Raw genomic sequence first — 144179 nt, forward strand, 5'->3', positions numbered from 1 at the left:
AAAAACAGAGAATGAAATTTCGCGTCGGCGAAACGACCTAAAATATTTTCTCTTATTTTAAGTCATTTGTGTCTTTCACTTTAATTTTCTTCTTCTTCCGTTCAAAGGCTAAAAACATTATATTTTCAGACACAGAAGTAAATATTACGAAAGATTTAACTATATGCATTTTTAATTGACTTTATTATTATTATTGTTGATAAGAAATCGGTGGCAGGGTTAGCAGATTTTAAACCGAAAAAATACAAAACTTCCTCTGAAAAAAATGCTAAAAAATTCTGCATTTGAAAAATACATCGCTTTCTGAATTAGATAAAGATATTTATTAGTACTGTGGCAAGATATTAACGATTTGTTTCCGTATTTACATTGTATACGACTGTAAAATCATCAAATATGTAGATAAATATCTTTCTAATAATGCATATACATATTTAACTATTCGTTTCATTTTTCATTTTTGGGAAAACAGTGTCGGTGACCCGGGAGAAAAACCCATTAAAGTTTTCCCTATTGTGGAGAATTTCTTAATGAGAGGGGGAAGGAAATTTTAATGTCGGCGAAACTGAAGTAAACCAACGTCCCACTACTTTTCGTTGACACGAAATTTCTCTCTCCCCCCCCCCCCCGCTGTTTCCTTACCTATTGATAAATTTGAAAGGGGGAGAACATTTTAGCCGTCAGCGTCAACTATCACCCATGAGAGGTATGATTATTTGAAAAACTGTAAAATAGATTTCGCACCAGAAACATTGTAAAACAAAATCCTGTACTTAATATTAAAAAAAAAAAGAAAAAGAAAAGAAAAGCAAATTGTTAACACCACCTCATTAGGAGAAAAATAACTCCGAAATTTCACTCCGCGGCAAAGAAACGCAACAATGAATTCCCTAAACGCCTCCCCAATTGGATTATCATAAAACTCCACTTACCGAAAGCATCATGTTAAGTCCTTCAGGAGCATCCTCTTGTAACTGAACTCGGACCGAACTAGCGGTTCACTAAAACCGAAAACGGGTTAAAAAAGCGAAACTGCCTCTTCCGCCTCCGACCTCCTGACGTCATCTGGAAGATGACCTGGAAGAAGCAACAATGGAACCTTTAGAAGAAGAGACAAGTTGAAGAGTTAGCTTTCTTCCCTTTTTCCCAGACACCTTTCGTTTGACCTTTGTTCCACATCGAAACGAAGGAAACTGTCTTAAAAGAAAATATCGTCTGCCTCGGAATAAAAGAATTCCTATCATCGCTGCCATCTTTTCCAGATTATTTTTTTATTCTTTCCGATAGTTTATTTTTCCAAGCATTCTGAATGAAGATGCCTGCTGGTGATACGCTACTTATTACTTTTGAGTGGCACGGAGTAGGCGCGCATCAGTGAGGAAAGGAAAATGAATAAATAATGCTTTTGTTTTTGACCGAAGGGGGCGCACACCAGTGTAGACAGATGAATAATACAAATAATAACAAATTGGATTTGTTTCTGTGAAATTGACATTTTATTGAAACATTGCTTTTCTATTCCTTTTTTTCTCACTTATGATTTTTTTTTTTTTTTTTTTCAAAATCAGAATTTCTACGCTCTATAGTTGATGACTCGAGACTCTAAAATTTATATTTTTTTCTTTCATTTCAGATTTTTGATTCAGGAAAATTTCCGAGAAATCGAAAGTTTATTGAAACGTTGCTTTTCTATTTCATATTTACCCCCTTATAAAATGCTTTTATTTTCTATATCAGAATTTCTAAGCTCTAGAGTTGATGGCTCCAGGCTCTAAAATTTACAATTTTGCTTTCTATCAGATTTTTTATTCATATTAAATATCTTACTATTAAAATATCAGAACATTTGAAAAACAAAGAGAAATCATCACAATAAATAAATGAATTATCTATGAAATAAGCAATGGAAGAATAACAAATAAAAGATAATTATACAGCGTTAATAAGCAGAAATTTGTAAGATTAACTACAATAATAATAATAATACAACGTTAATAAGCATAAATTTGAAGGCAACCTGAAATGATAATAAAACTTCAATATTAATAAGCATAAATTTGCAGGAAAACTGCAACAATAACTATAGGATGGTAATGAGCATACATTTGCAGAAAATTGCAGTGTCCAGTGAGCAATGTGCATATAATTATAATATTTACAGTTGAAAGATGTTTTAAAAAACGAAAATAAATATAAAGTTAATAGCAGGAAAACTGAAATTGAAAACAAACACAAAATGAATTCAGTTTCTTAGGTATAACCCAGTACTACCTACGTAGCCTTGGAAAATGTGCTAAAACCAATTACTTGAGGTTTATTTGCTAACCTAACACACAGGCATAATCACAACAAATGAAATTAAAATCAAGGAGTAGTATTAACCGCCTGGAAAAGAAACTTTGTTTTTAATTGCATAGTGTCGTTAATTTCCTCCACTTTGCCTGAAAATTCTAATTTTGTGTTTTATCACATTTTTCTTATTTGTGAAAACGTTGAAACCTTTACACTGAAAGTTGAGAAGTAAAATGACATAATAAGCAGTACTGGTCAAAAGTATTGCAAGTTTGAGAAATCTATCGTTTTTTCAGCTAGTAAATACGGCCGTTAGTGACTTATACCCAAGTAATTCAGAGTTTTAACTCCATTAACTCCAACCAGAATGTTGACTAGTTATAAAGGAAAATCTTTCTTATTTTATAAGTCATTAAAATAGCCCAAATTAAAATAACTTTTTTCATAAGGGATAGCATATTGACAAGATGATATACGCACGATGAATTTAAAATAAATAAAATTTAACTCTCAATTAGATAAAATTCGTAAAATGTAAATATAGAATAAAACGCCATTTTAATAAGACTACATCCATTTAAAAATGACTGGTCAATAGTGATGAAGTCTTAGACATCAGCTTAAATATTCTAATAATAACTAAAAAAATACTTTCCACATTTTGAGGGCAACAGGCTTTAACTTCCGCCAAACAGGTGGATGAAAACAAAAAATGCTTCAATGAAAGAAAAGGAAAAGCACTGTGGAAAAGTGTTGAGGGTTTATATGTTCTTAGCAATTTGAATATTCAGTAACTCGTGGGATCTTGTTGCAAGACAAAAATCGAGTTTTGTAGATGAAAGCGATTAAAAACACTTTAATATTAATTAGCACTTTCAGAGTAATTTAAACAAATTTAGCGTGAGAACATAACAAAGACCCACAAAAGTGTTATGAAAAGGGAGATAAAAAAAATTATAAGCTTCACTAACCATGTTTGGAATATGATGATAACAATATGATTCAGAAGTGACACTGCGCGGAAAAAAAAAATCTTTAAAATTGTTCTCATATCCAGGGCTGCGAAGTCGGAGGGAAAATGGACGAATCCAGAAATTGTAGAGCATTTGGCTCCGACTTCGACTCCCTCTCCTTTAACCAAAAATCTGTTCGAATCCGACTCCGCAAGCACTGGCAAAGTTGCAGATTTTGGGGGGAAAAAAGACAGATTCTCTCTCTGACTCCTTTCCCCCAAAATCAATCCGACTCTACAGCTCTGCATCCTTATTCACGCCATTCTTATACTGACTGATCTATCTGTATCAAATATAAACAGTTCTCTCCCAGCACACTCCGCTTTTAGGGTAAAGCTCCGATTTTTTTTTTATTTTTAACAGTTTTCAACAGTTTTATATCCATTAGTTTGATTCTGAGAAGGAGAGCATTATATTAATCGTCAACGTTCTTCTGAAGGGCTAAAAGGCTGAAAAGTTCAAAAGCTGAACCCTGAAGAGTTAGGGGGTATTCCTCTCAAAATATTTAAAAGATCATCAGATATGTTGATATTTTTTAAAGGGGAGTTTTCTTTTTTTTTTCACTTATTTTTCGATGTAAAGCCAGAGTCTCACTCCTATACTGCCGTGGGCAGGTAAAGAGTAGTAACAGCAATTTTTTTCATTTTTAACTGTTTTGCATTTTTTTCATCTATTGTATATTAGCTTTCTTGTACACTAGTGGTACCCGCACGGCTTTGCCTGTTGTTGAAAATTAAAAGGTCATTTGGTTCGACTGCACATTTACAAATAATGGATGACGAATTTCTCGCCAATATGCTATGTTCATTTGCTTGCCCATGTTACGTCCCACGTTATGATAATTTGGTAATTTACTCGTTCACGTTGTGATAATTTGCTTAGTAAAATTTTCTTAAAATTGATATAGAAAAAGAAAAAAAATCGAATTTTCGAAAAATCGCTTCGAGGTGCACACCCCCATGCTGCAAACTAATTCTGAGCCAAATTTCATGAAAATCGGCCAAACGGTCTAAGTGCTATGCGCGTCACAGAGATTCTGACAGACAGACAGAGACAGAGAGAGATACGAACAGAGAGACTTCCAGCTTTATTATTAGTAAAGAAGCTTGCTTCATTAATTTCTGCTGGGGGAAAAAACGCGAAAACAACGTCAAATTCCAACATTTCTTTTTTTTTTTTTTGTTAGTATTGAATTCAAAACGAATTTCTTCAAATGCCTCGAAAACTCATTTCTGCACATACTGCCATTTACCTGCCCATAGCAGCATAAGTTCTCCATCTGAAGTTGTAAAAAAAAAAAAAAGAAAAGAAAAAAAAAGAGCATCGCTCGTTGCATGCGAGTCACGCTGTAGATCTTCAGTAAAGAAATTTACAGTATTTAATACATTTATTCAAGCTATCACAGATATAACTAAGATTAAAAATGAGATTAAGTATGCTTATAATAGAATTTTTCCGCAGGAATCTGTTTTGCTCATATACAGCTCTGATTTGGTGTCAATGGATTTGTTCTGGGGAGAGAGGCTGTTGAAAGGATTCAGGTGCGCTGACATAACTCAACAACACTTCGTATCACCTTTCGCTATGTTAGAGCAGCAGATGACCGATTTGTCATATAAAGTACTACTAATTGCCTTTCTAATTCATCTATTGCCGCAATTTTTTTTATTTTTTTGTGCATTTAAACGTACATTTTATGTTGTTACTGTCTATTGAATAATCCGGTACTTAAAACGAGAAAATTAGTGCACGGAATCACAGTACCGCATTCCTTACAGCGATATTGATTACTTGAAATTAAAAAAAAGTCCGAAAGGAAAACTTTGAGTGGTAAATAAACAAAATCCCCCCCCCCCTCCCACTATTACAGGTATTTTAACAATACATGTTTTTCGTATTATTTACAGTAAGCTTTACTTAGGTGTTATGAATAAGATTTAGATTTTATGTTACTGCAAAAGTCCTATTCAGGTAAATGTTGACATTAGCCATTGATTATCGACATTCATATGCTAAAGACATTACTGGAAGACCGAATATTTCCGGTGAATCATAGACGAAAGTCGACATTCTCCAATTTCGGACTTTCACAGTAACATATACACATATATGCGATAGGGAGGTAGACGTATTCTAAGTAGCAAACACTTAGAGAAGTGTTTTTGCAACTGTTTTTGAAGTTAAAAAGATGCCGCATTCAACAGGTTTTAGAGTCACAAGAAGGAATTCAGTTAATACAAAGTTAACTTAAGTGTTGTTTTTTTCCCAACCTTATTTTCGAGAAGTTCAAGCATATATGTATATCAACACATTTATTTTGATTCGGGCAATTTGCACTTTTAGAAGATCATTTGAAAGAAAAATACAACAAAAATATACGACCAAGTTTAATAAGTGAAAAAATACCTTTCTGCTATGTAGAGTAAGTAAACTTAACAACGTTATAAATTCAAATTTTCAAAACAAAGAAGAAAAAAAAGCTCGCGTTTCGGGGTTACAAGGAGCCTCTTTCTTAATGCAAAAGATCTGAACTTCTGAACTTACGAAAGAAAACACATTAGACAAAGCCAGAAAAGCTTCTGTCGATGTCTTTTCCTGCATGAAATCATATTGTTATTCTTTTTTCGGCATTGAAAAAGGTGTTTATTTGTCAACTTAAAAACTGTGCTGTAATGTTTTTTTTTCCTTTTCTTCTTCTTTTCTTTCTTTCTTTCTTTTTTTTTTTATTTTTTATTTTTTGGCAAAGAGTTTTTGTAAAATTCAGGGGAAAGGTGCCTTTTTTAAAAATAAATCTTCAACAGCTATAAACTACTAAAACAAGTCAAATTCCTTCATTTTAAAATCATTTAGCAATATTTTGAAAATAACCAAATACATTAGCAATTTTTTTAAAATTACCAAATATGAATTTTCATCACGTGTTTCAAAAAGTTTTGCTTCCTAGTACAGCCCACCGTTCTTAAACTTATAATTTACTCTAAATCTTCGTCCAACTAGGTATGAAATTTTCAGTTTAAATACTGTCTGACAACGCTTGTTATTCATACAATTAGGATGAACACGGCATTTCGGCATAAATCCCGCAACCTGTCATGTTCGTTTCAGCAAGTTGCGTTTTCCGTTTGCCTTGTTTTCACTCGATAAATTTCTAACTGAACTAATGAATAACGGATATTTAACGAAACTAACTGAAGGAAGATTTTATCTTAATATTTGAAGGTGTGAAGGAAATATTTTTCCAATGATTTTTCATGACAGCAATTCAGGAAGGTCAAAGGGGGTCAACTGCTGCCCCTAGCTTCGGAAAGTTAATGCACTTACATGAAGTAGGGTGGTTTTGGGAGTTTTTTGGTATAATTTACAGTGAGTCCTGAGTTTTGATTATTTTTATTGTTACCAAAATTTACATTGGATTACCTTTTTCCCCCCGCCCCACCTAGAAAAATTCGAAATGTCGGCCTGATGACTCTTCTAAAAATTCTTCACGATCAGCTCTGGGTTTTCATAATTTTGGTTCTAGAACTCTTTCGTTTTAGCAGTAATCACAATAAAACGTCTTCAGTGACCCAAGCTCACTTATTAGCACGTCAAAATACTGTTTATTGCATGTTGTCAGTAATATCATCATCAGGGGTTAAGATTTTGAAGGAAGGGAAAATTTTCTCTCTGTTGGCAATGCCGCTTCTTCGTAAAATTAAAACTCACCCCGCATAAAGCAAAATAAAAGTCGCCAAATCTTAAACCGCAAATAATTAAATCCGCGTAAAATAAAAGTCTAAATTGTATTGGGTTGTACAAATAGCTGCGTACCGTGTAAAATAAACCAGAAAACTTTTACTTTATTTATATATCTAAACAGAAGTTAAAACAACTTCACATTCATAGAAAACAGCGTGCTAAGCGCCTTGCCTCCGGACACACACAGGAAACATTTACAACACAAGAGAAGGAAATAACATCCAGGGCATGGGCGGGAATCCAACCCATGACCTCCGACTTAGAAGACGAAGCTTCTACCGCAGAGCCACGAATGCCTTCAAAACTTTTTTTGAACTCGCCATCAGAGTGCAACATTGTACCTTTAAAACAGTTCTTTTTTGAAAGTCAAATGTATAAAAAGTATGAATTTGTGCAAAGTTAAGCTACACGGTTACACGGATTTAAGTTATCACTCTGTGTAATAACAGTTAGTGTTTATTGGATGTTGATGCTCCTAGTCACAACCCATTAAAGTTGCTACAGTTATTGGAAAAAGCACGCAGTGGGAGTACCACAGCAACAGGACCTTAAAGGTAGAGGGGGTGAAAAAAAATAATTCAAACATATACTGTTTACTTGTTCACGAAAATGGGAGAAGCCTGTCGCACAATCTCGCAAGAGATGTGGACACATGGAAAATCTGTGATAAATTATTTTTAAAAAAAGAAAAAAAAAAAAAAACATTTGCAAAATCAGTCATCGTATTATCTTTCTTGATTTAGCACCTTAAAACTTCGTTTTATACCTAAATCTTCAAATTAAGTTAACAAATTGTTTTAACAACATCATGACTCCTCATGCATTCGACAGGGTAACAAATCACAATGAATGCAAATCCTTAAAATTATGTAATTATTTATTTTACTTAATTTTATAAACACGCCTTAAAAGTTACACTAGCTATAAAAATGAAACACAGAATCAATTTTTTATAGACTTACTTAGAAACTAGAAACAAATTATTTTATTTTCTCATAATAATGAACTATTTATTTTGTTTCACAGTTAACGATTATGAATTCATAAATTAAAATGATGAATATTTATTTGTACTTTTCTGAACAAGGCATTTTATTTTCTTAGGAAAAATCACTCTATTTTCAATAAAAATGACTTATGATTAAAAAGAAAAAAGCGAGTGTGTTTATGTATGCGTGTTACAATTTATGCTTCTTAAATTCGGAAGTTTTGAATACAATTTTATTTTTTTATTTCTTTATTCATTCTTTCCTGCACACACAAGCATAGTAAGTGCAGATAATAGCACTTTCTAACTTTAAGATGTATTATGTTTTTGATGACAACTTCACTCAAAAATAAGCACACTAGGGCAATTAGTTTATACGTCTGGAAAACATGTTTTACTATGGAAAGTCCTCACTTTCTTCGAACCATTAAAGAAAGAGTTTTACAGTGATATTCGATGGAAATTTTACCAGATATAGTTGAACTTTTTGAAAACTCGTCCAACTTGGCCAATGTCGCCAGGATAACACTAGATTTGGCACCTCAATTTCGATGGAAAATTTAGGAAGATATTGCTTTTTTAATAAAGAAAAGCAACGTTATAAATATACAATTGCAGACACCTGTTTTGGAGTTTCAAGAACTATTTTTCAATGAAGAAAAGTATTAAGTTTTTGGATGTAAAACCTTCCGCCAAAGTGTATAATTGTCAGATGACTTCACATCCAAAAGTTCAGCCCTTTATGCTGGGAAAAAGGGATTCTTTTCAACTCCGAAACACGTTTCTGTAAATTAGTGCAAATTTGAGCATATATCACGTTGTTTTTTCTGGTTATTTACTGTTCAAAAGTACTTCTTCTATTCTAACTATGTAGTTTGCACCAGTTTCCAATTTACGATATCACTTCCGCTTGCATTTCCGTTTTCATGTTGAAATGTTACCTTCCTCGCCTAAGAGGTACAAATTCAGGAAGATGTCGAATTAATGAAAGAGTTTTACGAATGAACTACCTACAATCAGTCAAAAATGAGCGGAACGGGAAGGATTAAATTGCATTACATACAATGAAACTCAGCTTTTACTAATTATTCCGTCCAAAACGTCCTACGTCCTTCGAACAACTGTTCATTATCCATTCTAACAATTTCAGAGCTTCGCGCGCAAGATTGTTTTCCAACTTCTTCTCGCTCAGTCCTTTCATTACCTAGCGAAAAATAAAAAGAGATTCGAATCGAGATTTCAGCAGCGGTAGAATTTCCCACTCATAAACGCATAATTGTTTCCACCTTCCGCATTATATGAGCCTTACCGTTCATACGGAAAACCTTGACTGTGCCTCCTACACGTTTTCTGCAGAAAATGGAGGTTCTTTGGAAATTCAAAGAACTTTGGCGGAAGAGAGTCATTTAGCTCCTTCTCTACCCTGCGACCTTTGGAGTTGATTGGATGGATGGAAATTATTCCTGCAATTGACAGAACAGCTGGAAAACATTTGAATCCGAGGACAATAAGTGTGAAAAGGAAAGGATACGATAGAAGTCGTTCTTAGAGTTGAGTCATAATTTCCAGTTGAGCTCTTAATTAGAAAGAGTTTTGTGATGAATGCTGAAGAGATTATTATTTATTCCTTCTCTAAGCTTGTTAAATACTAGTGGTACTAGCACGGCTTTGCCCGTAGTAGGAAATTAAAAGGTCATTTGGTTTGCCTTATATATTTACAAATAATGGATAATGAATACCTCGCCAATTTGCTCGCCCATGTTCAGGTAATTTGCTCGTCCACGTCATGGTAATTTGCTCGCCCACGTTATAGTTATTTACTCGTCTATGTTATGATAATTTGCGCGGTAAAATATTCTTAAAAGTGAATTTTCTCGCCAATTGGCTTGCGCCCATGTTACGGTTCCACGTTATGATAATTTCGTAATTTACTCGTATATCTTATCCTATTTTTGTTCTTAAAATTGGAATAGAAAAAGAACAAAATCGAATTTCCGAAAAATTGCTTCAAGGTGCACACCCTCATGCTACAAATTAATTTTGTACCAAATTTCATGAAAATCGGCCGAACGGTTTAGGCACCACGCTTGTCACAGAGATTCAGATATCCAGACAATCTTTGAGCTTTATTATTAGTAAAGGTTTTTATATATATATATCTTCTTCATAATTCTATGTCTTATTATCCAGGGGAGATTTAGTGAGGTTAAATGTTTTTGTTGATCTTGAAAACTTCAGTGAGATAAGAGTACAATTTCGGAGCAAGTGCAAAATTTCTTTATTCAGAAAATAATAATAACTAGCCGCCAGTTCCCTAAAAGTACAGCGGCATCGGCGGTGTTAAAACTCGTAAGTTAGCGAAATAATGTTAATTGACCTTTTAATTAATACCTTTGTTAATTAAAGGTTCACAAAGATGATATCAAGCAAATGGGTTTCCGGGAAAATTTCAATTTTTTTAACCTTGTTCGAATTATTATTCTCAAACGTTTTGGACAAGATGATGTGACAGATGGGCGGACAGACGCGCACAAGTTATAATAAGGTAGACAACATTTTCAAAGATATTTTAAGCGTTAGTTATGTGATTACTTTTTATTTTTCTCAGAGGTTGCATGCTTATGCATATTAATTACAACAATTTCTATCTTTATATTTAAATATTACTGTAAGTAAATCACAATAAAAATCACCAGTCCACGGATCAGTATCGGTCGCTGGTATAGAGCCATTAAATTGCTCACAATAAAGGATCAATTTCAGCTAGAGTGAAATGGAGGATCAAGCATGATATTATTAGCATTTCAAAATTAATGACTCCACTATAAATATTTCAAAATCAATTTTTACACACAAAAGCCGTGGCACATTCATAGGTTTGGGACTCGTCGCAATTCATTTCCCTTAAGAGCCCCTCACAGAGCTATGTAAAACATTTATCGTGTGCACTTTTTAAGTTTCCACTCAGGGCTGTTATGATCCTAAGTATCTGTTTGATTTCCTGGTGCACCGACATTAGACACTTGTTCATCCAATCCCCGCGATCTAAAATAGACTAATATTCTTACATCAATGGATTCTTAGCACTTTGTAATCAACCAAATCGTACTTTAAGAAGAAATAAAGACCTACCATCGGTAAGGACACAATCCTATCAATCGGTAAGGTCGCTAAAAGACTTACGGAATGGTAAATCCACAACTGGCCAAAGGTGTCTTCAGTTCTTACCGATAATGGGTGTTTATTTTTTCTTGAAGTACCGATTTTGTTGATTACAAATTGCTAAGAATACATGACAATGATTACATAAGGCTATTGTAGGTTTAAGGCGGGGATTGGATTAACGGGTGTCTAATTTAGGAGCGCAGGAAACCGAAAAGATTTGGAGCAGATGACGTGCCGTTTGTCAATTCGCTGCTTCCATCTTCCGATACTGATGTCTTCATCGAATTCCAATTACGTCGGAAACGCGATTATGATGGGTTGCTGGCTGCAGAGCAATACACAAAGAAGTCAAAATAGATCAAATTGCTACACACGATTCCATGCCAGCTCTGAGCAAAATGGTCGTTACTGCCGCAAAATCGTGGACCCTTGGCCTTTGGTTGCGCGATTACCGCACCTCAGCCACAGACAATAATGGACTCTCACGCTCTCCGGCGGCCGATTATCAGTTTTCCCTTTCACTTCCCATTCTTGATGAGTCGCCGAATGCAGGACAATGGTTCTGGAGTGCTTCTTTCTTAGAAATGGAGTTAAAACGGTGCGTCGGGTGAAGAAATGAGGGTTCGAAAAATATGAATTTATGAAGAGAGAGTTTTAGGCGATTGAATCTTGTTTCCGTGTTTCCTTTTTGTGCTGGAGGTGGTAAAAATAGCGTCTTATTGGTATGACATGAGAGTTCGGCATTCGTCAGGAATCAAAACTATCCGGGTTGATGACAAATTTCTCAGATAGCAGTGTAAAAACCCTACACTTCAGACATTCTATTAATAAAAACACAAATATAAAAGACCGACTTATATTGCTTGATTACTCGAAGCTCTGGATTATATAATCAGTTTAGCGCCGAACTTAAATTTTTTGGGAGGGTAAATTCTTATTTTGCTAAATGAAATTCCAAATTATACTGAAGGATAAAATACGACAATACGAGCATTAACTTCCTACACCAAATGAAAATAGACTTTTTGCATCATTAAACAAAACAAGAAGCTCCGTCCAGAACGAAACGAGCCTACTTTCCCGCATATCAACTTTCTAGCATCTGAACAATATTCTCTTGACTAAAACTGAAAGTTATGTCAAACATACCTTTTTAGCATTTAAAGATGATTTCTAAAAATAACTATTTTTAAAAGATATGCCACTCTCATCTGATGAAATAGATAAGTGAAAAATAATTAAACGAGCAAATAAAGTAATAGGGCCTTTTAAACAATGCAGCTAATATATTTTTTTCCCATAAAAATACTTAAATCGTTTTCAAAAAAAAAAAAAAATGTTCGTTGCGCTTTCTTTTTGCGTTAAAATAAAGCACTTCGGATTTGATTTTTCCACCGCTGCTAACAATAAAAAACTAATGCAATTTAGCAAAATACATAAATAAATAAAGAATAAAGTGTAATCTCAAAAAAAAATAATTTTCTTCAAAAATAAAATCTTCTGCACAGCCCCTTTTTTTCTGCTAAAAAAAATGATGCACTCCGAATTTCCTTTTATATTCCGTTGCCAAAAATAAAACAAATTAATTAAAACTTTAGAATGAAAATAAAAACATATCATCTCAATTATCATTATGTTACAGTAAAAACCAGGCCTATGGAGTCGGGGTCGAATTAATTTGTGACAGAACGTGTAGAATAACAAAAGTAACGAAGCAGAAGTAAGGATAGGAGAGTTTTCGTTCAAGAAAGACGTTGTTATGTCGGTGCAATTACCTGTGGCTTTTATTCTCTTTCTCAAAAAGCATGCTCCGAAAAATGTTTCGAACCTCTGTCCTGCAGAATTATCAAAAAAGAAAAAAAAAAAAACTCCATATTCACTGGAGCATGTCGTTTGATTCTTCGAAGAAGCGAAGGGAAAAGGTTACAGTTACGACTCACACACAACCACTGAAATGGGTCGGCTGCATTTTGCAACAAGGGATTTCTCCCTTTATGCGTGCTGTCCAAAAGCTTAGTGGGTGAAAATAATGATCAAGCTGCAGCTTCGGGCACGCGGCTACACACAAAACCAATGTTCCGATCCAATGGAGTTGATACTGCTTTGAGGACTTTAACAATGTCACACCCGTGGAAACGGAATCTATTAGTAGTTGCTTAACGAAACAGCAGCTATGATAACATCAGAGTTACAGCCAGGTTTTTTCCAAGGCGTAAAAATACACCTTGAGATTTTTACTGGGTTTCAGTGTCGGAGTCAGACATTTCCAACTCCGCAGCCCTGCAATTTTATACAAATGAAACTTATTATGCAGAAGTGGAATATACTAAAACAGTGAAGTACATCATAATGACCAATTTCACAGAAAACTAACTTTTTTACCAGAAAACTATACGATAGTACGACTACGATTTTTTTTTTTTAAATAAGTAGCAAGAGAAAGAGCACTGCAAAACATGTTTCTTGACGCATAAAGTGTTTGTTCCTGCATCCCTGTTATCGAAATACTAGGTCTTAAATTCTGAAGAAATATTAAAGGAAAGCCGCCAAATTTAACGATTTTCGGTGAGTAATGGAGGACATCGCTCCCACGCTTTGCAGATGGATGTCCTGACACTTGCAGACGGTGATGTTACGTGGTTGGTACCTTTCTTTTCCCGCCAAGTCTTTGAATTTGGCGACTGTTCTTAAAATTTCGGCAGACTGTGTGACCTTTTATCTCGATAAGGAGACGAGGACAAATAAGTTCTGTGTCAAAAAATGATTTCAATATATCTTTCGAATGCCGCTATCTACTGTAAAGAACGCCCGGCATAAACGCGAAAATTTCTGCTTGTGAAATCACCACTATCTTCATTTTCCCGGAAATGAGTGTTTTTACAGTACAGTTGAACTCGCTTATAACGAGCCCTGATTTAACGAGAACCCGGATTTAGCGAATAAATCAGAAATACATAGTTGGTACAATGTTAAATCTATGGGAGCGTAACTCGCTCCCATAGACTAAACATAACTCGAGCTCCATAACTCGCTCGCATTTAACGAGCAAACCCCGCTTAAAGCGAGCAATGTTTTTGTTATTCGTAAAATTTATATTGACTTTCATTTCAACTTATAGTGTCTTGGTAAATTTTCTTTAAAATTCCAAAGTCAACCAAACTTAGTAATAAAGCATAAATTATAAGAACAAGCGATGACAGCACTTTTTTTAATTTGTAAGGTAAAAAAACATTTAAAAATTACGTATATGTCTGTATTCCTCAAAACCAATAACATAAGAAACAGACCTTTAGACAGCTCAAAGCAAAGTAATCAACTTATTTGGTTGTGTAAGTGATAAAAAAAAAAAGAAGAAAAGAAGCAACTAGGATGAATTTTTATGATTTTTTCCCACAAACTCGCTTTTTACGATCACTCGGTTATAACGAGCAAATATTGCGCTCCATTTGCGCTCGGTATAAGCGAGTGTGGCTGTATTTAAACTTTTTTCCATGGTTCCCTGTTGTGAAGTGGAAGGTAGCAGGAAAGAAGGAATGCGTATTGTTTTGATTTTTGACAGTTGGAATGCTTTAGAGGAGGGCAGTGTCGATCGTTTTAATGATCCGTTCGTCAGCGGATCGTTCATTCTTTTGATCCGTTCATTCAACTCGTTCATTTGAACGACTTCGTTCACTTAAAAAAGTTGCAGGTGACCTCTCTGCACGACATACTCACGTACCTTCTTAAATGTTTCATTAGATCAGTAATATTATTTGGAAGAAAAATAACTAAAATAATCTAAAAATAAGAAAATATGCCCATGAAAAATTAATTTAAAAAAATATATATTCAGGTTTAGATGCGTAAAGCAATTATAGATTATTTAGTAGGATATTTCTTAGTTGCAGAATGGTAAGATATGTTTTCCATTCCGAAAATCGCAAATTCCATTTCAGCATGTCACAAAATAAAGTTATTAAATTTTACTATATAAAAAAAACAAATAAACTGTTTGTATGAGCTCCGAAACTTTGAAAAATTGCATTTACATGAAATAGTGCACTACTTGTGAATAGAAATATCATATCCTCCAGTGTAGTATAGTGAAAATAAAACAAAATAATAATAACAATAATAATAATAATATGTACTTTAAGTAACATGTAAAAAAATGTAAATTACGAAATAAAAACTATAAAAAAAAGAAAGAAAAAGAAACAGGCTGTATTATAAAATACGAGAATAAAGAAATGTTTATTGAAGTTATGTACGGTAAATATCATAAACGTAACAAAAATATTGTACTCATAAAACGTCTGCTTTTAGAAACTGATGTAAATTTGGAGAAACGGACCTCTTTTGCCCCAAAGCAAACATCTGTCAACCATGCTATCTACGAAAAAGAAAGAGGTGCGTTCCTATAAATATTTTTTCCAGCTACAGCACTGTATACATACTCATAGTGTTACCATTAGACCACGTATAACAAATATATTGGTTATAAGTTATAAATATATAAGTTACAACAAATATATTGGTAGCTCAGCTGGAGTACCGCAAGAACAGAAGAAAAAAACCGCTACATTTTTTGAATGAGGGAAAAGCTTAAGACAGCAATAATCCTTATTAAAAATCTCTAGACATTGACTGCAAAATTAGAGACTTGGAAGTAGCACAGTTAAAATTAAGCCAAATCAATATAGATGGAGAGTTAATATAATAGGAGGAATGTGTCATAGAAGACAAAATGATCACCAGAAAAGTTATAAAAGGTATTTTTGGAAATAGTTTTAGCGACAGAAGGACTGAGAAGGACTTTAGCAGGCGTGTGGGACAGAAAGTGGAAAGTCCAAACTTTTTCGTAGTACCTCAAATAAATCACCCCAAACTTTACTAATGGGTACATTGGAAAATTGCGAATGAACTGCAACGGTTAAAGAAAAATGATGAATAAAGCAGAAAGTAACATTTGAAGATAAACGTAATTCAAAAAAAAAAGCGCATTTTATCACAAGTGCCTCAATACAATGTTCCAAACCGCTCACCGTTCAAAAGAACGGTCGTTCATTTTTTAGGTGAGCGAACGAATCCGTTCATTTTAAGGATTCGTTCTTTTTGACCCGTTCGTTCATTAACGACACATCCCTAGAATGCTTGTCATTTTGTATTTAGAATAGGAACAAAACATTCTAAATGTAACATTTCAAAAATGCCAGCTGCATTTTTTTCCACAGTGCTAATTTTTGTTAATTAAAATAATGAGAGTGAAAGTACGCTTGGTTAAATTTTTGAGGCGTATTTCCGATTTTCAATACGTAAAATACGAATGTAGAAGCAATAAAAATGTCTCTGAGAAATGATAACATGGAGTATTCTCGTTTTGGCGAATACTGTTTGTAGGAAGAGTTAGTCGGTGATTCTCAAAAATAGGGGAGGATTTCGTTTTTCTCGCTAAATTCGGGTTCTCGTTAAATTAGGGCTCGTTATAAGCGTGTTCGACTGTACAGAACTTATCGCCAGCGCAGATTCTCGAGTCTTTGATAGTTCACGAAAATGAGTTGTAGACTCGAACAATTTTTTTTTTCACTCATTTATATATTCCTTGAAGTATTTTTTTTAAAAAAAAGGGCAGGCACATGTTAAACATTTAAAAGAGTAATTTAAATCACACAAGGAAATCAGGTTTCGCATAAAAGGAAGATAACCACCCGAGCTAAGCGTAACTCCACGCTCATACTGATCCTACTTTGCATTTGAAATTTAGTAATTTAACTTGCATGTTTGTTTCGAAATTAGCTGCAATTTATTCAAACTGGAAAAAGATCTTGAATTATAATGGGCGAACTTTCAAAGAAAAAGATTTGGATAAATTTGCAGAAACAATGATAATACCTTAGAGAAATGATTATGCATTTTTCTTTGAAGCCTCCCTAAGCACACCTCAACAAAAACACTAAAACAAATGGATGAAAATTATAGCAGTTACAGTTACGATGCGGTCAAGTAGTTAAGCAAGCTCGGTGTTCCGTTCTGATTAGCTGATTTGGAAACAACAGAGGGTTCGACAAGGCATAAAATTATGACTTTTTTGTTCGTACGCTCGAACGCGCAAACACTGAATACATTTCTAAGCAGATTATAAGAACAACATAATACACATCGACTGGACATAAAAATCTTTTGCGCCTCGTTCTTTATTTTCGTGCTTCCACCTATTCAGGTTCCTTTCGCGCGTGCTTTGGTGGCGGTCTTATAGCTCGATTTCCTTTCTTTTCTTTCTAGATAAGACTTAAAGTGAGGGTATCTCTTCCTGAAAGATTCTGATGCCGTTTTGAGCGTAACTTTTGAAGTGGCTTGTCAAGATTTGCTTTGTAATTGAATTGATGACCTATGAAAGGTATGGCAAAAATGTAAAACAGAAGGGGGGAGAGGGAGCTATGGAAAATAAAAAGAAGCGATATTGGGTATTTATACAGTTCGATTACCTCATTTTCTTGAAACTTTGGTGGAATAGTTTCAAAAGTTTCTCTCTCTCTCAAACACACACACCTCACCGGCCACAATAGTGACGTATCTCAAAAATTTGAACAAAAACAAAAACTTAAATTTTTTTTTATTTGAAATGTTAGTTTATAGCTATTTCTTGCCAATAAAACTTGCACAAAAGCAGTTTAGATAACTTGTGTTTAGTGGCATATAACAGATAAAACATAATAAAGGCTTTGTACGCGTTGTAGTATTTAAGAGTAAATCAGTTAAAAGTAATATTGTGTAAAACCTTGAGTTTCTAATTTTCTCCTGTGGTTTCGTTTGTTAATTTTTTTTTTTTTTTTGAGCAATCACTATTGCTTATTGTTTTTACTTGACCGTAGCTGATGTCCTGTGATCTTATTTTTTCTCTACTTTTATGCAAACTCCTCTGGTCCACAGACCACCGCGAGCATGTCCCTTCTCTTGGGCCGTGGCGTCCCTGTCCCTCGGAATCGAACTATTTATAAACAACATTCTTGACTTTACACAATCCTTTTTACGCGAAAACAGTCCCCAGCACACAACATCCAGCCCCTGGCATTCATTTGAATTTTGACGTCTTGAATTCAGATTAAGGTTGCGATAAAATCCATTAGTAGAAACAAGAAACCCAACGAGCAGGGTCTTACAGCAATTTATGATTGCGAAAAGCATAATTTGAATTCAAGATCTCAAAATTCAAACAATTGCGTTTATTTTACTTTATTTTTTATTTTATTTATTTATTTATTTTTTGAGATAAGCCACTATTGTCGCCAGTCGTACGATAAATTTCTCAGAAGTTTTTTTCTTCTGCTTTTGAGTATAAATAATGGCTTTTATACCACAAAACAAATGCTTAGCAAACATGAACAACTTTAATTCTTTCTTCAGTCTTAACGAAAATCAGCAATGTTCTGAATGTAATGCTTGAAAAACTTGATTCAGCTTCTCTCCCTCAAATTATGATTATAGGTAATTTAAATTACAAGAAATAATTATTCCTAGCTGGAGGTCGAAGATGCACGACCCAGTTGATTCCCTCGCGCTTTTAACTTTAACTTTCTTCGAAAGAAGCATCTTCGTGACATACCTCACCTCCGCCGCACATTCCATTGCATCATCCGATCTAGGGGACGAGCCTTGTCCCACATAATTGTTTGGGCGCATCTTCCGAAGCTGTGTGAATAATGGGTTGACTGTTTAAGCATTCATTCGTTTTTCTTCTTTTCATTTCAAAAGAGATTTTGCAATAAAAGACAAGAGTTGTGAATGAAAAATTGTAAGGTAAGTGTCAACCGCTGTATATCTTGGAACATTAAGCTAACAGAACGTTAGAAGATTCCAAGACAATATAAAAGAAAATCATTATCTTGGAAAAAAAAAGCTGGGAATTGCTTTTCAAACTATTTCGAAATGTTACGGAATTTAGAAAGAGATTAGAGCACTTTGTTATTTCGATTCTGGATCGTTTCAAGCTTTAGTTAATTTCAATGAAAGAAAGAAATGAAAAAGGTGTTTAAAACATGTATGCCGCCAAGATCTCGTGTTTGACCTTTGTTAATCTCATAAAATATTTACAATTGCTGTAGTTCACAGGATTGTTTTTTTTTTTTTTTTTTTGAGAGAGAGAGAGAGAGTAATACACTAGTAATGAGGTCCTTCAGTCAAAAGTACTAATTTTAGTCACTGAAGTTGATAGAATGAGCAAAAAAATAACATGGACACAGAAAATACTTTCATTTTCCCAACATTTAATTTTGAATTAAATTTTTAAAATGTCCGATTTTTTAAACAAGGCATGGTTTTGTGACGTCACAATCGATGCACTTCGGCGCATTCCACTGCACCGATTTAAATATTTTTTTAAAAATAGTAAACTTGGTCAAATTATTCAAAAATTGGTTCAATTCCGTGTTTTTAGCATGCTCTTGCGGAGAAAAAAAAAATACTTTTAAAATTTCGGAAAAGACCCCATTGAATCGATGGGCAAATTTAAATGGTGAAATATTTACTCTGTTTTTAGCGCCGCCTATCTGGTAACATTTTAACCATGTAGCAACACATCGGTCCATTCTAGTCAGGAAGAAGTTACTTCCGAAGATCAGAGCATAAGATAGCAATTTTAAAAAAATGATGCTCATATCGTAAAACTTCATTGTAAGTCTAGAATATTATTTTTGTTATTGTAAAATGATAAAGTTGATGTTATTAATATTTTTAATATTTATTGAGATCTACCAATATTCGGTGCAGTATTTATTTATTCAATATTAAGCTTATTTTTATTTTAAATGTTTTGTACAATTAGCCAAATGCATGCGGGCAAAGTGAAATAGTTTATTTCGCTTACTTATTCAATCATTTTTTAAATTGCTTACGTATTCATTTGTTAATTCATTCACATTCCTTCACTTAAAAACTCCCTTATATATTTTTCCATTCATTCACTTATTTTTCTTATTTATTTCCTCTTTAATTCCCTCATTTATTTTTTCTCATACCTGAATTTATTTACTTTTTATTTACTCCTTTATTCATTATTTATTCATTCATTCGTTCTTTCTTTTATTTACACGTTCATTTGATCAAAAATATTTTCAATAGTCAAATAGAAAACACTTCATTGGAAAAATATTTTGTTTCTCACTTTGTTCAAAAAAAATGTGCTTTTTGTTTTTGAAGATACAAATGAACTGCCACAAATAAAAAAAAATAATAAAAAAATTAATTTGAATTCTGAAATTTTGAATTCAAATTATGTTTTTCGCAATCACGAACTGCGACAGGACTGGAGTTATTGTTTCTAGAAACGACTCCTGCCCCTCCTCCTGGGCGGATACGTGTGCATAGTTATGTGTGTGTAGGCTTGGGTGTGTGCGTAGACCTGTGTGTATGCACGTAGGCGTGTGTGACTGTATGTGTGTAAAGTCGTTTGTGTGTATATGTATGTGTGAGTGTGCGTGTGTGAAGTCGTTTGTGTGTATATGTGTGAGTGTGTGAGTGTGCGTGTGTGTAGGACATGGACGCCTCCGACCAGGAGAGCGGATAGCTCGGGACCGAAGGAGTCGCGCCTGCAGAGGACGGTGGGCGGTGGTGCTACTGGTCCAAGCTGAAAAGGAACCAGACGCCAAAGACGGTCAAGTGAGGACAATAAGCAATCGTGATTGCTCAATAATGTTTCGATAAAAAAAATATTGTAAAATGCACTGTTTTTTTCTATACATAATGTAATTTTCTAAACAAGTTCCCAATTTGTTAATTTTGAAAAAGGTAAGCTATCTTAACTGCTTCACTTTCCCTTACATTTTCCTACATGGAAAGGGAAATGTATCCAGAGATATAGCCGCTGTTTTCTTCTAGGCGTGAAAATCATCCTTGGCATTTTTTAGAGCAGTGAAATTCATTTTGGAAGAGCGAAAGATACGAAAATACTGAAGATACCATAATTGTAATCAATGTTAGTCAATTCCACAGAAAACAAACTTTCTATGGATGAAATGGAAGATGGCAGAAAGGAAGAGATGTGTGCTATTTAAATTTTTAACATTTGTATTGTTTGCCTCTCTTTTTTTTGAATAACAAAAGTCAATTGCTATTCTTAAAGTTAAAATTACCCCCCTCCCCTCATTTTCCTCGGTGCTAAATTTTCATTTGAAGTACAAAATGTGAAAATACGCTTCACCAAATGTTTAAGACGTATTTTTCACCTTCCGTGCGTGAAATACACTTTAGAAGCGTTTATATATCCAGGGATCGTCCACAAATGATGTCACCTTTTGAAAGAAGAGGGGGTTCGTAAAATGTGACAGTTTGTGACAAGAAAGAGAAGGCGGGGGGTAACGAGACAAGGGACAGCTGACAGGTTTTTTTTATCAATATGTGTATCCGATTAAAAGGGTGACATGTGACAAGGGATAGGAAGGGGTAAGGTTAAGTGTGACACTTTGACGAAGAGGAGAGGGGAGTCAAACATGTTGAAAAAAAAGTGTGTGATACTTTTATAGACAGTCCCTTATGCAAAAAGTAAATTTTTTCATATAAAACCACATGCACAAATAAAGACTTCTGTGAATCTTAAAAACCAGGATTGAAGTCGATGGGGAAAGTACCGACTCCAACTCCTAGAATTTTAAAGCTTCCAACTCCTTTACTCCAAACTATCAGTCCGAGTCCGACTCCGCAGCACTGGCTGAGTTACAGACTCGGAAAGAAAATGATCAACTCCGACTCCTAGTATTTTAAAAGTCTTCTGTGCCCGAAATTCGGTTCGACTTAAAACACACATCTACTATTTACCGCAAAAGCATAATTTTTTTCAGCAACCTGCAACGCAGATCCAAAAACCCAAAAATAGTCTACAAGAGATACTGACATAAGGTTAACCCTTTCAGACATGGCGTCCGGTATACCGGACATGAAATTTAAACAGCTACTAATCATTTATTAATTGAATAAATTACTCGATTTTTTTTCGTCGTTGACTCTTCACAGTCTGTTTATTATTATCTATACAAAAATTTTTCATTTTGGGATTGACAACATAAAGAAATAGAGGTTGGGAGAATAAGACTGACCCATTTTCCCAACCACGGATTCTCGTCGCAAAAGCGAGTGTATTTTCTGATTTTTTTAAAAAATATATAAACGTATATTAATCATTTCAAATGCTTATATTATGTTTTATTGTTGCTTAGAGAATATTTTACAAACAAGTTTGTTTGATGTTTCATCGCTTTATTATCTGAAATATGTATTCCTATAACATGTGTCCGGATTATTGGACATGTCATAACTTTTTTAATTCCTCACCTATAAATTTGAAATTTTGTCTATAGGATACTCTTTACCATAGTACACTGTCTACCAAATAAAAACACTTGTGGTTAAGTATTTCAAAATTCCGCCAGAAAGGGTTAATCGTAAACTCTTAATCAGTAGCGAGAAAATGCTTAAAAATAAGATGCGTAGCTAAAAACCTACAAATAGTACCATCTACCTGTGAACTAGATTTATAAAATACGGTAAAAATCTTCGGCCGCTGAAATTTACAATTTTTTCCCTTAAAAAAATTAGGTTCAAATTAATAGCCTGCAGTCTTTTTCAAGAATTTGCGAAGTGCTTCGCATCGTCACGCTGTTTCTCCTATCAGGTTATTTATATTGAAAATTTCAAGAAATAGCTAAAGATTATTACTTCACGCAACGAAGTTCAGTATAATATTAAAGAAAAGCGAAAGTTTTTTGCAGCAGTGCAGAACAGGCTGAATTATTATTAGCAAATGAGTATTTGTTGCATTTCTGTTGTCTATGTTTGTCGATTCAGCAAGCATAAGTTCATTAAAAGATTAACTTATGTTTGCGGGAAAGCGGTAAATGATAATTTGCCGATTTTAATTCAATAATCGCTTTTACTCATGCATAGCAAAGAGAACGAATTCATAAATTTTAATACCACAACAGAATGAAATCGCATCAACGCACCATAGACGTACTTTTCTGGACTTCTTACTTCTCAAGCAAAATTATCTAATTTTTTATTCAACTGCTATAAATTCAAAGGGAGGGGAAAAACGGATGTATAATTTATGCATTTTGCAATATTTGATAAACCAGAAAGTCGCTCGTCAAGGTAAGACGGGTGAAAATTGCTTCTACCCTTCTACATTTTAACGAAGCAATTGCCTGTTTAGTGATATTTTGATAGTTGAAATTTTAAGCCTAACTCCAGTGGATTAACCCTTAACTAGATTAGCCAGCGTAGTTGACCCCTTTTTAGTTTCTTCACTCCCCTAAAATGACCGTCTTACCAGTAAAACAGTAAAGTGATCGAATCCAGTTTAGCCTCGTCAAAATAAAGCCTTTCCCTGTTTGTCAAAAATTACCAAAAAATATTTTCAAATGTTCATACCGTGGCGCGAGTGTCATTGTTGATGACGTCAGGAGCGTTACTCGATCCTTCGTCATTATATATATGAGGATGCTTCAAAAAAAGTTTCAGAATTGGAACGAAAAATTGAGGGCTGAAGGGGGAATGATTTATTTTCGTTCCGAGTTGAATGAGGAGAAATCTAACTACTGTAAAAGCACATATTTTTGCGAAAATGAAGCTCTCAGTGATTTTGCGAACTCGCGAATTAATATGAATAGAACTGGAAGTTGATTGCATATATTTTGAAACATTTCGCGAGGCTTAAATTTTCTAAATTTCGACGAGTTCGCGAAAATCAAGAAAATTAAAACCGCGTGGAAATAAGTGCTTTTGTTGGTACCACTCGTGGGGAAAAAAATTGGGAAAAGAACAAAACAGAGAGCTGCATGAAAAAAAAAAAAAATCAAACAACTGGTATCCGATGATTCAATTTCGCTGTTTTTGGCAGAAATTATTTTCGGGTCATTGCATTTTGCTGTAAAAGCAGCAGTTTGTAAAATGTAAGAATAACGAAAATATCAACATGCAAGTGAAGGTTGTCTGATTGTCTCATTTAGGAGCACGTGGATATGTTTACCGATCACCCCCGCGTAAAAGGGAACTCTGCGTTAAAGTGGGGCGAAGTGCCTTCTCGTGAAAAACAGACAAACAGTGTTTCATTGATCTTATGAAGAATGTAACAAAAGAAAAGTAAATATACACAAATTTTGTATTTTCTAAGGCTGTAGCTTGTTAGCCCACTACGTGTTTTACAAAATATATATGCAAATGCATGTGAAAAAGATTTTCCAAAGCTTTATTTGTGTAGACGATATAATTAACACCCAGTGGGCGGTATTAGGCGCATCGTTAAAGAAACTGAAAAATGTTATTGTTCAATTATTTTTATTAGCATGTCCAACGGTATTAAATTTTTATTTAGTGAATATCTAGCCACATAATATCACAGTAACTTCAGACCAATTTCATACTTATTTGAGAAATATTTCATGCAGGCGTTAAATTTTTACAAATTTTAATACAATAGATATTGAGAAATGAAGAAACAAGGAATCCCTTTTTCAACGCAAAAGAAGTGAGCTTATGGATAAAAAGACATCACACAAAAGCTTTTGAATGTCTTTTTAGGTAAAAGATCACTTTTTTGTTTATTTTACATTGAAAAGGCTACCTCGTTACTCCTAAACACGTGTATGCAGTTCTTATCGATTTTGTGCGAATTAAAATTGTAAACTTTCCTTTCATGATTGAGACAGAAGCAAAGGCAAAAACAAACTCAAGTTTTAAGGTAAATGCGTTTAAAGTTGTGGTCCAAGGTAGGCTTTCTTTAATTTTTTTTCCTTCTAAATCATGCACTATAGCAGCATCTACTCGTGATATTTCTTGCCCCCAATCAGAGGAGAGATTCACCTACCATTCGTACTGGTTATCTCCTTTTTGGCACTAAATTCCTTTGCTTCTCACCGCCTCAATTGTTTTTGTGCTGCTGTAACATAGTCATTAAAGAAAACACTTTACCCACGTCAATGAGGTTGTTTTCTTCAGTCAAAAGTAGTACTTTTAGTCACTGAAATTGATAGAATAAGCAAAAAGAATAACATGGACCCAGAAAACACTTTCATTTTCCCAACAGTTATTTTTGAATTAATTTTTTAAACTGTCCGATTTTTCAAACAAGGCGTGGTCTTGATAACGTCACAAATGATGCTCTTTGGCGCATCCTTGTACCGCGTTTCCACGTTATGATAATCAAGAAGCGAATTAAAATTGCGCTCTATGCTTGCTATCAACCATATCGTTTCCAATACACGTGAGTAAAAATGCGACTGAAACGAATTATTTAAATAATAGTTAGATCGTATGTTTTTAAGCATGTTCTTTCAGAAAAAAGTATTTTTAAAATTTTGGAAATGACCCCATTCCTGTATGGATTCGAAGCACAATTAATCGTTATTTTTACTGTCTTGTTAAATGTTTTTCTCGTAGCATCTTCGTGATCAGATACATTTCCTTCAAACTCTAATAAGGTAATAAAAATACTTAAATAATAATATTTGTATTCACAATAGATTTTATAGTATGCGACTTATATATGCTCAAGTTATATCAACATAAGGATTCTCATAATTTTAAGACATTCACGATAAAACTTCCGATTACCATGCCAAACAACTCACGTTTTAGATCTATCCCGTTAGATAAGAGTTTTAAGCTTTATGATTTATTCACTCAACCACTTCTGCGGGCATTGTTAACAAATGACAGAGATAAGTAAAACAAGATGGCTCATCCTCCGAATATTCCCGACATTAATTTTTGGGCCGAAAATTCCACGAGCATCGTGCGAATCGTGGAAATACCATTTTCTCTGAGAAAGAAGTTGGTTGAGAAATAAACGATTCACTTATGGCGAAGTTGTTTGAGTTGGGATGTTTTTTCTGCCACGGCGTCTTTGTTTCATCTTCTACTGGCAGGATGCTTACCTTGACCGATTATTCTTAACAGGCAGAACTCACTTTATGACCTAATAATCATTTTGAAGTGGATGCTCCATCCGTTGATGATTTGTATGATGACAAACTACCATAACGGGGAATACCATCAAGTGTTTTCGATTGATGCATGATGTAAATGGCCGAATTCGGTTCAAAAGATCATTAGACTGCCGTTGAAGGTTGGTGCAATTCGCCGCGTGATCCGATCCAATGAAAAATCTGTAATTGAGATATTGCTCGTACAGAGCATGAGTTACGAATCAAAATCGGCCTTCGGTTTTGAAGGCGAAAAATATTGGCTTCCAGTTTTTAATTGACGGCTTCATTTGAGTAATCATTCTTGTAATGACGGTTTGAATGCTCTGAGCTGCTTAAAATAATGATTGCAGAAACAACTTGTTGGAAATCAACTCAAGGCCAATTGCTTATATATATTCAAGTTAAATCCGTAACTTCATCTGTGTGAAGTGTAAAACATTTGTTTAAGGTCACAAAATCTTCATAGTTAGATTATATATGGGGAAAAAACTCCAACTAATAAGGGCAGGTAAATAACTAAGAATCATTCCGTTCTACTTATTATTTAGCTGTGAGCAAAACAAGAATTTATTTGATGGAAAAAACATGCATGAAATTTGACTTTAGTATTGGCCCATTTTTACCATATATATCAATGCATCAATTATGTGCAATACACTGAAGACTGAAGTTTACTTTTAAATGATTTTAGATGCATGAAAATAAAAAATGAAGAAGAAGAAAGAGTAGAGAGAACGAACTAACTTATAAGTGAAAAAAAAATTTATTTAAAAAATATTTGGTTGAATATGAATGTATTTGGAGTAAATTTTAATAAAGTCATTATATAATTTAAATTGTAGGGGGGGGGAGAAAGGAGAAAAAGGTAAAGAATAAATAAAACGCAAATTATAAAAGGTTTTTTTTTTTGTGTGTGTGTGTGTGTGTTTGTATTGGTGTAAAATATTTTATACAACAAGGTGCATACTAAAAAGTGTCTGTGGAATTAAACTGTTGTTAAGCGCTTTACACTCGATTATGCGCATTTAATGCAGTACGAAGAAAGGTAATGGTATTGAAGCAAGGTATTGATAAAAAGTGTTAATTCTTATTTCGTTTAGCTCACCTATATGTTTTTGTGATTTCGGAAAGATTGATATGTAATGATTGCAGTCCGATTATATTAGTGATGTGCCGGATCGTTAAAAAAGTAGATCCGCGGATACGGATTAGTGTCAAGATCCGCGGAGACGAATACGGATCTCTTTTTTTTTTCTGTCCAATTCAAATATTCCAAGTGTAAAATTTATGACGGAAGATATTCCCGTCAGAATAATAACACTGTTTCGTCAAAAAATGTCATCAACGTCAAAAATATAATTAAAGACTATGATTTACTCTTTAAAGAAATCTCCGTTAAAATTGAGGGAGAGTTGGAAGGAACGGATCAGCGCTGCATTAATGCTTAAATAGAATGTGAAAAATTATTTCTAGCTTGCTCGGTAGATGCAGGAACAAGAGCGTAAAGCAGCTACTGGATAGGCTAGAAATAATTTTTCGCGTTTTATTTCAGCATAAATGCAGCGCTGACCCATTCCACCCAAATTACTCCGACCGTCGGAATAACAGATCACCTTTACAAAGAGTAAATAGAGAATTTAGTCTCACTTTTTTTCGAAAGATGGCGAGAAAAACCAAAATGAAGAAAAACAGAAACCCCAAATCAATAACAGAAACTAATATTAAACTAAATAATAATAATAAACATGTCTCAGAGGGCCGTTGCTTCTGAAATGAAACCTTATAATTTAAATAGGGAATAAAACCTAATTTAAACGGAATTTAAGTCTTTTATTTAAATATTTAAGAATATTTAGAATAGAAAAGATCCGTTTGAGATCCGTCAAAAAAGTAACAGATACGGATGCGGATACAGATCTTTATTTTTCCTCGATATCCACGGTTATGGATACGGATATCCGGAACATCACTAAATTATATGCTAACTTATGTGTGAAGATGCAATTGCACATTTTTGCTTCTTGTGACGCTTATGCAAAACTGCAAAAAAGAAAAATAAAAAAGAAAACAGCAAGTTATCAAAATATCTGCACATTATTGAATTTTTCATACAATTTTATCATTTATTTTTTTCCATAAAAAAGAACTACAAAAAAAAAATGTTTGTTCATCACTAACAAAAAATCGGGTCACCTGTGGGTTTTACTTGCGTTGTTCGATTTTTTGTGCCCATTATTAATACGCATACTATTATTTGTGCATATTATCGGCAAAAATAAAATTTGGGCAAAACATAAATTATTCAAAAGTATAAAGGCCACTCGTGTTTTTATTCATATGGAGATGTGAAAACTTATTTGGGTGAACAAAAAGTTTTTAGTGCGTGTTTTTTGCTTTTTTAGCGCATATATTAGGAATTTTCAGTGCATATATGCATGCATTTTTTCTTTATTTTTTAGTGCGTATAATCTGGGGTCTAGTAACGATGTTGGAAAATGATCGAAACTACTCCACTCATAGGTTTTCGCAAAGATCATCAACAGAAGAATAGTTTCGGGTGATGATTGTATGCTTACTCCAGCAAACTGTTCACTGATGCAATATGAAGTGAACAATATGTGGACGTAGAAAAATCGAAAATTAATTTGTGGCATTGTTCTTCGCTAAAAAACAGTCAAACATTTGGTAAATGAATGCAGGTGACCTTTTTTGTCCACAAATCGTCACCTAGCAGCATTATTGTTTGATGAACGTCACTTAACAATGCAAATGTCCCAGACTACAATGACGTCTTTGGCACAGAAGGTCCATTTTTTATAGATTGAGCCAAACGCGTTGGCGATGTTTGAGTCGTAAATTATTAAGAGTTTTCTGTTGCACATTGTAACGCAACGTCAAAGTTACAGAAATCTTGATTTCACTTAGAAGCAGGTTAGGACAAGCTTTGTCAAGATATAGTTCAAGATTAGAGTTGATATCCGTTGAGGTTTGCACAAAAGCTAATTTCATGAGATGATTCTTCGGATGATTTGAAGAGATATGGGAATTGTAGCGTTTGTGTGACTTCCTAATGGAAGCATTGGACTCGATTCGTATTTTAGAACAGCCTTTCATAATTTCTTTGATAAATAGAATCCCTTTTGAATATTGAATTTTTCGTGGAACCCCTTGGTTTTTCTTCAGTTGTATAAGTTGAATGCAATGGTTTATTTGCAGTATAGTCTGACCACGGATTGTATGGAAAGACAAACATCCGTTTTACAGCCGGAAATGGACGAATCTATTTTTTTTTTTTTATCGATGTCAGCTTTTGCAGAAGCAGCGTCTCATTCAAATAAGCGGAATACGTGCATCAAATTTTTACTTTTCTCCCTTATTCACATAGAATTATCTCGACGTTTGAAAATTCCATGCAATCCGTGGTTGGACAGTAAAAGGATTTTTTCCATATAGCTAGTAATTATTGACTTGCAAAAAGCAATTTCAAAAATTGACACACAATTTCTTTTAAAACTTTAAATGACATAAAACAAAACGTACAAGTTCAAAATTTTGATGGTAGGATTGTTTTTACTACGGCAGACATATCCTCTATATCAGGATTTAGGGTTTATTATCTCCTTCTGTTTTCAAAGCGTCCACCGTTTTCTCTTTCGTTCGTAATGAAATATTATTGCCAAAAAATGTAAAGAGGCAAAGAGTTCTGTTGAAAAGTACCACTTATGTCTTAGAAACTCGTTTATTATACACAGATAAACCTCATAGCTATTTATTTCATATACTTTTATGTATTTTAAGAGCTGGTTCTCAATTCTTAGGGCTAAACAAGCATATAATATTTTGCAACAAACGAGCATTACTACGAATTCCAGATTTTTTTTCTTGTTTGGCAGCTGAAAATGATATCTAAATTTATATCTTTTGAGAGAATAAATGTCCTTTCCCATCCCTTGAGCACGATTAAATACTCCAAGAACTCGAAACGTATTTCTCGTTTGAAAATTCCTTTAAAAATATGATGGCGATCTCCAAAAAAAAAAAAAAAAAAACTGTATAGTCGTCTCGAGGCTGGAACTGTTCAAGTTGATTTTTATTGAATTCAACAATACTTGGTGTACCGTCTAGCTCCGACAAGTTGAGCTATGGTCTTGAAAAAGTCCATTTCATTCAATTGAGAGCAATCAGTAAGAAGAGGAACTGTTAGGCGTGGTTGAGCTACCATTGCAACCGTTTTGTTGGCAAGAAAATCCTGTACCGCTTGCTAATTCTTACCTTGAATAGTAATATTATTCGCCAAATGAGCAATACAATGCCAACTAAATCCGCAAGTTCTTATGCCGTTTTTCCTCACCCCTATTTCAACTAATGGAATCGTTGAATCGGTCGGGCAGCGGAGCTCAACTTGCAGGAGGTGGACAGTACTTGTGATCACTTTCGCATCATTTGAAACATCAGATCATTTATAATGCATTTGTCAGCTAAATGTGAAAAAATATTGAATTTTCAAAGCTTTGAAGCTTGGTAGCGATCCCTAAAAACCATTTTATAAGCCTGAAATTTCCATGGTGGTCTTATTTTAGGACATAAATCAAAATAAGAGGGTGTCCCGCAAAAAAATTTAAAATTTCATTTTCAAAGACCATCCTACTACACAGATCAAGCATTCTAGCATGGAATCCTAATATAAGTTGGAAAGCCCGTTTACTAATCTCGAGCCCCTTCTTTCAACCCTCTCCAATAAATTGGTATCATTCTGTAGATAAGGAGAGCAAAACTGAACAGTATTCTTCAAAATTGGGTCTTACCTTCTATTAATCACTAAAAAGCTTACAAAATTGCATTAGTTTCCAGAATTTCAACAAATTAAATTGTTTATCACTATGTGCTGTTTGAATGAGGTAAAAAAGAAAACAAGGCAAAAAGGAAGGAATCAATTTATTTAAATTGACGGAAATAAATAGCAGAAAATCTAACTTCACTTTCCACACTCATTCACTTCACCCTGAAAAGAAAGAATTGGAGTCGTCAATTTCAAACTAAATATATTTATTGAAACTTCGCCAAATTTGCATAAGTTCAAAGTTAGGTACCGTACAACCTCCTTTATACGCGCTAACTGGGACCAAAGGCAATCCGGATAAGCAAATATCTGGATAATATGGGTAATAAGCGAAACATATTCTTAAATAAGCAAAACACGATCTTAAACAAGCAGAATTTTCTTTTTTTTACAGAAAAAAAAAGATATTTTTTAACAGAATGGGGTCGTTTCCAAAATTTTAAAAGTATTTTTCTCTGAAAGAGCATGCTTAAAAACATAGGATCTGACCATTTTTTAAATAATTTGTTTAAGTTTAATATTTTTAAAAAAATACTTTAATCGGTGCACTTTCATTGTTCATGCTTCTGCCCATAATATCACAAATGATGAAATGCTATTCAGTGTTGCCATTCACAGAACAAAATATTTAATTCGCACCTTTACTCACGTGTATTGGCAACGATATGGTTGATAACAAGTGTAGAGCGCAATTTCAATGCGCTTCTTGATTATTATAACGTGGAAACGCGATAGAAAAATGCGCCAAAGAGCATCATTTGTGACGTCATCAAGACCACGCTTTGTTTGAAAAATCGGACGTTTAAAAAATGAATTAAAAAATAACGGTTGGGAAAGTATTTTCTGGGTACTTTTTTTTGCTTATTCTATCAATTTCAGTGACGAAAAGAACTCTTTTGACTGAAGGAAACAACCCCATTGTTTAGGAATTGTTTCTTGCAAACAATTTCGATTTTTGTTCAGCTGCAATAGAGACGGACTGATATTTCAAGTTTGCCATGCTGTTTGTTAGATTGCTATAATTTATTGTACGACCTACGTTGGAGTTGCACGTTTAATCAAAATAATAAGCGAATATTTTGTGCATTTATGGTTTCATTCTTGCTATCATAATTTAGAATTATTATTTAAGAAATTTTTTTCATCTCTACATACTTGATCCGGATAAACGTAGATTCGGATAAACGGGAGCCGAATAAACAAGGTTCTACTGTGTGAAAAATTTGCGAACAATCGATTGAATTTAGAAAATTAGAAATTATTAGTGTTAGAATTGATGATCAAAATTTCGATTTTTCCATGAAAAGTGCAGAGCAGTAACCAGCAAGAGAGACGGGGGGGGGGGGAGAAGTGTGACATCACGCAATTTTTAAAAGAATGTGTTTTTAAAAGACCGTGGCATGTGGCAAAGGGGGGAGGGTAAGATGAGGTGTGACATTTTGACGAAAAGGGGGAGTGGGGTCAAAAACGTTGCAAAAAAGTGTAACATCATTTCTGGACAGCCCACATTTATGAAAACGCTCACGTGCATAGGCGGATTTAGGACTGAGTTCTTGGGTGGCGGGTAGGGGGGCAGTTTTTTTTTTTTTTTTTTTTTGAACAATATTAGTTGTATTCAAAGATGGATTTCTAAACTATTTCAGATTTTTGGTCTCTCTTGTAGTCCGGACACATTTTCTGTCGGTGGCGGAAAATGCCATTTTCAACCCCCCCCCCTTTCCCCACTATGTTGTTGTCTTTTTTCCTGTCATAAGGTCACGCCTTACTAATTTTGTGTCGTTTTATTAATATGTTGTCTGTTGTCCTTCTTAAATTGAACTCAAGAGGGGACATGGTTTCCCTTTTAAGTAGGGTATAGAATATCTCCAATTGCAGGGGATCCGGATGTTTCTCCCTCGGATTAGTTTTTGCAAAATAGATATAAAATTCTGCATTTTGAAGTTTTATAAAGGGTAATTGGAACTACAAAAATCTCGGGAAAAAATGGGCAAAATACTCTTTTGCAAATTACGATAATATACAGTAAAAATTGTTTCCGGGTAGACAAGTCAATGACGGCAGTCCTCAGAGAGAAAAAACGACGGAGAAGAGATTGTGCATTGTTATTTGCTTCCATCGGCTGTTGGTGTGTTGGTTCAACTCCATTAGCTTTTAGTCATACTTCCAATCCACCCCCAAATACAACACTGAATTAACTTTAAAATGATCAATAGTAAAAAATGCTTTAAAAGAAATTGTATAAAATAAGTAACAAAAGTGTAGTATGCTGCCCATTTGGACGATTCATAGTTCATGCACTTGATTTAAAAAAATAAATCAATAAAACACACTTTGATTAGGAATTTCAAAGACTCATCTAATTCTTTTCAAGGACTCGAGAAAAATTATAAATAATTTAAGGCACTTCATTTACTCTTTATAGTCTCTGAAAATTAGTACTAGATTGTAGTTTTACAGTATTGTTCTAACTTTGTAAGAAACAACTACTTTAAGTTTAAAAGAAAAAAAAACCAATAGATTTCTCATTACAACAACTTTTTTTTTTCAATTACAAGTAATGCAGAATTCGAAAGGAATAGATGTAGTACTCCCCCCCCCCAGGCTAAACAGATTAACAATATGCAGTAGAAGTTAAGATAAAAGCAAGCAATACAAAATAATTTCTAAAACAGCATTCAGGATTAAATACATGAACAGCAAGATATGAAACGTGTGAGTCACAAAAATGTATCTCAAGTAATATGTTGCAGAAACGTGAGAACCATGATTTTTACAATTTTTCATGCAGGATGGGGCAAGGAGCTGAATTTGACATATTCCAGCAATTTCCCCCCACCCCCTCCCATTTCTCATAAATTTTAAAATTTATGATTTGTATACACACTTTTCTAAATTTTCAAGCACTTGAAATGAAATTTATTTTGTCAAGTAAAACTTTTTTTTAAGGAACAAGTCATGAAACTTTCGGAAGTTGGGGGGCCTATAACGAAGAGGGTGCCCTAAGCTATAGCTTGTTAGGTTTATCGGTAAATTTGTTTTTTTTTAATCTTTTTGTTTTTGTTTCTAATTTGTTCAAATGATCGTCTATTATTTCAAATATTGCAGCTGAATACACAGCTCGTTATTTTTCACTTATATACTTGCCATAATGGTTTTCAGTTCAAAATAATCGTTTCCAACACATTTTCATTAACCCAGTGACAGTTTTACTACTTGTAATAAAGTGTACGGTGTTTCTCCTCCCCCGTAAAAGTTCTTCCAAGACTGGGGGTATGGCCCCTTTCGCCCCCCCCCCCCCTAAATCTGCTTACGTGGCACTCTTTTATTGATTATTTTCGCGATGGAAAATGCTATTGTGCCACTTGTATAACGAAAAGGGAAAGGCAGTTTCTACGTAAAGAAAATGTTCCTGATTTTACCTGGTGGTTGTTTTTGAAAGTTGGCAAATAGGAACACCTGCTTCTGCACAATGAATCGGTTTCCATTTCCCTGTCGTCTGCGAGAAAGCCACGCAGTCTTTATCGCTAGACCAGGAACTGGGTTCGCGTTCTTCCCAGTTGATGTAATTCAAAGGGGAACCGTCGGTCCAGAGGAACGAACCTAGTAAAGAAACGAAAAGTTATATTATTATCATCATCATTCCTGGCATGACAGCTCAGGGTTATCCAAGGCCTTCCATGCCCAGTCGTCTCTAGCCTCTCCAATTCGCGGGTAAGCCCTTCCAATTCATCGACCTAACAGGTGTACAAGTTTAAGTTACGGATTTCAGACAACAGATGCTCCGCCAATGTAGTTTGTGCTACTAAGTTTTTATGGTGTGCCATTTTATTGTGTCACATCAAGTGTTAGACGCACACAATTGATACATTGGAAAAGTGTGTGCATAGTGTTGTGTTGTTGCGTTCAAAATGTCGAAGAAGAAAGAGCATTTGCGAATTACCTTAGTTTTTTTCGTATTCAATTGAAGAAAACTACAGCCAAATCATACCAATTGCGTTTAGAAGCTTACGATGAACATGCTACATCGGCAGCTACGTGTGAACGATGGTTTTGACATTTTAAATATGGTGAATTTGGCACAAAGTCGACGCTCTCTGTTTGATGGGACCAAAGGGATACGGTCTGTTATAAGCTGCTGAAGCAAGGAAACGGTTAATACAAATACAAAAGTGACGACCAGCAACAGACTCTGGGCCCAGCTAGGCTGATCCTAGTCAGTACGAAACGTTGGTAAAAACTATAGACCGATTTAAACAGTTCCCTGCTTGGAAAAAGGCCAGAATGCCAAAAGAGGCAGCCCAAAGTTATCTTTCTTCATAATCAATGCTCCCTCACAAAAGGCAACATGAGTTAGCGACTAGGGTAGACCAGTGAATGAAGAGTTAAGCACGATTTCATTTTTAAAAAATCCTAGTAATTTTAAATTGTATACTATAAAGATCGTGATAGTTAAAACATTTTAATTGATCTATGTAAATATCTCTAAAAAATCGCGGGAACTTAAATGGCACCGCTTTCAACTTTTTTAAGTGTTTAAAGAAAAAATGGCACAACGACCCAGTGAATGAACACCTCCAACCAGTAAATGAACACAAATTGGTCCAGTGAATGAACGTGATAAATTTTGATTCAAAAAGAAACTAAGTTTTTTTGAGATCTATCTATCTATCTATCTATATAACTATCTATATCTATTTATCTATCTATCTATTTATATAACTATCTATATCTATCTATCGGTCTATCTCTATGTCTATTTACCTATTTATCAATGTACGTACCTATTTTTCTATCTATCTATCTATCTTTATATATATATATGTACTTATCTATCTGTCTATCGATCTATCAATATATCTATCTACTTATCTATCTATCTGCCTATCTATATCTATCCACCTATCTATATCTATCGGTCTATCTACCTGACTATATATCTACCTACTATCTATTAACCACTACCTATCTATTTATCCATCACTAAAGCTATCGATCTATTTATCTACCTATATATCTATTTACCTCTTATTTTTAATATATCTATCTCTATATCTTCCTCTATCTATTTATCTATCTATCTATATACAAACATACATACATATCTACCTATCTATTCTCCCTCTTTGTGTATATATATATATATATATATATATATATATATATATATATATATATATATATATATATATATATATATATATATATATATGTATATATATATATATATATATATATATATATATATATATATATATATATATATATATATATATATATATATATATATATATATATATATATATATATATATATTTCTCTATCTATCTATCTACCTGTCTATCTATCAAGAGAGATAAAGATATAGAAAGATAGATGTAGGTAGGTAGGTTAATATACAGATAGAGATATAGATAGATAAAAGATAAAACTCAGTAAAAAGTGCATTGTTTACTAAGACAAAAATAAAGAAATTATAAAATATATAATGAAATGCATAAATAAATAAGCATATAAAACTATCTGCATTACAAAAAAGTGCGAAAATGAAACTTCAAATTTCTTTTTAAGTCAAAAGAAATTTTGCCATTGTTCATTCACTGGGTTTTCGCAATTTTTCGTACCCAGTGACTGAACACCCCTCTACCTGAAAATCTACGCATTTTGCATTGACTGAAACAATTTAAATTCATAGCCTAAATATGTATGCTTAATTTTTTTTCGTAGAATTAAAAAATAAAATTTATCGATAAAAATAATATTTATCAAAATAATTGCTAGCACGAAACCAGCCTTATTATTTTGAAAGAGAGAAAGAACGATTCACGGCAGTAAAAATTTCAAATTTTTTCCAGGAAAAAATACTCATCCAAAGTAGCCAATCAGGTGTGAGATAGCTTAGAATATCAATCAAGAACGCTTTTGTAGTGAATTTATTCAGAAAAAATTTTTTGGAAGCTTATTTTTTTTTAAAAAATGACGCGCTGTTCATTCACTGGGTGGTGTTCACTCACTTGTCGGTCTACCCTAGTTATTAGACGCACTCACCTGGGAACTTTTGCCCCCATGCGGCTTACTCAGCAGACTGGGCTCTTTCCGATGATTACTTGTTTACAGACGATGAATCTCGCACTAGCTGAGTAGCGTCAGGGTTCATGCAAATGTGTGAAAAACTGCCTCAGTCCCTCAGTGAATGGTTCGCAACAAATCAGGAAGATTTTTACTGGCGTGGTATTCAAGAATTTCCGAAAGATGGAAGAACTGCATATCGAGAAATTATTTGCCAGCTGTTCGGTAATGAATATTCTTGACTAATGGGCACGAAACAAGAGCAAAACTGCAGTCTCTAGATAAGCAGTCTCTGAGCTGTTCAGAATTGCTTTCAATGTTCCAATTGTGGCGAAGCCCAAACTGATGACTCATAGCTTTACAAGGCAACCACAATTTGTTGAAGTGGCGGCCATCGACCGATGAATCTTATCCTTGCTTAAGACATTCGCGCCAACAAGCGTGAATTACTATAGCTTGCTTTCAACTATAATTGTATCCCGTGATTCTAAAGTTGATTTGTAAAAAAATGAAAAATGATATCCTTCCAATAGGCAATATGTTGCTCAAATAATCTAGTTGCTCAATAGATGGTGCCACGTACAATAATTAAAAAGAGCACTTGATTTCAGTGGGACGGTGCCATCTATTGAGTACGTAAACAACAAGAGCGGTAGATCGATCGCCTTTTAGGAGAATATGTGAAGAATAAGATAGACAAGTTTTTGGGAGATTAAAATGGTCTTACTTTTATCGAAAGAACGAATGAGGCTTAGATGAACAGGCCGGTCATGTTTCCATAAATAGGCCACCAAAGAGTTTGTCTGATGATCTGAGTTGACTTTAATCATTTTCATTCCTGAAAATAAAAAGAGCTATTATAATGGTTTCTCTGAAGTAATTTTTATGTGCATCTATATCACATTTCAGTAATCGACAAATGCATTGATTTAATGGGGTAGATCGTTTAAAGATGCAAGAAAATGGTTTAATGCAGCTGTTCTTAACTTGTACTCCGCGGAACCTTAGGGTTCCACATAGAACATTGAAGGGTTCTATGAAACGTGCACCCTTTCTTTTTATGTTTAAGGTCTCTCACACACGAGGCGGTTAGCGGAATCAACTCTTCGTAAAAGTTGCCTGTCAACTTGTTGGCAGGGAGCTTCCGTTGCCTTAACACGAGGCAACTTACTTAGTTTACAACTTAGTTGTATCTTTACTTATTTTACAACTTAGTTGTATCTTTACTTAGTTTACAACTTAGTTGTATCTTGACTTGGTTTACAACTTAGTTATATCTTGACTTAGTTTTCAACTTAGCTGTATCTTTACTTAGTTTACAACTTAGTTGAATCAACTTTTATTCTAATAAGCCAAATTTATTCGAGCAGTTGATCTGGAACCCTTTTAAAAGTGACTGTTATCTAGTCGACTCGTGTGTAGAGCAAACGCTCTACAATGTCCCGTTGATTAAAATCAACTAAAATGTTGATTACACTCATCGGAATGAGAATGGTAGCGGCACATGTGCCTTGGTGTGCCCAGCGCACCTGTCACAGTTGACTGTCGTGTGAAGGATGACAAGCGATTCCTTCACTTTCTACCTGAATATACTTCCTAAAAACCGCCCGTTCGAAAGTTGAAACAGAACTTGAAATTGGTGCCCGTGTTGGAATTCTAGTGAGGAATATTCTCAATTGTCATAAGACTGTATTGGTACTCTACCATTATGTGAAAAACGGAGTGCTCGACTTGTGTAAGAACAAAAATTTAATTTCGCAACAGACGTGACGATAAACCTGACATGATGAACAACCATAGATGTAGTATAACTTGGTAACTCCGTTACGACAGCCTCTGGTCGCCATTAAACTCTCGAATCTTGAAGTAAACGGACGAAAGCGCAACCTACAAGGATCAGTTACGAGGATAGCTGCGGCAAAAAACCGTTTCTCTGTGTGTATCTAGTTAATCAAAGAATCTAACTTGATGCTCAACTTGTAAACATACTGCCAAAAATTAAATATTCCTGCGATAGTAAAAATAAGCAATAGTCGTCTGATTAAAATGCATAGATATTTTTAATGTACTTTTTAAAGCAATTATTTTAAGGGATGTGGAGTTAATTTCTGAAAATGCTGTTGGAAGTCAATAAATTAATAGGCTTAAAGGAGTGATACATACCAGTCCTTTAAGTGAGAACATACTGCCAAAAATTAAATATTCCTGCGATAGTAAAAATAAGCAATAGTCGTCTGATTAAAATGCATAGATATTTTTAACGTACCTTTAAAAGCAATTATTTTAAGGGATGTGGAGTTAATTTCTGAAAATGCTGTTGGAAGTCAATAAACTAATAGACTTAAAGGACTGATAGGGTAACTATAAATGACTACTAATCAGTGGTGTTCCCATAGGGTTATACTCCATATACGCCGTATACTCTCAAATATTTTTTAGACATATAGCGTATACCCTCAAGCTTCAAAAATTTTCATATTATGACATATTATGTATGTGATGGTATACACCAAGGGCGCTAATATGCAAAATTTTAAGGGGGGGGGGGGCTCAAAAATTTTCCCCATGGTTTAGCAGAATATTTTCCCCATGGAAACCGATTTTAGTACAGATTAGACATTAAAATTTGATATTTTTAATAACTAATTCATTAATGAGTGGAAAAGAAATTTTTTTACATTTTTGCAATGAAAAAAGCACTAAAAGCAAGGAAGTTCTCATTTCAAAGGGGGGAGGGCTTGAGCCCCCCCCCCCCCTTGCCTCCCTATATGGGCGCCCTTGGTATACACATATTATGCATAACTGACTACTTGGAGGAAGATACCCTCAGAAAATTTGATGGGAACATCACTGTTAGTAATGGGCATGCTTAAGGGTCCCTTTTCAATTTGGATACAAATGTTGTTGTTAAAGTTCATACGAAAAACCAATGTACAGTATCCCCTCGTTATATCGCTCATTCGGATATATCGCTCTTTTCTTCTGTCTCCCGAAATATTAAAGCCTAAAATAAGAAAAAAAACTTAGCTTTAAGTTTGAAACCATTTCTGAAAACATATGGTATTGCACAGAGAAGGACTCTTTCTTCTCTATTTTGTCGATGAACAAAAGGAAGCAATTTTTCTGAATTCGCTGGAAAAGCAGCAGCAATTCCTGTCATCCAAATGTACATACCCGCACAGTATATTTCAGTTTAAGATAGTCTGTAAACTACTTGACATCTTCTTTTGTATTGATACATTGCCTTTACAAGGAGTGAGAGACATCAAGCAAGTGTTATAGTAGCCCATGTAGAAGAGAACATACGCCCTTCTTTTAGTACAGAAAAGATTTGTACTTGGTTGCACAAACCAGGATTTGCATCAAAGAAGGGAATAATGATCTGGACGGGCGAAGTAGTTTCCTGGAAACAATCTGGTTTCTTTTACTTTTCACATCCTTTCTACAGCAAGTAAAACGGATTAGAAAACCTACTCGGAATAAGAGGGTATTGGAATGCTCATTCTTATCTCGCGGTAGCTCAGAAAGATAGTCTTCATTCGCCATTTGATGATTTTAACTTTCTGAAGGAGAAAATTTACTTAAATTTCAATCTTGTTTAAATTTCAATAGGTGTGATAGTACCCACATCGAAACCATTAGAAACTAATGTCAAAAAGAATGAATGCCAATTTACTTGTGTATTAGACATAACTATTTTTAATGCCCTTCGTTATATCGCGCTTTCGGATATATCGCTCTTTTTCTTTGTCCCCCGAAAAGCGCGATATAACGAGGGGTTACTGTACTATGTACACATAGTTTGTAGTGTGGCAAGGATCACGAATACATAGACATTTCGATTCCTTCAAGTGATCTTGTTTATTTAAATAACAGTTTTCTATTGGGTGAACATCAAACTACACAGGCTCAACTTATTGTCAGAGGAAACATACCTTTCGTTAAGCAGTATCGAGAAGTAGAGTCCCAACTGAGTGCATTTGGGGTTGAGGGGACGTGGTAGCAAAATTCATCTCCTATATCGATCCATGAAGGTTCGTTTTCTGGACATTTTCCAATCACTTCAGGAATCTGCGGTGGAGCATCTAAAGTTTAAAGCAAAAGTAAGTGGTTTGAAATTTCTGGATTCTAAACGGAAGACTTCTCTACTTTGCTTTCAACGAAAATCAATTCTTATTTGAATTGCGTGATTGAAGCGTTTATTGTCGAGTAGTTTTTGGTTATTTTCGTTGTGATGTTTCTCGCTCAGTTGTCAACCTAATTATCTGGAGTTGCTCGTCAATTTCACAGCACCGAAAATTTTGACTTTTAGTATCCAGTAGCCCCTTGGTATATTGCTCCACATTATAACACTCCTCGTTATAACGCTAAAATACCTACTATATCGTGCTTTTTAGCTGTCTCCGGAAGAAATGAAGGTTTTAAAACTTTGCTTTAAATTTCAGACCACTTTAGTATTTAACAGGAAAATTATGTTTCTTCCATTATTAATCAATGAACAATACAAGGATGTAAGCAAGTAAGTTACCGCCCTTTAGCCAGGGCTAAAGCATAATGGGGTAGTTTCCTAAATTTTAAAAGTTTTTTTTTTTTTCTGAAAGAGCATGTTTAAAAACGTAGGATCTGACCATTTTTTTTAAGTAATTTGCTTAAGTTTAATATTTTAAAAAATATACTTAAATCGGTGCGCTTTCATTGTTTATATTTCTGCCAATGACATCACAAATGATGAAATGCCATTCAGTGCTGCCATTCACAGAGAAAAATATTTAATTCGCATCTTTACTCACGTGTATTTCCAACGATATGGTTGATAGCAAGCGTAGAGCGCAATGTTCAATTCACTTCTTGATTATCATAGTCTGGAAACGGTGTAGAAAGATGCGCCAAACAGCATCATTTGTGACGTCATCAAGACCACGTCTTGTTTGAAAAATCAGATATTTAAAAAAATTAATTAAAAAATAACTGTTGGGAAACTGAAAGTATTTTCTGGGCCCGTGTTATTATTTTTACTTATTCTATCAATTTCAGTGACTAAAAGTAGCACTTTTGACTAAAGGAAACAACCCCATTACATGCAATATACCAACAGCCCGACTATGACATCCAGAGACTGCAGTTTGTCCTTGTCATAGAACTCAGTTGTCTGGAACAGTCAACAACCGAGTTGGAGACAGATGTCCTCTCATTGTATCTGAGATTAGGATATCTGCCTCCATCTCGATTATTGACTATTGCAGACTGATGAGTCCATGACAAGGACGAAAAGGCAGTCTCTGGATGTCATAATCGGGCTGTTGGTGTATTGCATGGAAAAAGGTCATGTGTTCAATTTTTCTGAATTCGCTACATTTCAAGTCCTAATTATGCAAATTCTTATTTCTTCAAAAAACAATTAAAATATTTTTAATTCGTTTTTCATTTTAAGAAAAGGAATCGCCAACATAATTTCCTTTTGTTATTTTCATTCAGATGATCGTCTAAGTATGGGATTAAACTGAACTCATTGTACAAGACGCACATATCAGTTGCCTGATCTCAGATGATTTTTTTTTTAATGCCCTTTATATCGCCTTTTCGAATATATAACGCACTTTTTTCTTGTGTCGCGACAAGCGCGGTGTAACGAGGGAGCTACTGTTCAGCAAACTGATCACACCCCTCGCCGCACCCCGGTTGATCACGGGACGCGGGAGCGTCCTGGCCGCCAAGAGTCAGCAGCCAACAAAAGCAAATCCACCGCCAAGAAAGACGAAAGAAAAAAGCTGTTTGGCGGAAAGCTTTTTGCTCACCAAGCAACCACTTCACTTTGAAAAGCTTTTCGCCAAACAGGATAAACAATTTAAAGGATCTATCCATATTTCTGAAGATTTGAAGGTGGGAGGAGGTTCTAACGGAAGTAGATGTGATGAAAGAGGATAACAGGGAGGATGTTAGTTTGGCAGATACTTGGCGGGCAAACTAGAGATCATAACTTTTTAAGGCTGAGGGTTTTGAGGTTTAGGATGAAGGCCTAAACCCCAAAAGTTAAAGGTTTTCTTCGCGGGGAAATTTTTACAACAGGGTTGTTTTTGATGAGATGAAATTATACAACGAAATCCAAACGAATATCGCTGCAATGAAACTACTCACATTTACAAAGAATTTACGCGTCAAAAGAAAAAAAAAACCCTTTTAACGGATTGGCCCAAAGTTTTATTTTTAGGATGTAGCATCCCTGGGTGCATATTAGGAAAAGTGTTAAGTCCCAGATAAATGTCTCAAACACTTCCAATTAAAAACATTTTTTTTTTCTTTTCATATGATCAACTCGTTCTCACATTCAATCTATGAAAAAAATAATTTTTTATCTTTGCTGTATGACACTGGAACTCTTTTTATTTAGTTATTGAGAGTGATTGTCTAAGTGCATCATTAAATGTGTCTATTGAAATCTGAGTTACCATTCTTTATACTCTGTTGATTTTTGTTCTTTGTAGAAAGCCCAAATAGTAAATATATATATATATATATATATATATATATATATATATATATATATATATATATATATATATATATATATATATATATATATATATATATATATATATATATATATATATATATATATATATATGTTTTTTTTTTCCTTTTATATAATTTTTAACTTCTTTTTTTTTTAATATTTAGCATAATGTTGCCTAAAATTCTAAAGCATCTCATTTTTAGGAAAAAATTCTGGTCACCTTATGTATAAGTCTCAACTAAAAGTTTCCTCTTGAGTTGTATGAATTAGAGGTAAGATATTTTCAATCTTGACTTTTCTGTCTCTATGAAATACTAGCATTCCCGTACCCGGCATTGCTCGGGTAATGGAATTAGCAGGGGTTAATAGTGCTTGGTGCACCTAGTTTCGAAAATCCCCTATAATATACTTATTACCTATAATTTTTTTCTAATTTTGGGAGGATTCCGGGTCCCTGGACTCCTTATATATATGCCCTTGTCCTTAACCGATCTTTAACTGTTATTAACGATCCTTTTAAAGTATTTAAAATATTGATTATCTTTGCAAACACAGGCCATCCACATTTTATTGTTATACCTATGTTTAAGCAAGAACTTTGTATACATTATTTTTAGTTTTTTTTTTTTGGTACTAAAATTACTAAGCTGCTTGATGGACTGACTTTTGAGCAAGCTACATAAAATTGGCCGTGTGAAAAAATGTCTTCTCTTAAAACGATCCCTGCTACTTTTAATGTCTGTCCTTGTGACATATTAACGGTTATTGCAAAGCAAACTTTTACAGGATACTGCACTCTTCTAAATTCAAAAGGATAGTGGATAGTCCACCTGTGATGATGTTCCTAAAAGCTTCGTTTCCAGTTTTGAAAAAACGAAAGCAGCAGAAACATTATTATTTCACTTGAGAAAAGCCTCGAAGAATCACGTGAAAAGCAAAAACAATATCAAATTTAAAATTCCCTATCGACCAAAAGTTGAGCTGAAGTACTGAATAATGATTTGAATTGAGGAAAGCCTCCGAAAATAAGGGATTTAAATTTCAATGACAGATTTTAATTTCACAGAAATTAAGGGGTTTTAATTAATTTCTCCTCAACTAATTGATATTTCGAAAAATCCTTTCTTAGTGGATACTTTCGTAATCATGTGGACATGCCTGCTAAATTTCAAGCCTGAGGCTTCAGCGGTATTGGCTCTGCGTTGATACATATATGTATATATGTTATCTCAGGACATTGATTTTTATATATTAAGATAAGATCATGTCGGGAGTGCAAAATGAAACGAGAAATATATTATTTTTTCAATCTATTCTTGCACAATAGAAACGACATTTATTGCCAAGAACATAATAATACATTTTAGGTTTCGAATCTTTAATTAGCGATGTTCAGCTCATATTGCCGAAAATTCGTCATGTCTGCTAACATCGAAGGTGAAACTTATTCGCAACTCCAACGAACTATAGGGGGCACTGAAGTCACTGTCTAATGGCGGAATTGAAAACTAAAACAAACGCACATGGTAACGAAGAAAATGCTAAAAGTGTTGTGATTTTTGTTCGGACGTATGATTTTTTCGCTTTATTCTTTTTAAATTAATTTTCAAAGTCTTGTTGATATTCTGGCCCACGTAGAAAGAAATGAGAATTCAAGAAGCATTACTAAACGTCAAACATTAATGCAAAGTACGTAGTTCATAGTTCTAAGCAGCCATTTTCACGATGTTGAATTCGATATTTATCAATTCTTGATAAAACTAAATAATAATTGTGGCCTGACAAGAATAACAATTAGTGCTAGAAAATTTACTATGACATTACAAATTATTACCAAAAGAACTTCTTTGCTTTGCTTTGGCTAGCACTTGTTTTCCATTTGTAGCTGAGTTATTTCTCTTGAATTCCCGAATCGGTTAATTTAAAAATTTTCTGTTTCGATTTTTCTAATTTCTGAGTTACGATTTAATTGTGCCATGTTATGCAAATCATCAACAAAATTCTCACGGATATATGGTGGTAGTTTTCTTTTCAGTTGATTGACAATTATTTCTTTTTACTTATCGAATTCTGTAATCTTACTACCATTTTATTCCACTCATGATAAAAATTGAAAATGGTTTAACTAAAAACGCGAAATCTCGCCAAGGCTACTTTGCTCGCACAATACCAAAATTATAACCCTAAACAAATTTGGCGAAACCTTTCAGCTGAGAATAAAAGGAATAAAGTAAATTCTTTCTCGGTTAAACATTTTTCATTTTGTTCTACGATAATATATTCAAGAAAATATTTTGCATACTGTCCATTCCAACTAAATGCTGCTGTAAAATATGGTAAGTTTAATTAATTTAAGATTAAAAAAAACCTCATATTCTTACAAATTCATACAAAACAATAAAATTTTTTACCTTGTATAACGTTATCCAAGTTTGTTAATCCAGTATTTTCGCTTTCACCAATTATTAAGGAAATAATGAAAACTAACATTATTTTGAGAAGCTCGAGAATACTACTAAGGGAAGAATTAATTTCTGTAGCTGAAAGCAATCTAAGACACATCGATTGCGTTAATAAATACTCAGAACAAACTGCCTGTGTTTACGTCAACAGACACACGTGGAACGCTTCATTTGCAGTTTTGTAAATCACCGCAAGGTAGCGTATTCGAGCGCTGGAGTTCCGAATTGTTACCGAACTGATGCGCCTGTTACCGATGGTTTTTCACAATAATTTCATCGTGTAATGAGTTTGTTGAGTTGATTTTTGTAGTACAAAGATCAGTTTAAATGCATCGTTTTTCCTGTCAAACTATTTCATGTTTTAAAATTATAGAGTCACTTCTTCAAAAACATTATTTTCTTCCAATAAGTCCAAAAGTACAATCCCCAAAAATGGAGGTAAATGTTGAGCTTTACGTTGCCCCTAATTTTTAATACAATCTCTTAAAAATTTGTAGTTAAAGTACCTCATTAATTTGAATTTCTAAATATTTTTCTAAATTGAAGTTTTCCGTGGTCAAATTGGAACAATTTACCCTACCATTCAAAAAAATGTCGCGATACAAAGCACATTTCAAGAACATCTCTACCTTTAGAAATTTTGCAGATGTATGGCAAAGCAGCGGAGCAATCTGTAACATTCCATTTAAAGTCGTTCGACGAGTCCATCGAGAAGCAACTATCGGAAGAAACAACAGGTCTTTTATCGGCCCAATTCGAATAGTATAAAGGTTGCTTGTCTTCCCAACGCAAATACTGTAAACCCTAAAAAGTACACACATTTTGTTCAGATATCACAGTGCTTAAATGTATACGTAGAATATTATACAAGTTGTTCCAAAAGTAACGATCCATTTTCAAGAAGCGAAAGCATATGAACAAACTTTACTCTGCTAGAGACCATGTAAAAAATTGGAGACTGCTGATTGGCTACCATGTGAAAACGTCATCCATCTCCTGTATACGTTTTTTTACACGCTCTAATTATTGTTTTACATTGAAGCAAGACATGTCTTCTAGCTGTTATTTGAGAGTAAAGGAAGAATTAAGGACATTCATGCATAAATTCCGAGCTTCCGAGGAACGAAATTTGATTAATACGTTGGATAGGGAAAAAAACATGGCCGTCCGATTTGCGTCGGATGGCCAATCAGGAGTCCCAGAACTATTATAAGGTCCCTAACTGAGTAAAGGTTGTTTATATGCTTCCCGGAAACTGGATGACAAAACATATGAGGAGGTTCGTTGGCTGTTCGAGCGAAATTACGGAAAACAGCCACCAATCTAAGGAATCCACCTGATCTAACGCCTTTTGACTTCCTCACTTGAGACTTCAAATCCCTTGTGCTCTTCTGCACAAAGTTAAAATGACAAGTCTGCCTCAAATGCGTGCAAGAATTGTAGGAGCAGGAAACAGCATCACAGATGGTCAACTAACTCCCAAGGATGTGTTCTCTTCTATGTCGAAACGTTGATCTATATGTGTATACGCAGGGTTAACGGTTCTTTGTTCTATGAATGTATTCATTTCCTTCATTAAATATACTGATCTTGAAAATGGACCGTTATTTTCGGAATACAAATAATTTTAAGCTTTTAGTAAGGTAGACAGGGTGCGTACGCGACCTGAAAAACCTTTAAAGTCCTTAAATTTCATTGTTTTCTTTCAAGGCCTGAAAAGACCTGTAAAAGTGATAATATGCTAAACGTCTGAAAAGTCCTTAATTTTCTTAATCCCTTCAGCCAAGCACGTAACTTTTGTAGTAAAACATCTGACATTGTTAGCTCCTCCCACAAGAAAGATTTTTTTGTTAAAGGTGCAAAAAAAAAAAGTATCAATACATTTTTGCCACTTTGAATTTAAGTCGCAAAAGGGGATATGCTTTACAAGGATGGAACTAGAGTCTTTAACATGTTTTAGATTAAATATGTTAATTTCATAAAAGTATTAAATATAACTAAACTTTTGTGTTTTATACATATTTTAAAATTGTACTCGTTGCGGATAAGCAACTTTTCTAACTTGCTATTTTTTATCCTTGGTACCATATCCTTGATTTTTACCCTGAAGAGTTCTGGAAAGTCTTTGAAAGTGCTCAATTTTTACTTTTCAAAATAGTGTGCGCATCCTATATTAAGGACTAACTAAAGTCGGAATTTATAGGCTTCAGTTTAGTAAACCAATGCGACCAAATGGTTTTTGAATGGTTTTTGAACGTACCTGAACATTTCTCAATCCAGTCCATACAGATTGTGACTTATGTCCAATAAAATTGTACAAGAAAGCTTGCTCAAAGCTATCTGTAACTGATACCAAATGGGCACCAAGATGCTGACATTTTTCCTCGGCTGCTTTCTGATTTTGTGGAACAGAGACAAAGCGATAACAAGAGTTTCTGAATTTTTGAAAGCCATTTCTGCAATCACTTGGTTCAGGAGTTGGTGTCGGAAGGTTGGGATCTGAAAAATTGAAAGAAAACGGTACAATCTATTTTCGCCAATGTTAGTCCTAGATGCGTACTTCTAATCGCAAAAATGGTCAAAATGAGATGTAGAGTTAAGATATAAAAAGTTTGAAGTGAAAAAAAAGAGGAAAAAATACTAAATCAAACTCTTTGTGTTGTACATTTAGGGAAACATTCTCCATGAAAAATAACACCAGCACAAAAAAAGTAAAGCACTTGCGACCAAAACTGAAGGAGATATTCGAGTTCTATACTATTAAGGACCGTGCAACAGAAGAGATTGAAACATATCACCCTTTCAGAAGAATGACATGCTGTCGAAACAAAAAAATAAAAAATAAAATTAAAAAAATATTTATATGGTTTATTGTTATTGAAAAATGAATACAAATGTTATGCAATGATACATAAAAACACGCAACAAAAACTCGTACAATTTGAAAACACATTCTCTACGCACATCACACATATATTGTTTTAAAAACTTGTTAGTCGCTGTTTCACCCCAAGAAGTGTAATTGACTACTACAAGTGTAAAGTAAGTCACAAAATGCTGCTTATAATACATATGTTGGCAAATATTGAGCGTACTGATGTCAAGTTTTTTTATTTTTTGAATTGTTTTTTTCATGTTTGTGCTTTCCCTAACTACAATGAAAGGGACTTGAGGTCCACCTAAAAGTTAGATTTGGTATTTTTTCACTTTTTTTTTCCAAACTTTCCATAACTTTCTCTGCATTTTTTTTTTTTTTTTGCCCATTTTTATGTTGGAAATATGGATCTAGGACTAACGGTTGCGAAAATAGAGGTCTTGGAGGCTAAAAAAATGCATGCTTCCTGTATTTCCTTTTTCTTTTCCTTTTTCTTTTCTTTTCTTTTCTTTGTTTTTTATTCTTAAGTATCAGAAATCAAGACTATTATGCGTGGTAATGACATGTCCCGTAAAGTATAGGACTCCTGTATTTTTTATTTTTATTTATTTATTTTTTTTTTAAGAATTCAGACCTGCTAATAATGGTAAATGAAATTGAAGTTATTCGAAATACTTCCGCTACCAACTAAATATAATTTAGCGGATGCCAACGATGAATCGGATATAGGCCACTTCACGGGAAAACGGGCATTTGTCTCACACGTGATAGCTCATACATTTCATTAAAAATTATAATTTAAAAGGGTACTATGAACAAAATTTTATTGCTTAGGAAATCACAAATTTATGTGAGATTTCTTAAGAAATCACACATAAATTTGACTTCTTAAGCAAAATATTTTTGTTCATTTCTTTTTAAAATTATTATTTTTTAATGAAATATATGAGTTTTCTCGTGCGGGACATCACAACAGCTTTTTTCGCGGAATGGTCCATACACGAAACATGGTAGCGTCCGGATCAATTCGAAAATTACATCAAAGAATCACGCATTGTAAAAGTATTTGGAGCAACTGAGAGGGCAGAAGAAAAATTTTCATTGTGTTTTCTCATAATAATTTGTTGACAGAAGTCACCGTGTAAGTGTTTGTAAAACAAAGGTAAGCTATCCGACGTGTAAATTTATTGAGCGAGCGGCATATACGGTTTGAGCAACATCCGTGGAGGTATGGTAAGCATTATTCATTCAGTACGACTGACATTCAACATTTGCTGTTGGTATCCGTGTTAAAAGGGAATTAAATAAAAAAGTATCTGTGATAAGTCGGGATCTAAATGAGTTCAATATTTCTGGAGGTAAGAGTATATCTATAGCTAGTATACCTCTAGAATTAATAGCCGGTGTTGCACGGGAAACCTCGAAAATAAAAGTTGTAGGTGAAAAGCCTCTGTGAATTCCTGAGCATCAAAGGGCTGCGCCAAATTTGGCTAATACTCGATTTAAACTGTGGATTTCTATAGGAACACAAATACATACACGCACATGCACCCACAAATAAGTGTCCATTTTTATATATCTGGATTGAACCCATCAACTTTTTTTTTTTTTTTATGATTTTTTTTTTTTTTTTTTTTTTTGAGAAAGAAATAGCATCCAGCGCACCGTCAGGAATCGAACCCACGACATCCGGCTTAGAGGACGAAAATCTACCACATAGCCACGGAGGCCCCATGGGCGCCCATGCCGCTATAGCTATCTCAAGTCCTCAGTACTAAAGTAACCTCTCGAATACGAGAAGTCGTTATCCAATACAAAAGCGATGCTCAAATCAACCGAAACAATTTACATCACGTCAGGATTAAAAAAAAAAAAAAAAAAAGGCTGGTCTTACCTGACCTTCTTTGGCAAATGTAACCCTTTTTATCAATTTCACAGTAATCAGCGAGCCATTCTCCTTTAGAAACTCCTTCATAGCTCAATCGAGCACAATATTTCTGGAGGAAAGAAAAATATTTTAAACTCTTTTTTGGAACATTTTAAACACATTTTATATCACTGTCATCCGATTCTGACTACAGCTCATCGGGAACATGGGCGGATTTATGGGGGGCAGAGGGGGCAATGCCCCCCCCCCCCAGTTTTGGGAGGACTTTATGTAGTAACAACACATTTTCCAAATAAAAAAAAAATATATATATATATTTTTTTTTGGAATAGTTCAGATCGGCATGGTTGGATTTATAGGAAAGGGGGGCATAGGGGCAATGCTACCCCCCTGTTTTGGGAGGATTTTATATAGTAACAACACATCTTCCAAAATCTTAAAACAAAAAAATCACGACTTTTTCTTTTTTGAATAGTTTAATGAAAATGAAGAGAAAAACGAATGTCCTTTTCTGATGGGAGAAAAGAAGAAAAAAAAAGGGGGGGGGGGACGAACATTAAATACAAATAGTACAGCTGTCACTGGGGTGCTGAAAATGTGTCTAAATTCACTATTTTTGACTGAAAACCATTCGGGCAAGTATATGAATGAAAATATAGGCTAAACCAGCTATACATTTAGCTGCAACACTTATAATAATTGACGATTATTTTAACAAATTAGAATCTAAAGCAAAGGGACCCCCCCCCCCCCTTATTCGCGCTAACAGAACGATCTACTCGTTATGATTTGTGTCAACATTTCAAGTATATTTGTGCATGATATTTATGTTCTTAGTAGATTAATTGGACTTTTGAGAAATTTTAAAAAATATAGTTTTTTTCCCTTCTTTCTGTCTTTTTTTGTAAAGAGAGAAAGAGAGAAAGAAAATAAATACTACCTCAAACTGATAAATTTCAGTTATCTGAGTATTCTGATTAAATGAATCTTTTTACTTAGAGGGAGAGTACAATTTTACTTACTTTAGAAATACTGTTTAAAAAGTAAGGTAAGTCATAATCATCTAAGTCTAAGTGAGTCAGTCCTTGTCATAATTGAAATCTAAATAACTGAGTCATCAAAAGTTTTGGAAAAATTTACTGAAATTTCATAAAAGTCTATAAAAACCTAACAAAGATTGGTAAAATCGTAAAAATCCTTTAACTGTAAAAACTGACGAATTTTCGTAAAAATTACAAAAAAAAAAATCAAGCAAAAATTTGCAGGTAAGACTGGATTACAAACAGGGCTAAATTTGCCTATAAGATAAACAAGCTATTGCTTATAGAGCCTCTGCTTTGAAGTGGGTTCCTAATTCCCAAAAATAATTCATGATTCGTTCCTTAAAAAATGGAAATTGTTTGAAAAAACTAATTTCATTTTTAAGTGCTTGAAAACCTTGAATATTTTGAAACGTGTGGCTACAAACCTTAAATTTTAAAATTTCTAACAAATGGTAGAGGGGGAGGAATGCCAAAATATGTCAAATTCAGCTCCTTGCCACATCCTGTATTAAAAATGTAAAAATCATGGTTCTCACGTTTGTTAACATATTATTTGAAATAATTTTTGTGACTCACATGTTTCATATCTTGCTATTTGTTCAATCCCGAATGCCGTATTTTGGAAATTCTTTTGTATTGATTGCTTTTATCTTACTTCTTCTGCACATTGTCCATCTGTTTAGCACGGAAAAAAATCACGGAAACTTCTATTTCTGCCCCACTTACAACTGAAGAAAAGTTGTTGTCATGTGAAATCTATGGTTTCCTTTTTCTTTTAAATTTAAAATAGCTATTTCTCACAAAGTCAGAACAGGACTGTAAAAATTTACAATCAAGTACTAAAATATCAGAGACTAGAAAGCACAAATGAGTGCGTTAAGTAATTTTATTTATTCTAGAGTCCTTGAAAATAATTAGATAAGTCTTTGAAAATCCTAAGCAAAGTTGGCTCCAATTACTTCTACTGTATATTGTTAATCTGTTTAGCCAGAGAAAAAATGATACACTACCTCTATTCCTTTTCATTTTCTGCACTACTTATAAATAAAAAAGGCTGTTGTAATGAGAAATCTATAGTTTATTTTTTCTTTCAAACTTAAAATAGCTGTTTCTTACAAAGTTAGAACAATACTGTACAACTGTATAATCTAGTTATGAATTTCTATGTCTATCCAATTAACCTTTATAAGGCTTTAAAATGCAGAATTTTATATCCATTTTACAAAATTTCCTCCGGGGGAGAAACCCGGCCCCTTAAAATTGGAGATATTCTATTTCACACTTAAAAGGGAGCCTTGCGTCGCTCTCTTGATACCAGCTCCCTCTCTTAAGGTCAATTCAAAAAGGACTGCATGAAAACACACATTAACAAGAAGTTCCGTCTAGAACTAGACGAGCCTACTTTCCCGTATACCCATACTACTTTCTAGTACCTGATCAATATTCTCAAAAATAGCTAAAATCGCAAATTTTTTCAAACATATTTTTTTTTTAAATATTTTAAGCTGATTTCTAGGAATAAAATATTCCTTACTTTTCTTCAAAAAAACGAACAAATAAAATAGCAGCACCTTTTAAACAAAGCAGCTAGTACACTTCTTTCCATTAAAAAATTTTTTTAACAGCTTTCAAAACGAAAAAATAATTATAAGTTCATTAAAATAAATACATCATATAAAAAAAATCGTTTCTTTTTCCCCTGTTGCCGAAAATAATTTTTTAAACGAATTAATGCACTTACCAAAATAAAAAAAAAACAATAAAATGTCAACTTAAAGAAATAATTTTCATTGTCAAAAAAAAAAAAAAAATCGTCTGCGCATATTTTTCGAGTTTATTCACCGAAAACTAAATACCTAAATTAAAACTTTAGCGTGAAAATAAAAACAAATCATATCAACAATAATTATTTCACAGTTAAAACCACAGCAGCGGAGTCGGAGTCTATCTCATTTTGGGATAAAAGAGTCGGAGTCGAATATCCAAGAATCGGAGTCAGTCATTTGTCCTCCGTGTATAAATGTTTGCCAAAGCTACGAAGTCAGAGTCGAAGTCGGGGAGTCGGAGTCCGATTAATTGTCGGGAACAGGAGTCAGAGTCGGTGTCAGGTCCCCCTAAACTCTCGGAGTCGGAGTCGGGAGTAGGTCGTCAAGAGCTATTTCCAACAAAGTTTGTTTGAAGTAAATCCGCCTTCAAGTACGGAATCTACATTGACTTTCAGTTTCCCCGTAGGCGCTAATGTTAAGGGATTTGAACTGTTCAAAATTGAACGGAAAATTGTTCAAATCAAAAAGATATCTTATATACAAGTTTTTTATCAAAAGCTTTTTCCTACAAAGTTTGTTTGAAGCAAATTCGCCTCACAGTTCGGAATTGCTTTGAATTTCCCCGTAGGCGCTAATGTTAAGTTTTTTTGAACTGTTTAAAATTGAACAAAAAATATGGGAATGAGGTGTCCTCGCCGAGATCTTTCGAACAAAAAAAAAGTTTGTTCGAATCGGACTATTCATTCAAAAGTTATTAGGGGGGGGACAGACAGACAGACCGACAGACAGACAGACAGACCGACAGACAGACAGACCGACAGACATTTTTCCCCATCTCAATACCCTACTTTCCAATTTTTAATTTTTCAATATTTATTTAATTATTTTATTTATTTTTGACTTTTTTTTGTTTTTCACGATATTTTTAAGATGCACTAAGCCTTCTTTCATGCTTTTTTCTTCTTTTTCTGACTTTTACTGGGAAAGTAGGCTAATAAAAACGATACACACACACAAAAAAAAAAAAAATAATAATAATAATCATGCATTGCAGGAAACAGACAAAAACATGGAAGTGGGGGGCGATAAAAATGTTGCTAAAAAAAAAAATCCTGCCCCCCCCCCCCCCCCCCAGGAACTCAGTCTTAAATCCGCCTATGATCGGGAAGTTAGTTAAAAATATAGTGGTTAAAAATCTCGTTCACAAGATTCCACCTCAAAGACAGTGAATAAAAACATGGCGAAAGCTATATGCAATATATCTACAGCCCAGTTAACGCATCCAGAGACTGCAGTTTCGTCCTTTTTAATTAAATCATCATTTTGGAATACTGAATAACCGAGGTAATATAAAATGATAAAGTAAATTTTTCTCACAGCAAGAGTACACTTGCCTTCAATTTACGAGTTGAACCGCACCATGGCTGCGGACTCTTGCTGGTGAGACACATTTACTTTATTTACCAATTTGTTGGCATTCTCAACTTCAATGAGAGGACATTCGCCTCCAACTCGATTATTCATTATTCCAGACTGAGGAGTTCAAAACAACGACGAAACTATAGTCTCTGGATGTGATAACTAGGGACACCCCTTTGGGAAGTCACAGAAGGTCGCTGTGACCTCCCAAAATTTCATTATTAGGCAATTTTTGTCTGATAATTCGGCGAAATCTGGAGTTCTTTTCTGCAAAATTATCATCATTCGGCAAAATCGGGAATTTTCTTCGGAAAAATGATCATCATTCAGCAAAATCTGGAGCTTTCAATTGGTTTCTGCCAATTGAGAATTTTCGCCCTCTTAAAAATTTAAATTCCCTGGCTCTGGTTTAAGGGCGGGAACTCAGCTTAATGGTAAAATTTGCTTACCCAGGTACCTGGGGGAGGATGTCCTTTGTCCCAATTGGTGAAGACGGTTCTAGAGTTGTCGATCCAACCAAATACCAAATCGTGACCAATCTCGTCCGAAGTGACTTGCCTCATACCGATCCATGCTGATGTACCGAGTTCGTTCAAATGTTGGGTCAAAAAAGCTAGAAAATGATGGGACCATATAGTTCAGAAGTTGGCAAAAGTTGCCACTTCACTTAAGTGGGGAGAGTAATGCAGCTGGGCCCGGTAGTAGAAATACAATGATGGCAAGTCTGTAGAATTTTTGAATTGGAAATTTTTTTTTTCTCACTTTCTGCCCGAATCTACCGAAAAATAGAGTTTAGAAAGAAACAGAAAAACAAAATAAAGCTGCCGAAATTAATTTTTGAGTCCCTTTTGACTGAGAGGTCGAACACACTTGCTCCAGCACCACAGCTACCTGCGCCACAGTTTTCCATTTAATTTTGAAGCTTTATAGCCTACGTTTTGCAAGTAATTTTGAAATTTAGCATTTTATTTTCAAGCTTTCATTGTGATGTTTTATAATAACTGTTACGATTGATCTAACGATGTTTTACCTTGCAGTTTTTTTTCTTTTTAATTTTAGTTTTTTAATGTGCGTTGCAGACTGTTGAAAAAAATTCTGCTACCAGGCAGCAAGGTAACTATAAGTTTAGAAAATATGAGAATTTTCACTTTAGTTGAATATTTTTGTTCAAAAGAAGATATAAATACTTCTAAATAAAAACTAGTCGACCCGTGCGGAACTCCGCACTGTGCTTCAAATCGTTTCATAAGGCATTTCGCTCTTTAAGAATTTCAAAGGAAGAACATTATGGCGAAGAACCGAAAAAAAAAAAAAAGTAAGCGCAGAAGAGAAGGCATGTAATTTTAAGACATCAGTAACAAAACCTCGTTAAATACAACGTTGTGATAATTTGATCATAGCTCCCCTTTTAATCGTACATATTTTCAATGCAAACATAAATGTCATTAAAAGTGTGGCTGAGTGGTGACTCGTGAAAAAGCAATAATTGTGCATGTGAAAAAACAGGTTGTGGCAAATACAGTCCTGCACATGTCAGCATCTGACGGGAAAAAAAGAAACATTAAAGAGATATTTATTGGCACGTATTCGAATTGGCGCCATTCTAACTAACAGCCCGACACCCCAACAAACCTCGCAATTGCGCCTTCCTTTTCGAAAGCTATTCATTGAAGGAATGCGTAGTAAAAAACAGCAAAAAAAGCTTTTTGCCAAAAAAAAAAAAATAATAATAATAAGATCATGCATCTGTGTTTTGTCATTAACCAGCATGATACGATTTAAAATTATTCGCAAAGCATGGAATTTGATTAAAGAATGACGAAGATCTCACGTAGCGATTGAAACAAACATTCTAGAGAAGTAATAAATTTGATTGAAAATAAGTGTTTTTATCTTTGAATATTGCACTATTTCACATAGAAGGTTGCTTTAACCGTTACGGCTTAAATGCCCTCACATGTTTCTCTTTTAATTGAACACTTAAAATTCAAAACCAAAACCAGTTGAACTGAGTCCGTTCTTAAGTGTAATTTTTCGAACGTAGACAAAATGTATTTTTTTTTCAGCAGAAAGCAGAGGAGTAGAAAATAATTTCTTGCTAATGAAGTTGATAATACTTTTAATGCTTTATATCGTATTCGCGCGAATAAAAAATTAAAGGTTTACTGAGTGAAACTCGTAGTTTTAATCGGGCGTAGTATTTTTTCATTTGTACAAAAGGTCGAACACTGCTATTAGAAACATCTACATTTTAGCATACAATAAAAATGTTTTTCGGCACAAAAAGGATTTCTTTAGGTAAATCTAATACTTTTTTATGCTTACATTTTGTTGAGTTGTCTGGATGTAGTCAAAGAACACAGTTCGATTAACAATCAACTTATCCGAATGATAACTGTAGCCTGCATAAAGGAGTCGAAACACCAAGTAGCATTCCCACTGCATTTATTTTATTAGGTGTGTATGTTATGAGCACATGTAATGCGTAATACTAATATAAATTTAATATTATGTCGGACAGCCCAAGCTTGCCCGAAGTTCAGATAGTTTATACCCGAACGCTCTACCGAAAAAAACTTATCAATTAAACCGAACAACTAAGTCCAGTGCTGTTAAGCTTTATTAAAATATGAACACACACACAGGCTATTTTTTTTTGCCGAAAGCGAAGTAAAAAATGGAAAACTGCATTAGAACTATGCTTTAAAAAATGCATAAGAACTACAGGCAGCATCAAGGTTTTGAAACAGCAAGAGGCGATTTCGAAAACTTGAATTTTCGACCGTAAGTCTTTTTTTCGTCATTGGCCAGCCTAATAAGTTTTAAAATGAGAGGGGATTAATATATAAGATAAGATATTGAAGAAAAATGTTTTTATTTTTGAAAATTTTTACAATTTGTTATCGCAGGCTGCTTAAACCGTTATAACTTAGATGGCAGCACGTGTTCATCATTTAACAGCACGGTTAAAATACAAAATAAATTGAACTATGCTTTCGAATGCAGTAAAAATGATAAGCTATTTGTTTTTTAGCAAAAAGAAGAAAAAATATATATTTTACCCTTCAAATTGAGGTAGTATTTTATTTATTTGTACAAAGAGTCACAAACTCATTAGAAGAATATATATTTCAATATACGATTTATTATTTTTTTTCTGAACAAAAAACAATTCTATTGTAGCCTGAAATCTTAAACCTGTTACTTATATTTTCGCTTACATTATGCTTTAATTTTCTTTCCAGAGCCAAAGCTTCAAAAAAAAAAAAAAAAAAAAAACACGTGCAATTTCGAAGTAATTTAGCACAAAATCACGGAGTGTTTTCATATCAGCAAGGAGCATTTCCTTCTCATTTATTCTATTCCCTCATAGTTGTTATTCATTTAATTCAGTGTTCATGTAACGCGCGATATTTCTTTAATTGTTTTGTTGCAGATTGTTCGGACGTAGGCCCGAACACGTAATCTCCTGGTTACGAAGAGAACGCTCTGCCGATCAAGCTATTGAGCTCTGTCGGTCATAGCGCAAATTAAAGTTATAAGTTTGACCGAAAACCTTATTCTGGTTCTTTAAAACAGGTTTTTCGGCTAAAAGAAACAATTTTCAGACCTTGGGTCTATTTTTCGTCAGTAGCCAGCACCATAAGCTATAAAATAAGCCGTAAATCAAAGAAATCGATCAAGAATTGAGGGAAATTTGGCGTAGAAACCAAAAACAGGCTACAGAAATAATATATAAGGATAAACTTAGAAAAGGTAGTAAAATAATATTTAAATAACATTTAGTTAAATTTTCTGAAAATTGCGAAAAATATTAATTTGCTATATTCGAAACAGTTTACTTGTAGTTACTGTAAAAACTTTTATTTTCGCAAAAACTGTACAGCCAGGAAATGTCAAGGAAATTTTTGATTGTGCAAAAAAAGTCAGGAAATTTCTGATTCCTGAGGAAAGGATAGATTTTTTTTTTGTTAAATAGTAAAGATAAAACATCGGGAAAGAATGGGCAATTGAATTATCCATTTTGACCATCCCCGAGTTAATTATCCCAAATTCTACTCGTAAAGTCTGTATTTGCGTACGTATGTGTATTTGTGGCTTGCATAATTTGGAAACGTATGTAACCGATGGTTGAAATTTTGAACATGCAATTGTTCATGGGTGTACGACCATGACAGTTCGGACTTGGCTCCATCTGTTTTCCATATTTTTGCTCACATATAAATCTGACACTGTATCACAAAAATTTCGCTAATACGACGAATGGCTCAATTAGGGGTTGTTCTCAAATGATGTCACGCTTTGGGTGGGTAAGAGGAGTAGACGATTCGTGAAATAGTGAGTTTGTGACAAGGGGGAGGAAGAGGGTCACGAGAAGTGTGACGTTACGCATTTTTTAAAAGATAAAAAATAGCGTAGCATGTGACAAGGTGGGAGGGGTTAAGGTGATGTGTGATCCTTTGTGATGAAGTAGGGACGAAATCAATAATATTGAAAAAAAGTGTGACATTCTTTGTAGACACACAGCCCCTTAGAACTGTGGCGAGGAAGGGAAGCGGCTGGATGATTATCTAAATATCCCAAAGAAAGCAATTTTTACTTCGTATCCAATCGGATCTTGGAGGAACTCTCGTATCTATTCAGGCACTCTAAAAGTAACTCAAAAGCTAGCTCAAGAAGTGGATATATAACCATTACGTATTCTTCCTTTAATGAAAGAAGAGAATTACGCATCAGGGTACCATCACGAAAGTCACTTACCTTGTTCCTCCATGCTGTGGATTGACACCAGGTCGTGACCTTTCCCTAGAGCCCAGCAGGCTTGGGTGGCTTCTTTGTACTTAAGTCGGTCCTTTTCCTCCTGTCCGAAATACTTATAGCATTTTTGCCCTAAAACGTGATTGCAATTAGAAAATTTTCAGGCAACATATTACAAAGAAATTAATTTATTCCGTTAGAACATAAAATCGAGATCAATGAAATGATAATATACGTTAATGCTCCGAAGCAGCGGTTCCCAACCTTTCATGATCTTTGCCAGAAACGAATGAAAGTTTCTTATTTTATTCTGACACATATGCTGCAAAAAAGAGATGAAATTGAAGACCACAGTCATGAGATACATCGGACAGAAAATGGGTAGGGTTAAAGCCACTATTTAAAGGGAGCTGACTCATCCGAAATTTTGATTCCGAAACTGTCGGAGGGACAAAATTAGTACTTGTACAAAATCCTTGTGGCAGAAAACTAATGCCAAAGCTTTAGATGTGTTGCCTGAATGATTATTGTACTCTGTAAATAAAGAAGATTTAACTAATACAAATTAAAAACTCAAAAGGTTTGAAAATGAGGTTCATTACAGTGATCATTTCCCGATACATTTTTTTTTTTTTTTTTGAATTTGTGAACTAATTTATCTTTCTAGATTCACCTTAAGTGACATTTTACTCAACTTATCATCGACATAGCAAACAGGAATATTATAACGTATTTAAAAATACAAGAAACACGGTTGGATCCAAAGCTGTCTTGGAAACTAAATGACGGATGAGTCAGCCTGTCCTATTCAAGGGGTTCTAGTAGGGTTATGCTAGCAAGGTCGCTTCGCGAGATTGTTGATAAATAATAGAGCTGGCAAATTAGTTTACAATTTAATTCACGTTTTAAGGTAAACGAGCTTCATAAACTTCAGCAATACTATAAGTTTAAATTAACTACCAATAGAGATTCAATATACAATGTTTTGAGTTAATGTATCCTAAGATAGTTAGTAAGAAGCTAAGGGTCTTAGGTTACATCGGTCCAACTTCTGGATTTAGCGTCAGTCACTTGCAAAGAGAGTGTGACTGAGTTAGTGTGTCCGCTCGTCAGATTTTTTAGTTTCAAGAAAAATGACGGAACGACTGGAGCAGCGCTACTACACTACATTTTGTAGGAAACAAGTGGAAACCATTCGGAAGTTGCAGACGGCTTTCGGTTACGGTTTTCTCGGCACATTTTTCGCACTTGATTTCAAAGTTTTTAACGAAAAACCAGACTTCTGCTGTTCAATGGGGTTCTTATTCTCCTGACATGGCCCTCTGTGACTTCTGGTTGTTTACCGAACTCAAGAAGCGATTAAAAGGTTAGTGCTATACTCCAGCACAAACCTTTCAATTCGTCATTTTACTCTAGTTTCGTCATTTTACTTGAAATTGAAGAAAAAAAATCCCACGAGGGCACTATACTTTACGCCAGTCAAACTCTATTTGCCAGTGACTGACGGTATTGACAGACGTAGAAAAACTCATGCATTCACAGAAAGGTTCAAAGTCGGCTCATGCAAGCACGCATGTTTGATATCCATCAGTTTTTTACACAAAAAAATACGATTGGATACATTTGAAACAACTCTCGTACAGCTTGTACCTTATTTATATTCATTAAGAACCAATCATTGGTCTTTTTGAGATCCATTCGTTCAAAGATTTTTTTTTTTTTTTTTTTGCACATATCATATTTGGTCACTCAGATGTGTACGAGATTTGAAATAGCAATATTTTTTTCTCTTACCAAATTGAATCCAATCTTTCGGACAGCCCCCCGAAATTGGTTGCAGGGTGGTCGGGGGAGGAATCGTTGTTGGAATGGAACCTTCCGGCCGCTTGCAAATCGGCGCGTAGTGTAACGAGCAATGCTCTGGCCTCCAACCTCCTAGAAATAAAAGCAAAACCAATTCAAACACTGACATAAATGGCAGTTAATGAGCCTAAAATTTAAGCCCAATCGTAAAAGTTTTCGTGAAGTTTACTTCATACTATGTTTACTGAAGTACATGAACGGAAGCTAATGAGTTAAAAAATGTTGCCCAATCTTAAATTTACGTTATTTAGGCATTTTAAGCTAAATAAAGTACATGAACGGTAAATAATGAGGTAAAATTTTAAGGCCAATCATTAATTTACATTAAGATCACTTAAACTTACTGAATTTATGAACGACTGCGAGTGAACTAAACTTTTAAGTGCAGTCGTATGTTAGTATTCAGTTTACTTAAAGTGGACTAGGCTCACTTAACTACAAGAATGGTAACTAATGAGTTAAAGTTTCATGCCCTGTTTTAAATTTAGGGTTATTAGTAGTGTTATTAGTTTACTTAAAGTATTCTGAGTTCAATCAAGTACATGAACGGTAACTAATGAGGGAATGTTCTAAAGCCAGTCTAAAATTTACTTTAAGCTCACTTAAAATACTAAATTTACTAAATTCATGAACGACTGCGAATGAACTAAAATTTTAAATCTAGTTGTATGTTAATGTTAAGTTTACTTTCAGAAGACTAAGTTTACTAAGCTACATGAATAGTAGCTAATGACCTAATGAGTTAAAGATTTAAACCATGCCTTAAGTTTGCTCTAAGTTTTAAGTTTGCTAAAGTTTATAAATGGCAGCTAATGAATCAAACTTTTATAAACCCGGTCTTTAAATAGTTTAATTTACTTACATTTTACTGTTTACTAAAACATATGAATGACAGTTATTAAGTAAACATTTTAATCACAGTTTCAGTTTACGTCAGTTTGCTTAAATTTTCAAGTTTACTAATGCACATAAATGGCCGCTAATGAGTTTAAAAGTTTAAGCGCAGTCTGAAGTTTTAAGTTATTAAGTTAACTTAAAGTAATGGTGCCCAACCTTTTTTGAACCGAGGACAGCATTTCATACTTGGACGAATTCCGAGGGCCAGAAAACGTATGAAATTAAAATATATTTAGTTCGTTTTTTATAGATAACATGGGGAAGCACGGAAAAGAAGAAAAAAATACAAACCAACAGCTGTTGTTAGCATTGCTACATGCTTATTTTGTTGATACGAAGTTTCCATCTATTTCTTACACATTCTGTACCTGGACCTCATCTGACCCGCGGATCGTAAGTTGGGCACCACTGACTTAAAGTATACTAAATTAACCAAATCATATGAGCAGTGGCTAATGTGTTAAAAATTTCGGCTCAAAGTCTTACTTTTGCTCAAAAACATGATGAAGCATTTCTCATTCACGTAATATTCTTTCGGTATCCTTTTCTGGTAATCTACAGGAGTGCCATCTGACCATTGGGGTTTGTCGTCTCCATCTAAAATATTGTATCCAATCCATAACCTTCCTCCGAAGCGGCCGCTCTCCATCTAAGAGATCATTAACATTATGGAGGAATGTTTCACTTATCATGTGGAAAGTTACTAAAAGTATTTGTTTATGAATTTCACTTTCCCAGCTGTTTTATTTACAGGAGTGGCCACCCGCTAAGAGCAAGGGCGCACCCCCCAAAATATTGCGAAGACCCTCCCCCCTCAGAGCTAGAGTTCTCCCCCAAAAGGGAGAAAAATACCCCTCAACCCTCCCTAAAAATTTCAATGGCGCAGACTGCGCCATACCCCCCTCTCCTAGGTGAGCAATTTTAGGTGTTTCCTTTAACACCATAAATATTGTAATGTAGGGTAAATAAGTTTTTCGTTTTTCCTAATTTTTGGAAGATTGAATTTTTATGTAATTCAGCACATAATTTAATTATTCATTCAAATTATTCACACCCAGTTATTCGCAGAGAGTGTAGTTTGAGACACGAAGCACAAAAATCTTTTTTGTCTCAATTCATCCAAAGGAGAGGGAAGGATCTAAAGTTGAAACATTGAAACTCTGAAATTAACCTTTACCCCGACTGATCCTATTTTGTTAAACGGAAATCTATTCATGAGCATCCTTTTCGAATGTCATACCGTCTTCAGAAGGAATTCTTGTTCCTCATCCGAGTGTATGGAAGCCAGATGAGCGCTCTGAGCTCTGCAGAAGTCTTCGGCATCGTAGTAGGAAACACGCTTGTTGTACGAATATTCAAAATTGTAGCAGTTGCCGTTAAACCTTATCCAAGAAGTTCCATTGCAGTAATCAAAATTGCTAAATCCGCCTGAAATACAAGAAATAGTAACAGGTTATTCACTAAAGTTTTTGTCATCAGATGATTATAATAAAAGTTATGATTTCAAGCAGTAGCGCAGTCAGAAATTGCCTTCTGGATGGGGTGTTTAGTCAGTCCCGCCGTGCATGTGCAAGATTAAAGAACGAAGTTGAAAATTATCACCGGCATATCACCGGAAGGAAAAGGTAGAGAGCGCTTGGTGACAGACCAATTGTTGGGAACAGAAGTGAAGAGAGTTCTCAGTGAATGATAATTGTGACGCACGAGAAATCGTTAGGGCCGTGGTAGCCCGATCGGTAGAGTGTCGGATTCGGGGCCGGAGGGTCCTGAGTTCGAACCTCGATGGTCGAAGATCCACCGTCGTCATTAAAGGGGACTGGGCGACGTTAAATATGCTCGTGGTATCAATGTCCTCCAAGTGAAACGATACCTCTGGGGGTGCTAGCACCAGGTAGCTATTAGCTCCTGGTCTAGTTCTAAATTCTCATTAACTGTTCGATCCGGTGATGGTGCTGCCATCTATCGGTATAAAAAAATAATGGAGGCAAGGCAATTAATATGCAGTCCTCGACATAAATACAGTTGTAGTCAGTAGTGACTCGGAATCGAGAAATCGTTAGAACACTGTAAAATTAAATTGAAATTAGTTGGAGTTTGAAAAAGGTGCTGTAATGCCTAGATATTTTTGGTTCTGTAGTTTTCTTGTAGTTTTAGCGAAATAAATGTCTTTTTATGACGAAAAGGTGATCTTATTGGATTCTAGCACCCCGCATTGATTAAATGCAGTCCTGATAAAGTAATTCATCATTGGAATTTCAGTTTGTATTCAACACCAATCAAGAAATCGATTAGGGTCAGGTAATGAAACACATGGAATACATGCAGTTCGAACCGGTAGCAGAAGCAACGCTACACTACAACACCCGTCGCAGTTTCTTGAGCAAGTCTGCTAACTATCTTTGAATTAGGAAGATTTTCCCCCTGTCAAATTCAAAATAGAAAAATACAGTTAAGAAAGAAGAACAAGAAAAATGAAAAATTTAAAAAGTGACTAAATCTATACTGGAATCCATAGTGGCTGAGAGGTCTAATGCACTTGCTCAGGCAGCTATCTACGCCATTTTTTGTTTTCCATTTTATTTTAAAACTTTTTAGCCCACGTTTTCCAAGTAGTTTTCAAATTTATAGCATTCTGTTTTCTGGTGATGCTTTTATTACTGTTACGACTAATCTAATGCTGATTTATCTTGCAGACTATTTTTGCCTTTTTTAATCTGCGTCGCAGACTGCTGAAAAAAGTCCTGCTGCAGAGCAGCTTGATATAATGGGAGAGTGTCTGAATGGGGTAGATAACATTGGCGGTGTGAGGCTCGACATCTTTGAAAGAGCTTTTGCACTTCGCGCGTGCATCAGTTTAAGGGTCATTCTCTAGCAAATGTAACTTTTGAACGCAAATATTTTTCAATTTCGAAACTTTTTTTTTTTTTCATTTTTACATGAAAGTGTTACCTACTAGAAGTAATTATAAACAATAGCCCAGCTAAGTTCCTATTATTTTACTCATAAATAAAAAAAAAATAAAAATGCCTTGTTCACGGAAATAAAAAAAAAAAAAAAAAAAAAAAGAAATTTTACTGTTTAAAAATGGAGGCCATTTTAATATCAAAGTAGTAATTTTGTTAAATGTGCAAACAATGAGCTATTTTAATGATTAGTGGGAATCTAATATTAAGCTCTCTTAATTAAAGTACGGATTAATTTTTAGCTATCCTTTTAGTTCAAATGTGTGTTAAAAATAGCATTTAGTAAATTTGAGAATATACTGGCAAATTATAATTTTGGTAGAATGCCTAATATTGATGTATTTCCCCTCCATGATTTATTTTCACCTCAGAAATAATGACATTGATAAGGTCTGTCACGGAGGTGAGGAATTTTCCATTAATATAGGCCTAATGGATATATATTTTAGAGAAATATGTTGTTTCTTCGTTGCTACAATCTGCACCTTACTTTAACAATTAGTATTTGAGACAATTGTGAAAGGAATATAAACAGTTACGTACATAAACAGTCACATCAGGTGTGTAACGTGCCAAGGAGGTGAGAATTCACATATTGTGAACCAAAAATATATTAAAATAAAAATCACTATTAAAAAATTGTTGGCAAGTAAAAATAGATAAATTTTTGATGAAATTAAAAAGCATTGTTAAATGAATTTTTCCTTAAAGTTCTTAAAGTTAAAGGCATGTGACTGAAAAGTTACACTTATTGAAGAATGACCCTTAATCGTGAGTCGAGCTGGTGCCATCAGAGATGTCGAACGATGCTTCTGTTAGACGTCATGACAAGGGTGGCTGCAGGTTCGGGGTTGCTCACCACCAGGGGCGGACCGGGTCCCCCTAGAAGGCGGCATCCTCAACGGTTACAGGTTCCAGGACAGTTTCGAGGACGTCTTTTTTATCTTGATTGTTAATCTGTAAATGACTCTTGATGTCTGTGAAGTAAAGGGGGTTAACCGGTAACTTGGTTAACTCTCTCTACTTCATAAACATCAAGAGTCATTTACTGATTAACAATCAAGATAAAAAGGACGTCCCGGACGCCATTCTAAGAGCAAACGCACTGTGTATGCTCCACGAGCAATACACAGAAAATTAATGGCTGAGAGTTTTCACTGACGGCTCACTTTTGGCAGAACAAAACTGGTTCTAGTGTCTATAGTAATCTTTGCTCCGTCCGAGAACCTGTTGGTTCTCACAAATCAAACTTTGATGCAGAGACCTACGCCATTTTCCTGGTGCTTCATAATCTTCAATCTAGACTAAACGACTTCTTCAAAGCTGTAATCTTGGTTCATTCCAGAGCAGCTATTCAGGTAGTTACAAAGATCCAAATCATCGAATCAAACATCATATCAAAAATTAAAAAGAACGTGATTCTACTAAGAACTGCAAATAAAACCAGTATCTTCAGTGTTTTCCCTCACACGTGTGCATCCATGGAAACGAAAGGGCTGACTCCCTGACCAAGCAAGGTTCTCTAGACCACCAAGTGAACTGTCCTATTCTTAGTGAGTCACTTACTCGTTTCTGCAACAACGAAATTCAAGATCCACTTATAACTATAAACAAAGCCAACTCGAATGGCAAATCTTTTGCTGAAATTCAAGAGATATGGAGGACTTACTATAACAAAACTCTAGCGGAAGCTGAGGCCCTTTTTAGGCTCTCTGCAGGCCATGATTGCCTGCTGAGCACCTCCACAAGATAGGTATCTTAACATCTAGTACCTGTCTAATTTGCGGTTCTGGCAACATGAATGCTGCTCATCTCCTCTCCTGCTCGAAACTTGATCCAACTGATTAGAAACCAAAATTACTCGGAAAGCTTTATTGGTATGCGCGATCTGTCATAGACTCCCTGAAATGACTTTTTCTTTATCCCTGCTACAATTGTGAAATCCTCCACTTAACAGATTTCATTTTTGATTTTAAATTGTTGCTTTTGTTATATGTACAAACTTTTATTGTAGTTACTTTTTCTGTTTTTGGCTGCCTTTTACATGGATTAATATCTTCCTGAATAAAGCCATACGTAACAACAGGTTCGAGGACGCCCCGGTGGGAGGGATCCAGTCCGCTCCTGCCCATAGCATCGTGTCACGACTTTAGAGAGCATTTAAAACTACGAATACAGCTGTCGGACGGTTCAATAATCGTCGTTCATAATCAATCAAGGCATAAGTCAACCAGTATATTGCCCAACAGGCAAGAATGAACAGACGGCAGACAGCGAAGAAAATAGTAAAACATATGCAACAGACTACTGGACAACCAATATCACGTCTTGCCTTCACTAGGAGGCAGCGTAGTGGTGGTGTATTTGCAAAATGACCTGTCCCTCGGAAAAGATGTCTTATGTGGTGTTCCCGACACCACATAACACATCTTTCCCGAGTCCGTATTGGACAGATATTGTATGAGCTCAAGCACAATTTCTGGATGCGAGCAAATTTCGTCTGAATAGCGATGGGACGCATACATAGCTGCAGAGAACCGGGAACATGTAATAACCTCTTCAACATCATCAAAAGAGATCAGTTTCAAGGTCGTGGAGTTCTCTTTTGGGAAGGCATCATGATTGTTGTGATCAGATCTTCGAAGGAGATCCAATCGTTGGAGCCCACTATTAAAACGAGGTTCTAACTCCTTATATGCGTCTTTTTAGCGGTGCTATGTGTCTTCAGTACCTTTTTTTACGACAATACCCCCATCAAATCGGCAAGTTAATGTTGAAAAGAAGTCGGAGAGTGACAATATTGAAAGTGTAGATTAGTCAGCAAGGTCTTCGGATCTGAATCCGATCGAGCATGTATGAGTTTTTCTAGGGAGACGCTTGGTAGCAGGTGACTAACCGCCGGTAACAATTCTGGAGTTGCTATTGGCGTTACAAGAGGAACGAGCAGCAATGCCTCAACAACATGCTTCAGCTCGGCATGGGCAGACGATGTGAATCTTGCACAACAGTCAGGGCAGCCCATATCCTCTATTAAAGACCTTGTTTCGCCACTCGTTATGGTACTGCACTCTAGTTGGGAGCATGCTCATTTTCTATTTTTATTTCACTATATTTTTATTTCGAAATAACATTTTTCTCTTTATTTCATTTTATTATTTTTATTCATTCAGATAGCCTAGAAAACCCCAACGGGGGAAAAACGTATAAAAACTAAAATATATGTAGAAGGAAAAAAAAATTCTTAAAATTATTTTTAAACTATAATTAAAATTTACTTTGAAGAGCCCCGGCTAGCCATTCTGGTACTTCTATCAGAGGAAGTCACATTCCTCGTACATTCACGCAACCATCTTCTCCATCAAACTAAAGCCATGTAACCAACCGGAGAACTATCAACATAGCACACCAAACAGCGAACAACGAACTTTTATTTCCGTGGCATTAAAAAATGGAATTATTTAGCAATCGAAAAACTTACTGGAGGGTTTGGGAGAAAGACAGAAGTGATAGAATTGCATGGATAATTTGCGACTGCAGTAGAAATCACCTTGAAACCTTGAAGTGATGCTGTTTAGTTACCATGAATAAATATATACTTTAAAATAATAATTTACAACGCTGGAGGAAAATGGCTCTTAATTTCACAAAAGTGAATTAATTTCCCAAAGGCGACTAGCTCTTAATTTTACAAAGGTAGCCGACCTCTGTCCCAGGTTAAAAAAAAAGTATACACCCAAACCTGTTTTTATGCGGTCGATAGGGACCGCATAAAAAAATTGTTCGAAACTTCACCAGTAGTTTTGTAGTAAGTTACCTCCCTAAACCAGGGCTAAGGCAGAAATACTTAAAATACACCACCAGCTCAGCTATTCCATCCGAGGACTGCAGTTTCGTGCTTTTTAGCACTCATCGGCCCGGAATAGGAATCACATGAGCTGGTGGCGAAAATCCTCTTAAGGGAGCCAAGAGAGGCAAACAAACATTAGCTACCAGTTTGTTTGGCTCTCTTGGCTCCCTTAAGAGGATTTTCACCAGTAGCTTTAAAAAGTTGTTTTCGCAACAGGTTATATATATATATATTTTTTTTTTCATGCGGTGGATAGGAACCGCATAAAAAAAGTCTCACATAGAAAATAACCCAAAAACTTACGAAATTGTAATCTTTAAACGAAATCAAAATGAACCAAATGGATAATTTTTGCTGAGTAGGTAGTCGGACAAAATTTCCCGAATAAGGAAAATTTTGGGAGGTCTCACAATGACTTCTCATCGGGGTGCCAATGTCGTTTTAAAAATAATTTCGTCAGTTAAATCCCAATCTGATTTAAATTTTAATATCCGCACAAAAACAATTCGCAAAAAAAAAAAAAAAAAAAAAAAAAATCGCATGAAAAAAGACCGCATAAAAACAGGTTTGGTGTACGTTGGAGGGAAAATGGCTCCTAATTCCAGGGGAAATGGTTCTTAAATCTATAAAGGTGGTCGATCTCTGCCTCAGGTAAAAACAGTATAATTTCAATACATTTCGAGTTATTATTTTGAATTCTGACGCAAAGTTTCCTTTCAGGGATCGCGAAAATAATACTCACTACACACTGCAGTTTGAAGAGAAAATGCCAAAAAGACGAAAACGATGTATCGCCTCTCCATTTCAAAAAAGTACTTTCCGAGAAAAGAGGTTTTCCCGAACCAAGATCAAGGTTTTAAAAGAAAATCCTAAAAGATCACAGGTGAATTTTGCGATAAATTAGATAACGTAGCAAAAAACTCCATATGTTTACAATATAGATAAGAAAAACACTTGTTTCGACAACTTCAACTCAAACGTATATCACATCTGCAATAAATTGGCCGTTGTGTAGCGTAATCAATTTGAGCGATTAAGCAGAGCTTAATTCGTGACCAAAAAAAAAAAAAAAAAAGTGGGAGCCATACATGCAGGTCCGTTATTTCGAATTTCCCCGCGAGGGCGGGGGAGGGGGGGCAAAGTATATATACTCAATGTCAATTGTACCAGAAAAACAATCCCAACTCACATATAAATTCAGTACTTTTCCAAAGTAGGGAGTGCAGTTGATCCCTCAGACCTCATTGGCCATATGGTCTTCTGATCTTAAAAGGGAACCACAAGAATAGTAAGATAAATAAATACCTTTGTGCTGAACAGTAATGTAAGACAAACAACGTTAGAAGAAGCACAAATTTGCAAATTACAGCAGACACGTGTTTCGGCGTTACAGGGAACGCCTTTTACAATGCAAAAAATAATGAGCTTATGGATCTTTTCATCCATAAGCTCATTATTTTTTGCATTGAAAAGGGCGTTCCCTGTAACGCCGAAACACGTGTCTGCTGTAATTTGCAAATTTGTGCTTCTTCTAACGTCGTTTGTCTTACATCACAAGAATAGTGTAATAATAAAAAAAGTTTAAATAGTAGCAATCGAAAGAGCACATTGAGGCATATTTTTGAGACGAAAGTTATTTGCCCTCGTTATCGAGTCATGAGATCTTAAAGTGTGCCGAAATTTTAAGAAAAGTACCAAATGTAGACTTGGCGAGAAATTTATCCCGCAATTTCACCGTCTGCATCCATCTACAAATCGTGTGAAAAGATGTCTTCCATTGCACACTGTAATTCACTAAATTTGGAGACTTTTACGAGGACACGAAGGCAAATAATTTATTCAACCAATGAACATGTTTTACAATGCTCCTTCAATTGCTACACATTCAATTTTTTTTTTCATAGATACATTATTGTGTGGTTTCCTGGTTAGTTTCTTGCGTCAATAGTCCGATGGGGTTACTTCTGTCAGTCAAAATTACTACGTTTAGTCACTGAAATGAATAGAATAAGCAAAAAAAAAAAAAAAAAAAAAAACATGAAGCTAGAAGAAACTTTTATTTTCCTATCAGTTATTTTTTATTTAATTTTTTATCATGTTCGATTTTGGAAATATGGTATAGTCTTTATGACGTCACAAGTGATGCACTTTGGCGCGATAAACCATTCGAGCACGAATGTTTACGAATTGTTAAAAAAAAAAAAAAAACTTGTCATTAAACAGCAATATTATCTCAATCATAATGAGGATTTGAAATGAAGGCTGTTCTGAAGCAATCGTGAAATTCATTAGTGTTATTCCGCTGTAATATTTTTACCTTAATCTAATGAAAAAAAAAAAAAAAAAAAAAATAAGCTCTGCGATCATGGCATCAGTGAATTGCATTTCATCACTGTGATGTAATGAGCCGAAGTGTAAATAAATGAAATGAAATCTGCGAATCAATTGAAATAATTGTTAAAAAATACTAAACTTTTTCAAACTATTTGAAAAATGGTTGAATCCCACGTTTTTAAGCATGCTCTTCCAGAAAAAAACTTTAAAAAAATTAATTAATATAAAATTTCGGAAACAACCCCATTCCCGCCAGGTAGCCAAAATTCACGTGCATTTAAAATCAAGTATAGGAGCTGGGCTCACGTGAGCTCCTATACGATTTAAGCCCAGATTTCAAGTTTTATTTTTGGTGCATTTAAAACATGGGCGCCGCGCCGGCAGAATCATATGTAGAGGGGTGTATTAACATGTAAATCAGACATATTTTTTCATTTTAATTTATTTTCTATTCTTTTTTTTTTCTTAAAAGCGAATCTTGAGATGTAGTTTCATCTTTGTTAAAAATATTGAATTTATAGGTTTCATTTCTCTGACCACAATAGTTTTGTACCTTTATTAATTTGTCATTTGCCTAAAAGGAATTTAACTTTATTAATTTAAAATTAATAATTCTTTAAGAAAATTAACATTAAAGAAGCTTTAAATCAATATTACTTTCGAAAATTAATTTTATTTTTAAAACCCAAGGGGTGAAAGTACGCCCTCTTGCTGACCCCTACCGGCGCTCATGTAAACAAAAACGTGAGATTAATATTTTTCGGAATGTAGTTTGTCCTTTTTAAATTAATTGTGTTTTATTTTTAAAAGTCAATGGGTGTGAATGCTCCCCCTTGAACTTCCCTATCGGCGCTCGTGGACATAAACATGAGATTAATGACTTTCATAATGTATTTTTTAGTTGGTCTTTGTTTGATAAATTCAATTTTTTTTTCTAAAAGCCTGCCGGAACTCATAGAAATAAATATGAGGTTAATGTTTGTCTGAGGACATGTTCTCAGAATGCAAGCAATAGACCCAACAAGAACTGCTCTCAGGTGGACCCCTGATGGCAAGAGGAAGCGCGGGCGTAAAAAAACTAACCTGGCGTCAGATGGCCATACAAGAAAGAAATGCCTTTGGTTGGCCAAGCTGGGGCAGTGCCAGGAGGCGGCATTAAACCGGTCGGTTCCTCATGCGCCACCTGGCGTTAAAAGAATCAAGTCAAGTTAATGTTTGTCGTGATGTACTTTGTAGTTTAAATATTTTGTAATTTGAGCTTTGCTTAAAATGAAATTAATTTTACTTAGTTAATATCCATTATTATTAAAAAGTTAAAAATATATATAAAAACTAAAAAAGCTCTAAATTAATATTGCATTTTAAATTTAATTATTTTTTATTAAATAGTCAGGGGTTGAAAGTGAAAGTCCTTGAAGCGCTTTACAGGCGCTCATGGACATAAACGTGGAATTAATATTTTTCGCGACGTATTTTGTAGTTTTTAAATACAGTTAACATCGTTTAATACGTTTTTCAACGGTCTGACGTGAAGCGACGAATAAAAGAAAACGACGCATAGTTCAAACCATTGACAGAGCAATTTGATTTTCATAAGTTTAACCCTACAAATGCAAATGTATCAAATATGACAGTTTTAAGGTCTTGATAAAGTTTCTTTTACGTAACTAATTTTCATTAGTACAGTGGTGGTTAAAAAAATTGCATCACCCGCGCCGCAAAGGTGAGGAATCATCCCGTATCCCACATGATTTGGGGATGTATTTCTGATCAAGGAGTTGGTGGGCTTCACTTTGTGCAAGGAACCGTAAACGCTCAGGTGTATATTGGCATTTTGGAGGAGAAATTGCTTCGTACTACTCGGGATCACTTTACTTCAGTTCCAAACGTCATTTTCCAGGATGATTCTGCTCCGTGCCATAGAGCAAAACTGGTAAGTAACAATTTAAAAACCTTTATCCTGCCATTAGACTTAAATTGACATGGGGTTAATAATTTTTTTTCGCTAAACTCACATGCAGGTTCAGAAATGGAAAAAATGAGCATGGGGTCAGCAGTTTGCTTTGGCCCGGAAACAGCCCCGATCTACGTAAACAATTATCGGATTCCTGCTGTTAAATGTTTATTTCATACGTTTTGCAGAATTTCACATACATTCATCATTAATCGGTCGACCAAAACTTCTTGCATAATCCCATTGCTGTGAAAATGCGAGGGTGATGCAATTTTTTTTTTTTTTTTTACCAGCACTGTATATAATAGTTTTAAATACTAAAAACATAAATTTAATTTTTAAGTAAAGCTTTTATCTATATAAAAATGAATGTTTGTCTGTATGTCATCCATGAACTCAAAAACTACCCGGCAAATTTGGCTGAAACTTTCACCGTTTGTTATTTTTGGTACTGGGAATGTTTATAGACCAGTTCGAAAAAAATCCGATCGATAGTTCCTTTTTTATTCCAATTTAAGTCACAATCCATTGGATAAATACGAATAAAATTATCGGCTGCAGAAATTAATTCGCGTGAAAGATCTCATTGATAAGAAGTTAGCTGTTGCCATTTTTCTTGAGTTTGAACAAATAAATTCTTTCTTTATTGTTTTATGGCTTTTCATGCAACGGGAGGATTTAAAACTTTTTCTATTTGATATTTTTATCGATTGATTGATCTTGCAAACTGCGTGAGTACAAAATTTGAGTATAGTCACGGCTTCACTTGATACCTGGACCGATTATTATGAAAATTGCTATATATATGTATTTTTCCACGGAGAAGGTGCATAATATGCTCATTGAAGTAGCAACTTCAAGTAGCAACTTCTGCCCCGTTCAATTGATTGTCATGAAAATCAGTATAATGTTTTTTTTTTTTTTTTTTTTTTTTTTTTTTTTGGCGTAGCAACGCGCGTCGGGTACAGCTAGTGTTAAATAAATCATATCTTTATTGTTTATTTTAAATACTTATTTTATCCAATATTTCTCTTTTTGTTTAATGTAAGTATATCCCTATTATGCGCAAATGTACATGCAAGCATCAGTTTTAAAATATTTTATAGTAGTCTTACATGCCGATTGCCCTTTTACAATGATTTCAGCAATAAAGTTGAAATATTCTTCATTGGTGCTTTGCCGAAAGAAATAAGCTTCTCCCACCCCTTTATTTGACATCCCAAACCTGAGATAATTCCTTCCTCAATTGAAACCAAGAATGAGCGGCAAGAAGTTTTTCGAATATCCAGGGAGGGGAACCAATTATGAACAATAAACAAAATATAATAAATAAACCAAAATATTAACAAACAGAATGCTTGAACACAATGAGTACTGAAACTTCAATAAAACATTTTATCAGCCAAAATGTTTAAAAAGATATTACATAATAAATTTTCAAGTACATAAATTTCAATGAGTACAAAAATGCTGCAATTGAAATACACAACAAAAAAGAACAACTTGTTTGGCAAAATGCACTTGAATAACATACAATAGCCACATTTTGCTGCCGAAAAATTAACTATGATATGCGGGAAATCAATGACAGCGTAGCATTACTGAGCTGAAACATCATGATGTTGGATTGATTGGCAATCGAACGCAGCATTCTGTACCCGGATAAGCCGGTAAGTTAAGCTCATACTTAGATATCAAGGAAAAAGGCACGAAACGTCCACCAAGCCAATGATGTTTTCCTTTAAAATATTTGCTACAGAGTTTTGGCGCAGTTAAAGAGATCAGGAATTCAGGCTGCAGTCCATCCTCAGAGCCTTTTTCAACATCCCAGCCTGTAAAAATAAGCAAGTAAAAATACATAAAGTTGCTTTGAAAGAAAACTGAATACAAAAGCGTTCGAGCTGTATGAAAAATTCGTGGCATTGGTATAGCGGGTGATCTAAAGTTTTAGTGACTCAACAGATGGCGGGACTGAAACTACATCTGAAGCAAAATTGATTTCAGTGGCGCCATCCATTGAGTCACTAAATAACTAGATCGTCTACTACACTGATACCTTTTTTTTTTACATTTGTTGATAAATGGACGTCAGTGTTGATAGTTTATCATTGTTTTTTACTTTTTGTCTTGTTTTTCCCCCGACTCTTTAATCAGATTCTTTTTATTCAAACGATACTCATATATACGATACAAATTAATGGCTAAAGTAAAAAACAATTCAAATAGAAGTTGTAACGTTGGCAAATACTCTGTCTGGGCTTGAGTTGCATTTAGTTGGCAAACTTTTCAATTGTTCAGTTTCAGAAAATATGAGAAAGATAACTTTTGATTAAGATGAAAAGGAATCCTTGATTTTAAGCCATGTTACCAGTTCTAGTATGGTACTATATTTACATTTATGATCTGTTGTGATCGAGCCCCCCCCCCCCCCTCCATCCAAGGAGAGAATTCTGGCAGCAGTAGTGGTTTAGTTTTCTTTTCTTCCTTTCTTTTTCGATGACAGAAGCAAAGCTTAAATGTATTATAATCGGCATAAAACTGCACTGATAACATCAATTTGAAAAAAATATTCAAAAGCTAAAATTCCAAAATCCAGAAAATATGAATGGTTAGCCTCCCTTCTCCTTCCGGTACGCGGTTTTTCAAATACTGAACTACATTTTGAATTACTTTTCAGAAAAAAAAAACGGAATGTTTAAAACGCTAAAACGTAAAAAAGCACAAATTTCCAAAAAAAAAAAAAAAAAAAAGATGCTGCAAATGGCTAGTTTAAAGCTATATTGGAACCTCTCCATTAATAATAAACGGGATCAACACGCCTCAACCAAATGATACCGGTATTTATTGGAGAGAGCAAATCCAATCATTGTCTTAGCAAAAGCTGACCCAAAGACATCAAGTCACGTGACGCAACAACGACGAATGATTTTCACGTATTGCGTAAAACAAGCGAAAGAAACCCGATTTCTTAAAAATGCCTTGCTTTAAAATCAATCACGGGACTTGCGGTCTTGGTTTCATGAATGAAAGTCTTCACTCCCCTATTTTATCCCTTCTCGATGGTTACACCAAACTGCTCGGATTAGAAGTTAACCAATAGGAATACTTTTTTCATCTCTTGCTGTCCATACAGAAATTCAACACTAACTTAATGGATTTAAGAAACAAAAGTTAGATATTATCAAAAATACATAAAGAAATGACAGAAAAACAGATGTACACATACATACATATAGAAAACAAGTTCAATAGGAAAACAAAGTAAATTAACTGGTACAATAAAAAAAATGCAAACATTCACATTATGAGGATTTTTCTAAAAGCGGTTTTTAATAAATTCCATAGAAAAAATAACGTTCTTTGGATAAAATGGAAAATGCAAGGAAAGAAGAGATGTGTACTTTTTTAAATTCTATACCAAGGGTCCTAAAACCTTTTCGATTCACGGAACCCTTTGAAGAATCAGAACTTTCTCACGGCACCCTACTCTATATCTATCATATTATACATATGGACAGCGTGGATACTTCTCGGGACTCATAGCATCTCCTTGCAGCGCCCAATTTCATTACATTAACAACCCAGAACCCACTATGAGGAGGTAGCTGCATTTTATGTTCCACCTTGCCCTTCTCACCCACCCAAATATAAAGGTTAGTTGTTTACAGTAGTTACATGTTTGTGAAATATCTTATGCAATACCAACTACCTTGTCTAGTAGTCAGAGAAGTCTAACTGCGATTGGGAGGTTCCGGGTTCGAACCCCGGCTCGGTACGGATGTATTTTCTCTCTTTTGTTCTTGTCATTTCTTTGCGTGAATGTGTTGTGAACAATTGCCTGTCCTATAAACTTGTCCTTATGGCATGTGTATATTGTGAAAGTCGGAACTTTACATCAAATTACGTCACAATTGGAAAAGTGAAGCAGCGCTCCTCAAATTGCCAGTCCAGTTGGCACATGACAACAACAACAACGAATACAATTACACAGTGCCAGATCTAGGAATTTTCCGAGGTGGGGCAAAGCTTCAAAATACCGCCCCCCCCCAACACACACATCCATCTTACTTTAAATTTTTCTATCAAGTTGCATTTTCGTAGTTTTAATAAAATATAAAGTGTGATATAGTTTGATTAAAAATTCACTTTATACTCATAATGTGAATTTTGAATTTAGTCAGTACAAATCAACATTTTTCAAACTTATACAATCAAAGTCATGGAAGGCAGGCCGTAATTTCAAATTTTTCCAGGGGAGATTTCGTACGAAAAAATCATTTTTACTTTATATGCGTGGTTACGTCTAGAATGGCGCGGGGGCGTCTTTTTGTCGCAAAGTAATTTGCTAACTTGGTTTCTTTAAAGAGCTGGTTAATCAAGATGTCATGATAATTATCTCAAAACTATAACCCATAAAAACCTGCATACAATTCCCTACAACGTACTTGTTTATTCCACCGAGCATTTCATTTCAGAAGAAATATATTTTATTTATTCTTCTTGCATTACATTTTTATGACTAAGGTTTCACTCTTATTTTGTAATTTCCTCGTATCCAGAGCAAAAGAGTAAAAAGAAATGCCTTGACATCGTAAAATATACCGGCCCCTAAAATATGCCGCCATGGGTGATAGCACGGTGCCTACTTCAGAAACGAGTTGATCAACGCGGAAGCAATCAATATTTAGTAGATTTTTATTTAATTTTACTAAAGACGAATTTATTTAAGTGGCTAGTACACGTGTTCCAGTTCAGTCCCCAACCAAAAGTGATTAATTATGAGTCGCTTGCTGTTCGCCGCCCCGTTTTACAGACTTCTTTTATAAAATATGCAGCTGTTTTCGAAAATAAAGTTCTCTATAAGCAACTGTCCGCAAAATAAACGAGAAAACATGAAATCCCACCTACACATTTTTTATCATATCTGTTAAGTTTTCTTAGTTTACTTTTGCATTACTTTCTTTTTTTCCTCCAGTTTCATATTTTCAATATTTATTTCTTAGAGCATTTTATAGACTTAAGAAAAAGCCTTTTTTTTCCTGCCAGAAGCACCACTCGAATTTGCCGCCCCCTGAAGTTGCCGCCCGAGGCAAGAACCCCGGCTTCCCCCCCCCCCCCCCCCCATAGATCCGGCTTTGCAATTACATTTTATTACATTACATTTTGAGAACCCCTGCTCCAAACATTTAAAATGTCCGACATTTTGAATTAAAAAAAATCGATTAAATTATCTTTAAAAATTACAATTACTCCCTCTCTTTTCATTAAAAATATCACACGCGTTAAAATGTGCTTGACTTATGTTTTGAAGCATATTTCCGATTTTCAATGAGTAAAATACGCTTGTAGAGGAATTGAAAGCAACAACAATAGAACATTAAAACTTAAGTTAAAATTTTACGAGAACGACAAATATGTTTACCTGATGGAACATCCACACTACATACAGGAACAGTCAAATTTTTCAGTTTGTTCATACAATCCTCGAACTCAGGTCGCACAGGCGGTTTGAAACTAAAGCCAAAGAGAGCATCGATAACCAAGTTGTATGAGTCGCTGATTAGTTTTGCATCGGGTAGGTAAGATAAGAAAGGAATATCCATTTCTTGGCACTGAAGGGTGAGATTTTGGTACAGGGGCTTATTGGTTCGTTTTGGATAATATATGGTTGGGTCGTACCCCTAAAAGAGAGAAAGCATAACAAAACTCAATAATGTAGTGAAATAGCAGTAAGTGTACTGTTGTATGATTGTCGAATGAGGTGGTTAGCATAACTAGCTCAATCCATGGATTTAAAAAAAAAATATTTTTATTATTCGACACTTCTTCTCTTATCTATAATATTTTCCCCCTTCAAAGCGATTTTCTCTCAATCAGGTCGAAAACCGAAGTCAAAAACTGTCCTTTATTTCAAAACCAGCTTCATCCATGATTCTAGAGAACGGTTAATAAAAATGTATAACAGGTAACTTAAAAAAAATTACAGTACAAAATCGTTTGCCCGGACTAACTGGGACCACAGGCAGCAGCTCGAATAAATGAAAACTAGAAAAATCCGCGTAGTTGGAAAGTTATAAAAACAAATCCTTAAATAAGAAGACGTACCTGTCATTACAGCAATAGACAATGCTTTGTAAAAAAAAAAAAAAAAACTAGGATTGTTCCGCGCAATCCACACTTTATCATTAAAATTATTCAATCAAACACTTTATTATTTACAGTTCAGCTGCAGTGATGTCGGACTGACGCACAGTGGGGCGAAAACGCCAAAAAGCGTTCAAAAATGTTCTTAAACCTCTCTCTCGCTTGTTTGTTTACACATGCATGTTGTTATGGAGTTTTTTCGATTTGTTTGGGTTCAGGGTCCAAAGTTCGCAGGTTTACGCAGCTAATTCCTTTTCAGGGTCTTCCTACAGACCATTGGTGACTAATTAATATTAATTTCTAAGAGAACATTTTTTTTTGTAAAGTGTTTTGAAAAAAAAAAACCCTTGAATTCCCAAGTTTTCGGTGCTGATCAAAACCGATCGGTTTGCGAATTCGATTATTATTTTTTTTCGTCTTATTACTATCGTTGGACACGAGAGAAATTAAATATATCCGCCTTCAATAAGAAAAAAAAATTATCAGGGCTCATAGCAAGCGGGGAAAAATATATAGGAGTTTAAAAGAAAAAATATAGGAGTTTAAAAGGAAAAATATAGGAGTTTTGTAGAAAAATATATAGGAATTTCAAAAAAGTGTAGCATCTAATATGTTTGGAGCATTGTATAAAAAAACAGAGCGCCAGTAGCAATACAATTCTATTTTGCATGAGTCACAGATAAGAGAGCAAATGAATTTTTGTACCCACTGTCGCTAAAATGAATCATGTTTGTTTAAGCGAATTTTAAATCAATAAAGCGCAATTAAGCGACAAAAGCTTTTGTCGGATGTCTTTTCATCCATAAGCTCATTATTTTTGCATTGAAAAAGGCGTTCCCTGTAACGCCGAAACACGTGTCTGCTGTAATTTACAAATTTGTGCTTCTACTTACGTTGTTTGGTCTGACTTTACTATTCAGCACAAAGGTATTTATTTATCTTAAATATAGGAATGTTTTTCCATGGATACATATTTGAAAACAGCAAACAAAATCCTATAAAATGACACTTATTTTATCGAGGTAGTTACATTTTTTCAGCAAGCTACAAGCTTTGAAACATTTGAAGTACTCAAAGTTTGAATTGGTACCAAAATCTGTACAGGGCATTTTCAAAAACAATCATTTGAGCTACAATCGGTTATTTGAACTACATGTAAGATTATATGTGACAAAATTAAAAGCTTTAAAAATCTTTACAGCAGTACACTTAAAGTTAACATGTTATACTATTAAAATTACAAAGTAAACTCATTAAAAGAAAAAGAATTATTGAAAACAAGTTAAAAGTGCAAGTAAAGCCATCTATATTTTGTATGTTTCATAAAAATAATCAAACAGAAGTTGGCATATGTAAAACATATGCCAACATTAAAGATGTAAGAGTGAAAAGTGCAAAGGAGAAAGAAGGAAAAAAAATGGATTAAAGGTTTTTGCATTTTTGGGTAGCATTTAACATCTGACAAAAAAAAAAAAAAAAGAGTTAGTGAGAAAATATAGGAAAAATAGGAGATATAGGAGGACTATGAGCAGAGGCGTAGCTAGACCCGACTTTCGGGGGGGGGGGGGGTTACTTCTTTTATTTTATATATATATATATATATATATATATATATATATATATATATATATATATATATATATATATATATATCCACTATAATATTAAAATCTGTTCGCGTCCGTCTGTCTGTCTGTCTGAAGATCGATCTTCTCGAGAACCACTGCGAATCGGGAGTCAAACGAGCTACCGATCAATTCGAAATTTTCCAAAGAAAACAATAGGACCAATCGCATAATTGTACGACTTTAATTAGCGGAGATATTAATTAAAACGTTAATTAACATAACGCTATTCAGAAATTTTTATTTCTTTCCTGTTGCCATTTTGCATATGGGTGAGCAAATAAAATTCTAATAATTGTGTCAAAAGAGATTTTTTTGGCTGCTGTCCAAATCTTAAAACAACGTTTCCATCTAGAATTTCATTTTTAATTAGTTTAAAATTGGTTGCTCTATTCGGACATTTATCTCGTCTGTCCTTTCTTATTTTTTCACATTCAACGTTCTTAACTCTTTTCAGCATATGAAAAATGTTTCTTTAGTAATGTTTATTGATTGAAGTGTAAATTTATCATTCACCGGCCTCATATTTGGGTACATTTAGGATGTGCGACTAATTATGTTTATTTTGTTGGACTTTTTTCCGTCACATGGGTGAGTTTTCGAATTGTAATAAATCTCTTTTTCCTTCCTGTTTCGATTTTTGCAATACAGTTTGTATCGTTAAAAGAACACGTTAAATTAAGATTGTTTGGATTTCTTTAAGTGAAACAGAGTTGAACAAAAAAGATTGTTTTTAAGGATTTTAACTAAAGCTTAATTGGAATCTGATGGCTTGATATTAAATTAATGCTTATTGGTATTTAATAAGTCTTGGCGCTTTAGTTTCACGTAATCAACAAAAAAGTGTGTGTCATTTTATGTAAAAAGCTGATTGTAATTGTACATAAATATTTCAGATATATTCTATCAGATTTAATTCAGTTTAAAGTGAGCACATATTATAGTTGAGAATGCATATATTTTCATCTTTTGTGCTAGTTGAAAATACTCATAACTTGTATTATTGATAAATATGATTAACGTTAAAGAGGTTTTCGCCAAAAATATGCTCTACTGGTGTTTTGCAAACCTTGCATTACGCGTATTTATTTACTCCTTAGCGCTTTAGAAACTGATGTCAGAATAATACAAAAACATCAATTGAACAGCTCTTTCATTTTTTAAGTAGCCCGTGCAACGCCGGGCACGCAGGCTAGTATATATATATATATATATATATATATATATATATGATGTAAACTTTTTTAGTATTAAAAAAATAATAATAAGATGGAGGTGAATCTTACATACTTTGGAATGGGGTGCCCTAAGTTCGATACTTGTGTCAAACAAAACAAAACAAAAGCAAAGAGTTTATGTATTTATTTATTTATTATTATTTTTAAAAATGTTTTGGAAAATTTAACTTTTTTCTTTTTCCTCCATTTAATTTAAAGTGAAACTTTCTAGCAACGGGTCTAGTCAAAACCAGTCTATCCAAATAAGGGGGAAAATCAAATATCTGATGAGCGTGTTCCGTTCATTTTAGTGTGACTGCTTAATTTAAAGGCTAACACACATCTACAAAAGCTGGCCTCCCTGAAAGCTAATAGATGCATCCATTTCCGCCTGTAACCTGGATGTTTGACTTTCAATCTCATCGGTGGTCAGACTATTTTTACTAACTAGCTTCGCACTAAAAGCATGAAATAAAATAAAATAAAAAAAAGACTTCTTGACTATAACCTGCAAAAAATGAAATGGATTTCATATTCGTTATATTTATATGTTGCTTTTTATATGTATTTACATTTATGCTAATTCTAAAGCAGTTAATAATAAAATTTGAATAAAAAAAAGGAAGAAATATAGGCGGTAGAAAGCTATTTGCACAAAGCTGCATACCATCTGTTCTCCTCTCAAGTTTTTATTTTTAATTTTATTAGCTGCTTTATAACTTACATAAATATCTATTTGAGAGAGCAACAGCAATTTTCGAGTGTTATAAACAGAAGCCTTGTTCATTTTTTAATTTTTAATGCGAGCCAAGCTAACAGAAATAGTACAGAACAGTCTAGATTCATTTCGCTTTTAAACATTTTATTCCCGTAATGCTATGCAGTTTTTCTTTTAAATTAAAATAAGATTTCCTTCAGATGGGTTCGATGGGATTAATGCTGCTTCAGCAGATTGTACTCTTGGCTTCCTTAAGAGGTTTTCCATCTCCAGCTCAGTCACTTTCCTATGCCGGGCTGATGAGTGCTAATAAGCACGAAACTGCAGTCCTCGGCTGGAAACGACTGAGCTGGCGGGATATTTCATGTATTTCTGCTTTAGCCCTGGCTAATGGGCGGTAATTTACTGACCTTATGTCTCGAAACGTTATGTCTCGAATGCCGGCTATGCTATCATTTTCGGATTCGAAGCCCAATGATCTTTAAAGCAGCAAGCAAAACTCGAAACAGAACGGGCTGAGGGGTCAAAAAAGGGAGAAATGCGTTCCACAAATAGGTTTTCTAGGAAGATTAACAAAAGGACAGACGTTTCGAGCACTTTCTTGGAACAAGAGTAAAGGGGTGAAATTCACAGGTTGAGTATTAGTTGCATTATGGATGAGTATTTCAAGTTAATGGTTAAAGGTCCTTCAAATTAAAAGCCATTTTGCTCTGTTATCTGATTAAGTACTGTTCTTTGGTTGCTCTCTTTCTTAAAATTATAATTCCTTATAGAAAACCGAGATGATAGGAGTAAAAAGAAAGTTTAAGATTTTTTTCAAGCAAAGAAGAAAGGAAAATCCTAGAATATTGGCTAGGTTAGATTTGCAGCAATTGCTAACCTCAAGAGGATAAATAATTAATAAAAAAAAAAAAAAAAAAAAAAAAAAAAAAATCAGGCGCCAAAAAAGCAATAAATGACTTTTTCTTGAAAGAGATGTGCTTAAAGTTTCTTTTACTGTCAAAATGATTCCTTAAACTCGCAATGAAACACTTAATAATGTAATAATAGAATAAAGACCTAACAAAACTAATAAAGAGGAATTTTTATCAAAAGTTTCATATTTTCTTTAGTATCGATTCCAAATTTTCACCATCATATTGCAAATTTCTATAAAGTTTCTTAAAGCCCCCGTATCTTAAAACCTCTTTATCTCGATTTTTTTCCTTCCTGTGAAATTCGAAAAATAAAGATTCAACTGTATGTAATATTCCCACTGCACCGCTCATAAAATTAAAACATGTTTAACAATTTGCAGAATCTATGACAAAAAAGGTTACATATGCGTGGATTCAACAAGTCAATCTCATTTCTAAAGCGGAGTGTGAAATTTCACTCAATTATCAAATAAATGGTCGCAGCAGAGTGAGGAGTGAGGCGTCTTTACGCTTGAGGGTCACTCATGGAGCTGATTTTCAGTGGCCACTGGGGGGGGGGGGGCAGCGAAGTGAATTTTTGACCATAGTTATTCAGAAAAAAAGCTGTTTTGATTTTTTTTCTTTTTTTTCTCTTTTTCTCTTCTCTTTTCTTTCTTTCTCTCTCTCTCTCTCTCCTTTTTTTGAGACAAACATTTCGGGGGGGGGGGTTGTCCCCCCCCCCCTTAGCTACGCCCCTGACTATGAGCCCTGATTATAGACTGCTTAAAAGCATTTTTTTAAATTTCTGAGCTCATGGATCTTCAACTTTCTAAAGCCTCCCTTTCGCTTTGTAGTGGACGAAAAACTCTAAAACTCCAGTTCTGATTGTCTAAGAGGTAGGCCTGTGCAAATTTATTAATCCTCAATTGGTTGAATGTAGGTAAAAAAAAACATTTATAAGCGCTTTTTGGCGTTTTCGCCCTAATTGTGACGCTCCAAAAACGCCATGATGTTAAATAACCTAATTGCGCTATCTATAGAGGGCATTTAATCAAAGGGCGGTAGCGTACATAACCTACACATACACATGCACACAGGTCTACACACACGCCACCATCCAGGAAGAGTGTTATGCTAGAGCTCCCAAGACCAGAGGACATGGCCGCCACCGCCCAGAAGAAGAGACATGCTCGCGGAAGTTTGCTCTTTGCTGTGTGCTGGGATGCTGTTTTTGTCTTAAAAGGAGTGTTGTAAAGTCGAGAAAGTGGAGGTACAAATTTAGCTGGTTGCGGGGGGAACAGGAGGCATTTACAGAAACACCCCAAAACGCAATGAGGTTGTTTCCTTCAGTCAAAAGTACTACTTTTAGTCACTGAAATTGATAGAATAAGTAAAAATTAACAACATGGGCCAGGAAAATACTTTCATTTTCCCAACAGTTATTTTTTAATTAATTTTTTAAAATGTCCGATTTTTCCAAACAAGGCGTGGTTGTTGATGACATCACAAATGATGCATTTTGGCGCATCTTTCTAGAGCGTTTCCACGTTATGATAATCAAGAAGCAAATTAAACATTGCGCTCTAAGCTTCCTGTCAATCATATCGTTGCCAATACCCATGATTAAAGATGCCGAATTAAATATTTTGCTCTGTGAATGGCCACACTGAATGGCATTTCATCATTTGTGATGTCATCGGCAGAAGTATAAACAATGAAAGCGCACCGATTTAAGTATTGTTTTTTTAAATATTAAACTTAAGCAAATTAGTATTTAAATAAATGTCAGATCCTACGTTTTTAAACATGCTCTTTATGAAAAAAATACTTTTGAATTTTTGGAAGCTACCCCGTTGTGAAAAACATAATTTGAATTCAACAAAATTAAAATTTTTCTTTCTTTGTTTTGGTTCTAAAAGTTTGGTAACCGGATGCATGCCCCCCTCCCCCCGCAATAATTTAATACCACCCTGACAGACAATATGCCACTAATTTTAAACACTATTGGTAGCGGGGTACCCAACTAGAAAGGGGGGGGGGCGGCGAGAAGATCATGTCACAGAATACACCATCGACTTTTTTAAAACGATGCTTTAAGGGGTACGTTTCACTTTTTGGGGGGAGGGGGGTACGAGGTAATTGAGGAGGGGTGCGCCTTAGTCCTTGGGGATGCACCTCTGCTGAAGCAATTTTCCCCCAAGTTCAGTTTAGTTTGTGATTCAAACAGCTTTTAACATTGACTTATGTTTCTGCCTTACTTGCAAAAATGTTTACCATCAACCTCTTCCATTGTAATAAACTTTATTTTAGCAACTGAATTATATCCATCTTATTCTCTTTTTCTCGAGACTAAACTTATAGTGGCGCCATCTAGCTATTAAAGAAGAAATGAAAAATGTATTCGTTCGAGCCCAAAGCAGAAGTCTGGAACCCTTAGCTATAGTGCCTAGAATAGTGTGCCGATCGGCGCTTTTTCCCCTTCGATTCTTGAAGACAAAATGTATGAAAACCGCTAGAGGGCAGTGCGGTCGAGGTGTACGTTCAATTTCGCGGTGTTTACATTAGTAGACGCGGGATTTTGTTACAATTTAGTTCCGCGTTTCTCTTTTTTACCTTTATTTCGTGAATATTTCATGAAACAGCGTTTAAGGCTTTTAATGGAGGCATCAACGTTTAATATTAGAAGAAGTAAAGCTTCATCTTGTTTCGTACCAGGGTGCAAAAGTGGATACAAAACATGCAAAGAAAAAGTATGCTGACAAGTATCTTACGAAAAATTTAAAACTAAACCATGATCACGAATCTATTATTGTAGAGAAGAGTGATGAGAGATTAATTTTTTATGTTGCTGGATACGTTGCACGCACTTTTATTAAAAAAACGGAATGCAGAGAATGCAAGGATTCCTTAGAAGATGATTGCAATGCGATTTGTACAGCAGCAGCAACATTTACAGAACATTTTAATGAAGGCGGTTTAATATATCCTTCAAATTCATTGCATAAACTTATCAAAGTTTTAGATGAAAAATTTACTCATTGTTTCAGCATCAATGAATTACATTGTGATAGCATTTTGGATATGATTAGTTTCATCAATCCAGCAAAAATTCCAAAAGTTGGTTGTTTACAACATCAAAATGAATTAACGCAAAAAATTGTTGTAAAGTTTATTATCACGAGGCTACATTTTTTCATTAAGCAGATAAATAAAAATCGTCAGTCGAAAAGAAAAAAAATCGCTTTTTTAAAGATGAGAAGAAATAACTGAAGGGTAATACATTAGTTGTCTATCAATTTGTAGACACAAAGACAAGGATGTTTTCAAAACAAAATTTTACACAATTGACTCTGAAAGTTTGATTTTTATATTTTAAGGCAAATGTATTATCAATCGAGATGGCTTAGGGCGCCGTTTGTTGTTGTTTTTAATGCCACTTGGGAGACTCAAGCCCCATTCATGTAGCCAGCATGAGTTTAAAGCAGAAAGGAGAGACTCCTGAGTCAATAAGACCCCTAAATGAGAAAGAGCTCGAATGCACGGTATATGGTAGCACTACCTCTACTGTTTATAGGTCTGGAGAATAGGTTGGAAATCTCCAGCAACGCTACGCCTGGTAACTGTAAGCAACCGACCATAAGACTTTCGGACAAACGGAATCAACGAGCACGTAAGTTACATTTAAAATAAAAGTTTTTTTTCTTGAATTTCAGCTTTTTAAAATCCTGTACAAAATTAATAATTATTATTGTTATCGTCCCTCGTTATCGAGACAAAAGGTATTTAAGTCTCCCGAAATTTTAAGAAAAGTGGCAAATTTAAACACTTGGCGAGAGATTGAAGGTACCAATTTCTCACAGACGATTTCCTCCTCTGCATATGTGGCAGGACATCCATATCTACAGAGCGTGAGAAAGATGTCTGTCCCCATCGAAACTCGCTAAATTTGGAACAACGAGACTCGCTTTTCTTAAAATTCCCATAGGCTTTAAAATCTCATATATCGACAACGGGAAAATATTTTTTGCGTCCAAAAACGTGTATCACAATGTTCTTTTGATCGCTACTTATTTAGATTTTTTAATTGTAACACTGTCATGTTGTTTCCTGATTAAGGGTAGGGAGATTCAGAAGCTGCGCTTCCTTTTAAAAGAACATTTTAAAGATATCATAAGCAATGTTAGACAAAGGAGAGGGACGAGGAGGTTCCCCATTTTTTTTTTAGTTTTTAAGGATACATTTCTTTCGCTGTTTTACATATGAGATAAAAGATAAAGATACATAAATACTTTTTTTTGACAGTGATAGCGTCAGATTCAAAAACTACTTCTATTTCGAGAATTATCGACAACAAAACCGTTTGCTGACAGGTTCTAAAGAACGTTGTAAAAATAAGCAAACTAGCAGTTTGACGTTGATGAGTATTACCGAAAATTCAACAAATAATCAAGCCAGCTGCTTGCCAATTGCAGTTATTTGCAAATTAGTATGTAGTTAAATATGTGATCGGAGCAAGTGGCCCTATTATTTTTTTAATGTAAGGAAAGTCCTTGAAAATTTAAAAAAAAAAAAAAAAACAGGTCGGAGTCGGTAGGTTTTCAAGCGACTCCGACTCTTCGACTCAGACTGAGAAGCCCTGATAATTTTAATTAGCTTCAAGAATTTAGAAGCAGTTTTATTTTGTAACTAGCGGTACCCGCACGACTTTGCCCGAAGGAGAAAATTAAAAGGTCATTTGATTAGCCTGTATATTTACAAATAATGGATGATGAATTTCTCGCCAATTGGCTATGTTCATCCCCATGTTACGATTCCACGTCAGGATAATTTCGTAATTTAGTCGTCCATTTTATGATAATTCTGCTTCGGAAACTGTTTTTAAAATTTAAAAATAAAAAAGAACAAAATCGAATTTTCGATAAATCGCTTCGAGGTGCACACCCCCATGCTACAAACTAAGTTTGTACTAAATTTCATGAAAATCGGCCGAACGGTATAGGCGCTGTGCGCATCACAGGGATCCAGACAGAAATCCAGACAGAGAGACTCATTTTTATTATTAGTAGAGAAATAAGAGACGCGCTGTTATTGAATACTTAAGGGCCATTCATTAATTACGTAAGGATGATTTTGGCAATTTTTGACCCCCTCCCCCATGTAAGGGTACGTAAGAATTTTCACCCCCCCCCCCCATTTTTATGTAAGATTCCATTTTGTTTTTCAAAATGATAAAATAACAAATCTTGAATCGTTACATCACTGGAATCGTTATTAAATTCACATTATTAAATTAAACCTTTTGCGTAAAGAAATAGTTACTGAAAAGAATCTAAACTGAATGTTTTTTCGACTTTTTTTTTTTGATGGAATATTAATTACAAATAAAACATGCCGTACGCAATGCGACTCCTTTATTATATTTCACACTATAAATTCTTTGTAAAACAAATAAAAAAACATCTTATCCTAACACGTTTCTTACCTTTCAGACGCAAATGGAACATAATCTCTGCCAAATCACTTGACCGCGCAATTTCTAATGTGAAATATCGACTTGGAAAATATTATGTAAGAATGAGTTTGACCCTCCCCCCAAGTAAGGGTACGTAGAGGATTTTCCAACCCCCCTCCCCCTCGGGACCCTTACGTATTTAATGAATGGGCCCTTATAGTCTACTATTTTCATTGAAGTAAGGTAGTTTTATAATAAGGTAATAAGGTAGTTTTATATGCTTCAAAAAATAAACGAACACCCATGTAACAATTAGCACTTATTACAGAATTTGTCTTTTGCGCAAAAATAAGTTTAATCCGAAAAGCGGGGTTTTTCAACTGCGAAATCAGCATGCAATCGCTGATTTAAAACGAGTCTGATTGAGGAGCATAACGTACTACTCGAGTGTAGCGCCACCTGGATTTTCCTCAGATCTGACCTCACTTTTTCCCCGCCGATCGGCACACTACTATACCTTAGCATTGAAAGGAAGAAAATAATTTCAATTGAGCAAAAAGACACCAGACTTCACAGTTCATTGTTTTGTATTTATCGTACTATTTTTCAAAAGGAATGCTACAATCCTGTTGTCATTATTACTTTAAATCGTATGAATCTGATATTGACTCTATATCTGCCATCTATTAGGACGGCCGCATATTGATCGTCCCGAAGCGGTAATAGGGAAGTTGCAACATATTAAATGTTCATATTTTGGCTATTGGATATTGTTAATTGACCCTCAAAACTAAAAAATTCACCATCGCCGAATTTTAAAACATAGTGATTGATTTTTAATGAATTTTTAAAAATCCACGCGCAAAAAGTGCGCGCTTCTGAAACGTCACGAGCCTACGTCACAGGGCGCGAATGGGCAGCCTTCCGCCGAAGATCCCTTGTTTTCGCTAGGAACATTTTGAGCGCGCTGATATTTTTATTTTTTAGAAATTCAATAATCCTTTTGAACACACTATGGAGACCGGATTCGTTAAAGCACAATCTAAATAATCTTCCTCGTGTAACATCAATGATTTCATTCGAATATTTCCGAGAGGATGAGAGGTTTAATGTTCCAGAAACGCGAGGAGATAAGCCTTTTACGTTTCGTCTTCGAAGTCAAATGCGTGACCTTCGGCTTCTCCCCTATCGGAAGAAGGCATGACGTCACTTCCTATGCTATTTGACGTCACAAAAGCTTGAACTTTAAAAATTAATTTAAAAAAAACTATTTATCGTATCGCAAAAATTTTTTCACCTATGATGTTCATACATGTTACTCTATCATATAAAAATACAACTGAAAAATCGAAAACTTCCCTATTCTGTAGACGTGCTAATTCTTTCATGAACACTAGATGGCACCACTATTTTATTGTTTATTTCATGAAATAAAACTTATATTTTTGTTGAGAAATTCAGTTTAGCTTTGTGTTTAGTGTGTGAGAAGAAGATATTAAAAGTAATCAGTCAGTGCACCTATTGACGTGTAATTAACCAATTAATTAAGAAATAAAATACCTTAAAACTTCATAGCTAATATAATTACTATCTTTTCTTTAAATTAAAAAATATAAATCTTAATGTTGAAATTCAAGAGAAAATGATCTATGATACCTTATCATGTGTCGATAGGTTTTATGACGGTGTATAACATACATTTAATGCTCAAAAGTTTACTTTTCATGTTAAAAATTACGTTGGCTCTTTTTTTTTTTTTAATGAGGCATTTAACATAAAATGAAAATGATTATTTTTTTGAAAAAAAAAATCTGTTCTGTTTCATTCAAATAATCATGCTTTTAATTCTGTCCCCCCCCCCCTCAGTTCTTATATTATCAAAATTAAAAAATAAATTATGGTTTAATGTTTCTGATTATGAGCTCAAAAATAATTTCAAGAAAAGATCATCATTACCCTTATCAACTTAATATAAATAAATAAAAAGGCAAATTGAGTACCAGAAACTGGTATTGGATTGTAAACTACTAACCAGACTGGTCTTATTCATGCAATCTGCATGCATATCTGCCAGACAGCCTGGTTATCCCACCCAGAGGCTGCTGTTTTGTCCTTGTTATGAACTCATCAGTTTGGAACAGTCAATAACCATGCTGGAGGCAAATATTCTCTTATTGGTGCTCAGAGTACCAACAGACTGGCAGTTAAATTAAATTAAGAAAACCAGCGAGAAACACCAGCAATGGTGTTCTTGGGTATTAAGGAGTAAGTTACTGCCTTAAGCCAGAGCTAAGGCAGAACTACAGTTAAACCTCTTGTTAAACTGCCCCTAGAAAAACCACCACAGTCGTAATTCGCTAAGAAAGATTATTTAAAAAAAGTTGTGTATAGAAATGTAATAAAAATTCTCTCATAAAATTGCCACCCCTCTGTCCAGTACTGGACAACACCGCAGTCTCTGGATGAGATAACTGGGTTGTTGGTATATTGCATGTAGCACTCTTTCGAGATTTTTTTTATGAAAGCTGCTGAAGGATTTCATAAACATATTATATATACATTTAATTGAAAGTAACTTGCCTTTGTATTGTAATTGTCAATTTAGCAGTGCATACAGAACCTGATCATTCTGACATTGGACATGGGGCACAATTCTATTTCAGGGCCCCCTTAGGGCCTGACAAAGGTTTTTGAGAACACTGGGCATGAAATTCATTTTGTGCCCCACCCCTCCTATTCCTGCTTATTCTATGTAATGAAGCTATAAAATATTTCGATACTTGCGTATAAGCACAGCCATGCTAAATTTGGTGGTACCTCATATCAAAATATAGTATTATATATTTAAAAAGTAAAAAAGATATAGTATACAATAATTTTTAAAGATGTAGTTGCACTTTGCCCGTTGCAGTAAACCGTAAATATTAAAGTTATCTATGATACAACTTTTAATAGTAAATACAGAATAAACTTGGAGTGGTTTTAGGATTTGCACAGAGATCAAGTTTTTAAGGGGAATTTTTATCAACAAATAAGAGATTTTTTTCCTTGCTTATAGCATTTGCAAAAATATCAATGACATCATTGTACTCTAGATTCTGAGGAAATTATTATTTATTTTGAATTAACATGATAAATAAAGGGGATTTTGGGCCCCCCTGAAATCTGAGGAGGGGCCTGTGCCCCGCATGCCCCTGCGGTAATCAGGCTCTGATCCTGTATGCTTTGAAGGACCATCCCCAGGAACTCTTCTGTCTGTCTTATGCACACAGCGACAGTTGATTTTGTATTTATTAAATCTCCCTTATTTCGGATATGTTGTTGCAACACGCCAAGTACTTTTTGTATCTTCACTGTATTGCTGTAACCAGTTCTGTGTATAAAATTAACAAGCATATTTAAGTTAAATCTGTATTAGCCATTCAAAAGAGAAATTAATTCAATTTCTATTAAAACACAAATACAATCTAAAAAATCTTTAACCTAAAAGGGCCCAACATAGCAAGTAAGTAAAGAGCATGTAAGTACTGGTGAAAAAAACAACAAAACTTAAAGAACAAACTAAACAGAAAATTAATTTTAAAAAATGCTGCAAAACATGGGTAAATAAAACTAAGGGTGAATATGTTCCCCTCTCCCCCCAAAAGGAAGCGATCACCCCCCCATCACCCCCCCAAAAAATCATTGGCATTTATATATATATATATATATATATATATATATATATATATATATATATATATATATATATATATATATATATATATATATATATATATGTGTGTGTTTTGCAAATAAATAAATAAATAAACTAGAAAGCCTATTGGAATACTTTTGTAAATGAGCTGTTCTGACTTACATTTTCACACTATATATATGTACTACCCCCTCCCCGAATACTGCATACAATGTTATCTAATTGATATTGTTGTATCAATTTAGACTGTTGATTAAATTATTAATTACAACGTTAAACCAGGCACACGGATTGTCACATTCTTTTTTAAATTCCAATAATTTAAATCAGCTTTATTTTTTTTTCGGGATTATTCGCAATTAAATTAAGAAAAAAAATTTTTAAACTACATTTGCAGAATTTTCATCAGTGATTTCTTTTACTCTGAAAGTTAAATTTTCATTTTGATCGTTTGTAATATTAATATTTGAATAAGTAAAGCCGGAGAGTAAGCTATCCATGGTTAAAACTTCAAAAGACATAAGACATTTTTGAAAAGAGCGCAAAAAATGATGAAAAAGTAGTGGCGCCATCTATCGAGCACGGAAGAAACCAAGCCGTCTTACAAAACATAGCGTGGCTAAGGACGGCCTTGCCAGAATAGTGATATTTTTCTATTAGCATTACAGAGATCCGGGCAGCAGAGAGCCAAGGCGTCCCCTTGTCAGTTATGTCGCCCGGTTCTCCCCCCCCCCCCCCACCCCTCCAAAAAAATAAAAAAATAAAATGAAAAGGGAGAAAAAGAATAGAATAGTGAAAAAATGGGAGGGGGGGAGGAGACAAAAATCAAAACTATTTACTAGAAAACAATTAACTATTTTTAGTGCCACAACAATGAACACAAAAAGAGTATATTTTACTTAATATTTACGTTTTCTCTTATTCGGAGTTCCCTTCCCCCTTTTTCTTTCTTTCTTTTTTTTCTCTTTCTTTCCTTCTTTCCTTTTTTCGTGTCGCCGGACACCCCCAAAACCCCGGGCCCTAGTTGAAACGGTCTCTCGTCGGGTCTGACTGAGATTCTATATTAGATATTGATATCGATTTTGTTTCGCATAAAAATCAAAGTAATAATAACAAAAACATTACTTACAAACATTTTTAAATGTCTTGCACACACTAAACCATCTCCGCCATTGTTACCGGGTCCGCAGCACACGAGCAGGGTCCCTTTCTTCGTCATGTCTTGCAAAGGATAACTTTTTGCAACAGCTGTGGCTACACTCAGACCAGCTAATTCCATCAACTGATCAACACTAAATTTATAGTCATTAAATAATTCTTGATCAATATTTATGGATTCTTCTTGACTGTCAAAAAAGAAAAAATAATAAATTAATGAATGAAAAAAATAATTTTTTCTGAGAAATTTAGATCTGTCGAAAAAGAGGAAAAAAAATTATTTCGAGCAAATTTTCGCAATCAAAGGTTGCAGTCAGATTGTTTGCAACATTGTTTTTATTACTCTGTTTTTTTTTTTTTTTTTTTTTTTATTGTTTATTGCTTTCATGTGACTGTTTTGATGTCCTATGATTTTATTTTCCCACCAGCACCCTCTGCAGCACCACCGTCGACCGGGTGTCGCACCTCACGATGATGCTTCTCTAGCAAAAACCGTCTCTAGGTTGCGTCGATATCCTACACACACACGCATACATACAGACACCTACACATACACACACGCCTACACACAACTACCCACACACTCATGCCTGCACATAGACACAAACACATATGCCTACACACACATACACATCCCCCCCCCACACACAAACACTCATACACACAACTACCCACACACTTATACCTGCACGCAGACACAAACGCACATGCCTACACATACACATATCATACACACACACACACACACACACTCGTGATTGTGAAAGACATAATTTGATTTCAAGATGTCAAAATTCAAACTATATATATATATATATATATATATATATGTATATATATATATTTTTTTTCCCCCAGATTATTTATTCATACTAACAATTCGTAAAATTTTAAAAGTTGTACCATATTAAAATAAATCTCAAATCACGCAATTGTAACCTTGGAAAAGAAGTTTCGTCCAGAACTAAGCGAGCCTACTTTACCGTATACCAACATCGGCTTTAAGCTTTCTAGCGTCTAATCAATATTCCCTTAATTAGTTAAGATTGCAAATTGAGCTAAACATACTTCTTAACATTAAAAGCTGATTTTTAAAAACAAATCACATCTGATGAAACTGAAGTGAAAAAAAAAATAAATAAACAAACCAATAAAGTAACAGCACCTTAAACAACGCAAAAGCAGGTAATATATTAGTTTTTTCGACAAAAAATTCTTCAACATTTCTGGAAAATAAAAAAATTAATTAATAAATAAAAATTAATAATGAATCTATACTAATAATATAAAACCGAAGAGTTTGTTTGTTTGTTTGAATGCGATAATCTCAAGAACTACTAGTTCGAATTGAAAAATTCTTTTTGTGTCGAATAGTCCATTTATTAAAGAAGGCTATAATTTACATTGATATTTCAGTTAGTAAAAAAGTTATTCAATGTTAAATGTGATTTTTAGTAGTTTTTAGTACTTTTTACCCCATATACGCCGAATCAATTGTTCCAGAAAAATATATTTTGTACTAGAATGTAGGAAATTTATTTTTAAGTATGATAAAAAAAAAGTTTTTGCAGGTAGAGTGATTTTTGTATTTTTAAAGAATTTTTGAAGAAAAACCTGTATTTTTTGCATTTTTCCCTGGGTTTAATTTTTTCTAAACTTATCCCGCAAAAAAGTATAAAGGCCTCTTTTCTGAAATTTAACTATGTATGTAATAGTAAAGCCATTTCACCCTCAAAAATTTTTTTTTAAAAATACACAATTTTTTTTTTACAACTTTTTTAGCGTGGAGCACGGCACGACTTCCAGGCATAGTCGAAGTTTTGTCAATCTTCACTTTTAAGGCCCCTATAGAGAGAACCCCAATAATATCTAGTTATAGGTGTTTTATTCAATTTAGGATGGTCATTACGTCATGGAAATGACGTCATAGCCACGTGCTCCAACTGCAGGAGTTTTATTTCTCCCCCACCCCTCCCCGACACTTTACTGTTGTTATTTAACGTTACATATTTGTGTGCATTTGTTTCAATAAAAGCAGTGAGGTTTTTTTTTTTTTATCATTTGCACACTACGGGAAACAGAGTTTTTTTTTTTTTGTGCTATTTTAATTAAATAAAGCGCGCGGTTTTATGCATGATCTTTGTTTTATATTCATAGAAAAAGATTGTTAATTACCGTCAGAGGACGATATGCATAGATCGTATAGATAGATCGATAGATAAATACAGGTCGATATAGCTGCATGGTCAGTAAGAGATACACAGGCACGTACTTACGAAACTTCAACGGCTGATCAATGCCCCCCCCCCCCCCCCACTGAAAAAAAAAAAAGCATTCACATAAAAGTGGACGTGCTTTTTGTAATTTTCCGACAAAATAGGCACTGAGAGTACACCTCCCCCTTTGGAACAGCTTGCATAAAAAGGCGAACCAGCTGATGGTCGCCGCAGGCGGCTATCTTTTTATGTGTTTTGGTGAATAGCTTTAAATTCCAAAGAGACTAATAGGTTATGTTGAAAAGGTGTGTACGCATTTTAGTTGAAGAACAATTATCATTTCACATCAAAAAAAAGGGGGGGGGGGGCCATAGGCTGTTTTATTCAACGGACTTCCTTTAAATTCTTAGCATGAGCAACAGCATACGGGTACTGCTAGTAAAAGAAAAATAGAAAGCACAGCAAAATTAACGCATTTTATCAACAAAAAAAAAAAAAAAAAATTGCAGGACTTTCTTTTGTCTTAAAATAAATCGTCTTGGATTTATTTGTCTTCTGTTTCAAAAATTAAAAAATAATAAATAAACTCTAGAAAGTATTTTAATAACAAAGTAAAAAGCACTTTTGAATTAATAATTTTCATAAAAAGTAAAATCGTTTGAAAAATGAAGTAATCTGATTTTCCTTTGATCTTCTGTTTCCACGAAGTTTTGGAAGGAGGCACCTGCCCCTGTCACTTCCAAAAGTAAAGGGGCCTTGTCCCCTCATTCTCCAGAGTTAAACATTAATGATCGATTGGAATATAATTTTTTACAGTGTGGATTGATTTATTTTAAAACAATAAAAACTAAAAATTCCAAACAAATGGACTTGTCTCATGTTATTTCGTTAAAATAGAACTTTGAATTGGATGGAGGATGCAGTGGCACTTCGCCCCGATTTTCGAGGACAAATTTCACATTTTTGGAGATCATTTAATCAGTAGTTAAAATCCAATTATATATACAGCCCAATTTTACAAAACAAAGACAGCTTCAGGGGCGCCGCCCCCAAACACCCAAACTTCTTTTTACCTCCCACTTTTTTGGTTCATCAGCCGCCTATGATAACATCCGTTTACAAAATTTGTAACAGTACCATGCAATACTTAGTTACAATCAACCATATCCCCCATAGAAAATGCCTCATAATAAATAGAATTATAAATTTTATTCTTGCATTTCTCTGCAGATCTGTTCTGCGGGTGTTCTACTGCTACAAAAGTCTATATCACCATTTTACCCCGGCGCCCACTTTTCCCATCTGATCCTATTCGTTGCAATATTATGTCAATTAATGTATTGCGAAAATTAAGATTGTGTCGAATCAGTAAAAATTACATTTTCCATTATTTACAAACTCTAATTGGAAACTAATTTCGCGATGACGTACATAGTGTGAACAACTTCCATTTCCATAGTATTTTGAAATTACTTTCATCAACAAAACATAAATTTAGTTTAAAAAACAATATAAAGGTGCGAAATCAGTTTAAGAAGTACATCTGTACACAAGCATTTCTTTCTTATTATTTTTTTCTTTTTTCGACTTTAAGCAAAATAGCGCACAAGGTAAGGCGTTAACTATGCCCAACTGAATTTCGCACCCAGTTTCTTAATAAGGGTTTAATTTGCATGGAAACTCAGCTCTTGCACTTCTTATTAATTTTATCGTGAATTTTGCCATATTATAGACAGGCCCGCCACTTTGACGTTTTCCGGGGGGGGGGGGGGCATGCAAATTATACCGATTTAAACCAAGTTACCCAGTTATACCTCAAAATAATACCAAGTTATTCCTGCAATGCAAATAATACCAAATTATACGAAAAAACAAGCAAAACCATGCCCACTTTTAAATACATGTATTAATTTCTCAAAACAAGAAGGTATTGAATTGCCCCCTCATGACCCCCCTAAATGACGGGCCAGATAATCGACTCAATTCAGACTACGTATGACAATAAGTTCTGAAGACTACAGGGCTCCTGCACTTCTTCTGTTGGATATTAAACCCTGGTTCCAATGAGATTCTATGTTTAGAAATACACAAATCGATACTTTCTTTAAAAATACAGGGAGTATCAGTAAAATACTTAGTAAAAGAGTGCATATTACCTTACGTATTTAGGAAAATCTTGTAGCTCATCACTTTTTTCGGCCACATTGACGTGTTCTCGCCTCTTTCGAAAAGAAAACCGTGAAATCCTTTTCGGAGAATTCTTTGGAGAAGGTGTCGAGGGAGCTGAAGACATGTTTATTCTTTCAAAGAACAAACACGCCGCACAATTTAGATTTATGAACGTTTTTCTGCATACGAAAAGAACGTGGGAGCTACTTACGATTGTTCCCTAAAAAACTGACCAAATTACTGCAGAGAAATAGTGCATTCATTAGGTAAGCGTTGCTAAGCAACGGGAATTCGGATGTAAACAGAAGCTGCTCGCAAGATATGAATAAGTCATAAACATAGTCGATTCCCGCAATTTTTGTCGCAGTTGAAACAAAAATTGATAGACTACACAGGTGTGGACATCTTGCTATTTTGCGCCTTGAAGGAGATGAATTCTGTGATTGATACGTTTGAGACACATACGAATAACAGACGTAATTATTGGAAATTTAGTGCAGTGCGTTATCGATTAACATTGGGGATATAATGTTTGTCTGCGATCTTGCATGATTCTATACAAATTAGAATGCAATTTTAGTGTAGCGTTTGTAAACAGCTCGACTTAAGCACGCGTCCTATGATCGCGCGGAACCAATTAAAAACAGAAGATAGTCAGTTTTATTATGTCTAATTTCCGTGATTTTGACTATGACTAGGTAAGAAATTGGCTTTCTACTTTCCCCCAAACTAGTTCACTTAAATTTCAAACTAACCCTCGAAAGTGTGTGTGTGTGGGGGGGGGGATCCTTTTTTCTACTTTTCTTATGCTATTAAAGCTGTAATCAAAATCCTTAAAGTCATAAGTCTTATTGCCATTATTAAAATCTAAATAATCCAGCCATGACAAGTTTTGAAAATTTTTCTAAAATGTGATAAAAATCGTTATTATATTTTATGTGGGGGGGGCACCCCCATTACCTCCTTAGGGTGCGAGTTTATATGACAAATTCATACACTATCCAAATGTAATTAGCATTTTTGATATTTTTTTAGTTTTTATTACATTAATAAAAATAAAGTATTGCAGAGACTGGATTAAGGGAAGTCTCGTGGAGACACTTGCCGCGGGTGACAGCACTTCCAGGGGGCGGCAAAAGGACTATGGTGTTTGTTTATTTTCAATTTTATTGATATTAAAAATAGAATTAGAAAGACATCATTCACCAAAGTCGCCTGAAAATGGGGTTTTCAAATATCATTTTCAAAAATTTTACCTAAGCCGGCCCCAAACCTGTCCTCCTATACTTACATCACTAAAGATTGTCTAAGCTAATGGTTTTCGAACTACAGCTCCAAAACACTTACATAGTCCCGAATCGCACCTCCGCGCTTAACATCAACGTCACTAAAGAACGTATAAAATTGTCCTTTTTAAACTACAATTTTGAGAAGTAATCAGAAAGAGGGGAGGGGGGGAGGTCCCTGAACCATCTTTCTTTTCGTTTCGAAGATGACCAATATAACCACTTTTTTAAGATCTTAATTTCGAAAAAAAAAAAAAGATTCCGGCGGAAGATCGTCGAACCTCTTGTTTTAATCATCACCAAAAGTGCGCTTTAAAGCAATAATATTGCAAATTGCCAGAAGTGCTTCTTTGAACGTATTCTTTCCCCAAATATAAGCACGTTTTTAGATATAAATTTCGAAAACATTTTGAGGGTAAGCCCCCGAAGCTCTTCTTCCTCCAACACCGCCTAAAATTTGCGTTACATAAATTCGCGTAGGGGAGACCGGGGCAAGATGACGAGCAGGGCAAGATGACGAATGTCTTATTTTTTCCGTTTCCCCCTAGTTAACAGCATCTACTGCATGCTACTGGCTCTCCTATCCGCTGTTCGTTCAGCAATAGTATAGAGATGCTGAAATCGCCATATGTGTGTTAGTTCTGAAGCTCTGATTGTTCACCGTTGCCACGATCTAACTTTTATGCATTTGTAAATAAGCTCTGTTACCGATACAGATATGTTATATCGTGTCTCTTTAGTATTGATGAGTAACTTAGTTTAAATACTACCTATTACCATGAATAAATGTCAATTAATCGCCTTCTCTCATGGCAATGGAGAAGAATCCGTTCAAACAGGCAGTTCGGGGCAAAATGACGGGCCGAAACGCGGGGCAAAATGACGACGAATCTTGCCCCGTGCTTCGGAATTTATTAAACTAACATTGTTGTCCATTTTATTAAATCCTGTAAATGCTCATTTGTCTGTGTGTTTGTTCACGCGACCTTGCGCTTCTTTCTCCTCTAAGGTTAAAGGACGCATTGAATCAAGAGAGGTGTCGTTCGAAAGCCGGTGACCAGAGGCTATTTATAAACTAGTTTAACAAATGACTAGTTGACTGAATTAAACCAAGCAAAGAATCTCTTGCTCTGTTGATTATTGACAATCATAAATTTCGCATAACTTTGCAGACTATCTTGTATTGCAGTGAAAAAAACATTATCATGCGGTTGGGTTGCCACCCCACACATCGCATCGTCTCTAGCTCCTGATGCGTCATTTTTCTGCCCATTAAAAACCTGCTATAGCCAAGCATGTGACTTTATGGTCATTCATCTAGGACAAACTGTCACAGTCAAAAATATTGGTGGGCTTTTGAGCTTGAGCACAGCTTACTTCAAACCAGCTACAGTTTGAAATGCTGATAAAGGGTTTAAAGAATGAGGGATCTGTTGAAAGGTTGTGTAAAGCAGAGATTCAGACAGCTGAACATAAACAAATACGTTTAATACGAAACATGGGGACACACATACAGCAAGACACATAGAAAAGTGGTGAAGCCTGATAAACAAGACTGCGGCTCTTTAAATAGAATAGAGGGCAGATTTTCAGTATCCAATGATGTTTCTCAAATAGCAATAAGCTTTCTCCAAAGTCCGATGGTGGATTAAAGAAGAGATTTTGCGAACTCCGTGGAAAGCTGCAAATGTCTCTTCCAATAAGATATAAGCACAGTTCTTTCTTTTAAACCAATGGAGAAAGCGATTACATTCAACACCCGCCCTTAATCGCTTATTACTAAACAACACAATGACATAAGTTCATGCAATTTAAATTTAGGAAGAGCCTTAGTAAACATATCAGCAACTTGTTTATCAGTAGAAACATATTCAATATATATATTTTCAACATTTAAAATATTTCTAATAAACTTTAACTTAACATCAATATGTTTCAATCTACCAGATCTATATTATCTATTTTCATTAGTTATACATTTGACTGCAGACTGATTATCTTCATATATGACAATGTTATTTACAGTAAGAAATTCACATGCAATATTTTTATAATACACTAGATCTATTAAAGACTTACCAACTGCGAGTACTTCAGCTTCAGTAGAAGAAACAGCTATTGAACTTTGTTTCTTCACGCTCCATAAAATTGGACACTTTTTATAAAAAATAACGTAACCTGAAACTGATTTGCGATTACGCGGATCTGATGCCCAATCTGAATCAACATACATAGATAAATCAACATTAGAGTCACAACACTTACTATACACAATTTTATAATCCGATGTACCTTTTAAATACCGCAGAATTTTTTTAAGCCGATTCTGTTGGATTCTCCTGCAATTGACTGAGACAGTTCACAGCGAACAGTATATCGGGTCGTGTTGTCATCGCAAGATACAATAAAGATCCAACTAGTTCACGGTAAGGTCCTTTGAAGATAGTTCCTTCCTCAAAGTCAGCTGGAGTTGACTTTGCTTCTAAAGGTGTTGCACTCGGCTTGCACTCACTCATGTTAAATCTCTTCAATAGTTTAAGAATATACTCCTTTTGATCTAGCACTAATTTAGTAGAAGTAAATTCCATACGAATTCCTAAAAACTCAGAAGCTGGTTCGAGTTTGGAAATCTGAAATTCATTTTGAAGAAGTTTAATCACAATCATTATTTCTGAAACATCTGATCCAGCGATAAGAATATCATCAACGTATAAACAAATTATTATTTTTCTTCCATTCACAATTCTGATGAAAATACACGGTTCCGAGTTTAACTGCTTAAAATTAATTTTCAACATAAATTGCGAAAATCTGAAGAACCATTGTCTAGGAGCTTGTTTTAATCCGTATAAACTTTTATTTAATTTGCATACTCTGCCAGATGAATCGTTGAATCCTTGCGGTTGTTCCATAAAAACAATTTCTTGCAACTCACCATTCAGAAAAGCTGTTTTCACATCCATCACATAAGCCTTTAAATCCTCTTGAAGAATCGAAACAAGAACTAATCGTAAACAAGGCATTGCAATGACTGGCGAATAAGTTTGTAGGTATTCCTTCTGCTGGTCTCCCCTTGCGGCTTTGAGAGTTCCGTCTCTTTTCTTCCTAAACACCCACTTACACTTTATGGGGGTCGCGTTATCAGGGAGATCTACCAGTTCCCAAGTTTTGTTTATCTGGATGGAGCGCAATTCTTCCCCCATCGCGACTTTCCACTGGGCTTGTTGTTCTTCCGGTAGTTTTGAGATGTCATAAAAGGTCAACGTCTCTTCTGACGTGTACATTGCTTCAAATCGTTCTGGCGTTTTACTTTTTCTGTCTGATCGTCGGGGTGTATCTGCCGGAACTTCTTGCTTCACATTGGTTTCGTTTTCTCCTAACTCTTTATTTACATTTCTGTCGTGTTTTTCCTCGTATTTTTCTTCTCCTTTCGGGAGCCCGTCTGCTGAATTACTTCTATCTTGCACACATACTTTATTTTCATTGAAGCGAACATTACGTGACACAATAACTCTGTGCGTATCAGGATTCATTAATCGATATCCCATGCTAGAATATCCAATGAAGATCATTCGTTTAGATTTCGGATCTAATTTTTGTCTGCGAGTATCAGGAATTTTGGCATAAGCATCACAACCAAATAATTTTATTTGATTTAAATCCGGTTTCTGGGAATATTTTAGTTCAAAGGGTGACATTTCATTTATGCTTGAACTAGGGATTCTGTTATGAATATATGCTGCAACTTGAATAGCATATCCCCAACAGTTCTTAGGTAAATTTGCATCATATAAAAGTGCACGGGCTTTATCAAAAAGTGATCTGTTCATCCGCTCTGAAATTCCGTTCAATACGTGAGCATAAGGGGGGCAGGGATCTATCGTAACTCCAAGTTAATCTGCTATCACTTTAAGTTCACCTGAAACATATTCCTGGGCATTATCCCAACGAATTTTTCGAACGCTTTCATTCAATTTGAGAAACTTTTTGATTTCCACGGGAACATCACTTTTCTTTTTAAGAAGACGAACTTCACAAAAACGAGAATAATCATCAACTAATGTTAACACATACCTTTCACCCGCTTGAGTTGGTGGGTTGACCGGACCGCATAGGTCAGAATGGATTGTCATCATGGGAGCTTTTTCTCTACTTCGGTTTCCTATTCCTATAGGGTTCGCGGACTGCTTCGCTAACTCACAGTTTTCACATAATTTGTCACTTGTTGGTAATCCTAGTTTGCTCAGAACATGGTTTCCGGAGTGTCCTAACCTGCGATGCCACAGTTCACCTCCATCTTTTTCTGCAACAAAGGAGTTTGAAATGAAGGGAACAAAATCACTTGCATATTGACCTTTTGAATTCAGCTTGCACAAAACGAAGTTTGTACTTCCCTTTTCAATGACTGCTTCGTCATTTTTGAAGCTCACAGTGTATCCAGCTTTTTGTATCTGTTTCACTGAAATGAGGTTTTCATTTAGTTCTGGAACATATAACACATCTTTGAGTAGGATCTCCTGCACACCGTCACCTAATACACCGCGAATAGTTCCTATTCCTTTTACTTCCAGTTTACTGGCTTTTGCAGCGCATGACACAGTTCCTGAGGATGGTTTTAACTCCTCAAACCATTCCCGATGTGCACACATATGAGCTGTAGATCCGCTATCTACTATAAATGACCGATGTTCTACTTCGCCAACAACGAAAGTCACTGCAACTGCTCCATCCTTTGATGATGTATTTTTTTCTGTCTGGACTGTGCAACTCCTCTTAAAATGTCCTTTTCTTCCGCACTGGTAGCAAATTATGTTACTTCTACAAAATTTCGCAATGTGCCCTGTTTTGCGACACTTGTTACACACTACCCGATGATTTGTAGAAAAGGCTGCACCATTTGATGACTCTGTTTCCCACGATTTGGGCTCCGAGACTCGACGATCTCTCATCAGCGCTTCAGCATCCAGAAGACGACCGCAAACAAACTCTAAAGTCAAGTTCTCCGAAGGCTGATTTTCTATTGCAGATTTCGATGCGTCATACTCTGCTGGAAGAGACATCAAAAGATAGACAATACTGTCCATGTCACTCACTTTCACGCCACACGATTTTAGTTGGGTAACGAGCTTGTTCACTTCATCAATATGCTCCTGCATGGATGAGTCCTTTTTCATTTTCAAAGTTGAAAGTCTCTTTCTAACCAATATCTGACTGACCGCTCCTTCTCGAACATAGATCGATTTCAATTTTGCAATTACTTCAGCACAAGTCTTTTCTTCCGAAAGCGAAACTAATACTTTATCACTAAGAAATGATAACATCAAGGCATAGGCCTTCTTACTCGCTAAAAGTTCATTAGCTTTCGAAGAATCCGCTTCACGTTCCAAAAACATCTCTAAATTCTTTGCTGCGAAAACCGCTTCCATTCTCCTGCACCACAGAGAGAAATTCCTTCCGTCAAAAGGCTCAACGGAATATTTTATCTCGTCCCCCATGTTACTCCGCTACTGCAGAGATTTAGTAGCTGGGTAAAACTTAGAACTAACCACGCTCTGCTGTTGAAAGGTTGTATAAAGCAGAGATTCAGACAGCTGAATATAAACAAATACGTTTAATACGAAACATGGGGACACACATACAGCAAGACACATAGAAAAGTAGTGAAGCCCGATAAACAAGACTGCGGCTCTTTCAATAGAATAGAGGGCAGATTTTCAGTATCCAATGATGTTTCTCAAATAGCAATAAGCTTTCTCCAAAGTCCGATGGTGGATTAAAAAAGAGATTTTGCGAACTCCGTGGAAAGCTGCAAATGTCTCTTCCAATAAGATACAAGCACAGTTCTTTCTTTTAAACCAATGGAGAAAGCGATTACATTCAACAGGATCAAGACTCATAATTCTCTAGTTTTTAGCGGACTATGATGTTGTTGGCGATTAAACTGAGAATAAAAGTGCAAATCCTCAGACCTTGGGAGTGGAAAACCAAAATAAAAACCCTCCAGACGAAGCAGAAGTTATGGCAAATGCTGATTCCGATGTACCAAAGAAGCCCGTTAGTGTTTCTGATTTCAATGCATTGCCTACAGCAACACAATGTGAGAAAAAAAAAAGGCAGAAAAACTGAGCTCAAACATTCTTACAAGCACACCCATCAAAGAAATGTCAGAACAAGGAGCAAAGCGGAAGGACAAAAAGGATTATTTAAAAAAACAGGGAAATTAAGCTCGTGAAACTAAAAAGGGAGTAAAAAAAACTAAGTTCCTTTAGGTCCAAGTCTACTCAATTCATGCCAAGCAATTCAGTTGCATCAACTTCAAAAAATGGTGTTATAAGATGCCCTGCTTGTAAAGAGAATATTGTGACCCTCACACCCCTCCAACAGAAGAACGGACCCAGTGCTATAAAAGTCAAGAGTGGTGGCATGAGGCATGTTCCAGTTATGAAAATAGCATTTTTATTTGTGTCTATTGTTCGCTGCACAACTTAACACTTCAACATTATGCTCCAATGGGTTACGCTTAACTTGATACTTTGTAAGATGTAAAAACAGTTATCATTTTTAAAACTAGGTAACATATTTAAAACATAAAATGTGTTCAACCTTTTTCAACGTTGTCATTTTGCCCTAGTACTGGGGCAAGATGACGATTTGTTAAGGTCATGAAAAATAAAAATATCCTTCGTTATTTGTGTTTGAAAAATTAAATGGTAATATATTTAATACCACAAAGGACTACTCTAACGGCTCATGTGAAATTACTTTTACTATCCTTAAAAATAAATTAATAAACAACAAAAATTGTTAACACAGTAACCTTGCACCGGTCTCCCCTATTATAATTCAGAAAAATGTCCGAGGGAGTAGGCCCTGACCTTCTATTTCTGCTCAAACATGCATTTACAACTAGGATCAAATTACTAACGTAAAGCTGTTATTAAATTTGTTGTCTTTGTTACAAAACATGTATTAGTTATATTTTTAATTTTTTTTATTCCCAATAGGTTTATTTGATCATTAATGACCGTAAAACATTATAAAAATTTTTAAATTTCGTTTTAAGGGCTTGAATTTAAGAAAGTTTTTGGGGGAGAGCTTCTGAGACCTCTTCGATCATCACTGAAAGTTGATTAAAATTACGTTTTAGGAGCTGCAATTTCGAAAATTTGCTGGCCCTCTTGACGTTAACAAAGATGACCTACAATCGCATTTTTAAGATTTGAATTTAAAAAAAAATTGCTGGTTCTCTTAACGGCACGAAAGATGGCCTACAACGGCGTCTTTAGGACTTCAATTTCGAAAAATTTCCGAGGGTGCCCCCCCCCCCTGAATCTTTCCTCCATAACGTCACCACAGATAGTTTAAAATTGCGTTTTAAAGCTACAATTCCGAAAATTTTTCAGGGAAGTGTCTCTGAACGAAACTCTCCCCAAAAATATAATCCGATCTATTCTAGAAATGGGCTTCGAAAGTTTCAATTTCGAAAAATGGCCGAGGGAGCACCTTCGAAACTCTTTACCCTCTAACATTCCCAAAGATTGTCTAGAATGCATTTTTAAGATAACTTGAAATTTCCGAGCCCTCGAAACTCTCCTCTCATCTTAAACCAAAGATCGTCTAAAACTGCGTTTTTAGAGCAACAGTTTCGAAAAATTTCCGGAGGAGAATCTCCGAACCCCCATACTTCATAACATAATCGGGGATAACACTTTTTTGAAAAATGAAACAGAGGAGCGTCCCAAACTTCTTGTCTCTGTAACATTGCCAAAAATCGTCTACAATGCATTTTTAAAACAACAAATAAGAAAATTTTCCGGTTGAAATATTTAAGAGGCTGCCAATTTTATACCCCCATCCACCCCTTTTGAGCTCGCGACGACCCTGGTCATACATAGCCATCTTTTGTGGACATGGTATGAAAATTTAATTTGAACGTGTTCAGTAGCATGTTCTGATCACTGGATAGACAAGAAAAAAACTTTTCCGAACATATAGTACAAATAACATTATTTTGTAGAGACTATTCTTGTTTTTTTCTGCATTTAGCTTCATACAGAGTACGATAATGTATTTTAAAATTATTTTAAACTTCAGTTTTTAATGAAATGAAAATATTTTTTCTTTCATTTCTTGTAAATAATATAACACCTAATTATTAACCAACTATTTAGTAACAAAAAATTAAAAAATAAAAAATAATTATAATAAACAAACAAATGTTTAATAGTTATAATAATTATTCAGAATAAATTTACAAACTGTTTGCAGAAAAATAATTATAAATATTTTCTCACTTTTTGACATTTATAAATACGCTACAAATATTAATATTACAGAGAGAATATGAGAATTGTGCCCCAAGATGTCCTGTTCACAATTGCTCCATCATCTACCTTAGAACTAGCTTGCAAATTTAGTGAATTCTTATGTTAATAAAAAAATTCTAAACATTTGCAAATTTACTTGAAGGTTCATATAATGGTTTGCAATAATTAAGTCGAGTTTATAAGTTAGTCAAAAATATGAATTCACTAAAGGAAAAAGACAGTGATAAAATTACATACAACACTATCTAAAACAAAGTTGTCGCCAAAGAAACATAAACTGGGTCATTGCTGTAGCTGGAAAAGTTGGGTCAAGATGTAGGACTAGTACTGTAATTACAATTACTTGAGAGTATTTTCAAGACTTTTTGATTGAAATTACAGCTTTGTAAAACATGCCATGCTCACATCTTAGAGCAGGAATTAGTAAATGGAGGGAGTAAGTGCATTTGCTTTGCAAAAGCTGAGGCAAAAACCCGAATCACAAATTCAACAACAATAAATGGTTGACACGTTTTGCATGAAACTAGCAAAAAACCCCCGATTTCTTCCAATGCTTTGCTTTAAAATATATCACATGATTTGGGATCTTTGTTTCATGAATAAAAGTCTTCATTCTCTCAGCGTTCTGTCTCTCTCTTTACATCAATATATATTTATTATTATTATTATTAATATTATTCAGTAAAATTCCTTAAAATTGTACAAATTTTGCAATTTATTCAAAAACTTGCAAAAACATTAATTGTTCTTATGCCAGAATTGAAATCATGTTAAGAATAAACTTTAAAGTACTTGAAACAACAGTATGGCGGTAAGATGTTTAAATTAATAAATGGAAATCAATACTTGTTATTACTTCGTTTGCTATATTAATGAAATAAATCAAAATGCAAACGAATTTTTATCACCAAAAGCTCTAAACTATTCATATTTTTAAGATCAGTCAAGGAAAGAAAAAAAAGGAACACATTAAAATGGCATGAAAATCACTTAAAAATACAACAAAATCACTTACACTTGATGAGTCCTAAACATCCACATTGCATATGTACACTTATAAAATTGTCTTAGTCTACAATACAAAGTTTAACCGTCATTGTTTCTTGGTTAGTTCTTCAATAACTGCATCTGGTTCTCTACAACTATATCTTTGTTGATACAAGTTCTGTCGTTTGTGTAATCGGTGGGTGGGGGGGGGAGGGCGAGAAAGGATTGGTCAATACAAACGCCCGCGGCGGTTGACGCCCGCAACTGCCGACATTTTCCAGTACAGCAGACAAATGTCGTCTTATTATTATTAGTTACAATGAACACGTGTGCGGTCGGCCAAGCAGACATCTTTTTAGTCCCCCTGCAGCACAACATTTTTACCCATCGTCAATCCGGAGTATTTCCGAGAAAAACGAAAGTGGTGGTGAATTTGTTTTCCGAAGTTTTTCTCCTCAGATTTACTGCTTATCAATCAACTGTCACACAGAAGAAGATACGATCTTGCCTTATATAGTGTCTTTTTTATATACATAAAGATGTTGACTCCACCCCTGCACCCCCAAAGTTGTTATTTTGTTCTCTCTTTTTTTTTTTTGTAAAATTCCAAGTACCAAAATACTTTTAATAGTCTTCATTCAGACCCACAGTATCTCTTCTTACCTTTTCATTTCATTGAAACCCTTTTATATTTTGCCACCATACTCAAAGTAAACTTGTACATAATATTTCTGTATTTTGAAGTAGATTAACTGGATTTAGTGGCCAGTTTATAGGCTTTTCAAAAGCATTTTAAAGGAACCTCATACGGACTTTTTTTTTTTTTTTGATAAATAATTAAATGGGGGGAGGGGGTTACTTTTTACTTTGTGGTGCCCCTCACAAAAATTATTTCTGTATCCTTCCCTGTGCACCACTGCCAATGTGTGTTATGCTTTGATTAAAAAACATTTCTGAAATGACAAGTAACTAAAATTAAAAATTTCAAAAATCCCCGACTGAGTTGCAACTGTAGAATCAAGAGGGAAAATTGAAAATCCTTTTAAAAGCCTTATACTACTATTAAAAATCAATTTCAAGTATTTTATTTGGTAACAAATCAAAACTGGCAACAGATAAAAATTTTAAATCATTGCGTTAAATTTCCTTGTTGGCCAACAATGAATTCAATCATAAATCACATGAATAAAGTCTTAGCCGTTATTAAAATCTGCTTTAAAAAACGTTATAATTCAAATTCTGTGAAACATGGAAGTTCCAAACACATCCTATGTGACGCAGAAAAAAATTCTCTTGATTTTGGTATTATATTTAAAAAATTTTAAATATGTTTTCACTACGAAAATAACGAAAAACTTTTTTGAGGTATTTAATTAATATCTTTGTTAATTAATGTCATACAAAGACACAACCTTGCTAAGAACACTCTCGATCAACTCTCCTTTTGAACAAATTTTTTTTTCCAACATCGGTCCACCTATTTAGGAGCTAGAGTGCCACAGACAGATACACACACACACAAAGTACATCAAACTTATAACCCCCTTCGGGGGTTAAAAATACACAACATTATTGTTAAGTTCAGCATTTTTAATTAAAAACTTTTAATGTGCTGAAAAAAAAAGTGCAAAAAAAAAAAAAAAAAACAACCCTGCACCCACCCAGAAGATAAAATTTAGCTACACTAGTACACGGTGGAATAGCTCAATAGTGTTTTTAATATAAATTAATAGTATTTAATACATACTAGTACTATATAATAGTACTTAATAGTAACATTTTTAGAAATTTGTTGCTCCAGTTCTACATTTACTGACTGAAAAGTCATTTTCAAAATTTTCCTTCTCTGTCATTCTGATGTCAGAGACAAATTTTCTCCAAAAACTTCAAGATTTTAATTTACGTTTGAAAATTTTAATAAGCAAAACATAATGTTTTGTTTTATTTGTTTATTGTTAGTTATGATTGTATTAAAGTTTAAAGAAAAAGTTAAATTTATAAAGCAACTACTATTTGTATTTTTTTAAATTTTACACGGGCTAATTTTAGTTATTGTTAATAAAGAATAAAACACAGACCTTAAATATTTGATGGTTCCAGACATTTTGTGAAAATTTGGGTACCTACTGACTGACAATATAATCTTAGTTCCAGAATAAAGCAAAAATCTTTTTAAGTAAGTTGTCATGAATTTCATAAGCACTCAAATTTAAATCGGAATTTCCTTTAAATTGTCATCCACGAAATCAAAACAAACAAGACACACATGCAACTAATACAGTCACAGTGATAACTGAATAACCTTTACCACATTGCATTCAAATGAAAAGAATGCGTAGGTAATTTTCAAAAGGACGTTGCTACTACTCCTCGAAAATAAGCAGCTATGATTGGCTAACGTAGTCTACTCCAGTAGGGACTACTTATTGGCAAAATAATCGCTTATTTTGGCGAAAAACTTCTAATTCTACAGGAAATAAATTACATGACGAATTATACAGTTGAGTAATATTGTCGGTTGCCATTTTTTTCTTGCGTGCAGAGAAATACGCTCGGAATCAATGTTACAAAAGCTTTGAGGCTTTGTCGTAAGCGAAAGCAATTTAAATGTTTCCTTTTTGATTATTCTTTAAGAAATGCTGATGTGTATGAGAATTTTGTGGGATCCTTATTGCGATGAGGACTTCCCTTGAATTTGCTTTTTTCCTTTTTTTGTGTGTGTGGGGGGGGGGGGGAGAATGCACTAGTACTAGAGTTCTCATGGGTTTTCGAACTAGTATTATAGAGTCCCTACGGAGATTTTTAGAGGGCGGAAATGGTTAAGAGGAATGTATTGGAAAGGAGATCTCTTAATACTCTAATGGAGACTTTTGGGGAATGTTTTTCTTTTTATAATATAGCTTGAGTTCTTGAGTATTAAATGTCCCATTCACAGGGGACTGGACCCCCCACGAGGTCCCCTGAGGTTCCTAGGGTCCCACCCAGGGGAGGATCATGCAGGGTTTTTAGGGGTTTTTTCATCGGGGGACCTCTTGCTCGGGTGTTTTTTTGCGATATTGAGAGGAGATTTTAAGGGGCTAGTTTTAAGTGATATGTTTATCCTCATTTTAGAGGGACTCTTTTTACGGGGGGGGGTACTCCGGCCATAGACGCCCATATGGGTGGCAAGTGAGGGCTCAAGCCCTCCCCCCTTAGAAATCACAGAGGCGTCTCCCTAAGGGCAAGGGCGCACCCCTCTCAATATTGCGCTCCTTCCCCCCAAATGAGAAAAATACGCCTCCTTATAAATATTTTAATGGCGCAGTATGCGCCATGACCCCCCCCCCATCCCAGGTGGGCACCCTCGGAAATCAGAACTTCCTTGATTTTAGTATTTTTTTTCGCAAAAATGTATTAACATTTCTCTAGCTACTAATGAATAAGTTATTAAAAATGTCAAATTTTAATAACTCTAATCTGTACAGAAATCGGTTTCCACGGGGAAAATATATCCTGCTACACCATGGGGAAAATATCTGGTCCCCCTCTTCTCAAAATGTTGCATATGGGCGCCCATTTTCCGGGATCAATATGATATATCAAGGGGTTAAATGGAGTTAGGACATCGCTCATGAGAAAGATTTAGGCACTCTTTTGATACTATTAAATTGTTTCTTCATTCCAAGATAGTCACTTTTGGAGATCGGGAGGTGTCGACTGCCCCTCCCCCCCGTTATAAAAAATTTTTTGGACTAATGTCAACTATACTTTATCTTAATGAACATTGGCAAGGTCGATGCTATTCCGAAACTGTTGACTTTTTTTGTTCAGCATCATTTTTAGTATTTCTTCAGGAGAGAAATCCGACACTGCCTCTGTTTCGGTTTCTGACTTTGTATGCATATCGCGCGTCAGCATTACGTTAACGTCATATGTTCCTAAGCATGAATCTTGCTTTGTAACCGTGTTTCTGATCTACACACAGTCAGCACAGCTTATTTTTGGACGATATAGTTATGAATCCCCTACTGTATATATGCACAATGGGAGAGGGGAGCATGAGTGTCCTCGGTTCCAGGGCTGGATCTGCGTACCTGCAGACCCCGCGTTGCGGGGGGCCCAATGTCCCAAGAAATTGGGGAAAAAATTAAAAAAAAAAAATAAATAAAAAACTACACAAAGACTTAATTACGTCACAAACATACTACTAGGGGAATGGCCCTACAGATTTTGGGGCACAAAATTTATAGATCCGGTCCTGCTCAGTTTAAAGTAAAATAAAAAACAGAGCCCCTTCAAGAAAAAAATTGGGCCTACCAATACAGGGCCGCCAGAGCTTGAGTTTTCCTTCAAGAGCTTATAGTTTTTTCAATCGGAGACTACCTTTTTTTAAGACCAAACTTTCCAAATAACGAGCCTGAACCTCCCTCCCCACGACCATATGGCCTATTGTTGCAATTGTCCCTGATAAAAAAAAAAGGACTTTGTGCTGATTAACTAATACGAATACGACGACCAGCCAGCAGGGGCGGATACAGGGAAATCATTTGGAGGGGGTACGGAAAATTGAATAGCCCCCCCCCCCCCAGCGTCACCTTTGATGTTTCATAACAAAGCTTTAATGACTTTATTTTTAAAAGTGCATGTTTTTTATTTCTCTTTTAGATCGAGGAATCTACTTCGAAGTACATGAATATTATGCACTAATATACTTTTAATGTAGACCGAAAACATGTGAAATACATGAACCGAAAACATCTTTAATGTTTCAAGCCATTTAAATACTAAACCCAATATAATGTCACCGAGATGCTAGACAATGAGCAGTTTTACTCAGGAACATTGCCGTTAAGGTTATAACAAAAGGGCAAATTATTAAATAAACCCATACCTCACTTGAAGTTTTTTAAATTAATTTATAAAGAAAATCATAACATATAAGTTTTACTGAAGAATTCAGAAACTATTTTTGTGTGAATTTCAAAACAATTGCTGATTTGTTCTTGAAACAATGATACAGTTGAGATAACATATTGATACTACATGCCGTTTCCATTAAAAATCATGGTTTTTCCAAGAAACTACCATATGATTTCTTTCATTTTGCATTTTTTATAAGCTGAAAAAGAATCGCAAATAGGTTCCTGGATCAAAATGACTCTTTTAGGTGCGCCTACAAATTTAAAAAATAAATAAATAAAATTAAAAAAAAATCAAAATAATTATCGATTCTATCAAAGAAGAATTAGTGGATGAATCGCGATAATACGGTCCCTTGAATTCGAAACTAGTGAGTTAAATGTATTCTGCAACTCTGAGCCTCTGACTCCAGTAATACTTCCTTAGCAAGCAAATATGCTGTGTGTGTTTTGTGTTCTTTTTAATTAACTACGTAAAAAATGCAAAAGAAAAGTCAATTAAAAAGTAATAACTAAAATAGTGAAATTAATTCATCCTTTGGGGGGGGGGCGCAACTCCCAGCCAGTCTAGCATAGATTAGGGTTGGTGACAAAACCTCTCCTGAAACGTTGGTCCAAAAAAAAAAAAAAAAAAACTCAAAACCATTTATTCCTAGAAAGAAAAAAAAGTGCGATTTTTCCGTTCATGTCATAGTTAGGAACAACTGCCTTAGCGCATTACAGAAGTGGGAAAAGCAGATTCTGTAGGTCGAATTTGGAGTTTAGGTTAGGGTAGGGGGGGGGGGAAGCGCCAAGAATAATCTTTTCACGGATTAATCGGTAAAATAAATTTAAGTGATCGATATGCTAATTAATGGACGTATCTCAACTCCACATCAAGGAAAATTGATATTCCGTTGAGATTCTTGAGTCATTAAATACAAAATTAATCAAAAAATTTATTTTCCTTTTTTCTTCCCATAATAGGAGGAAACAAACATTAAATATGTATACTCAAACCCCAAATAATGAGGGAATTAACAAAATATTTATAAACGAATAAAAATTTTATGTTTTAAATATTTATTTAGCGAGACTTATTTTCGTCGTCATGGTTACAAATCGTCTGCATTCAAGGCTTATCTCAAATAGTTTTTGCATAAAGGGTTTTTTTTTGTGTAAAATCAAATATTTTCAGGAAAAACATCTAAAAATACTTAATTCTGGTAAGGATAAAAGTATAACATTATACGTTGTAAGTTTAATCTTTATGAAAAGTGCACGAGTGCAATTTGGTCATATCTTTATTACCTCATCCTAATTACTAGTTTTTTTTAAGAATATGCCTCCTTTTACCTAACCTAGAAAATCACTGGTCATGATATGATGAGTGTGAATTTGTCCTCTACTTCCATTCTATACATAGAAACAAGAAACTCAACGAGTAGGGTCCTATCGCAATTTATGATTTCGAAAAACATAATTTGAAATCAAGACGTCAAAATTCAAATGAATGCCAGGGCCTTTTTTTTTTCAAGTTACAACAATTTATACGTTTTGAAGTAAAATTGTGAAATCAAAGTTTGTGTGTGGTCTTTGTATTAATGTGGGGTCTCTTGACTAGAATGTGCTACGCTGCAAATGCTTGAAAAAAAAAATGACAGAATCTTGAAAAAGAGAGAAAAGAAACAAAATTTTGAAATCTAAGAAATCATGGCTAAAACTAAAACAAGTGAAAATGTGTGAGGGCTATCAGCTAAAAACAGATAAATAATTATAAATCATGTATTAATTTGAAAAAGAAAGGCATATCCTCTCTAATATGCACACTTGAAGGATCCATGAGCAGTGCATGTCTGAGACAATTTCTTTTACTCATCATTTGTCCTAACATAACTGAACCAACACTTATTTGCAATATTAGCAACCAAACTTCAAATGATTAAAATGTTTTTTTTTCCACCACACTTCTAAGATTTAAATGAAATGGCTAGATGTAGCTGTTAAAAAATATCGTAGCTAATTTGAGAGGTTGCAGAAAATTTATAACAATCTGGTAGAAAACATTAAATATACAGACACAGAGATTTGATACAAGAACTTTATTTATAGCTTCCAAAAATATACGCATAGTAGGTACCAATTCAAATGATCAAATCTTTATTTCTTCATGAATGAAACAGAAATATATCTGTTTAACAAATTGGATTTGATCAAGGGAAATGGAGCAAGCCTCCAAACAATATGGTAAAAACCTTTTAAAAATTAACCAATTCCTCTTAAATGAATTGTTATGAGGCATGTTATGTCTTCAGATACTTCCACCCTTTTTTGATGACAAGCAGACAAATTACACAGAATAATTTCAATATTTTGCCCCAATGTCTCGTTAGTTCTACCATTATCCTGCTTCACACTGTTCCTTCAATGTTCTACGTAGGATGTCTTTAAAGATGTCTTAACAAGCTTCTAGGCAAATATCTAGAAAAAGGAGGATCCAAGATTTAAATCTTCAAGAATATGCTCCTACTTAGTCTTCCATTGAGCTTAAAAATTTACTTTCTGAATTTTCATTTAAACTATTTTACAAAAATTATGGGTGCTATTAACAAAGATGGGGTAAGAGATATTAAGACATGAAAGAAACAGGTGATCTAAAGAAGCTCCAAACATCTCTATATGGAGTAAAATTGCGTAACACTTTTTCATCAGGGGTGTGTAAAGAGGTGTCAGAAGGTATAAAAATTACTTAACAAATACACAGTAAAAATTAATTAAGGTTAGCTATGCCAATCACTGTAAATTCAAGAGATCAATGAGCCTGAGCTGTTTGTTATCTTTCGCTAACAGCTCAGTTAGCAAAAGCTAACACAGTTAGCTTTTGCTCCTCAGATGTGTAGACAAAATACTACATAGTACAGTTAACTCTCAATCACTGTACTCAAAGTCCTGAAAAAACCGGCTATAACCTTTGAGTTACGGGAAGCAACCACAGCCTTCTCAAGAGTTAGGGACCCCATGAAATCTATGAGATAAAAAAATATTAGAATTAGAGTCAACTGCAAAACACAAATCAATGAATAATAAAAAGTTAGAACATAAGAAAAAAATTCATGTACACTTGTTATTTGATGATTTTAAAGTTGAATAATTTCCTCCTTGATTACTTATTACAGATTAAAACTCATGAAATATCACACACATTCATACTTCTGTTGAATCAGTTATTACTCTTCAGGCTCCGACTAAATTGAAAAGCATAAGCAGAGGAAATGACAGCAAATGAAGCCAAATCTCTCTACTATGTGCCATTTAGTCAGGAATTTTCAGTTTTTGCATCTGCACATGCGAAATACTTCTTGGGACTGAGGGGGAAAAACAACTTAATTTAAAACTTAAATGCACCAATATTGCCATGCATCATAATCATACTGGAATAATACACAATGCATTGTCTTTTCTCCTTTTTCAAATATCAAATTGCAGTTGGTTCTGTTTAACGACATTCTATTGAATGACTTTTCATAGTCCCAGATACTCCACTGCAGTTTTAGAAGCATTCTATTTAAGTACGATTTTTTTGTGGTCCCCTGAAAGTCTTTAGATAGAGTCAACTGTATTATATTTCTCATCTATTTCTAATTAAATCATTTATTTAATAGTTTTAATAGGTTAACAAGCTGTTTTTAATAGCTTACTCTGCTTAACTTTTTTTGAACACAAATCAATAAACAATCACAAGTTAGAATACATGGGAAAAAGTTCATGTAGGCTTGTGTCATTTATCAACTTTTAAAAATATTACTAAGATAATAAGTAAAAATACTACTTTATCTACTTTAAAAATACTACATACAACTAAAGTTGTATGATTTTCTACTTGATTACCTCTTACAGATGAAAACCCTTGAAACATCATACAGATCCATACTTCTGTTGATTCAGTTGTTACTCTTCAGGTTCAGGCTAAACTGAAAAGTACAAGCAGAGGAAATGACTGACAGTAAATGAAGCCAAATCTCTCTACCATGTACCATTCAGTAAGGAATTCAGTTTCTGAAACTGCACGCCCAAAATACTTCTTTAACTATGGGGGGGGGGGGAACAACTTAATTTAAATCTTAAATGCAACAATTTTACAATGCATCACAATGGAATAGTATGCAATGCATGAGTTTTCACTGTTTTCATAAACAAATTATTATATTTCTGTTGTCTATTACACCACGTTTCTACTTACTCAGATGAACAATATAGAATAGCATCCAAAAGGAGAACAATTATAATAAATTAATATGAATTTCTGCCTTCTGTGCATAGAAAAAAAATCAAGAATACCAAATGTCAAGCGGGGAAATGCTTTGCACACAATGCATTTTAACCTGGAGTGCTCACAGACATATAAGATAAACACACCAGTTGTGATCAGTGCTTCAGCAGTAGCCACTTCAAGGTTAATACTTGAGCAAACAGGATTCCAGGTCTCCCAACGGATTCAAAAGTGCATCAAACATCATTTACACCTTAATAGCGAAATATTAAATACATTGTAACATTTTACCCGCATCAAATCATATTATGGACATGCAAGGTCGAGCGAAACAATTTTGTAATAGATTAACTAGGTGCATCAATTTTTAAATAAATATTTTTATTCTTTAAGAATTGAAGTTTTCAATACTGTTTTTTTGGGCACTTATCTAGTTCTTTTGTGAAACATAAATTAAACTTAATTATTAAAATTTGCCTTACTAAATTATCCTTGGGTACTTTTCGTTCGTTCATGCGCGTCAAACCATTGCAGTCGCCTAACGTCATAGTCGCCATAAACTCCAGGTCAAAATCACTAACGATTTAGCTGTTATTTACATCTACTCGACAAGATGCTGTCCATATTTAGATAAAAGTAGCCTCACAAAAACTGGCCCAGTAATGCATTGCCATGAAAAGAAAAAAGAAGCCAGGAATATAATACAAACATTACAGTGCAACAAGAATAACACACAGTAAAAGAGCTGTAAAACACTATTGAAAAGATATTACACGAAGCAATTTGGCATTAAGTATAAAATAATTACCTATTGCTATTTTAATTGCCTGTTGAGCTGTAGGAGTTCTTAGTATAAAAAATGTCAGTCAATGCAATAAATGTATTATCAAACAGAAAGCTACATTAATGTTGATTAAAAATACACCAAATCGAGGTCTCAAAAACAATAGATATCTTCTTTGGTGACTAAATACGTTCATAAAACCAATCATCGGCAAACTTAAGAGTCATTAATGAATTGCGACACATTTTGAGCAGTGTATTTATTTATAACCTTATAAAACAGCTAATACATGCAACGTAGTATTATTTTTTAAAGAGGAAGCAAGTTGTAAGAAAATTAGATTATATTTCTTATATGTAAGTTCGGTGTACTGGTCAACACACAAAACTTATACTCACTTATAGATTTCCTTTCATTTTTGTTTTCTTTCCTTTTTTTTGGCACTCTCGTCCGCCAAAAACATTGGTGTATTTTAATTTGTAATACACCAATTCGACATTTCCATGTTTTTAACGTGTCGAATATGAACATCACTCGTCAATTTAGCAGAATCTTGCACATCAAAATGCACAAAATTCTCTTCTTCCGTAATTTGTCTTGTAAGCTTTCAAATGAGGAAAACTTTGCCCCTACTTCAATAGTCATTCCTCTATAATTACAATAATTAGATCATTAAAATACTATCCATTTAGGAAAGTATGCCGAGGAAAAAGCACGGAGGCGCAGTTGTTTCTCGCTGGAATAAACAACTCGAACGTGATCGCCAAATATCGAGGACGTCTGAAACCACGCCAAGTTACTACAAAGGTTGCTAGAAAAATCGAGGAGTAGCAGACACTTCCCTGGATTAAACGACTAACTTGATTTGTGATAGCGAAATTTCTACAAAGCTATGGCATCAAAAGTTTCTCCTCGCCTGTTTTGTTTTTTTTTTAAACACGTCGGTCAATGCAGGAACGATCCTGGGTCCATGGTTACCATATTGGCGACTTCATCTATTTCAAGGCGAATTCTTATCAACATGACGAACATGATGCCAAAAAAAAAGTGCGATACCATAAGCAATACAGTTGCAGTTTATTTCTCCTTTTTGGAAACACTTCCTGAAGGAGTATGTTCTTTCCGATTTTAAGTGTACTTTTTTTCATGTATTGGTATTTTCAAGAATGGTAAACATCATTAAATCCAAATTAGTTTAAGAAAATAAACTGGTTCGTTCTGTATTCTAAAGTTATATATTTTGAATTATAATAAAACAAACTAAATGACGTTACAGTTTTTTCGCATTTTTTATAAAATTCCATTTGCACCAAAAAAAATCTTTCCTAAATCAGAGATGCTCCTCTTCCCCCCCAAGAACAATGACGTCCCCTCCCCTCAAATGCATCCCCAAAATGAGATCCCCTAAAAACGACAAAGACAACTTTTAGCAAACCCTCCTTTCCCTAAAAATTTCAATCATGCTGTCTGCTCTGAAGTCTTACTCGTTGCACTTTATTTATCTATTTATTTAGAAGCTAGACAGCTTCACATAGATAAAGGACTGCGTGCCAAGCGCCTGGCTCCGGACACACACAAGAAAGATTTACAACACTAGAAAAGGAAATAACACTCAAGGCACAGGCGGGATTCGAACCCACGATCTTCGGCTTGGAAGACGAAGCGTCTACCACAGAGCTACGGAGGCCCCCTCGTTGTACTAACTACCTTAATTTTGATAACATATTAATTGGTCCCCTTGAGTGCCCACTCAAGGGGATCGTGGCACGAACCGCACCATAGAAATTTTAAGGGGTATCCTGGGTGCTGCTCACGATTGAGCAGTGGCGGCGCTAGGCGTCGGCGACGTCGGCGACTGCCGACGGCCTCGCGCAGATAGGGCCTCGCAAAATTCTCAGAAGTAAATTCTCAAAAGTTTTTTAAGAAATTTCCATGTTTTCAATTGAAGCTCTTATTAAATGCAACAGACACAATAGTAATCAAAATAGTGCGAGCAGCGGAGACTGCACAGAGCCAGCTTTAGCAAATGCGGGGCCCAATTCTGTAGGAACCTGAATTTAAAATATTCACTAGCTACAGCTTATTGATCAGCTAAAAATACTAAACAACATCGAAAATCGCTTAAAATTGTGCTTTTGTAGCTTGATTTTCAAAAATTACCGAACCTAATATTACAAAATATGGCCTTAGAATCGCATTTTTAAGGCTTGAATATCAGAAAATGTTCGGGCAAGGGTCCCCATACCGCCTTTCTTTTATATCATTAGCAATTAGGTTTTTAAAACTACATCAACAAAAAGTTTAGGTGGACTGGCTCCTGTATATAAAATATTGCTAAAGTTTTTAGAAGCATAATTTTCAAAATTTTTCGAGGGAAGAGCTCCCTCCCTTTCCGTAAAATCATCAAAGTTTGTCTAAAATTCTGTTTTTGAAACTTCGATTTCGAGAATTTGCAGGGGATTGATTTTGACCTATTTTTTTTAAACAAAAGAATCGATCTGGGAACACTCTCTGACCCTTTAAGTCAATAAAAATGGCCTATAATTGCGTTTTTACGGCTTCAATTTCTAGAAATTTCCACCGAGACCCCAAATTTTTTCCCCTAACATCAGCAAAGAGAGCCTAAAATGGCGTTTTTAAACTGAAAATTTTAAAATTTTTCCGGGGGTGGACCCCCGGACCCACCTTTCTATCAGGTCATTTTTCCTCATTCAATGTGCCGCCCCCTTCCCCCACCACCAAAAAAAACTTTTTGATTGCGCTACTAGTCACGAAACGTTTTTGTCCTAGCAATTAAGTGAATTGGAAACTATAAGTGCCAATAGTTAGTACAAAAATTAATTCCGTGAATTCAATGATTTGTCTGAAAATATTTTATGATTAAAAGGGCCTCGCAAAACTGCATCGCCGACGTCTACTTTTGCTCTCGCGCCGCCACTGCGATTGAGGGAGGGGGACAACTACGAAACACATAGATGCAGAGGGGTACCCACCTTGGGGAGGTCATGGCGCGCTGCACCATCGAAATTGTTATGGGGGGAAATTATTTCGAGTTGGTATTTTCCCTGTTATGGGGTCTTATTTTGGAGGGGGTGCATCCTTGCTCTTAAGCGGAGGGGGGAACCCCTAGATACAGTAATTTTGCAAACTTTTTCTGCAAAATAATAGTTGTAACATTTTTCATTAGAAATGGTTCATTAAAAATTTTAATATTTTCTCTCTTTTCTTTTTTTTGTAACATAGATACAGCATACGCAACTTTCAAGAGAAACAATATTGACTTTTGTGTCAAAATAAACTGTATATCGCTTTTCCAACCCCATGCCGTTATGCATAAGCTTTGGAAAAAGCAGCAATAAATAGTTGGATACTGTGGCAATAAATATTGAGAGTTCAGAGATTGGTAATAAAATGATATGTATGACTTATTAAGAACGTAAGTAAATAGCCCAAGCAGTACTTCCTTGCAATGAAGAAATTCACAGGACATCAGTGGACGCCCAAAAACAGAAGCACAACCTTAAATATTGGGCTTTGGGAGGGGGGGGGGAGCACCTTCATTGAGTCTCAAGCAATTCTCACTAATCCTTGAGTGCTTATGAAAACACGAAGATTGCTAATGAGCCACAAGTAAGTCCGTCGTCATTTAGGGGGTTCGGGGCATGGGCGCGCATAAGCAAAATTTTAAGGGGGGAGGGGGTCAGATATTTTTTCCATGGTTTAGTAAGATAATTTCCGCATAGAAACCGATTTCAGTACAGTTTAGAGTTATTAAAATTTGACATTTTTAATAGTTTATTCATTAATGGCTGGAGAAATGTTTTTACTTTCTTGCTAGAAAAAAAGTACTAAAAGCAAGGAAGTTCTAACTTCCAAGGTGGGGCTTGACCCCCCCCCCCTCCATGTGGACGAAAGGGAGGAAGGTCGAAAGTCCCCTTGATTTGGAAAAATAATGCTTTTTATTAGTTATAAGTGGGTAGCGGGCGTGTTTTTCTGTGTTTTCCCTAAGTCAATTCCCATTGAGTGCACACCCCCCTCCATGTCAGATTTCGAAATGAAGGACCGCAGAAAAATATTTCCGATTGTGCTGCCCCTAATAGAGAATATGTTAGAATTTTCCCCCCTTCCACTTCAAAGAAAACGCAAACCTACCTGGACTTAAGGCTACCCACCGATTTGTTACGTTAAACTATTATTTATTAATTTATTGCAGCAGGAGCAAGTCACTACTTCATTAAGTTATTTACTTAGCCCAATTTATATAATATGGGCATATAAGTATACAAAGGGCAAATGTATGTTCAAACTGGCAAACTAAAAAAAATCCTATCCTCTCCTACTCCATGAGTAACAGACATTAAATTAACGTGACTAGGGGTGCACCCCCCCCCCTGCCCGTTTAAAAATTTCCTACTCTTGATTTTCTCCTGCAATAGAAACTGAGTATTTTCCGCATCGTTCCCTTGTTTTTTTTTTTTTTTTTTTTGAAATGACGAGCCTGTCAGGTGCTTGTACACTCAAAATAGCCTTCATAAAAAAAAAAAAAAAATCAAAACTATGACTTTTTAGTGATTTAAAAAAAACGTTTAATACAGAAAAATGTTCATATAGCAAACGGATTAAGGAGAAAAAAACGATAACACTTGTTTAAAATAGAAAAGAATTTTCCAAGTAATGTGTTTCATATGATACATGATAGAATTCTGAATAGATTAAAATTTGACAAACTCTTAATAAAACTCGATGTGAAACATAAAGTTAAATAACAATTCTTAATAAAACTATTTAATATATAAAGCTGAATAATTTTCTTGTAAATATACAGGCGTCTCTCGTATTCGTTCCGTGTAGTATCGAAATCGTGTTATACGAGACTTTTTTAAACTTAACATATTTTTTTACACTAATTAATCATGTACATAGTAAAAATCATGTCAATATGTATCGTGTTTGTATCGAAACCGTGTTATACGAGACTTAGAAATAATGTAAATCAAAGCATGTCTATCGTGTTATATCGAAACCAAGTTTCATGAAAAACAAAGTAAAACCTCATTAGAGTTATCAAACATTAACAGAATGTATTAAACAAAAAAGAAATGTCTTCTTTATTAAAGATAACTTTCGTGTTATATCAAAACCATGAAGTATTAAATTGAAGTTTCGTACTGTGTAATATCGAAACCGTGTTGTGCAAGTACCATATTATACCAGGGACGAATGTACTACAGTAAATTTGTTAAAATCGAACGTCAATTACATTGATTGTGTTATAAAATTAAACCTGCTAAGTCTGAAGCATATGCAAAATATAATGCTGTGGTTTTATTTTAATTTAGAAGCAAAAAACCCTCTTATAATTGTAATGTGTGTTGTTTAAATGCTAACACTGAAAAACACAATTACACAGCATATAACCAAATCCAGAATAAAACATTCTTAAAAATGGGATGGTATGATAAATTGAAGAATGTCTCCACATGCTTCTCAGCACTTATTCAACATGGTGCGAATATTTTTAATGCTCTTGCTCAAATGTTCTTGACATTGAAACATGAATATAGCTTAAAATTATTCCTCTGTTAATTTGAAAGGATGATCTTTTTAAAATCCCCACGGAAAATACATGCCTAATGACTATCATGCTAAACTTGTTACCAAAGTACTATATTATTTTTACCATTAACTACTAATATAGTGCTTTTGTAGAAAACAATAAATTAAAGTACAAGAAAAATATATTTGACCCAAAGAAAAACAATCATTTTCTCTTTTAACTATAACTTTGAAATTTAATATTTAAATACATAATTGAAAAAACTATATATGTCATTGCTTTGACGGGATTTTTGAAACATATCAATAACATGAAGCATATATACCACTACTATTATACACTTAAGTTTTGCTGATAGCTTTTACTTAAAATGCAATGTTGATTTAATGCTCATTTTCTTCACTCCCTAGAATGCTTTGCTTATTTCTACTTTCCTCATACCCCTAATTTCTTACACCATAAAATTACAGATAGTGATCTCCAAGTTTTAATGCCAGCATGCCAAAGAAGTTTTGTAAATGCTTTTCTTTTGACATTTATGAAACTTATGCACCAGGAAAAACTAGAGTAGAGCTAACTACAGGAATAACTTAGAAAAGCATATTCATTCTTGGTATGATAACAGCAAGAATTTGTTTTAAAATAGAATAATACACAGATTTTTTTTTTAAGCCGGCTGTGTTACAATTCTAAGCAAAATAATTGTACCAGAAATAAAATATATCTGTGACCAAGTAAAAATATTCAAACCAAACTTTTTATCTCGAGGAAAATTAGCCTAAAAAATGTTAGCATTTATAAAGAGGGTTTTAGTCATAAATTAAGTGACAACATCCCTTTATATTAATTCTGTAAATGCTTTTTAATACATCAGACACAAGAATCATATATTTAGACTACACTATATGACTGATGTTGAATGCACTTGAATTTTAACAAGTCGGTTTTAAAGCATTATTGCCAGCAAAATTAGTACTTCACAGCAGACTTTAATAAAGTAACTGTTGTGCAAGTTCTAAATTCAACTAGTGTGCTTTAAATTTCTATAACCTCATCCATCTTCTCATTATTCAGGATCAAACAATTGACATCTTGGTAAACTATGGAACCCTTCTGAAAAACAGATACATTAATAAACAAAAATGTATTCATAATTCACAATACAAATTGAACATTCAACTTTGGGCCACATAGAAATAATTATTTTTATACTTATATTCACAGGAAGTTTGTGAATAAGATAAACTTAATACTGATTTCTGACTGCAAAGCAGAGACCCAGCATTTCAAAGATTCTAATGGTTGTTCTTGCTCATTGAAAGGTCCAGTTAAAGCATTATTACCAGCAAAATTAAGACTTTGCAGCAGACTTTAATAAAGTAACTGTCATGCAAAGTCTAAATTCAACTAGTGTTGTGCTTTAAGTTTCCATGAAATCATCCATCTTCTCGCTATTCAGAATCAAACAATTGACATCTTGGTAAACTAACATGGAGGAACCTTTCTGAAAAAAACAATAAGCGAAAAATGTATTCATAATACAAATAGAACATTAAACTTTGGGCACACTGAAATAAAGCATTTTTATACACATGTCTGCAGGAATTTTGTGCATCAGATGAACTTGGAACTGATGACTGACCAGTGAAAAACCCACAATCTCAAAGATTTCAATCATTGCTGTAACAATGACTGCTCACTAAAAGGTGAACTTATACTTCAGGTTCTATTGAGAAATGTACCAGGTGCCCTACTAATTTAATAGAATAGTGTTTCATGCTTAAATAATTTAGCTCTTAGCAAACTACAAAACTCTTTCATTTGTTGCTAGACAAAGTTAAAGTTCAGTAGAGATTAAAAATCTGGCATAATTTTAAGTATTGAATTAAACAGCTAAATAGTTTCAATTATGTAAGGATTAGGAAATAAGTATTTTACTCATGATAAACACCTATTTGTTACACATCTATAATGCTGGATAAGAATAATACCTAAAATTCATGAATTTTGACAGTAAATTAAACAGCATACTGATTTCTGACACCAAGAATATGAAAATTAATAAATGTTCATTTTTGGCACACCCAGGAAGGCTAATAGGGAGAATATTAAACAAGAAGAAAAGATATGATAGTTGAAGGGAAGGGGACTTAACAGGAAGAACCTTTACAGAGTTAATTTTTGAAGGAAATATTTTGCCGGGAAATTGAACAGTTAAAGGGCTATTCCACGGAAAACGGTAATTTTTTCCTGCATGTGACGCTTCGTATATTTCATAAAAAATAATAATTAAAAAGGATAATGAACAAAATTTTGTTGCTTAAGACATTACAAATGCATGTGTGACTTCTTTAGCCAAAACTTTCTTCTAAAATTATTTCTTTTCTATGAAATACAGAAACCGTCACGTGCAGGACAAAATGACCATTTTCAATGGAATAGGCATAGACATATTTTTTTTCTTCAATGGTTTAAATAATTATTTCTAAACTTATGAGATATGTTTCCTTTACATTGGAACCATAGCTTTCAAAATCTGCAATTTCTTTCGTCATTGCTGTATTAATAGAGCAAAAATATAAGCTTATCCACAAGCAAGTTACCAGAGGTTGACTTTAGATGTTCTGCACGTGACGCATGTAAATAAATTTTAATTTAAATAACAAAATTGTTTCAGAAGTATCTTTGTACCAAATTTAAAGATTAAAATAATTGCTTATCCCAGTTTCATTAAAATATTAAGAGATATGATGAAATGTTAATGAAATTTAAGCGTATTTTTGTCCCACATGTGATGGAGGAATGGCCCTAAATAGTTTCAACTATGCAACAGGAAAAGAAAATAAATGTCAGAATGAAGTCATTTGATGCTCAACTACACAGGAGACAGAAAGAATCTTTACTTAAGACTTGATATCTGAAAGAAAGTTAATTTTGGCAGAAAATTAAATTTGCTGCTAAATATTCCTAATTGTGCAAGGAACAAAAATGCTTTACAGTACAATTTTCAATAGCGTTCATTAGAAACACATCTTTGCACGCTAATGGCTAACAGGAGGAATCTGCCCTTAAGAATAGATGACAGGAATAAATTTAATTCTGGCAGTAATTAAATTAATCATACATCAAAATGGTTTCACTAAATGAAGGAAATTAAACAATTTACTCACGATAACAGATTTCCAGTTGACGCAGATCTACGCACGCTAAAGGCTGACAGGAACAATTCTGACAAAAGTCAACACGTCTGAGAAAAATGATTGTTAATTTTGGATAATTAAGCAACTCAGTAGCTTTAATTATGCAAGGAAAAGGAAACATCTAAATGTTTCACACAGGATAAACGTTTAATGATGTGAATACATGCACGCTTACAGGAAGAATCCTTAAGGACGTCTTAAAGAAATGTACGTTAATTTAGGCGGGAAATTAAAAGAAGCCTAATAGTTTCGATTATTCAAGGGGGGGGGGGAGCAAAAATCTCAAGCACACGAGAAACGTTTATTTAATGCACACCTATGCAAGCTAACGTCTAATTATGGCATAAATAAATATAAATTTTGTCCGGATAGAAAGTACAGATGCACAGAATGATAATCTAGAAAAAAACCTAAGGCCTAGCCATTATAAATCTCAATACATGCTTTTAATTTTATGACCGTTGTACTGTCCAACCACAGATAGTATGGAATTTTCAAACGTCCAGATCAACGAATCTATGTGAATAAGGGGGGAAAGTAAAAATTTGATGCGCGTACACCGCTCATTTGAATGAGACTCTGCTTCTGCAAAAGCTGACATCGGTAAAAAATAATAAATTTATCCATTTCCGGCTGTAAACAGGGTTCATACTCAATTTGGATAAAAAAATTCCATGACTTTTCCAAGACTTTTTCATTACTTCAAAAAAATTTTCATGACCTTATTACACGAAGAGAATAGTACTATTTAATGTCAAACTTGCCTATTTTCGGAAATAGGCTTTAGAAAAACTTTTTAGTGAATGCCACTACCTCATTGGAGCACTTACTTGTGAATGAAAAAAAAAATAAGTGCACATAGCAGAAACTAATCAATTATTCTTGTTTGTATTTAGCATATAAATCCAAGTAAAGTAAAAATATAGTGAAATGTAATATACACTGTTTAAGTGTCTAAAACATATTTAATAAACAAGGCAGAGTAGTAATAATGGAAGAAAAATTGAGTGAGTCATTATTACTAAGTTTCCAATAATAAATTCACTTCATAAAAATATTGCCCTTTGGTGTTAATAGTGCACAACTCACCCATGTAACTTGACCGTATATTTGTTCATTAAAGTAAAGCCACGTTTTTCAGTAAATTCATTTTTCTAAACCAGATATTTCAGCTGGCCACACAATAATCAGTTTTGCGAGCTGTATATTGGGCATCACTGTTTAAGAATATTATAATTCCCCTATTTTCATGTCCTATTGCCTGACTAAAGTCTTCAATTTCTAAAGCCTTCAACATATTGAGATAAACTCTGATGAAATTATTAATGAATTTTTACAAGGTGTTGAAATGAACTCGCATGCAATTTAATTGCACTTTTTGAAGGAGCGTGGCAAAATCAAGAACGTGCATTTCTACTACTACAAAATATAAAATATAAGAAGTGCTAAAAATGATGGTGAATTCAAAATTAGTGATGCCTCAGTAGTAAAATCACATTATGAAAATAGGCGAGCGGCTGTTACAGAAGCAGATGAAATTGGATTCCAAAAATCGGATTTGTTTTTGAGATCGTTCAATTTACATGCAATATTACTAAATCACTCAATATTTTTAGCGCTTCATTAGCTATTGTTATTTTCTTACTACCCAAGACATTTTTCCATGACTTGAAATAAATTTCCATGACTTTTAATGAAAGTATTAATTTTCCATGACTTTTCCAGGTCTGAAATTCGTTTATTTTTTTTCCATGACTTTCCAGGATTTCCATGACCCGTACGAACCCTGTGTAAAACGGTGTTTGTCATTCCATACAATCCGTGGTCAGACAGTAAGCATAAATAAAGGAACACGATCTTTTTCAAAATAAAAAAAACAAAGATACAACTTAATATAGTCACATCCAAGAAAATGTTTCACTTACTTTCATGCATATCTAATTGTAAAAATCTCATCATAATGAATACATCAACACATTACTCATTACTACATTCTTCAAGCCATTTTTTAAACCACGCACGAGGTACAGGAAGAATCCTTGTCGCCAAGTCTGAGAATGATATCATTTAGCGCCAAAATATAGGGTTGCCTCCCGTTTATCTGTCAGGATCGTTCCTGCATTGACCGATTTCCTTTTTTTAATACTTTTTTATTTCTCCGAAGAAATTTTTTAGATTTTGTTTCTTCAATGTTATTTAATTATGTATAATTTCTTCGCAATTTCCGTTTGTACTCTTATTATTCTGTAAGAATTTTTACCGTTTTGAGGATACATGTTTGAAATATCATCCTCTGAAAATGAACTCCTTTGAACACAAGCTTAAATATTTGCATTTATTCTTTGATTTCATACTGTAGATATTTTATTATATTTTTAACTGAACAGATCTTTTGTGTTTGTTTGTGCGCTTGCATTTAATACCATTTAAAATGTCCAGTTCTGCGAGACCTGCACCACCCAAGCCCGTTCCAAAGCCTGGTAAGTTATCCGAAAAAGTTTTATCGTTTGTTTTGCTTCATTGAGGTTATTGAATTTTTTTTTCTTTGTTTCTATTAGGTCATGTGAAAGTTGTAAGAGCACTTTACAGATACAGTGCCCAACAGGTATCGTTACATTAATGTTCTTAAACGTAAACTATTGATTACTCTATTATTATCTACTTCTTGGGCAGGGCTCTTATTAGAAAAAGAAATGTGGGTGACGCAATCGCGCCCTCTATTGAAATTAGAATTACTTTTAAAAAAAATCTCAATATTCAATTTTCGAGACTCAACAAAATCTGGTGTAAATCCTGCTTCAAAAAATTTTTCAAATGTGATATCTTTTAAAAGTAACCTCTTCAAAATTTCCGGAAATTTTACATCTCCAGTTTTGCCATACCCAGGATGAAGACCTCTGATCTAGCTTATACTTTTTCAATGTTATATTATTTTAGGCTTTTGAAATAATGGTGTGTAAATTCTTTTTCGCAGAGCGATGAACTATCATTTGAAGAAGGGGACAACTTGTATATTATTGACACTAAAAGTGATGCTGGATGGTGGAAAGCTTCTTGCAATGGAGTTGTTGGTCTCATTCCTAGTAACTATGGTAAGCTTTGAGCATTTTTTGCTAACAAAAAAAATGTTGACAATGATGATTCCTATCTAATATTTGATTTAAAAGTGTATACACCTTAACCATAAACATTTTCTTGACTAATTCAATATAATTTCATATTTTTTCACATACAAAAGCTACGACCAACTACGAATCTAAGTGGGAAAGTCCACTTATTAGCCTTGTAGCCCGCCTTTGAATCCTTTCCAATACATTAATGTCCTTTTAAGATAAGGAGACCAAAACTGAACAGCATACTCCAAATGGGGTCTTACCACACTTCTATATAAGGGCAGAAGAACTTCTTTAGATTTGTTTGAAATAGATCTATTGATAAACCGAAGCATCTTATTGACTTTGTTGCTAGCAATGTTGCACTGTTTTTTAAATTTTAAATCCTGACTTATTAAGACCCCCAGATCAGTAACTTTGTCTGCCTGACTAATGACTGAACCTTGCAAATAATAACTTGTACACTTATTTCCATGCCCTAAATGTAGCACTTGACATTTCCCAACATTAACAGCCATACCCCATTTATCTGCCCACTCTGTAATATGATCTAGATCCTCTTGCAGCTGATTTGCTTGTTCTTCATTTTCTACAGTCCCCATAACTTTGACATCATCAGCAAAACAATTCATGTTCTCAGAAATAAGAAATAATTTAAAGCACCTAGAAGGAAAGTGGTTGACTGCTGAGAATAAAAAATTGGAGATAACTCTGGCAAATGGTAGTAGAAACAGTCGCCTGTTTTGCAACGAGACAGGGTAGTAATAGCCCTTTACACTGCCGTGTGCAGGTAAAGGGCAGTAACTGCAAATTTTTCATTTTCCATTTTTTTTCATTTTTGTTATCTATTGTACGTTACCTTTACTGTACAAGCTTGCTTATTTGGTTTCCGCTGAAAAAAGGAGCGAAAAAGAAGTCTAAATCCAACATTTCCCTATTGTTAGTATTGAATCCAAAACGCGTTTCTTCAAATATCTCGAAAACTCATTTCTGCAGATACTGCCGTTTACCTGCACACGGCAGTACAAGTGTGCCGCTTCACCCAGTTTCACAACCCCTGATGTAACTTAATGCTTTAAGAACTCGAATGGAGTATTATAGGTGAAAATTAGCGGTCGCCACTCGCCACGTGGCGATTAAAGTTGTAAAAGTGGCGATTAAAAATATTGTTATCGGTCGCCACCCCAATCGCCACCCCTGCCGAGTCAATCTCTACTAGGATTTCCAATGTATAATCACTTTTCCCCCCTGTTCAAAGCTTCCTTGCTTCTCCAAAGAAGCATTTCGTTTCCCCACTTCTTTTCCCCACCGCAACAGGGAGAAATTTAGCTGCAAGTGTGAACCGTCATTACTCATTAGCACTCTGCACTTTGAACTCTGACACGTGCCCCCTGCCTTGCGATGGCTGCTCAGCGATCACGCGATCACGCGGTGGAAAGCGCAAAATTGAAGATGAGTCGCCTAAAATTACATCATTTTTTGTGAAAAGGTAAGTGATCAATTTTTTTGCGTTAGATTTATTTATTTATTTCTTGTTTGTTGGAATTTAGACTTGGTACGCATTTTATGTTTTGCAGAGTAGAGTTATTTTACATTACTGAGATCGTTTCTTTAAAAAAAAATGTTTCAAAAAGAAATGCAAAATATTATTTTTGTTCCGAAATAAAAAGCAGCAAGGAACAATTTGTTTGAGGAAAAAAAACGAAAATCGTTTTTTCGATAAGCGATGGCGCTTTACGAAAATTGAAAATTTCGATCGCAGAAAAGGACGATTCTCATACGCTATAAATAAGTGAATTATGTAGTTTTGATTTCCATTCTGTTCGTATGATTTATTTATCTGCCAAACATGCTTATTTTTGAGTTTGGCACAAATTTTAAAAGCAACTGCATTTTAAAATGGCGGCACAGAAAAGAATGTTTACTCTTGCAAAACATCGTGCGCTAGTAAGCACATTTTTCCGGATATCGATTTTTTTGCACACCAATTTCTTTTTTTTAATTTTTATTTGATTTTTTAAAATCAATCTCAGTAAAAGTATTCTTTTTGGTGTGCTCAATGAATAATAAAATATAAAAAATCGGAGATGAGTTGCATCGACGTACGATCGATCTGCGGATGTCGCTTTTCATACGATGCATTATCATACGATTTGCCGAGCGATACAATAAATAAATTATATTTATACTGAAAATAACTTGGTATTTTTAATCAATATGCTTTGTACTGCTCACTAATTGGAAAATAAAAAGATAAATTGTAAGCGGAAAGTGGATGCTGTGCATGCTAAAGCTTGCTGCTCAAATATAGCAAAACGAAAATATTTCGCATTGCACGTGACATCGATGAAACTGAAAAAGCTGTAAATACTATATTATTAGTAAAAACCGTTTTATAATAAATTTAATCATTTAAAATAAAAAAAAATACAATTGAGGTTTCTTTTTCATAAATTGATTGTATTTGGGAATAATTTCGGAAAGTTTTTTTTTTTTTTTTTTTTTGATGCAAAATTTCGCAGGTACGTAAGATGTTTCAAATTCATAGGTGATATAGTTGCATAAAAATAAATAAATGTTTGCCGATGAAGAAATAAATATTAATTTTTTTGCAGATAAATTTAGCAAATTTTAATTTATTTTTTCTTTAAAACAATGCATAGTTAAAATTTAAACATTTAATTTATGAAATGTAATAATTTTTAATCCCTTGATGTTTGAAAGATCAGAGCCTACCCTAGGCCTAAATTAAAATTTTTGAGACGGGAAATTCTAAATTTATGGAATGATAAAATTTGAGTCTGAAGCACAAATGCAACTGTAAACCAGTTTTTATGGTGAAATGCAAGTGAAACGTAAATTTTGCATTTCAAATTTCATATCAAATGCAGTAGGAATGCAGTTCTGGTTTTTGGGTTTAGTACACCACATGCGTTTTCCTGTAAGACAGGGGTGCTCATCCCCCCCCCCCCCCCCCCAAGCTCAATGGCGCAAATTCCCCTCCAAAAAATTTCTAAACCCTCTTGTCCTTTTTATTTTTTATTTTCAGCCCACTTTTTATTTTATTTGTTAATTTTTAAATATTTTTATTTACTTTTTTATAGTTTTATTTATTTATTTATTTTTTAAATATATTTTGCTTATTTATTTAGTTTTATTTTTTTAAAAATATTTTTATTTTTTAAAAAATATTACTTATTTATTTATTTATTTTTAATTATTATTGTATTATTTATTAGAATAGTTCTGTGCTACGCGAATGAAATACACAGAAAAAAATAAATAATAATAAATAAATAAATAAAATTATAGCATTAACCAAATAATTTTTATAAAAAATAAAAAAAATAATTTAAAAAAAAAAAATCCCTCCAAAATTGTTGATGGCACAACGTGCGCCATAATCCCCCCCCCCCTGTGGGCACCCCTGCTGTAAGATAATATAAACTTGATTTTTTAGCAATCTTTGAAATAATGTTGGGAAGCTGTTCGTATTTGAATGGTTTTGATTAAATTTGCACTTTAATAAATCTCACAGATTGACACAGATTAGCTTTTAGTGCAAATGATTTATAATTTTAGACTTTTATTTATTTATTTATTTATTTTATGAAGCATTTGCATGATAAAATAGGGTGAGGTTTCATAATCAGTAGTATATTTCCACTAAAAAGAAAAAAGAACAACTTCAAAACTTCAGTTGAAAATTGCTTTAAAAAGTAAAAAATAATTTTATTCTAATATCATCCATACTACTTCTACACATAATTTTTAAAGTCTGCACATAAACCATAAATAAAATGATGTTTAACCATCTTTCAACAATATTTTTCAAAAAGAAAAATTGCATTCAAAATATAAACACAGCATTTATACATTAAAACTCCTCCTCTCGTCCCCCCGAATGGTAACAGGACCTTCTCGGTTTAATGGGGAGGAAGAAGAGCATTTATACATTACACAAATGTGGTTAGCAATGTAATGTAGGGCTCTCCAACCTACAGCCCGCGGGCCACATCCGGCCCGCGAGTTGGTTATCTCCGGCCCTCGGGAGGCTTGCAACTTGAAAAAACTTCTTTATTTCATAGCACTGCGTGACAAAAAAAAAAAGGCCTCTGACGCTATTGATTATGTAAAATTCCTTCCTGAATCCAAGCAAGACTACCATTTTTCCTCATCACCCACCCTTTTTAGGAGATAGCGTGACCCCCTCTTTTTTTTTTCATTTTTTAGGTTTTTTTTAACCATTATTTTCATTTAGAGCGTAAGTAAACATTATGTTAAGCGTTTACATTCTTCTCAGGAGCTATAGTGGTGAAAAGTTGCAAAACATGAATATTTGTTACAAGGAGAGAGATTCATGGGGGCATTATCTCATTAAATATTTTGAAAATTATCAATTATGATCTTGTTTTTCTAAATTTTTTTCAGTTTTCTCACTCATTCTTCAGTGTAAAATCAGATTACGCGCTTCACTTCTATGAGCCTTATGTCAGAAAAAAAAATCGTAAAAATCTTTTTTAAAAATCTTGGATGCCTCGCATCTTTCATATGAGTCGAATCGCAGATCTTTAGTAAAGGAATATCCATTATTAATTTAATTCATTCAAGTTAGATTCATAGATATATTTAGTATTAAAAATAAAATTAGTATGCTTAATATACATTGATACTGCATTATATGGTACTTAATTTTGTTATTTTTCTTAATTATATCTGTGAACATAAGTTGAATTTTAAATAAAAATAACGAGAGAAGTTTCTTAAATGAAGATCTGAGATGCAACTCGCATGCGATATGAGACTTTTAGATGTTCTAAAACTTTTTTACACTGAATTTTTTTCGGACATGAGGTTCATGAATGAGGCTTATACTCTGGTTTTGCACTGAAAAATAAATGAAAAAACTGTGAGGAAGAAAAACAGAAAAGCAATCGTTTTTGATGATTTTTTAAATATTTTCGAGAGGAATACCCCTGTTATAGACTCCCTCTTTTACGCCAATGTCCATGCATTGAGCTTTTCACCACTCTAGCTTCTCAAAAGCATGTTAACGCTCAATATAAAGCTTACTTCCGATCTAAATAAAAAATAGTGACTAAGAAACTGACGAAAAACTTCAAAAAGAAAATATAAATATAAATAAAATAAATAAATTAAAAAAAAAAAAAACAGGAGCGCTATCTTCAAAAGGTGGCGGGTGATGAGTGGATATGGTGGTTAGTATATTCGTATTCAAGGAGTTATTTCTAATATGAGTCAGCAAGAATGATGTCAGAAGCATTTTGTGAGGACTTTTTTTTTAAAACCACGCAATGTAATTTATTTGTTTTTAACATATTTAAAGAAAAAGAAGTTCAGAAAACCTCAAAAATCGCCACTGAGTGCTTCATTGAAAAAAAAAGTTTGTGTGTTTGGGGGTGGGGGGATTTCTGATATGTTGGACCGCTTCATCTTCAAAAATTTACAATGTGGCCCTTGAGTAATAAAGGTTGGAGACTCCTGATGTAATGTATGCAAATGTCATTGAACAACTTGGATCCATCAAAGATTAAAATTTATATTAAATTAAATTGTAGTTACGTATGGTTCTATCTATTGTCTGCGCCAACTTCAAAAATTGTTTACTTTTTAGAGAAATTTTCAGCTGAAGCTTTGAAGTCTTTTTTTTTCCCAAAAATATTTTCACACATAATACAGATTATTAAACCTTTTTTTATTAACCATAGGGTTTTTTTGTCCTAATGTAGGAGTCTTGTGACAACTGCTGCTTCTAATAAGCCACCAGCTGTATCAGAATCTGATGCTAATGATGCCCTTTCCACTGATGCTTGTGGTAGTCTAGATTCTCAGAGTCTCTCCTCTGCTGCTAATGATGATGCTCGCTCAGCTGACTTTTATAGTAAAACTGACCCTAGTCTGGATTCTGAGCCCGTAGTTGTCTCTATTGATAATGATGCCTGCTCAGCTGACTTTTAAAATTATACTGACTCTAGTCTGCATTCTGAGCCAGTAGTTGTCTCTATTGCTAATAATGTCCGCTCAGTTGACTTATGTGGTTATACTGACTCTAGTCTGGATTCTGAGCCAATAGTACACCAGATTGATAGCATTTATCATCACCCTACCACCTCCAAGCCCAAGGGCACTGTATCATCAGAAAGGAAAAGATATTTCCGAGAGGAATGGAAAGTAGTGAAAGATGATGAGGAAGCAACTAAAGATAGACTACGTAATTTAGTGATAGATTCATCAGATCCGTGGGCTATGTGGTGCAAAGTGTGTACCCAATGGGCCCCTACAGTTGGTCCTAAATTCTGTACAAATTTTGTTAAGAACTGTTTGCCATTCAAACCACCTCGTCCAAAGAAAGAGACTGTAAACAGTCATTTCTCCAGTGCTGCTCATGCTAAGTGTTTAGAAAAAGCTAATAATGTAATTGAAAAATCATCCACAGAACCTTCTATTTACCAACAATTAATTCAGATAGATGAACATACCCTAAAAAAGATGACCTGCTTGATGAGAATTGTTTTTTATTTTGCTATGAAAGATAGGCCTGCAGTTGAATTTTCTTCTGAATGTGCAATGCAAAAGTTAAATGGTGTGGATTTGGGTACCACATACCACAATAGAATATCTTTTACCGTGCTTTTGCAATATGTTGCTAAATCTTTACAGAATAATGTTATCAAAGCATTGAACCAAGCAAAATATCTAGCGGTTATGACAGATGGCAGCAGCACGAAGAAAAGTACCGAATATGAAGCCATTATTGTTCGCCATGTCGATAGAAAGTACCGAAAAGAAAGTGATGCAAAAATTACAAATTCTTTTGTAGGTTTGTGTGAAGTTGAAAATGGAGATGCTATCGGCTTGTGTAACATAATTTCGAAACGTCTTCAGGAGGCTGGCATACTGGAGTGGGGAAAAAAACTCGTCTGCTTAACAGTGGATGGAGCCTCTGTAAATGTTGGGAAGCACAATGGTTTGGTGAAATTAATGGATTCTCCTGTACATATTCATTGTTTTAACCATGTATTGGACTTGTGTTTAAAGGACGCTGTTAAAGGCAATGTAGCTGCCAACAAAGCTATGACTCTTCTAAAGACTATTAGTAGTTTTTACCGAACAAGTCCCAAGTTAACTAGGGAGCTATTCCGTGCTGGTAAAGCCTTGAACTTAAATCTTTTGAGTTTTAAAGCAGTGTGCGAAACAAGGTGGAGTGATTCTTTGGAAAGCTGCACATCAGCAGTTTTAAGAAATTATGCTGCTGTTGTTCAGCATTTAATTGACATTACCTCTCAACATACTCTCAGCAAGTATACAAGTAATGTTAAAGCCACTGCAAAGGGATTGCTATGTGAACTCACAACATATGAAGTTGTAGAGTTCTTTCATGGCTTTTCAGATTTCATCTCTGTATTTGCTCAAACCTCTAAATACTTAGAAAAAGCAGACATAAATATTTTTGATGCAACAGAGTGTATCAAAACACTTAAAATAAGTCTAGTTGACTTTGGTTCCTTTGGAGAGTTAAAGGCAAGTACACAAAAGAACTTACTCACATTTTTAACTAGTGTTGACGACACGGAAATGATGTTCAAAAACATTGAATTGAAAAGACAAAAGGGGAAAAGGCTTCATCAGACCGAGGACAGCTTTAAAGAACTGTGCTTAAAAGCATCCTCATCTATCGAAAGACGTTTCTCTGAAACTAATGAAGAATCGGTAATTGTTCGGACTGCACAAATCTTAAACACGGCTTATTTTCCAGCAAAAATTTCCAGTGACTTTGGAGAAATTGAAGTATGTGATTTTTCAAATTTATTTAATATTCCTATTGACAGAGCATTGCTAGAGTGGAGAGAGTTGAGGAACATCATGTCGGAACATTTCAGACCAGAAATTACGTTATGTGAATTATTAGTCAAGTTGAAAACAGAAGCATTTAAAAATTTGCACTATCTATCAGAAATCTTAGAAATTATTTTGACCATTCCTGCCAGTAATGCAGAAGTAGAACGAGTTTGGAGCAGTGTAAGCCATACTTTAGAGGACAGAGCATTATCGATGGGTCAAAAAACCCTTGAATACAGACTTAAAATCAAAAGGTCAAAAGTATCGCTTGATAATTTTGATCCTACCAATGCTGTGAAATTATGGTGGTCAGACACCGTCAGAAGCAGACGGCCCAACTTTACAAAATAAGTACACCTAATCATTTCTTTTAAAAATTAAATTGTCCTGTATCCTAAATCATGCTTTTAAAAGAAATTAACAAGTACTTTTCATATTTTGTAATTTTTTAAAACATTAGTAAAATTAATTTAATACAAATCAAATTTAAAAATGTTTTTGTTTAAAGCATTTTCAATATAAGTAATTGAAATTTATCATTATGTAATAATATTGTATATAATGTGCTAAAAATAAACAATTAACATCCAGTTTCCTGTTTTTAGCATTATTACGTATTCTCCTTTTTAATTTTCATGTTTGTCAACTAAAAATTATCAATACAAACTGTATTCTTTTAGTCAAAAAAACAAACATATATATAGATAGATATGCTTTTTATAAAATATAAAATATTATGTATAGAGTATGAAACTTAGTCTTAATCTTATTTGTGACACAAATTAATTAAAAATAGCTATTTATTATTTAGGTTTTGGTGGAACAATTACTTAGATTTTTTTTTATGTTGAGTTGATTATAATAATCACATTGTACCTCATCATTAAACTCAAAGCTGAAATTCTAATTCAATTAAATTTTGAATATTATTTTTATTCTAGCAAATTTTGCATTTCCTCTTTTTAACTTTTTCGTTAAGCACATGCTAATAATTGACGTCGACAATGTTTTAGTTTAATTGTTATTTGAAATACACTAAAACTTTGCAAATGGGGGTGGGGAGAGTGGATGATGAAATTGTAATGCTGATGAACATTTTCAGTCATCAATCTTATTCAACAATTACTAGTTAATAATACTCTAGTACTATAAGTATGAATAATTAAATTTTATATGTTTTGGAAACCATAGATTCATTTAAATCAAGTTTATAATGCGTGAATGTTCAAAAAATTCATTCTTTCTTAAAATTTCATACAAAAAGAAACATGTGCAAGATTTTAATGTCTGTTTCCGCCCGGTTACAAATTAAATGCATTTTGCATATATCTTCTGTGATATGCTCATGAATAGTTGGCAGGTTATAGATTTAGAGAGAAAAATGTTTAATGTTTTGTGATGATAGTTTTTTTTCGTTATAGTTGCCATTTTAAAAAGTGGCTATTAACTGGAAAAAAGTGGCCACTAATAAAATTGAGTCTACCGGCCACTGGCTACTAACCAAATTTCCCAGTTTTCACCTATATGGAGTATTTTAAAACTTTAAAATATTGATCAGATTCTTGAGTTTTACATCTTGTTAGTTGGAAATTATATTTATATGAAAGTTAAAAGTACATTTAAAGAGTATTTTTGCAGAATATTTCAAAACTCTGTCTGGTTTTATTAAATACAATAGTTAAGTTTTATTTTAATCCAATTTATAGTTGAAGAAAGTACAGAGGAAGTTCTTCATCCATTACATGAAGCTGCAAAGCGTGGAAATCTTGCTTTCTTGTCGGAATGTATCCAAAATAAGGTAATATTTGATTATGAAAAAAAAATGTAGAGAATGTTTGCAATTTTGTAAGATTTTTCTTTAAAAAATACTTTCAGGATTATTTTGCATAAAATATCTGTGTTAGGTTAGGGATTCACTTATTAATCTGCCAATTTTCACAGTTTAAATGGCCGGGTTTTTGAAAATTAAAATTACTTTCAATGTGCCCAGATTTAGAAGCTGTGGTGAATGAGTTCATTAATAATAATTGAATATAATTTTCTACAACTAAAGGTAACATGTCATTATCTTAATTAATAATAATATAGAATTAAGGAAAATTAAAATATTGAACTTAAACGTATTTACTGAATTAATTAATGTATGCATTATTAATGAAAAAAGATAAGCAGGAGGTTATGAAAAAGTTACGTCAGGGGTGCCCGCTCCCCTAAGGGCAAGAGCACCCCCCCCCCCAAGAAAAAAATACCCCTTAAAACAGCTCCCCCCCTCCTAATTTTTGGTTTTTTACAAGTCCCTTAGCAAGGCTCTATCTAGCATTGAATATGTTTTTATTTTATATGGATGCTATTGAGGAAAATATTCATTACTTTAAGAAATAATGTTTGGCTGTATGTAGTCCAGTTATATTATACAAAAAAAAGGGGCTAAAACCACAAAGCATGATGTAGTTCTGATTTTTTAATATGTTGTTTGGGACAGCTAGGGTAGTGTAAATCTAAGTTTGCAGTTTTCAAAAACCTGTGCTCGCTGCGTAATTCTTGAAAAACTGCGAAATTTTCAGACTTTTTTTAGTTTTTCCTTTGTAACTCCTAAACTATCCATCTTTTAATGCTAAATGTGAATACTTGTTTTAAAGCACATTAAATTTTGAATAATTTAAGCTCAAGTGGCGCTCTGTGCAGCCTATAGTTTAGGAGATATCTTACTTCAAAAATTGGACGTTTCTGTCAAAAAAAAATGCTTCAATCCCATTTTTTAGGCCAAATATCGACATAAATTCCTACTCAATAAGAAAAAAAATTGGATATTATTTACAGAAAATTTAATTGGCTATCATTGAAGCCGAAAACGAAGTCTGTAGATTCAATAGTTCTTTTCCAATCACAAAACAAACAAATAATCGGAAAATTCGATTTTTTAAAAGAAATGAGACAAAACACTTCTCAAGACAATATAGAAGATCCTATTGTAAAAAGGAGGGCAAAGAATGATGTAATACGACTCTAGTGTGTGTTTATATAAGTTATCTGTGTTAGGGAAACATGCCAGTTATGAAGAAGAAAAAAATAGGTCTATAGTTGACAGAGCCTTATGCAGGTAACGCAAATGTTCCTTCCCCTGCATATCTATATATTTCACACTGGTGAATTTTCGGCCGCATTCGGTTTTTCAATTGGAAAGTAACCTACCAAGTTTTATTTTGAATAGAGAATAATTTTGATATCCGACAAATTTGTAATGAGATTCAGTTATCCAAAGACGAGTGAGTAGAGAAACAAAAGAAAAAATCAAAATAAGAGAGTTTACTTATTTTTTTTGCAAAAGAAAATGAAACTGCAGGTTCATCACATTAAACGTAAGGACAGTTCTCAAAAGGTGGGAACAAAAAAGTTAACTTTGAGCAATTTCAAAAATTTTCGAATTTGACATCAATTTTGCTTTTATTCTATAGTATGCATACCTAGAACACAATATATGAACATGAAAAGACAGCAGGTATTTGTAAAAATTGTTAATTAGCAAATTAAATCAGCAGTCTGTAGGTAACAGATTTTGGACATTGTTGTCCTGTAGATAACGGATTTTGGACATTTACAATTTTTGGATATTAAACATCATAACGTAAGTTTCACCATTTTTGACAATTGTTAATCTGATTTTTAACTTTTCCAATGAAAATTTTATTTACCACTTTTTAAATTTTGCAATTTAATAATAAAGAGGATATTAATGAAATACTTGAATGGCTATACATTCTGCTCCTTACATATAATAAAGTTTTGGAATGATTTTGAAGAAATTGATGCAAGGTTAAAAAAAAAGCTTCAAATTAAAAATAATACAATTGTAAAAAGTGACATCAGTTTTAATAATGAATATTTTTTCTAATGTCATAAGAATTAAAATGATGTCTAAAAAAATTATTGAAGAGAGAAATTCGTATTTCTATTTGGAGGTTGTTAAATTATGTTTCCAAAAGAAAGAAGAGAAAAAGAATTCTAAAATAATAAAAGCGGGGGGAAAAAAATGCTAGCGCAGGTGATAAAGTCGCCAAAACTGGTACAGCTGACGATATACTACATTTGTCAAATTGGAATTCCCCTCTGGTAACCTTTAGCTTATTGTATACTGTGTTGTCGCCAACGGAGGTTTGCTTGGCAATTTTAGCGTAAAATGGTTTTTGGTTCGATCATAACCAGCCATGTTTCTACTGTAATTTATGTAATGTTCAATGTGTAACATATTAATTATGCAAAATACCAATGGATTACAGAAGATAACATTATAATAACGTTTTTTATTGAGGTTAGAAGACAGTAGATCATCAAAAATTATGAATTAATGGACAGAATTATCGGTGTCAAGATCGTAACGCCATTTGGACATCTCACATGTACATTTAAAAAAAATTATTTTTCTTCTAAGATACTGCATAAAAGCTTATGAAAACACTTTTAAACAATTAAAATTGATTCTGAGGCTCGATAAACACCTTTAAAATGAAAACATCATATACTTAGTTCTCAAAAAATAGCATTGTAAAGATCGTAAATTTTGGACATGCATCAAATTTCAAACTTGCTATTTTCTGAAATCGTTTACAAAGTGAATAATCTGTCTTTACTTTTGTTATTTGTGCAAAATATTAACAAAAAATTATTCAGTGTAAAATTCATACCTATAAATTTTTTTTTTTAAACGTATGGAAATAATTAAAAAAAAATTTTCTTTAATGGTACATTTGCTCAGTTAACGTTTTGGTATGTCCAAAATTGCGCCTTTTAGCAAAGAAAATATTTTTTTAAGGGCATTTAAAGAGCATTTTTTCATAATTTATGTCAATTCTTGTCTCTATACAGTATTATAATTTAACTCAAAAAGGTTTGAGTTAATTAAAATGAAAGTTATTTGGTGTTGAAGCTTCAAAGTTGAGGTCTGTGTTTGCTCCCACCTTTTGAGAACTGTCCGTAAAGCTTCAGCGGGAAA

The 144179-nt window shown here is 34.2% G+C and overlaps 4 protein-coding genes and 1 long non-coding RNA gene across 6 annotated transcripts in view; 1 reads left to right on the plus strand and 4 right to left on the minus strand.

Moving 5' to 3' along the window:
- LOC129217589 (probable cyclin-dependent serine/threonine-protein kinase DDB_G0292550) overlaps positions 1–1057 on the minus strand; it is a 17104-nt gene extending 16047 nt beyond the window's left edge. The window contains exon 1 of the mRNA XM_054851916.1: positions 933–1057. Within this exon, the coding sequence (XP_054707891.1) occupies positions 933–944 (12 nt within the window). The 5' untranslated portion in view covers positions 945–1057. The remainder of the gene's footprint in view (positions 1–932) is intronic.
- Positions 1058–31072: 30015 nt separating this feature from the next.
- On the minus strand, positions 31073–70165 carry LOC129217590 (macrophage mannose receptor 1-like). The gene is made up of 13 exons (XM_054851917.1): positions 70091–70165; positions 63779–63966; positions 63025–63187; positions 61573–61713; positions 59782–59910; positions 55470–55633; positions 50799–50901; positions 48290–48528; positions 46659–46833; positions 40992–41141; positions 37784–37894; positions 34410–34590; positions 31073–31152 (listed from the first exon to the last, which is right to left on the minus strand). Exons 1-13 carry the CDS (start codon positions 70149–70151, stop codon positions 31143–31145), a joined length of 1815 nt encoding a protein of 604 aa, XP_054707892.1. The 5' UTR covers positions 70152–70165; the 3' UTR covers positions 31073–31142.
- Positions 70166–74974: 4809 nt separating this feature from the next.
- Positions 74975–111782, minus strand: LOC129217591 (NAD(P)H-hydrate epimerase-like). Of its 2 annotated transcripts, none has more exons than XM_054851918.1 (4): positions 98916–99121; positions 94515–94731; positions 79059–79317; positions 74975–75468 (listed from the first exon to the last, which is right to left on the minus strand). In XM_054851918.1, exons 1-4 carry the CDS (start codon positions 99050–99052, stop codon positions 75251–75253), a joined length of 831 nt encoding a protein of 276 aa, XP_054707893.1. In that variant the 5' UTR covers positions 99053–99121; the 3' UTR covers positions 74975–75250. The 2 variants fall into 2 exon arrangements, with proteins under 2 accessions (XP_054707893.1, XP_054707894.1); XM_054851919.1 differs by lacking the exon at positions 98916–99121 and adding an exon at positions 111607–111782 and having other exon boundaries at positions 74978–75468.
- Positions 111783–116498: 4716 nt separating this feature from the next.
- Positions 116499–120119, minus strand: LOC129217592 (uncharacterized). Its single transcript, XR_008580230.1, has 3 exons — positions 119158–120119; positions 118294–118376; positions 116499–117430 (listed from the first exon to the last, which is right to left on the minus strand). It is a non-coding gene; the product is annotated as an uncharacterized LOC129217592 (long non-coding RNA).
- A 10248-nt stretch (positions 120120–130367) lies between these two features.
- Positions 130368–144179, plus strand: part of LOC129216230 (osteoclast-stimulating factor 1-like) — a 30788-nt gene continuing 16976 nt past the window's right edge. The window contains exons 1-4 of the mRNA XM_054850427.1: positions 130368–130696; positions 130775–130821; positions 131191–131308; positions 140896–140987. Coding sequence (XP_054706402.1) covers positions 130648–130696; positions 130775–130821; positions 131191–131308; positions 140896–140987 — 306 coding nt within the window. The 5' untranslated portion in view covers positions 130368–130647. The remainder of the gene's footprint in view (positions 130697–130774; positions 130822–131190; positions 131309–140895; positions 140988–144179) is intronic.

Source organism: Uloborus diversus, chromosome 2 (assembly GCF_026930045.1).
Source record: "Uloborus diversus isolate 005 chromosome 2, Udiv.v.3.1, whole genome shotgun sequence".
Classification (NCBI taxonomy): domain Eukaryota; kingdom Metazoa; phylum Arthropoda; class Arachnida; order Araneae; family Uloboridae; genus Uloborus; species Uloborus diversus.

Bases quoted from the DNA above. Each gene is read 5' to 3' on its own strand.
- LOC129217591 (XM_054851918.1), bottom strand. From the start codon at position 99,052: ATGTCTTCAGCTCCCTCGACACCTTCTCCAAAGAATTCTCCGAAAAGG. The intron at 94,732-98,915 runs GTAATATGCACT...CTTTTTTGACAG, and splicing joins GATTTTCCTAAATACGTAAG to TCAAGAAGAATCCATAAATA. The intron at 79,318-94,514 runs GTAAGTAATGTT...TCTCTCTTTTAG, and splicing joins CAAGACATTTAAAAATGTTT to GGGTACGACCCAACCATATA.
- LOC129217590 (XM_054851917.1), bottom strand. From the start codon at position 70,151: ATGGAGAGGCGATACATCGTTTTCGTCTTTTTGGCATTTTCTCTTCAA. The intron at 50,902-55,469 runs GTAAGCAAATTT...TCTTTCCTCCAG, and splicing joins ATCCTCCCCCAGGTACCTGG to AAATATTGTGCTCGATTGAG. The intron at 41,142-46,658 runs GTAGAGATGTTC...TTTAAACTTTAG, and splicing joins CATCTGCAAAATTTCTAAAG to ATGCTCCACCGCAGATTCCT.